This window comes from Homo sapiens, chromosome 11, assembly GCF_000001405.40.
Source record: "Homo sapiens chromosome 11, GRCh38.p14 Primary Assembly".
Taxonomy (NCBI): Eukaryota; Metazoa; Chordata; class Mammalia; order Primates; family Hominidae; genus Homo; species Homo sapiens.
This window is the reverse complement of record NC_000011.10, coordinates 10883413-11022826: the sequence shown is the minus strand read 5'-3', so window position 1 is coordinate 11022826 and position 139414 is coordinate 10883413. Positions and strand designations below refer to the sequence as shown.

The 139414-nt window shown below is 42.4% G+C and overlaps 3 long non-coding RNA genes across 5 annotated transcripts, besides 8 other annotated features; 2 read left to right on the top strand and 1 right to left on the bottom strand.

Moving 5' to 3' along the window:
• Window positions 1–80462: 80462 nt before the first annotated feature.
• Window positions 80463–91313, bottom strand: LOC105379882 (uncharacterized). Its single transcript, XR_001748122.2, has 4 exons — window positions 91227–91313; window positions 90365–90433; window positions 88517–89380; window positions 80463–81768 (listed from the first exon to the last, which is right to left on the bottom strand). It is a non-coding gene; the product is annotated as an uncharacterized LOC105379882 (long non-coding RNA).
• Window positions 85978–86166: a silencer, noted in NCBI's record as "fragment chr11:10958208-10958396 (GRCh37/hg19 assembly coordinates)". NCBI's record gives its function as "represses an EF-1alpha promoter that drives an FKBP-Casp9 reporter gene in an ReSE screen in K562 erythroleukemia cells {active_cell/tissue: K562}" and the evidence as "EXISTENCE:reporter gene assay evidence [ECO:0000049][PMID:32094911]".
• LOC107984309 (uncharacterized) lies at window positions 91159–122686 on the top strand. Of its 3 annotated transcripts, none has more exons than XR_007062590.1 (3): window positions 91730–92416; window positions 94996–95116; window positions 122648–122686. It is a non-coding gene; the product is annotated as an uncharacterized LOC107984309 (long non-coding RNA). The 3 variants fall into 3 exon arrangements; XR_001748124.2 differs by lacking the exon at window positions 122648–122686 and adding an exon at window positions 105585–105746; XR_007062589.1 differs by lacking the exon at window positions 122648–122686 and having other exon boundaries at window positions 91159–92416; window positions 94996–95757.
• Window positions 91285–91424: a silencer, noted in NCBI's record as "silent region_3156". NCBI's record gives its function as "represses an Ori minimal core promoter by ATAC-STARR-seq in GM12878 lymphoblastoid cells {active_cell/tissue: GM12878}" and the evidence as "EXISTENCE:reporter gene assay evidence [ECO:0000049][PMID:35858748]".
• Window positions 91685–91764: a silencer, noted in NCBI's record as "silent region_3155". NCBI's record gives its function as "represses an Ori minimal core promoter by ATAC-STARR-seq in GM12878 lymphoblastoid cells {active_cell/tissue: GM12878}" and the evidence as "EXISTENCE:reporter gene assay evidence [ECO:0000049][PMID:35858748]".
• Window positions 110531–110825: a silencer, noted in NCBI's record as "tiled region #6670; HepG2 Repressive non-DNase unmatched - State 22:ReprW". NCBI's record gives its function as "represses a minimal TATA promoter and a strong SV40 promoter by Sharpr-MPRA in HepG2 cells {active_cell/tissue: HepG2}" and the evidence as "EXISTENCE:reporter gene assay evidence [ECO:0000049][PMID:27701403]".
• Window positions 113811–114445: an enhancer, noted in NCBI's record as "NANOG-H3K27ac hESC enhancer chr11:10929929-10930563 (GRCh37/hg19 assembly coordinates)". NCBI's record gives its function as "activates a minimal SCP1, AML or CMV promoter by ChIP-STARR-seq in primed H9 embryonic stem cells {active_cell/tissue: H9 hESC(primed)}" and the evidence as "EXISTENCE:reporter gene assay evidence [ECO:0000049][PMID:30033119]".
• Window positions 114446–115082: an enhancer, noted in NCBI's record as "H3K27ac hESC enhancer chr11:10929292-10929928 (GRCh37/hg19 assembly coordinates)". NCBI's record gives its function as "activates a minimal SCP1, AML or CMV promoter by ChIP-STARR-seq in naive and primed H9 embryonic stem cells {active_cell/tissue: H9 hESC(naive and primed)}" and the evidence as "EXISTENCE:reporter gene assay evidence [ECO:0000049][PMID:30033119]".
• Window positions 122406–123605: an enhancer, noted in NCBI's record as "P300/CBP strongly-dependent group 1 enhancer chr11:10920769-10921968 (GRCh37/hg19 assembly coordinates)". NCBI's record gives its function as "activates an origin of replication core promoter dependent on BRD2, BRD4, P300/CBP, MED14 and CDK7 cofactors, with strong dependence on P300/CBP, by STARR-seq in HCT116 cells {active_cell/tissue: HCT116}" and the evidence as "EXISTENCE:reporter gene assay evidence [ECO:0000049][PMID:35650434]".
• Window positions 123184–123253: an enhancer, noted in NCBI's record as "active region_4453". NCBI's record gives its function as "activates an Ori minimal core promoter by ATAC-STARR-seq in GM12878 lymphoblastoid cells {active_cell/tissue: GM12878}" and the evidence as "EXISTENCE:reporter gene assay evidence [ECO:0000049][PMID:35858748]".
• On the top strand, window positions 123494–138668 carry LOC124902629 (uncharacterized). The gene is made up of 2 exons (XR_007062588.1): window positions 123494–123695; window positions 137703–138668. It is a non-coding gene; the product is annotated as an uncharacterized LOC124902629 (long non-coding RNA).
• Window positions 138669–139414: the final 746 nt, after the last annotated feature.

Below are 139414 nucleotides of genomic sequence, written 5' to 3'. Positions count from 1 at the left end.
TAGATGGATTAATGCATAGGTAGATGGCAGCATGGGTGGATGGGTGGGTGGCTGGGTGGATGGATGGATGGATGGATAGATGGGTGGGTGGGTGGATGGATGGATAGATGGGTGGGTGGGTGGGTGGGTGGATTGTTGGATGGATGGATGGATAGATGGATGGATGGATGGATGGATGGATGAATGTTCTTTGACTTTGTTAGAGGTTCTGTCTAAGGAAAGGAGTGTTCTCTGGTATGATGGTTTAAGGGTGATCTTGCCACAAGATGGCGCTCATAATTTTCTTAATTTATGGGTTTTATAGAAAATTTCCATTTCAAATTTTAAATTGTCTTAGAATCATTATATATGTTTCACAGCTAATGTAACTTATTTACTATACTGTCCATGTTTCATGTTCCAACACATTTCACTCAATAACCAACATGCTCTTTCCTCCTGGAACATCAAAACGACCCTGCAGCATTTTGCTGTGATGTTGGGTGGGTTGCTTTGGGGCTCTGTGCAGAGTGCAGAGAACAACGTTAGTCCCTTGATAGTACAGGGAATCAAAGCATTGTTCTTCTACCACACCATCTCCAACAACAGAGTCAGCAGAAAAGTGAAACCTCGACTTGAAATATCCATTAACCTTTGAAAACATGAATCTTGCCTTGACAAAATAATAATCTCTTACATTTACACAGAGTTTTATGCCACACAAAGCAATTTTGCATCACCAAAAAACAGTTTTTGAGTACTTGAGAACATGCCAGTCACTTTGGATTTATTAACTACATTTAACCTTCATGCCAACCCTATGAATTATGTCTTAATATCTCCCATCTTACAGATAATAAAATGAAGGTTCAGAGAGGGGATGTGACCCACCAGAATTACCTAGGTGGTAAGTGGCAGAGGTATAGTTCGGTCTCAAATTTTATTTTTAACTCTACATTAATTTGCTTCCCGTTATTTGCTGTGACATAAGCTATTTCAGTGTTAAGGAGACCGTGTTAGACAATAAGGAGGAAAGGAAACTTCCACGTATAACTTCCTGTGATTATGTGCATATATTTATGTGCACATGCATACACACACACACACATACATAAACTCACCAGCTCTATAAAGGGAGTAATAATTACCATTTCCAAGTAACCACAACATGCTAGGCACAATGCCAAAAGGTTCTTTCACACATCATTTCATTTTATCCCTACCTACTTCTGTAAGAAAGATCATTATCCCCATTTTACAGATATGAAAATTGTAGCACAGAGAGATTAAATGGCTTATGTTATGTCACAGAGGAGCTAAGTACCAGGGCTGAAATTCAAGTTCAACTCTACCTGACTTCAAAGCTTCAGTATTCCCAGAGGCCACATGAGTATGGGTAAGGGGTAACTTGGGAATTCTGGGAAGGATTCCTGGAGTTGCCTCTCTACTCTTTCTGCTCTTATCAAACTGCATATAATCACCAAACCTTCCTCTGAGCCCTCATATGTTCTGTTCTTCTGCTGGAAATGCCCTTCCCTGCGGAGTTTGCCTGGAAAGCGCCTGCCACCTTTGAGCCCCAGCTCAAGTACCACTTCTCCTATGGTGCCTCCTCTGATAGCCCCCCACCAAATGTACACACACATCCTCATGCCACATCCATTGTCCTTCCTCTAAATCTCACCCTCTTCCCCTATACACACACATACACTCATCTTGTCAGTTTTTATAGAATCCTAAATATCCTACTGCATGGAGTCAACCGTGAATGGCCTGAGATTTTTATCTATCTGTAAGCTAACAAGCTGGCCTGCCACAGACTCACAGATGCTGGCAGAAGATGCAGATGACGTCCTCACTCCCTATCTCTGGCACCTTTAACGATGGCCTGCTCATAGGAGGAGCTCTGTCCATGATTGCTGAGTAACTGAGAGAGTAAGTTCAAGGCAAGTCCAAATGGTTGATGATACGTAGGTACAGATAGGCTGTTGGCAGATCTGTGTGGAGCGAAGGAAAGAGCTGTGAAAAGAAAGGCATGAGTAGTGGCAGCAGGTGGAGTCTGGGAGGAGTCAGGTTCCCCTCCATGGACTAGCTAGAAAGGCCGTGTCTATTTGTAAGTATTTAAGTCTCAAGCTGGAAAATTCGAGAATTAAGCCTAGCACAGTGGCACACGCTTGTAATGCTAATTACTTGAGAGACTGAGGTAGGAGGATCCCTTGAGCCCAGGAGCTTCAGACAAGGCTAGGCAACATAGTAAGACAGATGAAAGAAAAGAAAAAGAAAAAGAAAGAAGGAAGGGGAAGGGAGAAGGGGGTAGGGGGAAGGGGAAAGGGGAAGCGAAAGGAAAGGGAAAAGGAAAGAAAAAGAAAATTCAGGAATCAATCTCTCTCTCGCTCTCGCTGTCTCTCTCGCTCTCTCTCGCCCAGACTGCAGTGTTGTGGTGCTATCACAGTGCGCTGGCGCCTCAAACTCCTGGGCTCAAGCAGTCCTTCCACCTCAGCCTCCCAAGTAGCTGAGACTACAAGTGTGTGCCACGACACCTGGCTAGTTTTTATATTATTTGTAGAGACCGTTTCGCTATGTTGCCCAGGCTGGTCTCAGACTCCAAGGTTTCAAGCCATCCTCCCACCTTGGCCTCCCAAAGCACTGGGATTACAGGTATGAGCCACTGTACCTGCCTCTCTTTTTTCTTTTATTTTATTAACACTTCCACATGGCACTTACTTTGTGCCAAGCACTGGCTTGAAGAACTTTACATTTATTGACATATATGTTACACCTGTGTTCATCTTCACAGCCTCTGTGACTGCTGCAGGGAATTCAGTTGAATGTGGCAAGAACGACACCCCCTGACTTCAGGGTAATCACCTCGACTAGTCTGAGGCAGGCTGCAGGAAGTCCACGTGGAGAGAGAGGGCTGTCTGTTGTTCCAGCCACCAGTTGCTTGAGTGTTCCCAGGCCTGGCCCAGACTTAGAGGAAGGCTGCAAGATGACCCCAGCCCCCATTAAAACCAAGAGAGAGCCTACCTGAACCATCTACTCCTAGGTTTGAGAGAAAAGTAACTGTTTTGAAGCCACTGCTCTGGTGTGACTTGCTATGCTGCACTAGATGACTGACACAGGCTTGGGTTTCCTTTGAGATGAGTGCTGTTCTCAGCCCCAGAGTCCAAGTCCCTAACCACTACACTAAGGTGCCTCTAGTTAGGCCCATAAAATGAAACCAACTAGATAATCCCATCAACACGCCAGATCTCCAAGTTGCAACCGCCTCTACTAATGATTCCTGCGTGTTTCAAAAATTTCTGCTAATCCTTTGTTGTTTCGGTCATTCTGATTGGCTCCAGTCAACAGTACCTCTAGGGTTGCAGCACTTTCAGCTCTTCCAAAGTATGCACACAAACAAGCTTAAGTGAAGCCTAGAAAGACCTCTAATGCCCACAGCAAAACAAAATTGGAAACAGACAAGGGCCCGCTCTTCAGCTGTATACCTTGACCGGTAGTAAGAAGTCTAAACAACAAAAATGCTGTTGGTTAATGTGGAGTACAGCTACACCACAGAACTTTATTTAAAACACATTTTGGGCCAGGTGCGGTGGCTCACACCTGTAATCCCAGCACTTTGGGAGGCTGAGGTGGCTGGATCACTTGAGGTCAGGAGTTCAAGACCAGCCTGGACAACATGCCAACATGGTGAAACCCTGTCTCCACTCAAAATACAAAAATTAGCTGGGTGTGGTGGTGCACATCTGTAGTACCAGCTACTTGGGAGGCTGAGGCAGGAGAATGGCTTGAACCTGGGAGGCGGAAGTTGCAGTGAGCCGAGATCGTGCCACCGCACTCCAGCCTGGGCAATAGAGCGAGACTCGATCTCAAAAAAATAAAATTAAAATAAAAACAAAAAATAAAATACACTTTGGGGGGAAAGAAGTATACCTGACAAGAAGATTCTCTAGATCAGGGGTGAGCAAACTATGGCCTAGAGGCCAAATCCAACTGACCACTTGGGTTTGTAAATAAAGCCTTGTTAGAGCACAGCCATATCCATTCACTTATATGTTGCCAGTGGCAGCAGCAGAGTTGAGTCGTTGTGAGAGGCTGTGTAGCCCACAAAGCCAAAAAGATTTATTCTTTACAGAAAAAACTTTGTCAAATCCTGCTTTAGGTAAGAGACATTTTGCTCCTTTTTAATGTTTTAAATGTCTCTCAAATCATCCACCCCTTTCCCTCATTCTTGTTTTTAAATGTTTAATTATGAGATATTTCAAACATACAGACAATATGACTAAATAGTAAATAACTTGCTTATGTACCCATCACTGACATTAAACAGATGTTAACATTTGCCATATTTGTTTCCGCTCATCTTTAAAAAAAATAAAAAATATACAGCTAAAGTATCCCTATCTCTTTTTCTTCCCTGCTTCTCCACAGGTTGTCATTTCTTAAAGTTGGAGTGTTTCCTTCCTATTCACGTTTTTTGCACATCACTACAAACCTATACAATTTGCTACAGGCTTGTACCGTTTTTCCATAAATACTGTCATATCACATGTGTCTTTTGGCCACATTTTTCCACTCAGTATTATGTTTTTGAGATGTATAGTTATTGACACATGTATATCTAGTTCATTCACTTTCATTGCACATGACATTCCATTTTATGAATAAACCACAGCTTACATTAACAGTTATGTAACAACATGATGAGAGACAATTCGGTTGTTTCCACTTTTCTCTGTTATTCACAGTGTTACATTCAAAATCTTTGTATACATCTCCTTGTGCACAAATATATGAGTTTCTCTAGGGCATGTTCCTTTGAGGAATAGCTGGTCAACAGGTGGGAATATGATAAATTATCTTCCATTCACCCTTCCAGAGTCCACTTTCCATTCATTCCCATCCTGCTCTGGGCCCCCAGAGCTGCATAGTGTGGACTAACCAGCCGGCTCCCTTGCCTTCTGTCCCTTGTGTTGAGCCAATGCAGAAGACCAATGGGAAGTTTGGGAGGTGGAAGAAAGTGCGATCAGGGTACTTATTTCCCCAGTTTCCTCCCCATGGGATCAGCGCAGGCTGATGAGGCCCCTCTACTGAGGGTCACAGCCCTCTCTGTCTCCAGGTTCCAGTAACTGCTCCGGCAGCTTTGCCCTTCAGGCCTAAGGGTGGTCAGGTCCCACTGACACTAATTCCTGGGTACTGCCCCATCCCTTGTGCTTTTCCTGTAACTTGTCCATATCTTTCTAAATAGTCCCATTATTAAACTGCCCTCAAATTATCAAATTTGAGGGTGCCAACTGTTTCTGCCAGGGCCCTAGCTGACACAACGTGCATCCTCAGCTTTATAGTCTTTGTAAACTGCTCCCCAAAAGACCTGTATCAACCTGTACCCCCACACATTTGTGTATGAGTTCCTATTTCTTCACATTTTCTCCAAAACTTGGTGTGATCTGATTTATAACTTTTTCCAATGAGGCTGAGCAGGAGCATCTTTTAATATATTTGTTGGTCATTTGTAAATTGTCTGCTCATATTGTTTGCCTGATTTTCAGGCTTTTTCTTTTTCTTGATAATGTAAATGAGTCCTTTAGGTATACTGAACACTCATTCTTGTTTGACTGGAAAGAAATCTCCTAATCTGGGTCTGGTCATTTCCCTTGATTTATGGTGGTGGCTTTCAATTTGAAGGTAGTCAACATTGTCAATCTTTTGCTGATTTTGCTTTTTATAACTTAAAGTCTTTCCTAACTTATTGCCATAAACATAATCTCTTATACTTTCTTCCAAAAGTTGCATAGTTTTGCTTTTCATCTTTAGCCTACTGGAGTATATTTTATTCCAGGTATTAGGTGAAAGGTAGGAATATAATTTTATTTTTTCCATACAGATAGCCATTAGATTATTGATTAGCCCTCCCCATCTTCACTAATTCATAAGGCCCGTTTGCCATATTTTAAGACGCCATATATACGCGAGGTTGTTTCTGGGCTCTGTTATTTTGTTCCATTCGTCTACTTGTCTATCCCTCTCCCAGTCACACTGCCTTTATGAAAAGTCTGGAAGTATCCCACCACCTTTCCCCAAATCTGCTGCTTCTTCAAAATTATCTTAAGTGTACTTTCTCATGTGCATTTTAGGTTGTAGATGTGTGGTGTTATTTCTGAGGTCTATGTTCTGCTGCATCATCTCAGTCCCAAAACTCCTCAAACTTACAAGCAACTTCAGCAAAGTCTCAGGATACAAAATCAATATGCAAAATCACAAGCATTCCTTTACACCAACATTAGGCAAGCAGAGAGCCAAATCGTGAATGAACTCCCATTTATAATCTCGACAAAGAGAATAAAATACCTCTAGCATGCCACCATTATGGTTTTGCACAGATTCATCTAAGTCACATAGGCAAAGTGTGACCACAGTTTGACCTAAATCTTTGCAGAGCGCCCTGCCATCCTCCCAAGAACATACATAGCATGGCAGACAAATACTCCCTATTTTGCAAGAGGTTGTCATGAGTCAGTTTCTTATATGCCTGCCTAGTTCTGATGAAGCATGAGCTTTCAACCATAATCATCCCCCACCCTGCTAGAGTACAGCCACACATTATAAAACTGCTTATCTATAGTCTAGAATTGCTTCCCCCATAACAGAGCAACCTACTGCTCATATCATCTGTCATCTGGACCCTTTCACTTTGGTGTCATCCTGGGGACAAAGTACATAGGGAGCTGACACCATACTGATCGTGCTTTTGCTATCTATGTAAGTAGTAAACTGTAGGCTTGTTTTGTCTTTATCAACCAAATCTATGGCTGGGTGATAAACCCTTGTAACTACTGCAGTAGTCAATGATGCCTGGAAGCTGCTTGACTCATTGGAATGATGTTGCTAATAGTCTTCTTCATGATTTTTAAAGTTAAAATCTCATTTTCCTTCTAATATATATTTGAGACATAGCTCTTGTTTTTCTAATTAAATCTTATTAGAAGTGCATCTATCTGATTAGCTTTTTCAAAGAACTAGCTTTAGTTTTACAGATATTCTCTTTGTTTGTTTGTTTGTTTACGATATATTTTCAGGTCTTTATTATGTTCTTTTTTTTAGATTTATTTAGTTCTTTTTCAAATTTCTTGCAGTGGACACTTAACTCATTACTTTTCAGTCTTCCTCTCTCTAATATTTGGTAAATTTTAAGGGTATACATTTCCCCTAAGTACGTTTCACTTGTATCTCACATGTCTAGTGAGTTGTAGAGTTTTGTTTTCGTGTTTATTTCGTTTTGTTTTGGTCATTCAGTTCTAAAAACATTTCTCGTCTCAATAATTATTTTTTCTTTGAGTCATAAATTATTTGGAATTTTTAAAGTTTACGAATGCATGAAGGATTGGCTGGTTACCTTTTCATTAATGATGCCTAACTTTATTAAATTGGAGACAGACAATATAGCTGTTTGATAATGAGTCTTCACTTTGTGGCTTAGTGTGTGGTCAAATTTTAGAACTGTTCCAGGTATTCTTGAAAAGAATTTGCATTCTTAAATGATTATGTTTAAAGCTCTGTATATTTCCATTGAATTAAGCTCATTAATTTTGTTCTTCAAATCTCCTATATCCTTATTAAATTTTGCCTATTTGGTCTACTAATACTGAGAAAAATGTTAGCCTCCCATTATGATTATAGGCTTGTCAATTCTGTCTTATGATTCTACCAGTGTTGCTCTGTGTATTTTAAGGCTGCATAAAAATTCATAATTATTTTAGCTTCCTGCTTTATTGTTTTATCATTATTTAATAACCCTCTTTTTACTTAACAAAAATAAAACCTGTATTATCTTACTAACATATCTATACTAGTTTTCTTATGATCGGTATTTTCATTTATATATTTTCTTTTTTTAATTTTCCATTTTTATTTTTTATTTTCTTTATTTTCATCATTCTCAGTTCCTATGTTTTTGAAATAACTCCCCTAAATAGCATTTTGTTTTGTAGCCAGTTTGAGAGCTTCTGGGTTTTTTGTTTGTTTGTTTGTTTTTGAGATAAAGTCTCACTCTGTCGCCCAGGCTGGAGTGCAGTGGCGCAGTCTCGGCCCACTGCAACCTCCGCTTCCTGGGTTCAAGCAATTCTCCCTGCCTCAGCCTCCTGAGTAGCTGGGATTACAGGTGTGCACCACCACACCTGGCTAATTTTTGTATTTTGAGTAGAGACAGGGTTTCACCATGTTGGCCAGGCTGTTCTCAAACTCCTGACATCAGGTGATCCACCCGCCTTGGCCTCCCAAAGTGCTGGGATTACAGGCATGAGCCACCGCGCCCGGCCAAGATCTTCTGTTTTTTAAGTGGTGAGTTTGTTTCATTTGTAATTATTTCATTTATTGATATATTTGTATTTGTTTCTACCTTCTTATTTTATGCCTTCTACTTACTCTAGTTTTTCTTTTTGTTTTCTTTTTTCCTGCCTGCCATTGGATTGAGTTTTATTTATTCCCTCTCTTTCTACCCTCTATTGATTTGTAAGGCCTACCATCTATCAGTTCTTATAGTGGTTACTCTTAATTTTTGAACATGCATACTTATTTTAACAATATCTAAGTTTTATATATATATTGTTTTACTGCTCTTACTAATAACAATATATTTTAACTTTACATTTGTTTATCATTTATGTTATCACTGACCAGTATTATTTGTATACCATAGGAATTGGTTGTTATTTTTCTCATTTTATACAGTAAGGAGGGATGTATCCTTTGTATATACCCAAAACTGTAATGATTTATTTGCTCATTGTCATTTTTCTACATCCCACTTCTTCCTATTAGGTTTGTTTTCATTTTTTTCTGAAATGTGCTCTTGACTAGTTCTTTAAGGAAGGGTCAGTTAGTGGTAATTTATACAGTCCTCACCTAAAAACGCTTTTACTTAACCTTCACTCTTGAGTGATAATGGAACAGAATTCTCAGTTGACAGTTATTTTCCCTCAGCTCTTGAAAATAGTCTTTCATTGTCTTCTAGAATCTATTGTTGCAGTTAAGAAGACTGTCGTCAATCTAGTGTCCTTTTATTAGCAATTTGTCTTTTTTCTCTCGTTGCTGTTATGATTTTCTTTTTGTTCTCAGAGCTCTGCAGCCCCTCTAATATAAGGCTTTTTTGCAGTAAGTCTCAGGATTCATGGCATTTCTGAATCTGCAGTTCCTTGCCTTTTGTCAGTTCTGGAAGAGTATCAGCTAATATCTCTTTAACTCTTTAAATACCATCTCTACCCCATTCTCTGTATTCTGTGCATTTGGAATTTGGAACTTCATACACAGAAACACGCATGCACACACACATGCATGTGCACGCACACAGGCAGGAACATTTATATGAAATTCTTATGCTTACTCTCTGGTATACACACACAGACACACACACATATACACACATATTTTTCCATACTTTTGTCTCTCTGTCCTTCTTTTTGGGAATTTCCTCAGATCTTGCTTCCATTTCACTAATTTGGTCTTCAACTGTGTTTGCTGTTTAACAAATCCAATGACTTTTTAAATTTCCAATGATTATAGTTTTATCTAAAAATTATATTTGTTGGCCGGGAGAGGTGGCTCACGCCTGTAATCCCAGCACTTTGGGAGGCCGAGGTGGGTGGATCACAAGGTCAAGAGATGGAGACCATCCTGGCCAACGTGGTGAAACCCTGTCTCTGCTAAAATTAGCTGGGCGTGGTGGTGCATGTCTGTAGTACCAGCTGCTCGGGAGGCTGAGGCAGGAGAATCACTTGAACCCGGGACACGGAGGTTGCGGTGAGCTGAGATCACTGCACTGCATGCCAGATTTACTAATAGAATTGAGTCCTAGCTATTCCTGCAACACTATTCTATGCTCTATTCTATTAGATTTGCTAATAGAATAGAGTGAGACTCCATCTCAAAAACAAAACAAAAAAATATATATTTGTTGTTTTCAATTTGCTCATTCTTTTATCTTGATAATGTTAAAAATCCTTATTATATATTCTTTTTCATATTGATTTTTGGTGTCTTAAACTCTTAGATATCTAATTATCCCTTTTATTATATCCCCTGACTTTTATTCTGGATGGATCATTTCTTCATTTATTTTGTAATTTTTATGGTGAGATAACATATTGTTTCATGCCAGGGTCTCAATTCTAATAGTCTGCCTTAAGCAAGGTCAAGACTGTCCTCTCATCCTACTGTGGATGATATAACCAAAATTAGCAAGACCAGTAACACACACACACACACACACACACACACACACACACACCAGCTACAAACTCAGCTCTGTATTTACTGCTTTGGTTTTCAGTTCCTTCTTCACTTTGGGCCTCTAGGGGATCTCTTTTTCTTGAAAACTCAGCTATTCATTCTGAGTGGTTATTATAATACCTTACCCAGCATTTCTAGGTGTTTTTATGTGGAAAGTTTTATGCATTCCTAATCTGCCATCTTGCTGGAACCAGAGATCAAACTGAACTTACTGGCATGTTGCATGTAATATTTTTTAACTATTGTGAAGTCAAAATTGGGTCATTAATGAGCAGATAACTGGTGGGGATACATCAGTGTATAAGTCATGAAGTTACACGTGTGAACTTCAGCATGGTTTCACAGAAATACCTTAGCGCTTCAAGATCCATAGATATTGCTTTGAATTTTAGCTCTGCAAAATGTAATACCTATGTGATCTTAGGTAACTTAGGATCTCTAAATATATTTTCACCTGCAAAATAGAAATGTTCATGTTTCACGGTCACTAGTGATGCCAAACCTAAAAACATGTATTAAGATCTATTTGGAATAAAAATATTTTAAAATCGTATGACACACTTGCATGCCTTCTTCCAAAGAATAAAAATTACTTTACCTTGTCTTAGACACTCGGAGTTGTTGCTTCCAGCCTGAGCGACCAAGCTGAGAAGGGAAGAGAGGAACATGCGTCAGGACTACTGTGGTCTGTTGGTCTTTTCCCCATACACAGGATGCCACCAATACAAAAGGACTAGATGACAAGTGACACGAGTCTGCTGTGCTACATGCCAGGGCAGCCTCACAGTTAACATCTGCTCTCAAGATGCTCATACTTAGAAAAAAGTCAACCATGGAAATATAAGAACAAGTACAAAGAAGGTTCCGCCAAGACCTTTCTATACACCCTCTCAAGAATTTTCACAACAGCCCTGAGAAAATTATATTATGCCCATTTTACATATTAGGAAACTGAGTTTCACTAAAGGTTATATGATCACAATAATTGAGGAAGCCAAAAATGAGACCTTCTTAACCGCTCCACCACCCCTCCTCCGTCAGCCAATTAGGCTCTCCCTCCTCTGCACTCCCAAAACACTTCGTGCTTGCCCGATATAGCACTTACCACACTGAACTCAAGTTTTCGGTTCAGAGTCTATCCCCGCCCTTAGAGCTTCTTGAGGACACTAATTGTCTAGTATTCATCTTTGAATCCCAAGCCTCTGGACAAGGTGACTCTAACAAAGATTTGCTGAATGAAACTCAGACTTCCTATCTCCAAATCCAGTATTCTTTCCTCAGTCCCACACTATTTCCTGGTCGTTATCACAGAAAGCACCAGAGCCCACCTGGAATAGCCCCCTGCCCATTTGCATCTGAATCCATGACTCTCTCCCAAGGTCAGGAAATAAACAAGGCTTTTTCCCTGGGTAGCAGAAACTAAAGCCAGATCCATTGCTGTGTCCCTCTCCAGGCTGGGCACAGAGTCTGGCATGGGGCTGGGCACCTCTTAGGGAATCAGAAAGCCTGGGTGATTGAAATTGATTAGCCTTTTGATTTGAGGAGCCTCAGACACAGAACAGTGCTGACTCGGGGAATCACAGCTCCCGCAATGACTCATACATCAGGATCTCTTTAATGGGAAATTATGGAAATGTGCTGCCTGCGGAGCTGTCTTAATTAAGAACGACCTGATCTTGATTGCAGCGTCTGAGTGAACTCCCCTCCCCTCTCCTTTTCTCCTTGACACCAAGAAGCGGAATCTGGCTGCCTTTGACAAGGCTTTCCTTCTCCCAGTCACGCTGCTGACAGGCTGTGGTTGGTGACAGTTGAGCTAGTTGGGGGTGGCAGCCCTTCAGCCAGCAGGAGGCTCCCTAATGGACAACATCAATCAGTGAGTAGCAGAGATTCCGGAGCCTCTGTCCTGTCCCAGGTCTCAGGAAAGGCTGGGGCTAAGTCTAGGAACAGGCAAAACGTAACCAGGTTGGATGTTTTTCCGGCACCCATTCTCCCCACCTCTGTCCCAAAGCTAGTTTATCCTGGAGACTATATTCCAACTAGAAAATAAAGATAGGCTCCCTTTACCACCTACCACCTCTGAGCTCCAGCCCCCAACCTAAGGGCAAGCTGGGCCTGAGCCCCCAAGGGAAGAAAGGGTACAGCCATTCTCTCTCCATGCTCATGGACATCCTATTAACCCATTAATGCCAGAGGTTGCAATTTTTTTGAAGTACAGACATGTGTGAAAAATCAGGCTGTGGCAATGACCTTGAGCAGTAGGATATAAATAACTCCCAGATGCTTAGCGTTCCAATAATGGAACACTAGGCATAAATGGGTTTAATATACTCAGGGTCCAAAAAGATGACTGGGCTCCAGGAAGGTTTGGCTTCTCAAGCCAAGATTCTAAACCCTAGCCCAGAGCCAGATATAACCTGAAAATTTCCTGTCAGCCCAGATTCCCTCATTCAGACCATCCCTGGATTCCCCATCACCATACTCTATCCACGTGCCACACCCTCATTCAGCAAACATTTGCTCATGTGTGTGAGGTCCTGACACTCTGTGGCTCCATGTCCTTCTCCCCTCCCTCTCCAAACACACACACACACACACACACTTACAATTTTGAAATCGGGTATTTATTGAACTGATAAAAGAGTTTTCAAAGAAGTTTTATCACCATGTGTGACTCATCTTTTAGTTGGTAGCTTTAGGTTTCTCTTGTCCCCAGCTTCTCAAGAGAGTAATTAATAAAGCACAAACAAACATTTAAATCATTTGGGAACTCACTATTTAAATGCTCCAAGAGTGAGCTTCATGTAATGATACAGCCATTCCTGAAATCATCTGTGGGCAAAATCTCCTTAAACTGGAAGACCCTGGGATAGAAGTCCCACTTGAATGAATAGGGCTGTTAAACCTCACCTGACAGGACAAGATGGGGGATAGTGTGTACCTACTCTCCATATATCAGCTGCCCTAACTTGTTCACAAGGGCTATCAGAAACCTTAATCCTAGAAAACACCCCTTTTACCTGTGGCTTGGCTCTGCTTCTCCTATCTAACCCTTTCCAGTGGCTTCGTGTTACCCAGATGAGTAATTATCAGAGTGTGGTTCCCGAACCAGCAGCATCAGCATCACTGGGAACATAAAAGAAATGCAAAATCTCATGCCTCACCCAAGACCTACAAACCAGAAACCCTAAGGGTAGGGAGGACCTGTGGCAATCTGTGTTTTAAGCAGCCTTCCGGGAGACTCTAATGAGAAAAGCTTGAGAACCACTGCCCTACATAGAGATGCAGCCTTTGCAAGACCTGCAAGGCCCTCCACAAAGACGCTGCTAGCCCACAGGAGCCTTTGTGTAAATTACAGAGTCTCCTCTGGGAGGATGTGACCACAAGCACACACTTGTCACACAGAGCCAGAGCTGTATTTTAGCCCCACTCGCCCCCTTGGCTGGGCAACCTCATAAAGTAAACAGCCCACACGGTGAGACATAGCAGCCCTGCCCATAGGAACAGACTCTCTGACCCAAGGCTTCACCACTGGCCTCCTCATCCCCTATGTTCCGGCCACTCCAGACATTTTGCAGCTCCCTGCACACATCATGGTACTTCCTGCCTCTTGCATGCCTTTGAACAAGCTGGTCTCTCTACCTAGAATTCTCTCTCCCTTCCCCGTGTTTCTACCTAGAAAACTCCTGCAACCTTTAAGACTCAGCTTGGTTGTCTCCTCTTCCAAGAAATAATTGCTGACTGCAGGAGAGTCTGATTCCACTCCTCTCAGCTCCCTTACTGCGCTGCGTTCGCCTCTCACATTGCCCTTACCTTGCTGCATTTTAATTGTTTGTTTCCTTGTCTCTGTCCTCCTCAAGGGCAGGATCTGTGTCTGATTCACCTTTTATCACAATATCAGCACAGTGCCTGGCATGTTCATACCGGGACAAAATCTACTGAATGTCAGTTCTGTACCAGGCTCTCTGTACCAGAGATAAAGTGAAGATCACACCAGACAGATTGACCTCATGGAGGTGATTCACAGTTAAGAGAATGGTGGAAAGGGAAGGAAGGAAGAAAGGAAGAAGCAAGACCTTTGCAGAAGTGGTGGGACATAATTGCTTTTCTGGTGATTTGGAATGATTTAGAAGCTGCCTCAAAAATATGATAACTTCCTCCAGCTCTGGGAGGATGAATTCATTTTCTGTAAGGCCCTCTCCAGATACAGTCACAAAGCCAAAAAAGTCAAGACCAGTCCAAAGCAGAAAAAAAGTTCTCTAATCAGGAGGCCTGTCCTCCTGTGGAGCCTGGCTCAGTACCAGCTACTGAAGGGCCACCTTGCCATCCAGAGTGTTCAGTGCCTTCCCGTAGGGGCTACCACCAGGATAGTGAACAGGGACAAGACCAGATTTGAAGTCTTGATGCCTCACCTCCTGCAACTAAGGCTCAAATCACTTTGTCAAGACTCAAATCAGGTTGGCATAACCCTCCTCAACTGGCAGCTAATCTAATAATGAGGCTTGAATTGCAAGTTTCTGTTCACTGTAGTAATGTAATAATGGGGATTCTAGTTGAAGCCATTTGACTTCTGGACTAATTTCTACATCCAGTGAGCAATGGCAATTAATAAAATAGGCATTCAGTTTATACACAGGAAAGATGACTTTTCTCAGAAATAAAAGAGCAGGTTTGGAGGTGGGAGGAAAAGTGATAGGGAAGAGGCTGTTGCAATCACCCAAGAGAGAGATGATGAAGCCTGCACAAGAGGAGAGGCAGTGGATGCAGAGGTCATTCTAGAAGGACATAGATGTTTGGGATATAGAACTGGATGTAGGAGAAAGAGAACAAGAGGAAGCAGGAGGGAGGTGAAGGGGTCTGGTCTGGATTCTGAAGGTGCTGCAGGAATAGCTAGGACAGATTTGCTAATAGAATCGATTTTTGAGCACACTCCCCAGCCTAAGCCCAGGGCTACATGCATACACACAGACAGAGGCCTCCTCACCCATAGACTCACATACAAACACAGAGAAGGCATAAAATTGCACATACAAACTCATCACAGGACGAATGGGAACTCATTGACAGATGTGCATAAACATATTCACTCACTTAAAACCAGAGTTTTGAAATAATTATTCAGAAAATGAACACAAAAATAGTTTAGTGCCAATTATAAAAAATAATTATATACTTTATTTTATTGGGCTTTGCTTTCATGTACTTGGCATATATTGTGTTTTTACAAATCAAAGGTCTGTGGCAAGTCTATTGGTGCCATTTCTCCAACAGCATGTGTTCACTTCATGTCTCTGTGCCACATTTGGGTAATTCTTGTAATATTTCAAATATTTTCATTATGATTATGTCTGTTATGGTGATCTGTGATCAGTGATCTTCAATGTTATTGTAATTGTTTGGGGACACTATGAACCATGCCCATATAAGATGACGAACTTAATTGGTAAATGTCATGTCGGTTCTGACTACTCCACTAACCAACTGTTTTCTTGTCTCTCTCCCTCTCCTTGGTCCTTCCTATTCCCTAAAACACAACAATATTGATATTAGGCCAATTAGTAATCCTACAATGGACTCTATGTGTTCAAGTGAAAAGAAGAGTTGCATGTCTCTCACTTTAAATCAAAAGCTAGAAATGATTAAGCTTAGTGAGGAAGGCATGTTGAAATCTGGGATAGGCTGAAAGCTGGGCCTCTTCTGCCAAACAAGTAGCCAAGTTGTAAATACAAAGGATATATTGTTAAAGAAAATTGAAAGCGCTACTCCAGTGAACACACAAATGATGAGAAAGCCTTATTGCTGATATAGAAAAGTTTGAGTGGTCTGGATAGAACATCAAACCAGCCACAACATACCCTTAAGCCAAAGCCAAATCCAGAGCAAAGCCCTAACTCTCTTCAATTCTATGAAGGCTGAGAGAAGTGAGGAAGCTACAGAAGAAAAGTTTGAAGCTAGCAGAGCTAGCTTCACATGGCTCTTGAGGTTTAAGGAAAGAGGCCATCTCCATAACATAAAAGTGCAAAGTGAAGCAGCAAGTGCTGATGGCAAAGATGAAGCAAGCTATCCAGAAGATCTAGCTAAACAACAGATTTTCAATGTAGATTCAACAGATGGGAAAAGATGCCATCTAGGACTTTCATGGCTAGAGAAAGTCAATGCCTGGCTTCAAAGCTTCAAAGGACAGGCCAACTCTCTTATTAGGGACTAATGCAGCTGTTAACTTTAAGTTGAAGACAAAGTTCATTCACCATTCTGAAAATCCTAATGCCCTTGGGAATTATGCTAAATCCTCATAGACGTAAAAAGTAGAACTCTGTTTATTAGAGGCTGGGAAGAACAGGGAAGAAGGGAGGATATAGAGAGACTGGTTAATGGATATGAAATTACAGCTAGATAGAAGGAGTTCTAGTGTCTATAGCACTGCAGCGTAAATATGGTTAACAATAAGTTATCAAAAGCTAGAAGAGAGGATTTTGAACAACACAAAGAAATGATAAATGTTTGAGGTAGTGGATAAGCTAATTACACTGATTTGGTCATTACACATTGTATGCATTTATCAAAATTTCACTCTGTATCCTGTAAATATGTACAAGTATCGTGTCAATAAAAAAAAAGAAAAAAGAAATCATTCATGAAAAACAAAGTTACGCTGAATCTACTCTGCCTGTGCTCTATAAATGGAAAAACAGAGCCTGATGACAGCACATCTATTTATGGCATGATTTACTGAATATTTTAAGCCCACTGTTGAGACCTGCTACATAGAAGAAAAGATCCCTTTGAAAATATTCCTGCTCATTGACAACACACCTGACTACCCAAGAACTCTGAGGGAGATGTACAAAAAGAAAAAGATGAATGTTGTTTTCATGCCTGCTAACACATTCATTCTGCAGCCCATGGATCAAGGAGTATTTTTTTTTTTTTTTTGAGACAGAGTTTTGCTCTTGTTGCCCAGGCTGGAGTGCAATGGCATGATTTCGGCTCACTGCAACCTCCACGTCTGCCACCATGCCCAGCTAATTTTTTTGTATTTTTAGTAGAGATGGGGTTTCACCAGGTTGGCCAGGCTGATCTCAAACTCCTGACCTCAGGTGATTTACCTGCCTCAGGCTCCCAAAGTGCTGAGATTACAGGCGTGAGCCACCACGCCCGGACTCAAGGAGCAATTTTGACTTTCAAGTCTTATAATTTAAGAAACACATTTCATAAGGCTATAGCTGCCATACATAATGATTTCTCTCATGGAGCTGGGCAAAGTCAATGGAAAACCTTCTGGAAAGGATTCACCATTCTAGATGCCATTAAGAACATTTATGATTCATGGGAGGAAGCCAAAATATCAACATTACAAAGAGTTTGGAAGGAGCTGACTCCAACCTTCAGGGATGACTCTGTGGCATTCAAGACTTCAGTGGAGGAAGGAACTGCACAGGCAGTAGAAAGAGCAAAAGAACTAGAATTGGAAGTGGAGCCTGTAGATGTGACCAAATTGCTGCAATCTCATAATAAAACTTAAAACTTGAATGGATAACTAGTTGCTCCCTGTGGATGAGCAAAGAAAGAGGTCTTTCGAGATGGAAGTTACTCCTGGTGAACATTGTTGAAATGACAAAAAAGGATTTAGAATATTACATAAGCTTAGTTGATAAAGCAGCAGCAGGGTTTGGGAGAATTGACTCCAATTTTGAAACAAGTTCTACTGTGGGTAAAATGCTATCAAACAGCATCACATGCTACAGAGAAATCTTTCAGTGTTGTCTGAGTTCAAGAAACTGCCACAGTTACCCCAGCTTTCAGCAACCACCACCCTGATTAGTCAACAGATATCAACACCAAGTCAAGACACCCCCACCACCAGCAAAAAGACTAAAACTAACTGGGAGGCTCAGGTGATAGCATGTTTTAGCAAAAAATGTTTTTCATTTGTTTGTATTTTGGGGGAGGTTTTTCGTAGTTTTTTTGGGGGAGGAGGTGTTTTTGTTGTTGTTGTTTGACACAGCCTTTCTCTGTCACTCAGGCTGGAGTGCAGTGGCATGATCATGGCTCGCTACAGCCTGGAATTCCTGGGCTCAGGGAATCCTCCTGCCTCAGCCTCCTGAGTAACTGGAACTACAGGCACATACCACCATACCTGGCTAAAAAGGTATTTTTAAATTAAGGTACATACACTGCTTTTTAGACCTAATGCTGTTGCATACTTAATAGACTACAGTATAGTGTAAACATAATTTTTATATGCACGAGGAAACCAAAAAACATTGTGTGACTCATTTTATCAAAATATCCACTTTATTGCAGTGGTCTGGAACTGAACCTGCAATAGCTCTGGAGTGTGCCAGTGTCTGGATTTTTTACTCATAAATAATGAATTGTTTTATTAAAATGTTCTAAGATTATAAACCCTCTCCATCTATAAAACATCTTGTATTTGCATGGCACAGTTTACTTTTCAAAGAAAATTCATAAATGTTATCCCCTTAAAACCTCCAAAGGCATTTTGTGCTGTGTACTGACTATTAGCACTCAGAACGATGCCAGCTCTTTTTAGCTCTTCTAGTGTCACCAGGAGCTGGAAACCAAAGACTACATTTTCCCAGATTCCTCTGCCAGCAGGGTTCTGATTTTTATTCCACCAGTAAGAAGCATTCTCATGAGATTTGGAAGGTGGAAGAGGAACCAGCCATTATTAGTACTCAGACATTGGAGGGCAGAAGATTTTACAAGTGGTTTCCATAGGTCCTCCTAGGAATCACCCACATCAGTACTTCAGGCAGCTGAAATCATTGGTGGAGAGTTTTTTTAGCAACTTTTTGATTTTCTGAGGCCATCAGCAGTTTTTCCTGATCTTCACTCTTCCAGCTCTTTCAAATATGTTCTAAACATCAAGTTTTCTGTATTACTTTCTTCCTGCATGTAATGCCTTAAGCAGTTTTCCTGACTGATACAAATGTGTACATTATACACAGGTAAACATTAGTAACTATTTTTCCACTATCAGGTTAAACAGCATCTTCACAAACAATAAACTAACAGTACCATTTTACTTTTCTATAGGCGAAATAACAGAGATAACAGAAATGTGTTATCTCAGTTCTGGGGGCTGGAAGTCCCAGATCACAGTGTTGTCAGGGCTGGTTGAGTGCTGTGAGGGGAAATCTGTTCCAGACCTCTCTCCTAGCTTCTGGTGGTTTGCTGACAATTTTTGGCATTCCTTGGACCCTGCCACACCATCCAATCTCTGCTTTCATATTCCATGATGCATGCGTGTGTCTGTGTGTGTGTGTGTCTGTGTCTGTGTTCAAATTTCCCCTTTTTTATAAGAATACCCGACATATTGGATTGGGTGCACCTTAATAATCTTTTTATAATTTGATTGCTTCTGTAAAGACCCTATTTCTGAATGAAGTCACATTCTGAGGTACTGAGAGGTAGACTGCAACATATTTTGGGGAAAATGATACAACCCACAACACTATTCAATTCCAGGTGGAAACTCCCAGCAGCAAAGATGTATAGCTTAGGAATTCAGGGAAGATGTAGGCTAGAGATACAGAATTGGGAGTATTAGCAAAAAGTGGCATCGAAGTCACTGGGAAATTCAATCAGAGAGAATAAATAGAAGAAGAGAAGAGGTCTGTAAGCAGAATCTGGAGAATACTGACATGTAAGTGAGGGGTAGGTAAATGCGAGGCTGAAAAAGAGGGAGAAGAAAGGCAAAGACAAGGAAGTATCCCAGAGCCAAAGGAGGGGCAAGGTGAGGTATGAAGAGAGAGAAGTAGAAGATGGGGCAGGTTGGACTCGGCGGCACAGAGCTTCAGACAAGTGCTGTTCATAGAAACTAGCAACTGAGACTCCACATGCTAGGCAGCTCAGCCCTGTGCACTGGGCAGCTCAACCCTGTGCACTGGGCAGCTCAACCCCATGTACTGGGAAGCTCTACCCCATGCACTGGGCAGCTCTACCCCATGCACCGGGAAGCTCTACCCCATGCACTGGGCAGCTCTATCCCATGCACTAGGAAGCTCTACCCCATACACCGGGAGGCTCTACCCTATGCACCAGCCAGCTCTACCCCATGCACTGGGCAGCTCTACCCCATGCACCGGGAAGCTCTACCCCATGCACTGGGCAGCTCTATCCCATGCACTAGGAAGCTCTACCCCATACACCAGGAGGCTCTACCCTATGCACCAGCCAGCTCTACCCCACGCACCAGGAAGCTCTACCACATGTACTGGGAAGCTCTACCCCATGCACTGGGAAGCTCTACTCCATGCACCGGGAAACTCTACCCCAAGCACCGGGAAGCTCTACTCCATGCACCGGGAAGCTCTACCTCATGCACTGGGAAGCTCTACTCCATGCACTGGGAAACTCTACCCCAAGCACTGGGAAACTCTACCCCAAGCACTGGGAAGCTCTACCCCATGCACCGGGAAGCTCTACCACACGTACTGGGAAGCTCTACCCCATGCACTGGGAAGCTCTACCCCATGCACTGGGAAGCTCTACACCATGCACCAGGAAACTCTACCCCAAGCACCGGGAAGCTCTACTCCATGCACCGGGAAGCTCTACCTCATGCACCGGAAAGCTCTACTCCATGCACTGGGAAACTCTACCCCAAGCACTGGGAAGCTCTACCCCATGCACCGGGAAGCTCTACCCCCATGCACTAGGAAGCTCTACTCCATGCACTGGGAAGCTCTACCCCAAGCACTGGGAAGCTCTACCCCAAGCACTGGGAAGCTCTCCTCCATGCACCGGGAAGCTCTACCTCATGCACTGGGAAGCTCTACCCCATGCACTGGGCAGCTCAACCCCATGCACCGGGCAGCTCTACCCCATGCACTGGGCAGTTCAATCCCATGTACTGGGCAGCAGCTTGACTCCCACTGGTACTGCTGCCACCAGGCCATCTACTCATGGCACTGTCTTCCTCACCCATCACTCCCAGATCCCACTAGCCCTCTTCAGTGGGCCCTGCTAGAGTGAGAGAGGCAGCAGTTTCCTCACTGAAGTCATCAGGAATCTTTCAGAAGTGTTTAGAAGTGACAAAATTTAAACTCAAAAGACGTCTAACAAAAAATGAGAATATATTGCTGGAGTGGCTCAGAGAACTGAAGGGGACGATGAAGAAGCAGAGCAGCTTCAGGAACCCCGGGACAGGCTGGTTCCCAGGAAGCAACCCCGCAGACGAACATTCCTGTGGAGGACGTTAGCTCATTAAGGAGAGCCTGCAGAAAGGAAGGAAGCAGGGTTAGGCGAAGGGAGGACTTGAGGTGTGAAATTGCATCACTCAGCAGAGTCCCCACCTACCCCAGGGGAGTTCTGAAGCTGGGGTGATGGTGCCAAGTTTTCATCTCCCCATGTTGGTTGGCTGCCCTGAGTTGAGGCAGGAATGCCAGGTCTGTATACCCCACACCATAAAGGAGGGTGTGACCTTAGACAAGGCAGCTCTCCTCAGCTGAGTTACCATAGGAGACGGGCAGCTCAGGGCTTCCTGCCAGCAGCTCCCAGCAGCTTGAAGTAAATAGCCCTTCATCCCGTTACAGACTGAAAGTTTCTGTCCTCCACCACCCCACCCCAAGTCATACGTTGAAGCCCTAACCCCTACCGTGACTCGATTTGAAGATGGGGTCTGTGAAGTAGTAAAGATTAAATAAAGTCATGAGATTGGCGCCCTAATCCAAGAAAGCTGGTGTCCTTATATGGGGCAGAAAAGACATCAGAGCCCTCTCTCTCCACCATGTGGGCACACAGAGAGAAGGTAGTTGTCTGCAAGCCAGGAAGAGAGCCCTCACCAGAAATCAACCATGCTGGCACCCGGATCTTAGGCTTTCCAGTCTCCAGAATTGTGAGAAAATACATTTCTGTTGTTTAAGACACCAGCCTGTGATATTTTGTTATTATGGCAGCCCTAGCTGACTCCTACAATTTCAAAGGACAGTGTCTGCAGCATATTCCAGGGGCCAGCACAGGAGCTGAACCAGGGACACCATTACTCAGGATTGACTCTCTCTCTCTCTCTCTCTCTCTCTCTCTCTCTCTCTCTCACTCTCACTCCACCTCTGCTCTTTTCCCTAAATCGTAAGAGACAACATGACCATCTATAGCCCCTCCCCTGAAGCCATGATCCAAGCAAGAGGAGCACTCTCCCTCGGGCTTTAATCTGAAAGATCCCAGGAAGGACTCTAATTTGCCTAGTTTATACCATGTGCACCCTCCTGGGCCAAGCCCGAGGTCAGCAGCATGGAGCACTATGATTGACTTTGCCTTTGATCAAATAGGCTAGATTTGCTATCAACAGGCAAAGGAGCAAGGGGGAGATGCTGAGCAGAAACAGGAAATAGATATGACACCCATTATTTTACCAATCATTTGCTCAGTCAAATGTCAGTAACTTGACCAGGAGCAGTGGCTCCCACCTCTAATTCCAGCACTTTGGGAGACCAAGGTGGGCAGATCGCTTGAGCCCAGGAGTTCAAGACCAGCCTGGTCAACATAGTGAAACCCAGTCTCTATAAAAAAAAAAAAGTACAAAAATTAGCTGGGCCTGGTGGTATGTACCTCTAGCCCCAGCTACTTGGGCGGCTGAGGTGGCAGGAGCCCTTGAACCTGGGAGTTTGACGCTATAGTGAGCCATGATCACACCACTGCACTCCAGCCTAGGTGAAAGAGTAAGAACCTATCTCAAAAAAAAAAAACTTAGTAGCTCACCAACCATGTGACATCAAGCAAATCAGTGCCTCTTTGAGCTTTCTCCTCCTCTGTCAAGTGGTGATGACCGTGGTCGTAGTGAGAATAAATGAGATAATGCATATAATAAGCCTGCCTGGCACAGGGTTGGCACATAGTAAATGTCCAATAGAAGATAACATCTATTACTTTTATTATCTGAATACTGCTATAAGAAAATATAATTTTGCATCTCAAACTTCTGAGCCAATTTTCAAAGCATGGATGATAAGAAAAATCCAATTATATTTGCCCGAGGTCCAAAAACTCATAAAGTTACCTGGAATATGCATTTTTCAAATAAGGAAACTGAAGCCCAGAGAAGTTAATAACTATCCCAAGATCCGAAAATAGAAGAGATAGGGCTGGAGTCAACAACCCTGAACTCTAATAGCATCCCCAGATACCCGCAAACCAGCTGCCACTCCACCCTGCCATTGTCTCCACAGGCACCCTCAACCAGACTCCAACCCATCCTAGCCCAGAGATGCAGCCTCATCTTTTTGTTCCCAGACACCCAAGCTATATGATCAAGCCCAGGGATGCTCAGTAAGCATTGCTGTGATGGAATTGAAACCCTATAGGATATCTAGAAAGTAAGTGGGGTATCTGGAAGTAATAAACTTCTGACTGCTTGTTCATTTGGAACCCAGTGGGGGTAGTACAGATTCTTCTCATCTCTCTTCCTTAAGAATCAATTAAAAAGTAGTGATACATTTAGCAGAGATTAAATAAATGAAATAGCCTTTTATGGGACTGATACTTTGGTTACATTCGTAAAAGTCACTTGGGGTTAATTTGATATATCATTTGGTAATTGACGTACAGATTTCAAAAACTGAGTCTTTGTGTCCTGAGAAGAAAAAGAAGTGTTTGGCCAGGGCATGTGGGAGCAACAAGTAGAAAGTAGCATTTTCAGTTGAGCGTTGAAGGATGACTAAGTAGGGTTGGGCATGCCAGGCGGGAAAAAACAGTGTGAGCAAAGATACAGAAGCAAGAAACGAGGAATGTGTTTGGGACTGGCAGGATCAGATGGGAGTTCAGAGGTGTTTTGGTGAGCATCAGAGGCTGGCCTGGAGTCAGGGTGAGGCTGGCTGCAACAGCCCCTGCACTGCCCCTGGGCTAAGCAGAGGTGTGAAGTTGCAGAGGAGGATGTGCAGACAAAGGCATTCAGACTTCAAAGCGATAGAATTTGGGGACAAATTTGTCTTTTCTGATCCCAACTTAGGAGTGCGGTAGGAAGACAGACCTGAGTTCAAATCCCACTTCTGCCATTTCTGTGATATGAGGTTTTATGCAAGTGGTTCACCCCTGGTGAACAACTATTTTTTCAGGTGCTAGAGACAATAATAATGCTCCCCTTAAAGTATGTAAACCCAATGCCTGTAGGTACCAGGAAAGTAAGGTAAATAACATTGCCTGGCTATAATATAACAAGTACTAGAGACTGCATTCAATTCTAATCCTAAAAGTAGTCAGACTCAAACATTTAAAAATATTGGGCAGACTAAACGAAATGCACTTGGGCAGCATATAGCCAGCACGTGAATTGTTGATTATCTCGTAAGGTTGTCGCAGGAATTAAGTGAGATAATGAACATAAAGTACTTTGCACAGTAGAGGAGCCAGACAAAAAGAGTTCATATACTATGATTCATTTATATGAAGTTCAAGAACAGGCAAACTAGTCTATGGGGAGAGAAATGAGAAAAGTGTTTACCTGGGAGGAGGAAGGGAGGTTGGCAGTGAGGAGGTGTACAGGAACCTTATGGGGTATTGCAAATGTCCTATGTCTGGCTCTAGCTTTGGTTACATGTTTTTAAACATACATAAAAATTAATTGAGATACACACTTAAGTTTTGTGAGCTTTATTGCAACAAGTTACACTTCAATCAAAAGGGAAATTTTAAAACAAGTCCTTCACAGAGTAATAAGAGCTTAGTGAATAGTTGTTGTAGTTATTTTATCATTACTATTTTTACTACCACTTTCATTATTATTAAGCCACAAAGTCAGTAAAACAACAAACGAGCAACAAGTAATCATCAAAGACCCGCTAGATGCTGGGTGCTGAGTGTTTATTTCAGATTACATCTCCCAAAAATGACTATATATAGATACTTAGCCCTCCATATCTATAGGTTCCACATATCTTTTCTTGTCATTATTTCCTAAACAATATGGAATAACAACTATTTATATAGCATTTATATTATATTAGGTATTACAGGTAATCAGAGACTATTTAAAGTACATGGGAGGATGTCTGTGTTATATGGAAAGTCTATAAATTCTACATCATTTTATATCAGGGACTTGAGCATCTTTGGATTTTGGTGTCTAAGGAAGGAACCAATTCCCCATGGATACCAAGGAATGAGGCTGTGTGTGTGTGTGTGTGTGTGTGTGTGTGTGTGTGTGTGCATGCGCTATGACATATTTCATTTCCCCCACCAAGAGATGGAGTCTATGTTCCCTCCCGTTGTATCCGGGCTGGGCTTGTGACTACTCTCACCAATAGAGTGTGGCAGATGTGATGCTATGTGACTTCTGAGACAGGTCATGAAAAGCATATGACTTCTATCTGGCTCTCTCTTGAAACACATGCCTTGGGAGCCCTTCTTCCCATGCTGCAGAAATTACATGGAGAGGCTACATAAAGATGCCTGAGAAGCCCTGGCTATTCTAGCCCTTAGCTGTTCAAGGCTTCTTAGCCCGGGAACTGGATACATGAGTCAAGAAACATTTTCAATGGTGCTAGACACCATCTGACTGCAGCTTCATGAGAGACCCTGAGCCAGAACCACTCAGCCAAGCTGGTCCTGTATTCCTGACCCATAAAAATCATGAGAGATAATAAATGATTATTATTGCTTCTAGCCAGTAAGTTTTGAGGTGATTTGTTAGCAGCAACAGATAACTGATATAGATGTTGGTACCCGGAAGGAAGGTGATGATGCAACAACAAAAACTAAAAATGGAGCAGTGTCTTTGAGGACAGAAGTTGGAAGGACTTTGAAGAGACAATGGCATCTGATGGCTTCAGGGAGGTGGGTTGGAGCCATAATCTTGAAAGACAAAATCCCAAATGCCATAATTCTGAACATTAAAATCCTGAAAGATTAAAATCCCAAAAATATAATTCCAGAAAAAATAATTTTAAAAAGTATTTAAAAGACATTGATTTACATTTTAAAAGGGGTTTTATTTGGGAAACATATTTAAAAATGACAGAGCACTTCATAGGCCACTTTGTATGATAAAATAGGCAACAATAACCTACATATTTTTGTAAGCATAAGTGCTCATGTATTCTAGGGACAGTCACAAGGGTATAGCAGTTATGAGCAGATTAACCATATTCATAAAGAAATAGGTCAAAAAGTGAAATGTACAAACACCTGTCACTATAGTTGGTAGTTGTGTGCACCCAGCTTTATAACTGCAGTCGTCTGAAATACTGTGATGGACAACTTACGTCTTTTGATAAGATCCTTCAAAAACAATTATGGGTCACCACTGCATATGCAGTTGCCCAAAGAGCCGAGATTTCAAGAGATTTTATTTTTAACAATGCAGATGTACAAAAAAGACATATCATCATTTATTGAGGAATTTTCCGTGTTTCTACATTGAGAATCAGGGCAGCCAGCTGTGTTAGTCTCCAACTGAGGCCAAAAGCCTCGGGACCTGGGTAAAACCTGGTGTTAAGTCCTGGAGTCCAAAGGCTGGTGAGCCTGGAGTTCTGATATCCAAGGCAGCAGAAGTAAAACCTCTCCCAGCTCTCAGAGAGAGACAAATTCACCTTCTGCATTTGTTCTTTCTGGGCCCCCAGATGATTAAATGGTGCTCACCAGTATTGAGGGCAGATCTTCCCCAGCTAGTCCACCCAGACTCACACACTAATCTCTGGAAACACCATCACAGACACACCCAAAATAATGCTTCACCAAGTTTGTAGGTATTCCTTATTCCAGTCAAGATGACACCTCAAATTAAGTCCACAACTCCACCCCTTGCCAGCTTGGCACGCACACATACCTCCTTTTATCTCCTTAAATAAAGACAATAACAAGGTAATAGTTCCACCTAACATGACGCAACCATCCTGTGTACAATCAAAAACACAGTAATTCCTCCCCCAAAATTTGGCTTTCAGGATTTCAACACTCTAGATTTTAATCTTTCAGGATTGTGATTTATAAGATTTTAGACTTTGGGGATTTTGATCTTTATGGATTTTGATCTTTTAGTATTTCAACATTCAGATATACAGCACTTGGAATTGTGTCTTTTGGGATTACAACCAGCACTGCAAGAAGGCTATCCATGAGTGCTTAATGGAAAGTAAGAAAGATGATATTAGAAAATAGAGCAAAGGGAATCTTTATAATATGGTCTATCAGTCTGCTTGAACTGCCACAACAAAATGCCATCAACTGCGTAGCTTAAACAACAAAATTTATTTTATTTTTCACAGTTCTGGAGGCTGGGAAGTCCAAGATCAAGGTTCTGGCTGATTTGATTCCTTGTGAGGGCTCTCTTCCTGGCTTGCAGATGGCTGTCTTACTGTTGTGTCTTCACCTGGAAGAGCAAGAGCTCAGATGTCTCTTTCTCTTCTTTTTTTTTTTTTTTTTTTTTTTTTTGAGACATGGTCTTGCTCTGTTGCCCAGGCTGGAGTGCAGTGGCACAATCTTGTCCCACTGCAACCTCCACCTCCCAAGCTCAAGTGATTCTCCCACCTCAGCTCCCAAGTAGCTGGGACTACAGGCACACACCACCACACCCAGCTAATTTTTTGTATTTGTAGAGACAGGGTTTTACCATGTTGCCCAAGCTGGTCTTGAACTCCTGAGCTCAAGTGATCTGCCTGCCTCAGCTCCCTAAAGTGCTGGGATTACAGGTGTGAGCCATGGTACCCAGCCCTCTTCCTCTTCTTTAAGGGCCCTGGCCTGATGGAATTAGTGCCCAACCCTTAGTGACCTCATTTAACCTTTATCACCTCCTCACTGACTCTGTCTCCAAATACAGTCACATTAGGGTTAGGCCTTCACCACATGAATATGTGAGAGGACATAAATGTTCAATCCATAGTATACAGTGAGGGAAAACTCAGCAATACTATCTTCTACAGTAAAATGGAAAGTAGAAAATGTACCTAATGAATTGGATGATCTAGCAAAGGAGATTTCCAGGCAGAGTGTTGAAGGTGCCACCTGGCTTCTGGTTGCTTATAATAAAATGTGAAAAGTGAGAAGATGTGTTAAAGAAAGAACCATTGAACATAAAGGGGCCAGGACTTGCTGAGTTTAAAAATAAAAATGTCTTATTGCTAAATTCTCCAGATAGGAAATGATACTGAAATTTTAAAATGTCCTCCAGGCAAAGATCAAATTCAGTGTCCTGGCAGGAAAAATGATCTAAAGATGAAACTGACAGAGTGAATGCAAAGCCCTTTATTAAGACCTCAGAAATATGTAAGGTGGTGCTTCAAACAGGGAAAAAAAGAGGCCCCTCACCCATAAACAATAGGGCTTCTGGTAATCTTAATTGTGGTATCCCATAGCAGCCTTACAGGAAACTCAAGATGCAAAGTAGCCTATCACACTGATACTTGTGGTTGTGACTTTTAACTAATGGAGTGAATGCCAACAGGATTTATAGAGTCTTATTCATAGATTATAAGGTTATTACATTGTGTGAAATATTGTCTGCATGGATTAAAAGGGACAGTGACCATATACAATGAAAATGGGTCTTTGCAGGAGGTGGAGGTTGCAGTGAGCCGAGATCGCGCCATTATACTCCAGCCTGGACGACAAGAGCAAAACTCCATCTCAGAAAAAAAAAAAAGAAAGAAAAGAAAATAGGTCTTTGGACCTTTAAACCACTATAAGAAAGTAGGCTGAGAAAACTACTTAGCTGCAAACACTGGCTGTTTTTTATGGAAAAGAGAAGATGACTCAGTTTCTGCCTCTGAGCCCAGAGATTGGAGCCAAGAGCCATAGAGAACCATTCTCAGACAGTAGGACTGAGTTCTAACCAAGAAATTGCCCATATTCCCAGCAGAATTTCAGAATTGCTGAGGCCCCAGTGTACCTCCCATTTTCCTTTCTTCTTCCTTTTTACAGGATGATCTATAATGCTTATCCTATGCCTGCCCTACGATTATATATTAGGTAGAGGGAAGATAATATGTTTCTTTTTTCATGGGTCTATAGATCAAGAGGAACTGTGCAGGAGGTACTATATTTGAGAAATTTACCCAAGGAGCCTCATTTGAACCTGGACCCAATTAAATGACAAGACCTTGGAGTTCAAACTGATACTATAATATGATGAGACTTTTGTGGGCCTTGGGAAGGGACAAGTGTATGTTCAATGGGAAAGCTATGAATCATCAGGAGTCAGAGGTAGACGGAAGTAGCCAGCCTCCTATGATCTGTGCCTCCTGGTATCCTTGCCCTCACGTAATCCCCTCCCACACTGAATCACAGCTAGCCCTGAGTGACCAACACGATACAGAAGAAATGAGGCTGGGTCATAAAAGGCCTTGCAGCTTCTGCCTTGGACCCTCAGACCTCTTGCTCCAAAGGAAGCCAGCTGCCATGATGTGAAACATCCATGGTGCCCTATGGAGAGTAACTGAGGCCCCCTCCAATGACCAGCACTAACTCACCTGCCAGTGAGTGATCCACCTTGAGAGTAGATCCTCCTCTCTCAGCCCCAGTCAAGGCTTCAGATGACTGCAGCCCTGGCTGACATTGGAGGCAAGCTAATGAGAGACCCTGAGCCAGAACCACCCAGCCACGCTGCTCCAGAATTTCTGTCCCAAACAAACTATGAGAAGGAAAAAATAATTATTGTTATTTAAAGCCATTAAGTTTTGGGGTGATTTGTTACACAGCAGTAGATAACTAAAACAACTCTATAGAACATGCAAAGAACTTGCAATAGAGTGAAAAGGAAATGTATAGACACTGGAGCACACACAGTTTAGGGCAGCATGAGATTCACTTAGCCAGCTTGTTAAAGGACAATTTCTTTCTCCTGCTGGGGTGTTGGCAGAAATGAGGAGCCTGGGGGTGGTGAGATTTTGGGAAACAGTTTCAAGAGGTGAGTTGTCACCTTAGAGAGAAGTTTCTCCTTTCAGCATTAAATTCTATCAGGTCCTGGCTTTGTTGTTGCAAAAGAGATCTTTCCATTTACAGAGATTTTTTGCATTAGCTCTGTTACTGTGGGACAGAGGCAGGTCAGGGATTATCTTGCCTATAAAATAGGGGATAAAACTGAAGGTCCCACTGGGAAATTGGCTTGCCTGAGCCCTGGGCACTTTCTGCTTCCTTAACAGCCCTCAGCAGCACAGAGCTGCCTTTGACTGCCAAAAGAATCAGAATTCAAAATGCCAAGACTGGCCAGGCATGGTGGTTCATGCCTGTAATCCCAGCACTTTGGGAGGCTGAGGCAGGCGGATCACGAAGTCAGGAGTTCGAGACCAGCCTGGCTAACATGGTGAAACCCCGTCTCTACTGAAGACACACACAAAAAAAAAATTAGCTGGGCATGGTGGCACGTGCCTGTGATCCCAGCTACTCAGGAGGCTGAGGCAGGAGAATTGCTTGAACCCGGGAGGCGGAGGTTGCAGTGAGCTGAGATCATGCCACTGCACTCCAGCCTGGGTGACAGGGCGAGACTCCACCCAAAAAAAAAAAAGCCAAGCCAAGGCTGGGCCATAAACACACATTAAGAAACAACAGGGAGGGAAAATGCAGGCCAATTGCTCTGAGACCCTCAATAAGTAATAACAGACTTTGGCTGCCTTAAAATAATCTTTCATACCTATTAAAAATCTGTCCCTCGGGGTGCTAAAGCTGAGCTAATATCACAGCCAAGATTATGCACCTCTCTTTGCCGTGCGATCTCAGGCCTTTCTGGGTCTCTGAGCCTGATCAATATTATGTGGGGTTAGACTGTCTGGTCTCTAAGGCTTCATGTGGTTCTGACATCATAGGATTCATGAGGAATTTGTAGGCCCTCCAACATGGAAGTTGGGATAATAATACCAGGCAGTTTCCATCTTGAGTCTCCAATCTACAAGATCAATGCCAAACGGGAAATTGCAGGCAGTAATTTATTCTGAATTCTCTCACCATGGGACTTGTTTATATACGTTGCTACATGGACTCTAATAAAACATTAAACAGACAAAGGTTTCTGCCAGCTTCCCCAGCCCCCTGACATATGCTCCTTTTCCTGCCAGCGCCCCCTAGACAGAGGACCTCCTGGGGACTAGAGCTGTGATCCAGAAAAACTGCAGAGAGCCAGGCAGGAGGTCGGTTGCAAAAATAACCAAGCCCATAAAGTAAAATGACATAAGAATAAAACATTATATAAAAAATAAAATGATCAAGCTAGATCAATATCAGAGGACCCTCTGATCAATACCCACCTTTGGTCTGTATGTCTAAAGGAGGAGAGACACAAATTGGAGTGTCTGCCTGCCCAGCCCTGCCCAATTGACTTTGCCCTACTGTATTAGTCTGGGTTCTCCAGAGAAGCAGTACCAATAGAATAGGTAGATAGATACAGATATATAGATAAATAATAAAGAGATTTACTATCAGGAATTAGCTCACACAAGTGTGGAGGCTGGGAGGTCCAAGATCTGTAGCCAGCAAGATAAAGACCTAGAAGAGCCAATGGTGTAGTTCCAGTCTGAGTGCAAAGGCCTGAGAACTAGAAGAGCCAATGGTATAAATCCGTCTGAGTCCAAGTCCAAAGGCAGAAGACTGATGTCCCAGCTCAAAGACAGTCAGAGGGAGAGAAAGAATTCTTTCTTACTCAGCCTTTTTTCCTCTTTAGGCCTTCAATAGATTGCATGAGGCTCACCCACACTGGGGAGGGCAATCTGCTTTACTCAGTCTTCCAAATCAAATGTTAACCTCATCCAGAAACATCTCACAGACACACCCAGAAATAATGTTTAACCAAATATCTGAGCACCATGCGGCCCAGTCAAGTTGACTCATAATATTAGCCCTCCCATCCACTCAGGCCCTGGAGGAATAGGAATTTGCCAGAATTGCACCCTGGCAAAACAGTAAGATGAAGTGAGGTCTGGAAACTGACCACTGTCGATCCTGGTGCCTGGCCTATTGGGCTTGGCTCTGGGAGCCCAAGTGAGAACTGAGCTGACATTGTGTTTTATAGTAGCCATTGTCATTTCATATAAGAGAACAGCATACCTTCAATCTTTCTCCATTACATCAATCTGTGCAGTAGCACATAGGATTAGAAATAGCTAGAAACACACGAATGAAAACTCCATTAACTTGAAGACTAAATTTTGATCCCCTAAAGCAGGAATGCCTGAGAGTTTGGGGAGAGTGAAGTGTTCACTCTGAACAAGGAAATGACCAGCGTGGGGCTGTACAGGTTGTGGGCCAACATGGGAAGCAGAAATGATTCAGCAGAATATGCAGAATCAGGACAAAGCAGATGGCAGGGAACTGAATGGTGATTAAGTTGCTTCTGTCTTGAGGTCAGTGCTACCCCAGGAAGGCAGGGTTGTCAGTCAGCACACCGCCCGTTCTGAAATGGTGCCTCATATTGTTTATGGCTGATGTTAAATACAATTACAACTAGATTAACTGTTGAGTAAGTGAAATATGATAAGCTTACTTCTTTGCTAATCTTTTTGGTGTATATACAAATTCTTGAATAAAAGGTGACTTTTGATACTTAAGAAAGACTAACTAAATTGCAAGGGCATAGTCAGTGTGTACAGTGGCCACCATAATACTCAGCAGGTACAGACTCAGGAAGCAGGTCCCCTTTTCCTCCTGCCCCAAGATGAAAGAGAGAGAACCTCTTTTTGCTAATGTGTGGGAGCCTGTCTTTACACTTTAAACTCCCTTATCACTTGGTGAGAGGCAGACCAAAGACAAGGTCTCCCATGTCTTGTCTCCTCGTCCATTGCTCTCCCTGCTTGGCTGTGAAGAAGCAAAGCTCAGAGCCTGGGCTCAGAAACAAACACCAACTTGCTATCAGGTAAAAGTGGGACATCAAATACCAGCAGCCCCATCTCCTGTCTTGGCTTACATTTCTCTTAATTCGTCATACTCTGAAGCACCTCACACACATGCATGCATACACACACACAAACCTCCCACTGCTGGACATCAGCACCCAGTGCGGACATGATGGAGTGAAGATGGGAGAACAGAGCTACTTGATTGGCCCAGGTACCAGAAAACTCAGAGGCAGAAGCTGCAGGGGTATGAAGCCTGTGCCTTGGACTGGTTGCAGGATGGTGGAGTAGACACTTCACTCTCTTTCAGTGATGCAGGCTACTCACCCCTACACCAGCTCCCCGCCGGCCCACAGTGGCTGTTTTAGCCCATAACTAGCCTTTCTTATCACGAACTTGCTCCCTTTCTGAACTCAGTATCTGCCACCCCCGTCCCCTGCAATTCTCCAACCCTGGAGACTTTGCCTGTGCAAGGACTCACTGGCATCACAGCCTCACCTCTCCCCTGTGAACCATGACTTAGCTCATCCTGAAGACCACAGGGCACCTAGTACCCCTTTCCCGCTCCATCCCTGAAGATACCAACCCAACCAAATCCCAGTGGCTGTGTATGCCCAGATGCCCCGGGCAAGGCAAATACAGACAACAGGACACTCCCTCTGTTCCAATGAGCCAGGTGATTTCAGTGTGTTTCCTGGGTGTAAGGATCAGGACATGCAGAGGGCTTTGGGAAGAGCGAACAGGGTCAGGTCTAGTCTGGATCATCAGGAAGACCATCCCAGAGGCAGTAATAATAAAGCTGAGACCTGAAGACCAAGAGGAATGGGAGGACAGTGAAGAGAAGAAGGGGGAACAGGAGAAAGGGAACCAGCAGTTTACTGGGCTGGTAGGCAGGTAAAGAGGGAATGAGGAGGCCTAGGTACAGCTGTGAGGGGCATACAGCAGACACAGGTGAAGCTATCTCTGCCCTCTGTCAAATCATAGCATGAACAAAGAACACTGGTTGCAGTTCAAAGACATGGTATCCAGTCCCAGCTCTGGCACTCCCTGGGCAAGTCACACCCCCAATCTGAATCTCGGTCTCCCAACTGCCTGTTGTCACCCACACTGTAACGGAAAGTGTGCCATTACTGCTAATTGACATTTATCTCTCTCCATCACTTGGAAACCCATTTCAGCCCCAATTGTTCTCTGTGCCTCTAAAAAATAAAATAAAAAAAATTTTTTAATTACTAGGCTCCTAACTGAACAATAACTATCGTGGCATTACAAGGCCAACCAGGCCCCTTACCCTAGCCCATTATCTCTCTCCTCTTTTCAACTTAGGGAAAACAAAAGAATCAGTTCAACAAAGTCATTTATTCTCCACTTTATAGGCTGCAGAGCAAATGGTTTTCAAGGTTTTCTAACAGACAGTGTGGGTGACAACAGGAGTTGGGAGACAGATTTAGAGTGGGGGTGATAACCTACCTGTTGTCACCCACACTGTCATCCCAACTGTGAAGAAGCACATTGGAATGTTTGACCTCTGAAGACTGGTCCTGCCTCATTAATTCATTCAGCCAACATTTATCAAGAGCCTTTTACGTCCCAGCCCTTTTCCAAAAGGTGGGAATCTATCAGTGAACAAAACAGACAACAACTCTTACCCTAACAGAGCTTACATTCTAGAGGAGGGAAGACACACAATAAAAATAATAAATATGTAACAAATAAACAAATAATTTAACTTTTTCAGAAAGATCTAGGTGCTATAGAAAAAAGAAAAAAGTAGAACAGGGATTAGTTTGCATTTTAAAAAGGGTGATTAGGGCAGGCTACATTGAGGTGGTGTGTTTGAGTGGTGAAGACTTGAAAGAGGTGAGATTTCAAGCCATCGAATTCTCTGGGAAAGGGAAAATGAGGGCAAAGGAAATACAGCAAAGCCTCAGAGCAGAGGATCCCCACCATGTTAGAAAAACAGCAAGAAAGTCAGGTGTCTAGCAGGGTGTGAAAGGGAATAATGACATGAAATGAGGCCAGAGGGATGAAGGGGGATGGCTGCACTGATTGCAAAGGGCCCAGTAGGCTATTTAAACTTGCTCCACGGCCCCCAGACTCCCAGCCACTGGCAACCTCTTTGATTTAGCTGGGCTTCTGGAAGAAACTTCAGGGAAGTGACACCAGCCCAACTTCTTCCTCTAGTTGGGGGCTATAGTGCTGTCTCAGGAATGGCTACCATGTGTCTTGGCATTGAACTTGGCAGCCTAGACACAGGCTTGCACTGTGGTCCTCACAAAGGCCATACACCCAGGGATCTCCTGCCCCACCCCATCCCTCTACAGCAGCAGTCCCCAACCTTTTTGGAACCAGGGACTGTTTTCGTGGAAGACAATTTTTCCACAGATGGGAGGGGGGTGGGGGAAGGTTTTGGGATGAAACTATTCTACCTCAGATCATCAGACATTAGATTCTCATAAGGAGCATGCAACCTAGATCCCTCGCATGTACAGTTCACAACAGGTTCGCGCTCCTGAGAATCTCATGCCGCAGCTGATCTAACAAGAGGCAGAGCTCAGGTGGTAATGCTCACTCACCCACTGCTCACCTCCTGCTGTGTAGCTGGTTCCTAACAGGCCACCACTGACTCTTCCTAGTCTGCAGCCAGGGGTTGGGGACCCCTGCTCTACAGGGTTCACTCTGTCCTTGTGCTCAGCCTTTCTCCTCATTGCTGGGCACAAAGGAGTCAGGAAGGAAGGCCCTGGGTTCCAGGTTGTAGAGGATTTTTTTTCGAGCCGATGCCATTACTGCTAACTGCTAACAGATGTTTATCTCTCTCCATCACTTAGAAACCCATTTCAGCCCCAATTGCTCTTTCTGCCTCTGAAAAGTAAAAAAAAAAAGAAACAGAACAAAAAACAAAAAAACAAACAAAACAAAACAACAACAACAACAACAAAATCATCAGTCTTCTAACTAAACAATAATTATCTTGGCATTGCAAGGCCACCCAGGCCCCTTACCCCAGCCCATTACTACTCTCCTCTTTTCAACTTAGGAAAAAAAATCTGAATCAGTGCAACAAAGTCATTTATTCTCCACTTTATAGTCTGCACAGCAAATAGTTTGTCAACATCTTTTAAAAACCACTTTCCTCCCTCACATTGTGCTCAGAAAGCTGCTTTGTCTTTCCCTCAGCTACTGATTTTTGCATCTTGTTAGGGTTGTTCTGTGCTCCTAAGGAATTAATAACAAATTAGCCAAAGTCCATGAGCTGCAGCTCAGCTTGCTGGGCTTACCCGGACAGCCAGCCTGGGCACTGCTTCCCTTCTACTTCTTTCCTGGAGGATGAGAATATCCCCAAGGATGGAGACTTGGCATTCTTGGTCTTACTCTATATTGCCAAGGAGAAGTGGAACTGCCCTGGGCTTGATCTTGGAGTCCTGAGGATTAAATGTAGACCTTTGGGGAGAATGGGGGAAGCCACAGGGAATAGTTGAAAGGATGTGGTTTTGGAGACAGACTTCAGTTTGAATCCAAACCTAACTACTTGCTGACTTTGTGGCTTTGGGCAAGTGCCCTAGTGTTTGGGGGTATGGGGGCCCCAAAGGTGTCACAGCTGTGAGCACCAGGCTGCAAGTCATGCTGGGTCTCAGCAATGGGACGGGGCTGAGGAGGGGTGATGGAGGAAGCTCAGAAAGTGCAGGTCTGGAGTCGGGCCTGTAGTCTGCCTGGAGAACAGATTCTTGAATGGGAAAATCCAGAATTCAGATCTCAATGTCCAGATGGGGTCACTGAATATTCAGGTTCAGTCCAGGCTGGCATCAGTGTCCAAATTCCACATGGGCCCTTGGGTTCAAGAAGGATGCTAACTGGGACACTGTACCATATGTGAAACAAGAAACAGAGCATGGTGTTCAGGAGCATGAACCAGGAAACAGACTCCCTGGCTCCAAATCTTTACTTTGCCACTTATTAGCTGGCAAAGTGTTTAACCTTTTGCGACTCAATTTCCTCATCTGTAAAATGAGGCTAGTCATTGTACCCATGATACTCAAGGATTTATTGTTAAAATTCATGAGTTAATATATGTAAAGGGCTTAGAAAATTGTTTGGCAGCTAGGATGTGCTACATAGGGAGAGCTTTTAAAAATAAAATTAAAGCAAGTTCTCCTAATCCTGAATTATTATTATTATTATTAATTATTATTATTTTAGATATGAGGGTCTCATTGTGTTGCCCAGGCTGGAGTCGCTCAAGTGATCCTCCCACTTCAGCCTCCTGAGTAGCTGGGACTACATGCACACGCCACCATGCCCACCTCCTTTCACAGAAAACTTAATTGCCTTTTCCTTTCCTATTCACTTGTATGAGTAAAAATCATATATGGCTTTACAAACCCAGGCATCATCTTTAATGCTTCTGTCTCTGCACCCCACCAATCCAATCAACCACTCAGTCTTCCTGCCCTTTCTGCCACTGCCCAGCCGTGCCTCCGTTGTGCCTCTCCTGGACGAGGCTTCAGCTCACCTCATAACTGCCCTCTGGTCTCCCTAGCTCTAGACTCACCTTATCTAATCCATTCATCACACTTCCAGCAAAGCAGTCATTATAAATCACAATCTGATCACATTGTCCATTTTAAGCCATTCCATTGGGCTTCTCCTATTATCTACAGGAGTCATTAAAACTCCTTGGCACACAAGGTCCTACAGGTTCCCCTACAAATTCCTGCAGCTTTATTTACTATCTCCTGCCCCCACCCTTGACACTCCAGGAATACTAACTTTCCTGTTGTCACCCATACCACACACACAGGTGCACACACACACAGACCACTCCTTCACACACACACACACACACACACACACCATGCTTCACTTGTTCATTTGCCTAAAATATCCTCCCAGCTTCTCCCACCTCCCTCCACCCACCCCTCATCTCGACACTATCACTACCCCCACGCATTGCTTGCCAGCTCCTGGACCCAGTAAGCAGCTAAGACCCCGGTGTCGCTTCCTCCTGGAATCCTTCCCTGAAGCCACCCGTTGGATTAGACATTTGTGTCCATTAGGATAATCTTAGATAAAAAGTTCCTAAATTTCAGTGGTTTGATGCAATAGAGGTTTGTCATTCTGTGATAGTCTAAAGTAGGCATCCCTTGTTGGCAAGCAGCTTTCCCTCATGCGGGAATTAGAGATGCGTCTTTTGGCTCCATAACCCGTAGGGTCTCAGGGTCGTCTACATCCAGCTAATGAAAGGGGTAAGAGGGACTGGAAGAGGCACACCCACTTCTTAAGATCTCTGGCCAGAGTGGTAACCTCACTCCCACCCATATCCCATTGGTGGGAATGAGTCACAAGGTCATGCCTGGCTGCAAGGAGGGCTGGGAAGTATAGTCCAGGAGCCTTCCAGCTCCACCCTGTTGACAGGGGAGCATGCCATTTGGTAGGCTGTTGGTTCTTGCAGCCACAGGGCCTCTTCTTGTCTCTATGTCCACCTCAGAGTTTTCACAATATGTGGCTATAATCTGTTTTCATGCCCATCTCTCCCACCAGATTGTGAGCTCCTTGAGGGCAAAGGCCTTGCTCTTTTTATCTCTGTACCCGGTGTCTGGCACTGGTGCTTGGGACTATTGGATGAATGGATGACCTGAGTAAGAACGAGCTCAGCACCTGTGTGGGTCTGATCCTGCAGGCAGACAGTCCTCTCTGCGAGCAACTGAGCCAGACTGGGGAAAGCAGGGACACCAGGACAGGTCATGAAGGCCGATCTACCCAGAAAAACACAGAAGACCGGGAGAATGACTTGGCTCCTGTGAGAGGTTTGCATCTCCATCTCCATGGGATTCGCAGGCCAAGAAGGGCTCAAACCCTGAGAGCTCTGAAACACATATTCTTCATAGCTAACACTTACATGTAAGCCCATGCCATGTGTCAAGCACTATCCACCAATCCTCACAACAACCCCATTTTGCAGATAAGGAAATCAAGACTTGGAAAGGTTAAATGAACATGATACTGCCTCTATCCAAGGGCTTTTTTTCTTCTTCGGAGCCCCAACAAGCCCTAGGACAAGGATGGCTTCAGCCTATCTTCTAGAATTTCTGTCAATGAGGATTCAGTTTTGGAGGACAGCAGATGTTTGACTTCCTGGAGGACAAAGCAGAAAAGCCGACACTTTGAACTTTCTTACCCCTGTTTGAACATCAGTGCTCAGGTAACAGGCCAGTGGCTGGAGAGCAAGCTTCCAAGATTACTCTTCACTGTGAATTCTCCAGCATTTTCCAAGCAAAGAAAAGCTGGACCTTCCACTGATGTTTACATCTGACAATGTCTTTTGGTCAAATTAAAAAACAGTAGAGGCTGAAGCCAAATAACAAACTACAAGGCCAGCTCATCTCAACATGACACTCATGCAGAATTAACAGTGATAGTGTTATGACAGGAGCCTGATACTCTCTCTGCATTCAACGTTAGGGCCAAATACCCAGAAGCCAGTGGTGCAGAAACACAGCTTCATCCGGCCATGCTTCATGTCCCCTATGCCAGCATTTCCATAATCTTAACTGGATAACAACCACAGACCCTCCTGGGAAATCACGGCCTCGGAAGTGTTTTCACACTGATGACAAGAGAAACAGCTGTAATTTGTCATTATAGAAATATCCAATTATCAGGCCACTGAGTGATGTCTGCAGCCTCCTGTCCTCACTGCCATCAGTCTGGGCTCCGAGCAACACACCTGTTAGGGCCAGGGCCTGGCAGATGACACCCACAGAAGAGCCTGGCTTTCTTCTCCCATCACCTCCTGGAGAATCCAGCAGCCCCTGTCTCTGGCAGAAGTGCCTCCAAGGTCTCCTCCTGATACCACCTTTTAATGCAGGAAGAGCAGATTATGAGTGACTCAGCTCCTGGCTGAACCACACCCTCTTACAGGGCCATTGTCTATACCCTGGCAGAAGTTGCTTTTTCTCCTCACTTTTTCTGCAACAGGATAGAGCGGTCTGTGATAAGTTTAAGTGATCAGATGTGAAATCAGGCAGTCCTGGGTTCAATTCATGTTCCCAGGACATCCCTGCTACATGACCTGTGAGGTACACTTGTGAAAGAATCCTCCCTTGGTGGAATACACTAGGAAAAAAGCAAATAGAAGAAAAACAACTAAATCTGAGCTACTCTTGGTACACTGCCTGTGGGTTAGCCCTGCTCCACAAGGAACAGAAAAAAAAAAAAAAAGAGGGAGGGAAGGAAGGAAGGAAGGGAGGAAGGGAACAGAGAGAGGGGAAAGAAAGAAAAGAAAAGAGAGAGAGAAAGGGAAAAGAGAATAGGAAAAAAGAAAAGAAAAGAAAGACAACTAAATCTGGTGCAATAGTAATAGCAAACACTTATAGGCACTTCATGCTATGTATGTATTAACTCATTTTATCCTCACAACAACCCTGCAAAGTGGGTACGATTATATTTATTTTATAGATGAGGAAACTAAGGCAAAGAAATATCAAGGAACTTAACCCAGGACACCTGGTTGTGACAGATGTGGGATTTATACAGGCACTCTGGTTCAAGGATTGTCCTACTAACATGTTACACTCCTTTTAACAAGTATTATTGTCGTCTATGCACCAGGCATTGTATTAAGTTCTTTCTACACCTTACCTCATTTAATCCTGACAATACATTATCTCCAGTGTACAGATAAATAAACTGAGGCACAGAAAGTTTAAGTAACCTGCCCAAGTTCTCAGAGCTACTAAGTCACAGCCAGGACTCAGATCCAGGTGTTCTGGCACAGTCTGCATACTGAGCCACTGTCTGTATATACTATGCTATAGTTCCTTGACTAGTTTATATGCACTCTTGCATTTAATTAATCTTCCCAATAACCCCTGAGAAAGGTACTATTATTACCCCCATTTTCTCAACTGGGAAACTGAGAATTACAGAATCTAAACAAATTACAGTCAGTAATCAAGGACCCAGGATTCAAATGCAGGCATTATCTGGAACTCCCTATTTAAAATCCCTATGCTATAGCAACTTCCTATCCCAATCCAATGCCTGCTTATTCACAGAACACGTGAATTTGAATTTAATTGAACTGAAACATGAATGGTCTTCTCAGGACCTGGTTCACACACCACTTCCTCCCAGATGGCCTCTCTTAATCTGTTGACAGAAATCATCTCTTTTTCCTCTGTTTAATCTCTGAGCTGGCTTTGGTACCCAAAATGGCTCTTGATCACTTCCATAGACAGTCCCACTGCAATTGGGTAAAACTCCCTGTGCCAAGTTGTTGAAGGTGCTATGGCCTGCCCCAGACCTCACTGTGATGACACGAGAGAGCAGGCAGTGGTGGGAAGAGGGAAAGCAGTCACAGGAGAGCAAGAGCTAGCTACCCAGGGTCAGAAACCTCATAAGAAACAAGAACAACAAGGACAGGGAACATAGAGAAGAGACCACAACAACAAAATTTGGAGAAATGGTAAGCAATTGGTTAAATGGTCACTGACTTGGTAGAGCTGTAGACGGTCAATCTTAACCCGACAGTGGAGAAAGCTGAGAATTAACACAATATAATAGGCATGGAGATGAGCGGCACTGATGCCTCTGGATCCGAGGATGGAGAAGGTAAAACAAGTTAGATTGGTCAAGAATTATTTAAGAAGCAATTAGAGCTTCTTTCCGTGCCTCTATGCCCGCAGGTGACTACCCTGCCCCATTCTCAAGAATACAGGAGGTTTATTCTCTGTAGAGCACAAAATAAAGGGTGTCTGGACTGAAGAACAACAGAACCAGTTGAAGGCCAAGATACCACATTAAATTAAGTGAACATACACATATGAAGTGTTGAGACTCTCATCTTGCTACCTGCACCGGGCTCCTAGAACATCAGCAACCAGGCCTTTGCCTTCCAGGCAGCAGAGTGGTAGGGTCTATGAAAGGTATCTGGCTGGTTCAAGAGAAAAGATTTTTTGAAAATTGACATTGGGGTTTTCCCTAGCAAATGGCATAGCTGGATAACCCTACAGAAAAGTTTCCGGTGTATAAACATCCTCTACAGATTTTTAGTCCCCGGCTCCTAAGCATGAGTAGATATCTAAGAATTACCAAGCAGCTTAGGAAAGTCTCCAGCATGAAGGACAGAAACCAAAAGAAATGGGACAGGGGGCGGGAGTGGGGAGGAAACAGGCCATACAAGAAGGAAAACATTAAAAAATTACTTTAGCCGGGCGCGGTGGCTCACGGCCTGCAATCCCAGCACTTTGGGAGGCCAAGACGGGCGGATCACGAGGTCCGAGACCATCCTGGCTAACACAGTGAAACCCCGTCTCTACTAAAAATACAAAAAAAATAGCCGGGCGTGGTGGCGGGCGCCTGCAGTCCCAGCTACTCCGGGGGCAGAGGCAGGAGAATGGCGTGAACCCGGGAGGCGGAGCTTGCAGTGAGCCGAGATTGCGCCACTGCACTGCAGTCTGGGTGACAGAGCTAGACTCCGTCTAAAAAAAAATAAAATAAAATAACTTTAATATGCTCACAGAACTAAAAGAATACATTATATCTATGAAACAAGAATAGGATGCTATAAAAGGGGAGTGGGACCTTCAAAGAACAAGGAGAAGCTCTAGGAAATTAAAAATATAAGAGTGAAAATGAGAAACTCAACAGAAGGACTGAGGAGCTAAGGAAACTACCCAGACTGATGGAAAAGGAAGAATATAAGGTAAGATAATTAAAGAGCCAATTCAGTAGCTCCAATATCTCCACAATAGGAATTCCAGAAACAGAAGACCCTCTAATACCAATTAAAGTCTTCCCAGATGTATAGGCAATGAGTTTCCAGACTGAAAGGGAGTGCCCTGCAAAATAATTAAAAATACCCAAACCAAAGCACATCATTGTGAACTTTCAAAACACAAAGACCCTACACATTTCCAGAGGGAAAAAAAAATAGGTCGTATATAACAAATATGTAGTCTAAAAAATCTTAGCCAAACTATCAATCAAGAGTGAAAGTCCAAACATAAATTTTCAGATAGGCAAGGTCTCAAAAAATGTATCTCCCACTTCCCCTTTCTCAAGAAGCTACTGAGGATGTGCTCCACCCAAATTCGAGGTTAAACCAAAAAAGAGGAAGAATAGAATACAAGAAATAAGAGTACCACAGGGGAGAGAGGCAAAGGGAATCCCTAAATTGATGATGAAAGAATGTCTCAGGATAATAGCTTCGTACCAACTAGGGAAACCAACCAGCAGTTCAGAAAGCTATGGAAAAAACTACTTTAAGAAGATGAATTGAAAGGATATCTGATGTGAATGAAAGGAAATTTAGACAATCTTTGGAGAGTTTGGGGCCAAATTGATGATAAGTACATGAAATAGCCAACATACACATGAACAAAAGGCAATTAAGTCCAGAGAAACCAAAAAGTTATTTACTATAATGGCTCAGACCTGAACAGCATACATGGCCATAATATTTTAAACATTGAATATTGATCTAACCAAAACTACAATTATGTTATTGAGAGGATGGGAAAATGGGAAGGGTGCATGTGTTTGGTGGGACAAGAGGAAAAAAACAGAGCTAAATCCTCAATTTCCATAGTGAGAGGTCAATACATGATGCCTGAAACAAACGAAAAATCAGGAAGCATCAATACAGATATATTGTTGAAGGTAAGGTGGTAAGGATCAAAATATAACTAGAAAAGGTGAAAGTGGTTGCTTCCGTGGAAGGGGAAATAGGTGAGGTGGCTAGGGGCTGTTTTTGTATTAAGTAAACCTGGTAGGACTGATTTAGTCTTTAAACTATGTGCATGTATAATTCTGACAAAAAATTTAAACTTTTTTTTTTTACTTTTATTTTAGGTTCTGAGGTACATAAGCAGGTTTGTTATACAACTTCATGTCATGGTGGTTTGTTGCACACATTATTTCATCACCCAGTTACTAAGCCTAGTACCCAATAGATGCCTATTTTTCTGATCCTCTTCCTCCTCCCTGCCTCTACCCTCAAGTATACCCAGGTGTCTGTTGTTCCCTTCTGTGTGTCCATGAGTTCTCATCATTTAGCTCCCACTTGTAAGTGAGAACATGTGGTATTTGGTTTTCTGTGTTAGTTTGCTAAGGAAAATGGCCTCCAGTTCCATCCATGTTCTTGCAAAAGACGTGATCTTGTTCTTTCTTATGGCCACATAGTGTTCCATGGTGTATATGTACCACATTTTCTTTATCCAATCTGTCATTGATGGTCATTTAGATTGAGTCCATGTCTTTGCTATTGTGAACAGTGCTGCAGTGAACATATGAATGTATGTGTCTTTGTGGTAGAATGATTTATATTCCTTTGGGTATATACCCTATAATGCAATTGCTGGATCAAATGGTAGTTCTGTTTTTTAGCTCTTTGAGGAACTGAGATGCTGCTTTTTACAATAGTTGAACTAACTTATACACCCACAAGCAGTGTATAAATGTTCCCTTTTCTCCGCAACCTCATCAGCATCTGTTATTTTTTGACTTTTTAATAATAGCCATTCTAACTGGTGTGAGATGGTATTTCATTATAATTTTTATTTGCATTTATCTAATTATCAGTGATACTTAGCTTTTTTTTCATATGCTTGTTGGCCACATGTGTATCTTCTTTTGAAAAGTGTCTGTTCATGTCCTTTGCCTACATTTTAATGAGGTGGTTTGTTGTTTTCTCATAAATTTGTTTAAGTTCCTTATAGATGCTGGATATTAGGCCTTTGCCAGATGCATAGGTTGCAAATATTTTCTTCCATTTTGTAGGTTGTCTATTTACTCTTTTGATAGTTTATTTTGCCATGAAGAAGCTCTTAAGTTTACTTAGATCCCAGTTTTGAAGTTTTGCTTTTGTTGAGATTGCTTTTGGAGTCTTCGTCATGAAATCTTTGCCCATTCCTGGGTCCACAATGGTATTGCCTAGGTTGTCTTCCAGGATTTTTATAGTTTGGGGCTTTACATTTAAGTATTTAATCCATCTTGAGTCGATTTTTATATATAGTGTAAGAAAGGGGTCCAGTTTCAACCTTCTGCATATGGCTAGCCAGTTATCCCAGCACCAGTTACTGAATAGGGAGTCCTTTCCCCAGTACCTGTTTTTGTCATCTTTATTGAAGATCAGATGATCGTAGGTGTGCAGCCTTATTTCTGGGCTCTGTAATCTGTTCCGTTGGTCTATGTGTCTGTTTTTGTACCTGCACCATGTTGTTTTGATTACTATAGCCCTGTAGTATAGTTTCAAGTTAGATCATGTAATGCCTCCAGCTTTGTTGTTTGTTTGGTTGGTTGGTTTTTGGTTTTGGCTTAGGATTGCCTTGGCTATTTGGGCTCACTTTTTGTTCCACATGAATTTTAAAATATCTTTTTCTAGTTCTGTGAAGAATGTCATTGGTGGTTTGATAGGAATAGCATTAAATCTGTAAATTGCTTTGGGCAGTATGGCCATTTTAATGATATTGATTCTTCCTATCCATGAACATGGAAAGCTTTTCCATTTGTTTTTGTCACCTCTGATTTCTTTGAGCAGTGTTTCACAATTCTCCCTGTAGAGATCTTTCACCTCCCTGGTTAGCTGTATTGTTAGGTAAAAAATTTAAACTTTAAAAAGAAGTTTTCTCCTCATTAACATAGTAGTGAGGAAGAAGAAAGAAGGAAGAAGAAAAGGAAGGTAGGAAGGAAGGAAGGAGGGAGGAAGGGAGGGAGGGAGAGAAGGAGGGAAGGAAAAGAGAAGGAAGAGGAGAAGGAGGAGAAAGAGGAGGAGAAGGAGAAAGAGGAGGAGGAGGAGGAGGAGGAAAATAATAATTTTCTCTGGCTTTGAAATGTAAACTGAAGAGAACATGATGGTGTTCTCTGACAGAACCCAGACCTTTCATGCTTTGACATGAGGATTATGGCTATGAAATAAATACCTATAATCATACTGCTGTACCTTTGTACCACCTTGGAGTTTATTCATTTATTCAACAAATATTGATCAACAGCCCACTACATGAAGGCAATTTCATAGCTATTATCTCTAGCCATCTGGCTTTTAGAAATCAGAGGCAGGTAATGTGGGTCAGTGGCTCCTTCTCTTGTCAAGTTTACACAGTGTCCACTGACTCCTCTGGGAGAAGAGGGTAGGTTCTAGTTCTGTGATGCCTGTGGGTAGAAGAAACAGAGGCAGGTCTTCCCCCTCTGGGCTGCAGTGGATGTTCCTGTACTATGTCTAAAATCAGACATCTCACAACCCAAGGAGAAGTTTCCTTCCAGACTAATTCTCTCCCACAAGATAAACCCCTACTTCCCCTACTAATGGGGTACATGAGAGAATGGAGAAATGAGAAAAAATATGTCTATTCTCCCTCTTGTGGGATATTTGTGGCCTAGAGAAGTATGTAGTTTAAATTCTACCCACTCACCACCCAATGTGTGAGGAAGAATACACATAGCACACAGAGTCTAACATATGGAGTGTGCTCTTTCTGAGACTGTCCTGCTTGCTATAAGTCACCAGAAGTTTGGGGGAGCTATCCTGTCTCCTCTGCAAGGAGTCTGCATCACCCTTCTACTTAGGAAGCAATTCTGACTTCCTTGGTGATATCGTCTTCCATGTGAGAGGTATCTGAGCTATATTCCAAGGGAACAACTGAGACTGCCCTAGGATCAAGGTGCATGATGTCAAGGCCGATGACATCCATCTACTCAATGGGGTCAGCTATTCTACCATGAAAAGGAGAGGGGAAGGAAGGCAGAGAGGAAAAGAGCCAGGGCCCAAGTGGACACCATTAGGAGCTGTCTCTCAAAGTCTATTTAATATCACACTTGGCTATCAATCTCTTCACTATAGACTCCCTAAATCACAGCCAAGACAGAGGGGGACTAGTCAGTACTAAGGTTGTTTGTCGCACTTCCCTGTCATAAAAGCTACATTTCAGACCCAAAAGATAAGCTAATATTCTGCTTCGATGTCAGTAGTAAAAAGCAAATAACGTTGGGCATGAGAACCAAGAAATAAGAAGCGAGCTTTAATGCTTCCATAGAGAAGCAAATATTTGCACTTATTAATATCCTGAAACCCATGTTGCCATGAATAGTTCCTTCCCCTTTTATCCCATGCCTTTTGTCTAACACAGTGATATATTGCCACCCTTTCAAAATCTTGACACAGATGACATTGAAGCAAATTATGTACCTCGGCCAGATTTCTCAGTTGAAATGGAGATAGCTGATGTGTACATTTTTCCATCTAATTAACATTCCACAGTTTGAATAGCTGTTATCATGCCCTGGGTCCCATATGAATGGATGAATAGATAAAAAGATCCATAAACAGCTTGGCTTGCCCAGAATGAGATTTTTCTCCAGACAAAGAGAAAATGGAATGAATCATTGTTATCTGGATGGTGGCAGTCATCAGAGACTCGTGCAAGCACATGCTCCCCTGTGTTCAGAACACAAATGTGTTGCCTAGCACCAGCAGCCATCTCAAAAGGACTTTTGTCCACTCCACATCTCTGCATTTAGCCATATAATTTTTTCCACCCAGGTCTTTGTTATGCTGTGTGATGATTTCAAAAATATGTCCCATATTTTTATACGCCTCCACTCGAGAGGTGCAGATTAATTCTTCTCCCCTTGTACTTAGTGACTCACTCTTAACAAATAGAATATGGCAGAAGTGATGGTGTGTAACTTCAGACTCTAGGTCAAAAAATGCATTGCGCTGTCTTGCGCTCTCACGCTCTCTCTCTCTCTCTCTCAATCTCTCAATTTCTCTCTCCAATCAGTCACTCTGGGTAAAATCAGTTGCCATTTCATGAAGCCATGCATACAGTCCTATAGAGAGGAACCGAGGCATCCTGCCTGCCAATAGCCATGGGAGTGAGCCATTTTGAAAGTAGATCCTTCAGCTCCAGTCACACTTTCAGATGAGACCATGGCCAACATCATGACTGCAACCTCATGAGAGACATTGAGCCAGAACCACCCAGCTAAGCTGCTCCTGCATTCCTGATTCTCAGAAACTGTGTGATATAATAAATGTTTGTAGTTTTAAGCAGCTAAATTTTGGGGTGATCTACTGTGCAGCAATAGATAACTAATACACACTGTGACTTCTTTTGACTCTGATCACTGTATTTATGGAAATAATTTATTTTTTCTCCCAGGTAGTCAAAGGCCAAGACGAACACTACCTCCACGGCAAGGCTCCAGAGACACTGAAAAGTGAGTGTGAGGGTCTCAGGAGGCTGGTAAGGCCTTCAACAAGCTCACCAACCCTGGCCAGGGCATGCAGTGTGAAAAGTCCTTTGGTGCTTTTAAAGCAAGCTGGACATGGAAACCTCCATAAGTGGAATAACTACAAATTAGCAGGGTGGTTAAAGGTCTCTGTTTTAAAGCTAGACAGAAATGGGTTTGATTCCAGAAATCACTGTTGATTATCTGATTAACAGTGGACAAGTTAAATAACGAATCCTTCAGTTCTTCCTCTGTAAAATGGTAGATAATACTCCTACCTTAATAGGATTACATTAAATCTAAATGAGATTTTAAAATGTAAATCTAAATCTAATCTTACATTAAATCTAAATTAAATCTTGGTACAGGGCCTGACACTTTACTCAATAAATGTTGCTGTTAATAGGGGTAGACAGGTTGCAATCACAATTTGAGAATCCCTTCCTAGCCCTGTGTAGTTCCTTCATTCCATCTCATTGTAAATTCTGGTGAGTCCTCATACTGGCAAGGCATGGCCTCCTGTGGCACGTGTGGGGGTATTTTTCCTGCTTTAGTGCCTGTTCTCTGGTTTCTGTCAGCTCTGGTCCTGCCTCCTGGCTCCTGCCCTCACTCCCAGCCCACTCATAGTCTCTGATCATGCTCTTCCCTTGCTGGCATCTACCTACATTCACCCTTGATCTCGCCCTGGCTGGCCCCAGCTGCTATGTGGGATCTGAAGAGGAGCCCACCACCCTACCATGACATGTTCCTATGCATCTTCAAAGGTTTCCTATCTGGTTTTGACTTTGGAAGAAAAGAGAACCTAGTCACCTCCTTTCATGCAGAGAACTGCCTATTCTGGGGAAAACCAGCTGAGGTAATTTATACACCCTGCTTAATTACTTCACAATCAGACTCCCAGCTAAGTTGCCCTAGCAACACCTAGCAACTGACCACTGTCACCAGCTGCTTCTGTAAGAGAGTTCCTCTAACTGTTTTATAAACAGTTTTTATTTGGTGGCTTTGATGCAGAAAAGAGTAAGTTAAATAGGACTCTGAACAATATGTAACTGGTTTCATGCCATCCTTCTGCTTGGCTTTGCCTCCGTTTTCCTGTGTAGGCCTAGTGGCATTTCTCCAGGGCTGGGGCAGTAATGGACACTGTTTCAGAACACATCTTTGTAGGCAGATAGACAATCTGGCTGTGTGACACTGAGAATATTATTTAACCTTGACATGCCTCAGTTTCTTTTTCTATAAAATGGGGGCGATAATATCCCCTTTACAGGGTTAACATGAGGAAGAATTAATATATTGCACAGTGCCTGGCACAAAGGCCATATTCTGGCACAAATATGCTGCCAGAAAAAAAAAAGACCTGGCACAAAGGCTGCTATAATTATGAATAATCTAAAAACAGAAAACAACAGCCATCTTTCCAAATGGCACTACAGCAGAGCCAGCCAGACTGGTCATTCATGTGATCGTGAAATGTGGCGAGTCTGCCTCTGGGATTATACAAATTACACCCCTCACCCTCCTTCCTGGTGCCCTGAGCTGCCCCCACTCTTGTGTTCTATTCCCATTCTCACTACAATGTAAGAAGCTCCATGAGGACAAGAATTTTTGTCTATTTTCTTCACTACTGTATCCCAACACCTAGAACAGAGCTTGACACATAACAGGTATTCAATAAGCACTTGTTGGATGAATGGCTGTTTGCAGCATATTGTCTTATGCATAAGGTTCCCTTGGGAATTTCAAGTGCTGGGATATGGGAATCCCTGGATCCCTAGCCTTATACATCTACTAACACACCACCCAGCTGCCATGTTGTGTCTTTGCGTAAAGCCAAGACTAACCAAAACCCCAAATGTAATATCTCAGACCATCCTATGTGGCCATTTCATTGACAATTTATGATTACAAGGCGTAAACTAAAATGAAATCTAGACCTGCTGTGAACTAGAAGGCAGAAGTGGAAGGAGGCATTCTCAAGACTGCCATTCTCAGTTTGTTTCTCTCTCAGACCCAGTAAATCTGTCCTAACCAGGAAGTCTAACAGGAGAGGGAGAAGAAATGTCCAAACCAAGAGGAGAGAACTTGTTTGAGAGGTGAAGAGGATGCAATTTCACATCAGGGGTGTGAAATCTAGGGCCAGAAGCAGAGCCTGCCAGCACCCGGAGTCAAGAAACCAGAATTTTAAGGAAGGCTAGAGAATCAAAGTTGTATGTTTAGAGCAAACAGGGAAGAAAGCCAGACAACAGTGCAGATAACAATGTATTCATTGCTAAAGTGATCCAGAAAGTGTGAGGCTACCTCCTACATGTTACAAAGCCCAGGCTCTGCCTCCCAAACCTAGGCCTTCTGTTATAAATCAGAAGAGTTCTATGAATGTAGAGGGAGCTAATGCCCACAACAGGGCCAACCTCTTGTGATATAGCTCATGACCTTCCAAACTTTCACTGTGGAAGCAGAGTCGAAAGGACCCCAGGGTGCTACATTAATCCCTAGGGCTGTCAGGGTCTCTGTACCACCTGAGGCTTACCTCCCCAACTTGTGCTAAGAATCACTACATAGCGGGAGAGCTCGCTCTGTTGTTCCCAGTGCCTGCTTCCCTCCAATGTGGTCTGGAAACCGGTCTCTCCCTGCTGAGGCAAAATGAAGACCCGGCCACTAGAGTTATAGCAGAGGTGGATGAGGCTGAGCCGAGTATGAAAGGCTCAGCAGCTAATGCTATCCTGGCTTTTCAGGCCCATCCTAATTTATGAAATTGTGGAACTGAGATTCAGAAGGAGACATGACTTCCATATCACACATCAAATCCATGGGCAAGGTGGGACTGGAACCCAGGACCCTTCACTCTTGGTCCTAGGCTTTCTTTCTACTGCTTCTGGACCCCACCCCCACTAATTATTCCAGCACCAAACAATGAACCCTTTGCTCTGAGTAACCAGGAATGTATTTGATACCCTTATCCTCTCATCTCCAGTCCCCCCAGGAAAACCAGTACAGTGGGTAAATCTTGAGATCAAACATCCAAAGGGCAGATCTAGTACCCAGCACCACCTCTCACTACCTGTATGATGTAGGTAACTCACTTAACCTCTCTGACCTGTAGTAGGGGTACCTGTAAAGTAGGAACAACACTAATGGCCATACCTCATGAAATTGCTTGAAGGACTCAATAGAAAATGTGTGAAAACACTCTGTATATTCAAAAGTGATATACATGCAATTGTTATTTTCTTCCCCATGGTTTTCTGTATTTTCCAAATGTTCTACTATATTGATTTTAAAAGAGAGAAAGAACAAAGTACACTTAATTTTTCAAAAGGAAAAACATTTAAGGAAACAGTCCTTTTACCTATCAAATTGGCAGAGCTTTTATTTCCTACTCTGACATTAAAGAGCGCAGTGAGATGAGCATTCTCATGCACAGCTAGCGGAAGGAAAAATTGGAACTAACTTTCTGGAAAATTACTTGGCAACAGGCATCAAGTTATTTTTAAATGTTTATGCTTCTTAACCCAGTAATTCTCAGAATGTATGTAAAGAAAATTCTTATTGATGCAGTTCAACATAATTAATAAGGCACTTGTAGAAGAATTTTTTCTTAAATATACCTAAAAACTAGAAGCAACATAAACGTCCCCAAGTGAGAAATTGAATAACTTATAGCACATCCTACAATGAAATATCATAAAACCTCTAAAAGTTAACTGTTCAAAGAATATTTAATGGAGTAAATATTCACAGTATAATGTAATAGAATATTAGACAGTATTTTTTAAAATATAGAGAAATGCACAGAGAAAGAAAAATTCATAAAAATATTAAATTAATAGTGTTGCCTTTGGATGATGAGATTATGGGGTTTTCTCTCTTCTTTATAATTTTTTTGCATTTTAAAATTAATAACAATGAGCTTGTGTTCTTTTACAACCTGAATATGCTATTAAAAATAACTAGGTAAATACTTAAAGGTGTATGCCTTTTGCATTCCATTTTGTTGCCTATAGTAGCATTATTTTTTCTTTATTGAAGTATAATTGACAGATAAAAATTGGATATATTAATGATATACAACCTGATGTTTTGATTTACATATACGTTATGAAATGATTACCACAATCAAGCTAATTAACATAGTCATCACCTCACATAGTTATCATTTTGTATGTGTGGTAAGAACATTTAAGATCTATTCACTTAGCAATTTCTGAGTACACAATACATCATTACCTATAGACACCATGCCGTCTAATAGATTTCCAGAACCTATTCACCCTGTATAACTAAGACTCTGTGGCCGGGCGCAGTGGCTCACACCTGTAACCCCAGCACTTTGGGAGGCCGAGGTGGGCAGATCACAAGGTCAAGAGATAGAGACCATCCTGGCCAACATGGTGAAACCCCATCTCTACTAAAAATACAAAAATTAGCCGGGCATGGTGGTGGGCACCTGTAGTCCCAGCTATTCGGGAGGCTGAGGCAGGAGACTCGCTTGAACCCGGGAGGCAGAGGTTGCAGTGAGCCAAGATAGTGCCATACACTCCAGCCTGGCTACAGAGCGAGACTCTGTCTCAAAAAAAAAAAAAAAAAAAAAAAAAAGACTTTGTAACCTTTGGCCAATTTGTCCCCATTCCCTCACCACTCCCCACCCCCATTCCCTGGCAACCACCATTCTACTCTGCTTTTACAAGTTCAACTTTTTCAGATTCCACACATAAGTGAGATCATGTAGTATTTGTCTTTCTGTGCCTGGCTTATTTCCCCTAACATTATGTTCTCCAGATTCATCCATGTTGTTGCAAATGAAAGAATTTCCTTCTTTTTTAAGGCTGAATAATATTCCATTGTGTGTGTGCATGTGTGTTTGTGTGTGTATACAGTCATGCGCTGCACAGTGACATTTCAGTCAATGATGGACTGCATGTATTACGCTGGTGTCATAAGATTATAATGAAGCTAAAAAATCCCTATTGTCTTGTTACATTGTAGCCCTCATAATGGTGTAGTGCAGTGCATTACTCATTACTCACATGTTTGTGGTGATGCTAGTATAAAGAAACCTACTGTACAGCTAGCAGTATAAAAGCATAGCACATACAGTTTTGTACAGTAATACTTGATAATGATAATAAACAACTATATTACTGGTTATGTATTTACTATACTATTCTTTCTTTTTTTTTTTTTTTTTTTTTTTTTGAGATGGAGTTTCGCTTCTGTCGCCCAGGCTAGAGTGCAATGGTGCAATCTCTGCTCACTGCAACCTCCACCTCCTGGGTTCAAGCGATTCTCCAGCCTCAGCCTCCCGAGTAGCTGGAATTACAGGAGTGCCACTACCACACCCGACTAACTTTTGTATTTTTAGTAGAGATGGGGTTTCACCATGTTGGCCAGGCTGCTCTCGAACTCCTGACCTCAGGTGATCCTCCTGCCTCAGCCTCCCAAAGTTCTGGGATTATAGCCATGAGCCACCGCACCCGGCCTATACTATACTTCTTATCATTATTTTAGAGTGTACTCCTTCTACTTATTACAAAAAAAAAAGTTAATTTTAAAACAGCCTCAGGCAGGTTTTTCAGGAGGTGTTCCAGAAGAAGGCGTTATCACAGAAGATGACACCTCTATGCGTGTTATTGTCCCTAAAGACTCTCCAGTGAGAGAAGATGTGAAGTTGGAAGACAGTAATATTGATGACCCTGACCCTGTGCAGGCTAATGTGTGTGTTTATGTCTTCATTTTTAACAAAAACTTTAAAAGTAAAAAGAGAAAATAAAAAATTTAGAAATAGAAAAAAGCTTATAGAAGAAAATAAAGAAAATATTTTCGTACAGCTGTACAATGTGTTTGTGGTTTAAGCTAAGTTTTACAAGAGGCAATAAGTTTAAAAATATTGAAAAGTATATAAAGTTAAAACATTACAATAAGCTAAGGTTAATTTATTATTGAGGAAAGAAAAAGTCTTTTTATAAATTTGGTGTAGGCCAAGTGTCCAGTGTTCATAAAGTCTACAGTAGTGTACAGAAATGTTCTAGGCCCTCACATTCACTCACCACTCACTCACAGACTCACCCAGAGCAACTTCCAGTCCTGCAAGCTCAGTTATGGTAACTGCCCTATAAAGGTATACCATTTTTATCTTTCATACCATATTTTTATTGTACTTTTTCTATGTTTAGATACACAAATATGTACCATTGTGTTACAATTGTCTGCAGTATCCAGTATAGTCACATGCTACAGGTTTGTAGCCTAGAAGCAATAGGCTATACGGTATAGCCTGGATGTGTAGTTAGCTATACCTTCTAGGTTTATGTAAATATACTCTATGATGTCCACACAAGAAGATCACTTAACAACACATTTCCCAGAATATGTCTCCATCATTAAGTGACACATGACTGTATAACATTTTCTTTATTTATTCATCTGTTGAGGGACACTTAGTTTGATTCTGTATTTTGGCTATTGTGAATAATCCTGCAATGAATATGGGAATGTGGCTATCCCTTTTACATACTGACTTCGTTTCCTTTGGATACATATCCAGAAGTGAGATTGCTGGATCATATGATAGTTGTGTTTATAATTTTTTTGAGGAAACTCCATACTGTTTTCATAATGGCTTTACCAATTTACCTTCCCACCAACAGTGTACAAAAGTTCCCTTTTCTCGGCTGGGTGTGGTGGCTCATGCCTGTAATCCCAGCAGTTTGGGAGGCCGAGGTGTGTGGATTGTCTGAGGTCAGGAGTTCAAGACCAGTCTGGCCAACATGGTGAAAACTTGTCTCTACTAAAAATACAAAAAAAAAAATAGCCAGGCGTAGGGGCGTGCACCTGTAATCCCAGCTACTCAGGAGGCTGAGGCAGGGGAATTGCTTGAACAAGGGAGGTGGAGGTTGCAGTGAGCTGAGATTGTGCCACTGCACTATGGCCTGGGCAACAAAGCAAGACTCCATCTTAAAAAAAAAAAATTTCCCTTTCCTCCATGTTCCCACCAACACTTGTTATCTTTTGTCTTTTTAGTTATATTCTTCTAACAGGTGCAAGGTGATATCTCATTGTGGTTTTACGTATCTCTAATGATTAGTGATGCTGAGTATTTTGATATGTTGGCCATTTGCATGTCTTCTTTTAATAAATGTCTATTCAGTTCCTTTGCATATTTTTCTGCTGCCTTATTGCCCTGGCCAGAACTTCCAATACTATGTTGAATAGGAGTGGTGAGAGAGGGCATCCTTGTCTTGTGCCAGTTTTCAAAGGGAATGCTTCCAGTTTTTGCCCATTCAGTATGATATTGGCTGTGGGTTTGTCATAAATAGCTCTTATTATTTTGAGATACGTTCCATCAATACCTAGTTTTTTGAGGGTTTTTAGCATGAAGGGCTGTTGAATTTTGTCGAAGGCCTTTTCTGCATCTATTGAGATAATCATGTGGTTTTTGTCATTGGTTCTGTTTCTGTGATGGATTACGTTGATTGATTTGCATATGTTGAACCAGCCTTGCATCCCAGGGATGAAGCCAACTTGATCGTGGTGGATAAGATTTTTGATGTGCTGCTGGATTCAGTTTGCCAGTATTTTATTGAGGATTTTCCCATCGATGTTCATCAGGGATATTGGTCTAAAATTCTCTTTTTTTATTGTGTCTCTGCCAGTCTTTGGTATCAGGACGATGCTGGCCTCATAAAATGAGTAAGGGAGGATTCCCTCTTTTTCTATTTTTTGGAATACTTTCAGAAGGAATGGTACCAGCTCCTCTTTGTACCTCTGGTAGAATTCGGCTGTGAATCCGTCTGGTCCTGGACTTTTTTTGGTTGATAGCCTATTATTACCTCAATTTCAGAGCCTGTTATTGGTCTATTCAGAGATTCAACTTCCTCCTGGTTTAGTCTTGAGAGGGTGTATGTGTCCAGGAATTTATCCATTTCTTCTAGATTTTCTAGTTTATTTGCATAGAGGTGTTTATAGTATTCTCTGATGGTAGTTTGTATTTCTGTGGGATCAGTGGTGATATCCCCTTTATCATTTTTTACAGCATCTATTTGACTCTTCTTTTCTTCTTTATTAGTCTTGTTAGTGGTCTATCAATTTTGTTGACCTTTTCAAAAAACCAGCTCCTGGATTCATTGATTTTTTTGAAGGGTTTTTTATGTCTCTATCACCTTCAATTCTGCTCTCATCTTAGTTACTTCTTGTCTTCTGCTAGCTTTTGAATTTGTTTGCTCTTTCTTCTCTAGTTCTTTCAATTGTGATGTTAGGGTGTCAATTTTAGATCTTTCCTGCTTTCTGTTGTGAGCATTTAGTGCTATAAATTTCCCTCTACACACTGCTTTAAATGTGTCCCAGAGATTCTGATACGTTGTGTCTTTGTTCTCATTGGTTTCAAAGAACATTTTAATTTCTGCCTTCTTTTCATTATTTACCCAGTAGTCATTCAGGAGCAGGTTGTTCAGTTTCCATGTAGTTGTATGGTTTTGAGTGAGTTTCTTAATCCTGAGTTCTAATTTGATTGCACTGTGGTCTGACAGACAGTTTGTTGTGATTTCTGTTCTTTTACATTTGCTGAGGAGTGCTTTACTTCCAATTATGTGGTCGATTTTAGAGTAAGTGCGATGTTGTGCTGAGAAGAATGTATATTCTGTTGATTTGGGGTGGAGAGTTCTGTAGATGCCGATTAAGTCTGCTTGGTGCAGAGCTGAGTTCAAGTCCTGAATATCTTTGTGAACCTTCTATCTCGTTGATCTGTCTAATATTGACAGTGGGATGTTAAAATCTCCCATTATTATTTTACGGGAGTCTAAGTCTCTTTGTAGGTCTCTAAGGACTTGCTTTATGAATCTGGGTGCTCCTGTATTGGGTGCATATATATTCAGGATAGTTAGCTCTTCTTGTTGAATTGATCCCTTTACCATTATGTAATGGCCTTCTTTGTCTCTTTTGATCTTTGTTGGTTTAAAGTCTGTTTTATCAGAGACTAGGATTGCAACCCCTGTTTTTTTGTTTTTTTGTGTTTTTTTTGTTTTTTTGTTTTTTGTTTTTTGCTTTCCATTTGCTTGGTAGATCTTCCTCCATCCGTTCATTTTGAGCCTATGTGTGTCTCTGCACGTGGGATGGGTCTCCTGAATACAGCACACTGATAGGTCTTGACTATCCAATTTGCCAGTCTGTGTCTTTTAACTGGGGCATTTAGTCCATTTACATTTAAGGTTAATATTGTTGTGTGTGAATTTGATCCTGTCATTATGATGTTAGCTGGTTATTTTGCCCATTTCTTCATAGCATCAATGGTCTTTACAATTTGGCATGTTTTTGCAGTGGCTGGTACCAGTTGTTCCTTTCCATGTTTAGTGCTTCCTTCAGAAGCTCTTGTAAGGCAGGCCTGGTGGTGACAAAATCTCTCAGCATTTGCTTGTCTGTAAAGGATTTTATTTCTCCTTCACTTATGAAGCTTAGTTTGGCTGGATATAAAATTCTGGGTTGAAAATTCTTTTCTTAAAAGAACGTTGAATATTGGCCCTCTCTCTTCTGGCTTGTAAGGTTTCTCCTGAGAAATATGCTGTTAGTCTGATGGGCTTCCCTTTGTGGGTAACCAGACCTTTCTCTCTAGCTGCCTTTAATGTTTTTTTCCTTCATTTCAACCTTGGTGAATCTGACAATTATGTGTCTTGGGGTTGCTCTTCTCGAGGAGTATCTTTGTGGTATTCTCTGTATTTCTTGAATTTGAATGTTGGCCTGCCTTGCTAGGTTGGGGAAGTTCTCCTGGGTAATATCCTGAAGAGTGTTTTCCAACTTGGTTCCATTCTCCCCATCACTTTCAGGTACACCAATCAATCATAGATTTGGTCTTTTCACATAGTCCCGTATTTCTTGGAGGCTTTGTTCATTTCTTTTTACTCTTTTTTCTCTAAACTTGTCCTCTCGCTTTATTTCATTAATTTGATCTTCAATCACTGATTTCCTTTCTTCCACTTGATCGAATCTGCTATTGAAGCTTGTGCATGCATCATGAAGTTCTCGTGCCATGGTTTTCAGCTCCATCAGGCCATTTAAGGTCTTCTCTACACTGTTTATTCTAGTTAGCCATTTGTCTAACCTTTTTTCAAGGTTTTTAGCTTCCTCGCAATAGGTTAGAACATGCTCCTTTGGCTCGGAGAAGTTTGTTATTACCGACCTTCTGAAGCCTACTTCTGTCAGCTCATCAAAGTCATTCTCCATCCAGCTTTGTTCCGTTGCTGGCAAGGAGCTGCAATCCTTTGGAGGAGAAAAGGCGCTCTGGTTTTTAGAATTTTCAGCTTTTCTGCTCTGGTTTCTCCCCATCTTTGTGGTTTTATCTACTTTTGGTCTTTGATGTCAGTGATCTACAGATGGGGTTTTGGTGTGGATGTCCTTTTTGTTGATGTTGATGCTATTCCTTTCTGTTTGATAGTTTTCTTTCTAGCAGTCAGGTCCCTTAGCTGCAGGTCTGTTGGGCTTTGCTGGAGGTCCACTCCAGACCCTGTTTGCCGGTATCACCAGTGGAGGCTGCAGAACAGCAAATATTGCAGAAGAGCAAATCTTGCTGCCTAATCCTTCCTCTGGAAGCTTCGTCCTAGTGGGGCGCCTACCTGTATGAGGTGTCTGTTGGCCCCTACTGGGAGGTGTCTCCCAGTTAGGCTACACGGGGGTCAGGGACCCACTTGAGGAGGCAGTCTGTCCATTCTCAGAGCTACAACGCCATGCTGGGAAAACCACTGCTCTCTTTAGAGCTGTCAGACAGGGATGTTTCTTCTTTGCATATTTTTAAATTGAGTTGTTTCCTTGCTATTGAGCTGTCTGAATCCCTTATATATTATGAATAGTAGCACTTTTTCAGATGTATGGTTTGCAAATATATACTCCCATCCCATAGGAGCATATATTTGCAAACCATACATCTCAAAGAGTTAATAGGAAAAGAAAGGAAGGACGTGGGCTATATCACAAAGGAAACAGTCATGTGCAGAAGCTTTTTAGTTTGATGCAATCCTGTTTGTCTATTTTTGCTTTTATTGTCTGTACTTTCCAGGTCATATAAAAAAAATCGTTGCTCAGAAGAATATCATAAAGCATTTTCCTTACATTTTCTTCTAGTTTTGTTTTGTTTTGTTTTACAGTTTCTGGTCTAACAATTAAGTCTGTAATCCACGTTGAGTTGTTTTTTGTACACGGTATGAAATAAGGGCCCAACAAGGGTATATGGTATGAAAGAGGGTCCCCATTCTTCTCCATTGGAACATTCAGTTTTCCCAGCACCATTTATTGAAGAGCCTGTCCTTTCCCCCTTTTGTGTTTTTGGCACCTTTTGTCAAAGATCAATTGACTGTAAGTAAATGTATGGATTGATTTCTGGGCTCTATTCTGTTCCATTGACTTATATGTCTGAGATTTTTTTTTCTTTTTTCTTTTTTTGAAACAGGGTCTCATTCTGTTACCCAGCCTAGAGTGCCGTGGTGAAATCATAGCTCATTGCAGCCTCAACCTCCCCAGGCTCAGATGATCCTCCCATCTCAGCCTCCCAGGTATCTGGGACTACAGGGGTATACCATCACATCTGGCTAATTTTTGGGTTTGTTTTGTCTTGTAGAGACAGAGTTTCACCACATTGCCCAGGCTGGTCTCAAACTCCTGGGCTCCAGCAATCCACCCACCTCAGCCTTCTAAAGTGCTGAGATTACAGGCATAAGCCACCATGCTCAGCCTATGTTTGTTTATATGCCAATACTATGCCATTTTGATTACTATAGCTTTATAGTCAATTTTGAAGTCAGGTAGTGTAATGCCTCTACTTTGTTCTTTTTTGCTCAAGATTTCTTTAGCTATGGGTCATTTGTCATTCCAAACAAGTTTGGGGACTTTTTTTCTATTTCTGTGAAAAATGTCATTAGATTTTTTTAAATTTTTTTTTTGAGATGGAGTTTCGCTCTTATTGCCCAGGCTGGAGTGCAATGGCGTAATCTCAGCTCACTGCAACCTCCTCCTCCCCGGTTCAAGCGATTCTCCTGCCTCAGCCTCCCAAGTAGCTAGGAGGACAGGTGCCCGCCACCATGCCCAGCTAATTTCTTGTATTTTTAGCAGAGACAGCGTTTTGCCATGTTGGTCAGGCTGGTCTCGAACTCCTAGCCTCAGGTGATCTGCCCACCTTGGCCTCCCAAAGTGCTGGCATTACAGGTATGAGCCACTGTGCCTGGCCAACATTAGATTTTTGACAGGGATTGCATTGAATCTAGAGATAACTTTGGATAGTATGGACATTTTAACAGTATTAATTATTCCAATCTATAAATATGGGATATCTTTCCATTTATTTGTGTCTTCAAATTATCTTTTTTCTCATGCTTAATTGCTCTGGCTAGCACTTTCAGAACTATGTTGAATAGAAATGGTGAGAGTGAGCATCCTTTTCTTATTTCTGATCTTAGAGGAAAAGCTTTTAGCTTTTTACTGTTAAACGTGATGATAACTGTGGGCTTGTCATATATGGCATTTATTATATTAAGGTATATTCTTCTTACACCTAATTTGTTGAGAATTTTTATCATAAATAGATGCTGAATTTGTCAGATGCTTTTTCTGCCTCTATTGAGATGACCATATGATTTTTCATTCTGTTAATATGGTATATCACATTTATTAATTTGCATATGTTGATTTATTCTTGCATCTGAGGGAAAACTCCCATTCAATCATTGTATATCACCCTTTGACTATGAGGTTGAGTTCAATTTGCTAGTATTTTGTTGAGAACTTTTGTATTTATGTTCACAAGGTATTTTCTTGTGTCATCGTTGTCTGGCTTTAGCATTGGGTAATGCTTACCTCATGGAATAAGTCTGGAAGTTCCTTCTTCAACTTTTTGGAAAAATTTGAGAAGTATTGGCAATGACTCTTCTTTACACGTTTGGCAGAATTCACCAGTGAAGCCATCTGGTCCCGGGCTTTTCCTTATTAGAAGATTTTTGATTAGTAATTCAATCTCCTTGCTCATTACTGGTCTATTCAGATTTTCCATCTCTTCATGGTTCAGCCATGATAGGTTGTAAAATATATGTCCAGGAATTTATCTGTTTCTTCTAGGTTATCCAATTTGTTGCCATATAATTGTTCATAGTTTCTTATGATTTTTTGTATTTCTGTGGTATTGTAATGTCTCCTCTTTCATTCATAATTTTATTTATTTGAGTCTTCTGTCTTTTTTTCTTAGTCTGGCTAATGGTTTGCCAATTTTATCTTTTAAAAAAACAACTCTCAGTTTCATTGATCTTTTCTATTGTTTTTCTAATCTCTACTTCATTTATTTCTGTTCTAATCTTTAATATTTCCTTCCTCTGGTTACTTTGAGCTGTTCATTCTTTTTCTAGTTCCTTGGGGTATAAAGTTAGGTTATTTGAGATTTCTTTTTTCTTAATGTAGGTATTTATCACTGTAAACTTCCTTCTTCAAACTGATTTTGCTGCATCTCATAAGTTTTAATATACTTTGTTTTCATTTTTTGTTTGTCTCAAAATATTTCTCATTTCTTCTTTCACCCATTGGTTTTTCAGGAGTATGTTGCTTAATTTACACATATTTGCAAGTTTTCCAATTTTCTACTATTATTGATTTCTAGGTTCTTACTAGTGTGGTCAGAAATATTCATATAATTTCAGTCTTCTTAAATGTGTTAAGACTCATTTTGTAGCCCAATATATAATCTATTCCAAAGAATATTTTGTATGCACTTAAGAAGAATGTGTATTCTGCTGCTTTGGGATGGAATGTTCTATACATGTCGTTAGGTCCATTTGGTCTATAGTGTTGTTCAAGTCCACGTTTCCTTATTGATTAACTGTCTGGATTATCCATCCATTGTTAAAACTGGAGTATTTAAGTCCCCTACTATTATTGCATTACCACCTATTTCTCTCTTCATTTCTGGTAATATTTGCTTTATATACTTAGGTACTCCAATGATGGGTGCATATATGTTTACAATTATTATATTCTGTTGATGAATTGGCCCCTTCTCATTGTATGATCACCTTCTTTATCTCTTGTGACAATTTCTGACTTAAAGTCTGCCTTGTCTGATGTAAGTATAGTGACTCCTGCCCTCTTTTGGTTACTATTTGCATGCTATATCTTTTCTATCCCTTCACTTTCAGCATATGTGTGTCCTTAAATCTTAAGTGAATCCATTTTAAGTAGCACAGAGTTGGATTTTTTTAATCCATTCAATCACTCCATATCTTTTGATTGGAGAATTTAGGCCATTTATATTTAAGTAATTATTGATAAGTAAGGACTTATTGACATTTTGTTAATTGTTTTCTGTTTTATAATTTTTTCTCTCTTATTATCTTTTGTGATTTGATTTTTTAGGGTAGTAGTATGCTTTGATTCCTTTATCTTTTGTGTCACTACTTCAGGCTTTTTCTTTACGATTATTACGAAGCTTGTATAAAACATCTTATAGCAGTCTATTTTAACAACTTAATTTTGATTGCATATAAAAATTCTACACTTTTCCCCCATACACATATTATATGTTATTGATGTCATAAATAACATCCTTTATATTGAGTATTCACTAATTATTGCAGCTATAGTTACTTTTAATGCTTTTTTTGTTTAACTTTTATCCTAGAGTTCAAAGTGATTTATGCGTCACCATTAAAGTATTAGAGTATTCTAAATTTGACTCTCTACTTACCTTTACCAATGAGTTTTATACCTTCATATATTTTTTAATTGCCAGTTAGCATTCTTTCATTTCAACTTGAAGAATTTTCCTTAGTATTTCTTGTAAGGCTATCTAGTGGTGATGAACTCCCTCAGTTTTGTTTGTCTGGGAAAGTCTTTATCCCTACTTCATTTCTGAAGGATAGCTTTGCTAGGTATAGTTTTCTTGCAGACCTATTTATGCTCAACTCAACCTATTTGGAGTTATTTGGGCTTCAAAAATCTGGATGTTAATTTCCCTCTCCAGATTTGAGAGGTTCTCTATCATTATTTCTTTAATAAGTTTTCTGCTCCTTTCTCTTTCTCTGCTCCTTCCTGGATTTCCATAACGTATCTATTGGTTTGTTCAGTGGTGTCCCATAAGTTCTGTAGGCCTTCCTCATTATTTTTCATTCTTTTTACTTTTTATTTTTCTGACTGGATAATTTCAAATGATCTTTGAGTTTACTAATTCTTTCTTTTGCCTGATTGAGTTTGTTATTGAAGATCTCTATTGAATTTTTTAGTTCAGATATGGTATTCTGCATAACCAGAATTTCAGTTTGGTTTTTACTAATGGTCTATTTTTCTTTGTTGAACTTGTAATTTTATTCATGTATCGTTTAACTGATTTTGTTTAATTATCTATTTTCTCTGGTAGTTCACTGAGCTTCTTTAAAATGATTGTTTGAAACAATTTGTCTGGTGATTTATATATCTCCATTTTTTGAGGTCAGCCACTGGAGCTTTATTTTGCTCCTTCAGTGATATTATAGTCCCTTGATTCTTTATGTTTCTTGAAACTTTGCATTGTTGTCTTCACATTTGAAGATGCAGTCACTGCCTCCAGTCTTTGTTGACTGGCTTTAGGAGTGAAAGACCTACACCAGTGAGCCTGGCTAGAGACTTTTGGTGTCTTTCAGGCCTGTTCTATTGATGTATCTACTCCACTCATCTTGATCCTTCTTAGGGGAGAAGTCTTAAGATTGTGTGACTTCTCTTGATCTCACAAAGCCAGGCTTGTTGCTAAGAGTCTTCTGTTTATTTTCCCTAGGACTGTGCCCTGAGGTGTTCAAGATTGTGTGCTTTTTCCCAAACTATCAGAGAAAAGCCAGCTGCCAATATCTGCACCTGCCATAGAGATCCATCTGTTGTCTGTGGGAGCTTGTGGGTGTTACACACAGGAACATGTAGGGCACTGTCCACAGGGTGGAGGGGCAGGGTGTTGGGATCATGTGTCTACTTGTTGGGAGTTCCACAGGTGAGTTGTCCTATGGGGCTCATGGCAGGCCTCTTGGTACCATTTGTGAGCCTGCTGATAATCACATGCCAGTGCTGTACACTCCCACCTTTTCTCCCTCCTCCTAGCTGCTCTCAGACAACTCAGCCATGCCAATCCCCTTGGCATTCTGTTCTTATTTATTGAGATGAGATAGAAATGAGCCTCCTGGGCAGTGTCCCAAAAGACTGTAGAAGTTGAGTGCTCACTTACCCTGTGGGAGAAGTTATGGGCCTCTCTCAGCACAGGGGGCCTCTTTCAGCCCTGAGCTTTTGGGAGAGGGGGTGATGTGGGTAAAGTGAAACTACTTTTTTAACCTCTTCAATATACCAGCTCTTGAATTTTTTGTTCCACCAGAGTGTTGCAACCTCTCAGCTGGACTCTGAGGCTCCCACAAAAGTATTCTTGTCTATGAGTGGTTGCCAAAATTGGTGTTTCTATAGGGGTATGAGGGATAGAACTTTCTATTTTGCCATCTTCCTGACATCATCCTAAATTTTTGTATATTTAATTGGTTTTAGTGCTTACTACTGCCTCTTTCCAATCCCAAATTCCCCATCTTAGGCTCTTGTTTTGACTTATTTTCATATCATGTGGATAAATGTTTTGAGTCATTTTTATAGAAAGGACACTTGAGTGGTAACTTTTCTTAGCCTTTGGAGATCAGAAAATGAAACTGTTGCTGCCCTACATGATGACAAAATGGCAGGGGGAAACGTCTTTATCACATTCTTTTTCTCTTAAATTTCCATAGACCTTCTATTGCTGACTTCTAGAATTTATTGGCTCAGAGAAGAAATCTAATGTTAGTCAGATTTTAATTCCTCTAAAAGGATCCTTCATTTTTTGGCTTGATTGTAGGACTCCTAAACCTTTGAAATTAAATTATGCTACAACTATTATTGATTTTGGAACCCAAAAGTCACGAGTTGGAGCAACAACAAAAGCCTAGCTCACAGCAGTAAGCTTTGCAAAAGGTTTCAGAGACCAAAAGCCTTTCTCCATCAGACAATCATTCACATTTCATTCTGAGTTTAGACCTACCTGTTTTCACCAAAACGATCTCTATCCTATCCTTCCATATATTCTCCTCCCTTCCTCATCTCCAGCTAACAGCAAAATCAAGGTTCAAAAATTAAGTGTCTTTCACACTTCCTCCACTATCACACATTTGTACAATCATACACCAGTATGCATAGTTTGGTAATTTGGGCGTTATTTTGCACACACACACAAATACGGTTTCACTGTATACATTTCTCTACATTATGCTTTTCTTACTGAACTAAAAATCTCTCTAGGTCAATTAGTGTATTGGTCCATGCTCATGCTGCAATAAAGAACTACCTGATACTGGGTAATTTATAAAGAAAAGAGGTTTAATTGGTGCACAGTTCCACTGGCTTAACAGGAAGCATGACTGGGAGGCCTTAGGAAACTTACAATCGTGGTGGAAGGCAAAGGGGAAGCAGGCATGTCTTCACAATGGTGGAGCAGGAGAGAGAGAGGGAAGGGGGAAGTGCCACACACTTTTAAACCATCAGATGTCATGAGAATTCACTCACTATCATGAGAACAGCAAGGAAGAAATTTGTCCCCATGATCCAATCACCTCCCACCAGGCCCCTCCTCCAATTTGACATGAGATTTGGGTGAGGACACAAACAAACCATATCATTCCACCTTCCACCCCTTGCCAAATCTCATGTCCATGTCCTTCTCACATTACAAAATACAATTTTCCTTTCTCAACAGTCCTCCAGTCTTAATTCATTTCAGCATTAACTCAAAAGTGCACAGTCCAAAGTTTCATCTGAGACAAGGTAAGTCCCTTCTGCCTATGAGCCTGTAAATTCAAAAACAAGTTCATTCCTTCCAAGATACAATGGGAGTATGGGCATTGGGAAAATGCTCGCATTCCAAATGGGAAAAAATGGTCAAAACAAAGAGGCTACAGGCCCCATGCAAGTCTTAAACCCAGCAGGGTAGTCATTAAATCTTAAAGTTCCAAAATTATCTCCTTTGACTCCATGTCTCACATCCAGGCCACAGTGATGCAAGGGGTAGGTTCCCAAGGTGTTGGGAAGCTTGGCCCCTGTGGCTTTGTAGGGTGCACCCCTGTAGCTGCTTTAATGGGCTGGTCTTAAGTGCCTGTGGCTTTTCCAGGTGCACAATGCAAGCTGTCAGTGGATCTACCACTCTGGGGCCTGATGGACAGTAACCCTCTTCTGACAGCTTCATTAGGCAGTGCCCTAGTGGGGAATCTGGATGTGGGCTCCAACCCCACATTTCCCCTCTGCACTGCCCTAGTAGAGATTCTCCATGAGAGCTCTGGCCCTGCAGCAGACTTCTGCCTGGACTTCCAGGCATTTCAATACAGCCTCTGAAATCTAGGCAGAGGTTCTCAAACCTCAACTCTTGCCTTCTGTGTACTGGCAGGCCCAACACCATGTAGAAGGTTTGGGGCTTGCACTGTGCACCTGGAAAAGCAATGGCCTGAGCTGTACCTTAGCCATAGCTGAAGCAAGAATGGCTGGGATGCCGAGTGCCATGTCCAGAGGCTGCACAGAACAGTGGAGCCCTGGGCCCACCCCAGGAAACCATTTTTCCCTCCTAGATCTCCAGGCCTGTGATAGGAGGGGCTGCCACAAAGGTGTCTGAAATGCCCTGGAGATATTTTCCCCATTGTCTTGGCTATTAACATTCAGTTCCTCCTTACTTATGCAAATTTCTGCAGCTGGCTTGGGCCTGAATTTCTCCCCAGAAAGTGGGTTTTTCTTTTCTACCACATGGCAGAGCTACAGATTTTCCAGACTTTTATAGTCTGCTTCCCTTTTAAATATAAGTTCCAGTTTCTTTTTTACATAGTATTTAGATATCCTCTCGGAAATTGCCTATTTATATCCTTTGCCTATTTTCCAACTGAGATGTCTTTATCAGTTTGTAGAGTTATTTAAATGTTTTAAACATAAAATCCTTCACCTATTTTTTTTAGACAGGATCTTGCACTGATGCCCAGGCTGGAGTGTAGTAGTGTGACCATAGTTTACTGTGGCCTCAAACTCCTGGGCTCAAGGGATCCTCCTGCCTCATTCTTCTGAGTAGCTAGGACTACAGGCACACACCACCATGCCTAGTTAATCTCTTTCTTTATGCAAATGAGCATAGGCTTTTAGGAGCAGCCAGGACACATCTTCAAGGTTTTGCTACTTAGAAATTTCTTCTGCCAGATAGCCTGAATCATCTCTCTCAAGTTCAAAGTTCCACAGATCTCAGAGGAGGGGCAAAGTGCTGCCAGTACACAGGCAAATGCTACCAGTCTCTTTGCTAAAGCATAGCAAGAGTAACCTTTACTCCAGTTCCCAATAAGTTCTTCATCTCCATCTCAGACTACCTCAGCCTGGACTTCATTACCCATATCCCTATCAGCATTTTGGTCAAAACCATTCAACAAGTCTCTAGGAAGATCCAAACTTTCCCTCATCTTCCTATCTTCTTCTGAGACCCCCAAACTGTTCCAGCTCCTGCCTATTATACAGTTCCTAAGTTGCTTCCACATTTTCAGGTATCTTTATAGCAATGCCCCACTCTTCTAGTACCAATTTTCGGTATTAGTCCATTCTCACACTGCTATAAAGACCTACCTGAGACTGGATAATTTATAAAGAAAAGAGGTTTAATTGACCCACAGTTCCACAAGCTTAACAGGAAGCATGACTGGAAGGCCTCAGGAAACTTACAATCGTGATGGAAGGTGAAGAGGAAGCATGCATATCTTCACAATGGTGGAGCAGAAGAAAGAGAGAGGGAAGGGGAAGTGCCACACACTTTTTAACCATCAGATCTCGTGAGAACTCACTATTATGAGAACAGCAAGGGGGAATTCGCCCCCATGATCCAATCACCTCACATCAGGCCCCTCCTCCAATTCAACATGAGATTTGGGTGGGGAGACAAATCCAATCCATATCAATTAATATAGATATAACTCATTTTTTTCTAATGGTTGCATAATTATTCAAATTATGAACATATAATTTATTCAGCAATGTATGTATTGATGGATATTAGGTTATCTTCCATTATTTTTATTTGTATGTTTGTTTTGTTACTATTGTGTTTGTTGCCACAACAAAAATGCTGCAACAAACACATTTGTAAGTGTATCCTTATTTCTTAGTCCCTTAATTTCCACGGGATAGATTCCCAGACATGAAATTGTTGCATCATATGCATGTTTTTTTCTCTCCATAAATTCTGTAACAGTTCAATTTCTTTTAGTAATGTGAGAGAGTGCCCTTTCCCTAGCAAAAACCCCTACTACAGATTTTATCTGCTTAATTTTTCTCAACATAACGTGTGAGACGTATTATCTCACTTTCCCTTTGATTTGCATTTCCTTAACACTTTTTTACATAGTATTTAGACATCCTCTCGGAAATTGCCTATTTATATCCTTTGCCTATTTTCCAACTGAGATGTCTTTATCAGTTTGTAGAGGTATTTAAATGTCTTAAACATAAAATCCTTCACCTATTTTTTTAGACAGGATCTTGCACTGATGCCCAGGCTGGAGTGTAGTAGTGTGACCATAGCTTACTGTGGCCTCAAACTCCTAGGCTCAAGGGATCCTCCTGCCTCACTCTCCTGAGTAGCTATGACTACAGGCACACACCACTATGCCCAGTTAATTTTTTATTTTTTTGTAGAGACAGGATCTTGCTATGTGCCCAGGCTGGTCTCAAACTCCCAGGTTCAAGCAATCCTCCCATCTCAGCCTCCCAAAGTGCTGGGATTACAGATGTGAGCCACTACACCCGGCCCTTTACCTGTTTTATAAGCTGCAACTTTTTCCCAGTCCATCATTTGTCTTTTGGCTTTGTTTATAAATATTTTTCCATGTAATATAAAGTTTATGCAAGCAAATATGACTATGTTTTCCTTTATGGCATCTTCATTTATTGTCTTGATTTAAAAGATCTTCCCCACCACCAGGTTATGTTCATGGTCTCCTACATTTTGCTCTTATGTTATTGTTTTGTCTGTTTTTTTACATTTAAATTTTTAATCCACCTGGAATTTATTTTAGTATATGGAAGGAGTTAAAAAATGTCTTTGTATTCTTCCAGATGGGTAAAGTTGAAGAGTATGACTTAATACATAAACCATTTTTGTTCTACCAGGATTGACTTAATAAGGATATTACAATGTGTAGTTACACAGGGCCCCAAACCAGAAGGACCCTACATGCTTGGATTATTGCCCTGCTATCATCATCTTGAAATTCTCCTTAATTTTGTCTTTCAAATTGTGTTTTGTAAGTGAATTCCAATGGAACACTGAGGAGGGGGCCTGGAGCCTCAGTGTAGTCCCACTTCCCACTACCTCTCTGCCTTTCTAGGATAGGTTCTTGTCTTCTATTCCCCAGCCATCTGGCACCCTGGCCCTGCCCAGCTTCCCCTTTCCCATCCTCACTTCTTTTCAGACTTTTAAAATATGCAAGGTCACCAAAAAATTAGCTACATGCACGCTTTCTGAAAAACAAACTGAAGGATATACTCTACCAAAATAAAAGAATAAAACTAGAGAGAAAAATATTGAATTCTAGAGGCAAAGATCCAAATGGGAGAGAGGAAAAAGGACTTCAATAAAGATAGCTGGTCCTGGAGAACAGCCCATTCAAACTGGAGCAGGAAGACAGAGGGTTGTGGGTGGGATGCGTCCAGAAAGAAATGGAGCTGCTAGATTTCCTGGTGTACTGGCTGAACCTTGCTGAGAGGAGTTTTACAGCTCTGTGAAAGTTTAGAACTGGGGATGAGTTCAGGTTAAAAAAATAAAAATAAAAATCCAGGAGTGGTTGGCAAGATGGCCAAATAGGAACAGCTCCAGTCTGCAGCTCCCAGCTAGATCAACACAGAAGGCAGGTGATTTCTGCATTTCCAACTGAGGTACCCAGCTCATCTCACTGGGACTGGTTAGACAGTGGGTGCAGCCCATGGAGGGTCAGCCGAAGCAGGGTGGGGTGTTGCCTCACCCAGGATGCGCAAGGGGTCAGGGAACTCCCTCCCCTAGCCAAGGGAAGCCGTGAGGGACTGTGCCATGAGGAAAGGTACATTCCGGCACAGGTACTACGCTTTTCCCATGGTCTTCACAAACTGCAGACCAGAAGACTCCCTCGGGTGCCTACATCACCAGGGCCCTGGGTTTCAAGCACAAAATTGGGTGGCCGTTTGGGCAGACACCAAGCTAGCTGCAGTTTTTTTCATACCCCAGTGGCACCTGGAACACCAGCAAGACAGAATCATTCATTCCCCTGAAAACGGGGCTGAAGCCAGGGAGCCAAGTGGTCTAGCTCAGCAGATCCCACCCCCACAGAGCCCAACAAGCTAAGATCCACTGGCTTGAAATTCTCGCTGCCAGCACAGCAGTCTGATGTTGAACTGGGATGCTAGAGCTTGGTGGGGGAAGGGGCGTCCGCCATTACTGAGGCTTGATTAGATGGTTTTCCCCTCACAGTGTAAACAAAGCCCCAGGAAGTTCGAATTCGGCAGAGCCCACCACAGCTCGGCTAAGCTGCTATAGCCAGACTGCCTCTCTAGATTCCTCCTCTCTGGGCAGGGCATCTCTGAAAGAAAGGCAGCAGCCCCAGTCAGGGGCTTATAGATAAAACTCCCATCTCCCTGGGACAGAGCACCTGGGGGAAGGGGCAGCTGTGGGTGCAGTTTCAGCAGACTTAAACGCTCCTGTCTGCCAGCTCTGAAGAGAGCAGGGGATCTCCCAGCATGGCGCTTGAGCTCTGCTAAGGGATGGACTGCCTCCTCAAGTGGGTCCCTGACTCCTGTGCCTCCTGACTGGGAGACACCTCCCAGCAAGGGTTGACGGATACCTCATACAGACAGAAGAGTTCTGGCTGGCATATGATGGGAGCCCCTCTGGGACGAAGCTTCCAGAGGAAGGAACAGGCAGTAATTTTTACTATTCTGCAGCCTCCACTGGTGATACCCAGGCAAACAGGGTCTGGAGTGGACCTCCAGCAAACTCCAGCAGAACTACAGCAGAAGGGCCTGACTGTTAGAAGGAAAACCAACAAACAGAAAGGAATAGCATCAACATCAACAAAAAGGATGCCCACACAAAAACCCCATCCAAAGGTCACCAGCATCAAAGACCAAAGGTAGATGAATCCACAAAGATGAGGAAAAACCAGCACAAAAAGGCTCAAAATTCCAAAAACCAGAATGCCTCTTCTCCTCCAAAGATCACAACTCCTCACCAGCAAGGGAACAAAACTGGATGGAGAATGAGTTTGACGAACTAACAGAAGTAGCCTTCAGAAGGTGGGTAATAGCAAACTCCTCTGAGCTAAAGGAGCATGTTCTAATCCAATGCAAGGAAGCTAAGAACCTTGAAAAAAGGGTAGAGGAATTGCTAACTAGAATAACCAGTTTAGAAAAGAACACAAATGACCTGATGGAACTGAAAAACACAGCACAAGAACTTCGTGAAGCATACACAAGTATCAGTAGCCAAATAGATCCAGCAGAAGAAAGGATATCAGAGATTGAAGATTAACTTAATGAAATAAAGCATGAAGACAAGATTAGAGAAAAAAGAATGAAAAGGAATAAACAAAGCCTCCAAGAAATATGCAACTATGTGAAAAGACAAAACCTACATTTGACTGGTTCTCCTGAAAGTGATGGGGAGAATGGAATCAAGTTGGAAAACACACTTCAGGATATTATCCAGGAGAACTTCCCCAAAGCAAGACAGGCCCACATTCAAATTCAGGAAATACAGAGAACACCCACAGATACTCCTCGAGAAGAACAACCCCAAGACACATAATCATCAGAATGACCAAGGTTGAAATGAAGGAAAAAATGTTAAGGGCAGCCAGAGAGAAAGGTCAGGTTACCCACAAAGGGAAGCCCATCAGACTAACAAGTGGATCTCTCTGCAGGGACCCTACAAGCCAGAAGAGAGTGGGGGCCAATATTCAACATTCTTAAAGAAGTTTCAACCCAGAATTTCATATCCAGCCAAACTAAGCTTCATAAGCAAAGGAGAAATAAAATCCTTTACAGACAAGCAAATGCTGAGAGATTTTGTCACCACGAGGCCAGCCTTACGAGAGCTCCTGAAGGAAGCACTAAACATGGAAAGGAACAACCAGTACCAGCTACTGCAAAAACATACCAAATTATAAAGATCATCATCACTATAAAGAAACTGCATCAACTGAGGGGAAAAATAACCAGCTAGCATCATAATGACAGGATCAAATTCACACATAACAATATTAACCTTAAATGTAAATGGGCTAAATGCCCCAAATAAAAGACACAGACTGACAAATTGGATAAAGAGTCAAGACTCATCAGTGTGCTGTATTCAGGAAACCCATCTCACGTGGAGAGACACACATAGGCTCAAAATAAAGGGATGGAGGAAGATCTACCAAACAAATGGAAAGCAAAAAAAAAGCAAGGGTTGCAATCCTAGTCTCTGACAAAACAGACTTTAAACCAACAAAGATCAAAAGAGATAAAGAAGGTCATTACATAATGGTAAAGGGATCAATGCAACAAGAAGAGCTAATTATCCTAAGTATATATGCACCCAATACAGGAGCACCCAGATTTATAAAGTTCTTAGAGACCTACAAAGAGACTTAGACTCCCACACAATAATAATGGGAGACTTTAACACCCCAATGTCAATATTAGACAGATCAACGAGACAGAAAATTAACAAGGATATTCAGGACTTGAACTCAGCTCTGGACCAAGCAGACCTAATAGACATCTGCAGAACTCTCCACCCCAAATCAACAGAATATACATTCTTCTCAGAACCACATTGCACTTATTCTAAAATTGACCACATAAATGGAAGTAAAACACTCCTCTGCAAATGCAAAAGAACAGAAGTCACAACAAACTGTCTCTCAGACCACAGTGCAATCATATTAGAACTCAGGATTAAGAAACTCACTCAAAACCACACAACTACATGGAAACTGAACAACCTGCTCCTGAATGACTACTGGGTAAATAACAAAACTAAGGCAGAAATAAATAACTTCTTTGAAACCAATGAGAACAAAGATACAACATACCAGAATCTCTGGGACACAGCTAACACAGCATGTAGAGGGAAATTTATAGCACTAAATGCCCACAGGAGAGCAGGAAAGATCTAAAATTGACACCCTAACATCACAATTAAAACAACTAGAGAAGCAACAGTAAACAAATTCAAAATCTAGCAGAAGACAAGAAATAACTAAGATCAGAGCAGAAATGAAGGCGATAGAGACACAAAAAAAATCCTTCAAAAAATCAATGAATCCAGGAGCTGGTTTTTTGAAAAGATTAACAAAATGGACATACCGTTAGCCAGACTAATAAGTAAAGAGAGAAGAATCAACTAGACACAATAAAAAATGATAAAAGGGATATCATCACTGATCCCACAGAAATACAAACTACCATCAGAGAATACTATAAACACCTCTATGCAAATAAACTAGAAAATCTAGAAGAAATGGATAAATTCCTGGACACATACACCCTCCCAAGACTAAACCAGGAAGAAGTCGAATCTCTGAACAGACCAATAACAAGTTCTGAAATTGAGGAAGTAATGAATAGCCTACCAACCAAAAAAAGTCCAGGACCAGATGGATTCACAGCCGAATTCTACCAGAGATACAAAGAGGAGCTGGTACCATTCCTTCTGAAACTATTCCAAACAATAGAAAAAGACAGACTCCTCCGTTACTCATATAATGAGGCCAGCATCATCCTGCTAAACCTGGCAGAGACACAAGAAAAAAAGAAAATCTCAGGCCCATATCCATATCCTTGATGAACATCAATGCAAAAATCCTCAATCAAATACCGGCAAACCAAATCCAGCAGCACATCAAAAAGCTAATCCACCAGGATCAAGTCGGCTTCATCCCTGGGATGCAAGGCTGGTTCAACATACACAAATCAATCAACATAATTCACCACATAAATAGAACCAATGACAAAAACCACATGATTACCTCAAAAGATGCAGAAAAGGACTTCAGCAAAATTCAACAGCCATTCATGCTAAAAACTCACAATAAACTAGGTATTGATGGAATGTATCTCAAAATAATAAGAGCTATTTATGACAAACCCACGGCCAATATCATACTGAATGGGCAAAAATTGGAAGCATTCCCTTTGAAAACTGGCACAAGACAAGGATGCCCTCTCTCACCACTCCTATTCAATATAGTATTGGAAGTTCTGGCTAGGGCAATCAGACAAGAGAAAGAAATAAAGGATATTCAAATAGGAAGAGAGGAAGTCAAATTGTCTCTGTTTGCAGGTGACATGATTGTATATTTAGAAAACACCATTGTCTCAGCCCAGAATCTCCTTAAGCTGATAAGCAACCTCAGCAAAATCTCAGGATACAAAATCAATGTGCAAAAATCACAGGCATTCCCATACACCAATAATAGACAAAGAGAGGGCCAAATCGTGAGTGAACTCCCATTCACATTTGCTACAAAGAGAATAACATACCTAGGAATACAGCTTACAAGGGATATGAAGGACCTCTTCAAGGAGAACTACAAACCACTGCACAAGGAAATAAGAGAGGACACAAACAAATGGAAAAACATTCCATGCTCATGGGTAGGAAGAATCAATATCGTGAAAATGGCCATACTGCCCAAAGTAATTTACAGATTCAATGTTATCCCCATCAAGCTACCATTGACTTTCTGCATAGAATTGGAAAAAACTACTTTAAATTTCATATGGAACCAAAAAAGAGCCCGTATAGGCAAGACAATCCTAAACAAATAGAACAAAGCTGGAAGCATCAGGCTACCTCACTTCAAACTATATTACAAGTTATTGTAATCAAAACAGCATGGTACTGGTACCAAAACAGATATATAGGCCAATGGAACAGAACAGAGGCCTCAGAAATAATGCCACACATCTAAAACCATCTGATCTTTGACAAACCTGACAAAAACAAGCAATGGGGAAAGGATTCCCTATTTAATAAATGGTGTTGGGATAAAATGGCTAGCCATATGCAGAAAACTGAAACTGGACCCCTTCCTTACACCTTATACAAAAATTAACTCAAGATGGATTAAAGACTTAAATGTAAGACCTTAACCCATAAAAACCCTGGAAAAAAACCTAGGCAACACCATTCAGGACATAGGCATGGGCAAAGACTTCATGTCTAAAACACCGAAAGCAATGGCAACAAAAGCCAAAATTGACAAATGGGATCTAATTAACTAAAGAGCTTCTGCACAGCAAAAGAAACTATCATCAGAGTGAACAGGCAACCTACAGAATGGAGAAAATTTTTGCAATCTATCCATCTGCCAAAGGGCTAATATCCAGAAACTACAAGGAACTTAAACAAATTTACAAGAAAAAAAACAAACGACCCCATCAACAAGTGGGCAAAGGATATGAACAGACACTTCTCAAAAGAAGACATTATGCAGGCAACAGACATATGAAAAAATGCTCATCATCACTGGTCATCAGAGAAATGCAAATCAAAACCACAATGAGATACCATCTCATGCCAGTTAGAATGGCGATCATTAAAATGTCAGGAAACAACAGATGCTGGAGAGGATGTGGAGAAATAGGAATGCTTTTACACTGTTGGTGGGAGTATAAACTAGTTCAATCAGGATCTAGAACTAGAAATACCATTTGACCCAGCAATCCCATTACTGGGTATATACCCAAAGGATTATAAATCATTCTACTGTAAAGACACATGCACATATATGTTTACTGCAGCACTATTCACGATAGCTGCAGTAAAGACTTGGAACCAACCCAAATGCCCATCAATGATAGACTGGATAAAGAAAATGTGGCACATATATACCATGGAATACTATGCAGCCATACAAAAGGATGAGTTCATGTGCTTTGCAGGGTCATGGATGAGGCTGGAAACCATCATTTTCAGCAAACTAACACAGGAACAGAAAACCAAACACTGCATGTTGTCACTTATAAGTGGGAGCTGAACAGTGAGAACACGTGGACACAGGGAGGGGAACATCACACACTGGGGCCTCTTGGGGGTGGTGGGTTAGGGGAGGGAGAGTGTTAGGAGAAATACCTAATATAGGTGACAGGTTGATGGGTGCAGCAAACCACCATGGCACGTGTATACAAAAAAAAAAAATCCCTAGCAACTGAGAAAATAAGATAATCATTAACTCCAAGAAAAATAAAATGTCATAAACAAAAGGAAATATAATCATAGGTTATTTCCTGGCTAGCTGTAATATACCTAAGTGGTCATAAGAAGGTAAATACTGAATTTTGATCTAACTAAAACTTATAACTATATTAGGGGAGTGACAAAGGAAGGAAGTTTGAGGGAAGGGTAGAAAAGAGGTAAGAGAACTAAAAGATATCCTTATCTGCCATAATAGGAAGTTAATAGGGAAGGTCTAAAACAGAAAGTTTAGGAAATAGCAGTATAAGCATGTTACTTAGAAATATGGAGATCAATACCAATAGAAATAGCCAATGAATGCAAAGTATCTCTGGGGAGCAGAAAATCAGGAATGAGAAAGTGGTGCATAAAACTGTTGCTTCTTATTGTAATACTTATAGTACTCTTTAATTTTTTAAACTATATGTTTTTGGCACTTTTATAAAATAATTAAATGTTTTAAAAGTAACAGGCAATAGAAATTCAGGCTGTCACTAACTTCACATGGGTGAGGCTGGCTCTAGTCATTTAAAGCAGGTCCATAATGCCCAAGCCAGTCTCCATCGAGTTTGAATGCTGACACTTTGGAGTTGGTTTAAGCTGATCAGCTTTGTTTCAACTCTGTGAAACTATCAAAGAGCTGGATGATGCACAGATGGTTATTCTCTAATTTCAGGATTTTTAAACTTAGTAACAATGTTTTTGTATACTTTTTTAAAGTTTCTGATTCCCTCCTTAGTCTTTGAGTTTTCATTTCTGTTATCATCTTTTCCATCTCTTTCAACTCCAAATATTTCCTTTAAATATTTGGAGTTTTAAAGGAACTCCAAATATTTAAGAGGGCTTTTTAAATTTGATCTCTGTTCCAAAGGTGGAATTTTTCTCTAAGCTCTCAGCACTTTGTCAGTTTCCCAGAACAGGCCCAAGACTTTTTGGCACTGGGAATCAAAGCAAGCAAATGTTTATGGATTTTCCTGAAAGCAGAATAAAGAAAACCAGGATAATAGAGAGCAATAACCGACAGCAATGAAAATCCAGCACAAAGGAATTTCTGCATTGTACCTAGGTAGTTACATTTATTTTTTTAGATGCCGATTATGAATTATCATTTGTATATATTTAGTAACTATTCAGATTATTTTAATACAGGATTTTGATGGGGAAAGTGTGACTAGACTAGCAGCTTTCAATAACCTGAAAAGCTTTTTAAAATCCTGATGCCTAGGTCCCACTCCCAGAGATTCTGATGTAATTGGTTGGCATGCAGTGTGGGGACAGGAATTTTTTTAAACTCCTCATGTTAGTCTAACATGCGGCAATAATTGGCTATCACTGGACTGGATCATGTCCCAGGTGTTCTCTCTCAGTTAAAGCAGCTGAGAAAAGTCTAATTCCATAACCATAATCTGGGCACTAAATTCACCTGATGACAAGTGCCCATATGGCATATGAATTCCTGGAGGAAATAACCAGTGGCTCTTGCAAAAACCTTTAAGTGGTAGCAATTGTCACACAGCCACCCCTTAATGTCCATCGAACACTAGGTTCCCAAGATGATGTGTCAAGGGCAGCATGGATGGCTGGTAACTCTCCCTCATTATGGCTTCCCTCTGCCTGGGCAATGGTCATTTCTTGTTAAGCAGCTTATTTGAACGACAACATTGCCCATTTTAGAGCCACTCTAATTGCCCAGGCAACCAGCTTCCCTGCACTTTTTAATCAAAGAATTGGATAGTCCAATCATGGTTAATTCTAAGTCCTTTTCTTCTGGTCCCTAGCATATTGGATGAACAAAGGTTTTATGGAGCTCATTTCCTCTGTGGGACCGGAGGATGCCATGTGAGCATATGTGAAACTACTCTTCAACAACTTCAATGGTGTCTGCCCCCCTTGGATAAGCATGTGTTTGGAGAGGATGAATCGAGCCCCACAGCTGAGACCTGAGATTAGTGATTGTAGTCAGCAGTTGGTGCCTAATTAGTGAAGCAGGTAAGGGGGACTGTTGAAAGGGGTGCCTGCTGAACCAAAAGCCACCATTGAGACTGAGCTGCAGAAAGCATTTCTAAACAGCAGACAGCAGGAAGTAGGCTGATCTGGAGCTCAAGTAGAAGAGGGAGCCAGGCTGACATAGGGCTATGTTGGCCTGAGTCCCAGAACAGAATCACCACTGGACCTCTTAGGAATGCAGGGCTGAGCTCAGGGAGTAGGAGAAGGGGCTAGAGAGGGAAGAACGCCATCATCATCTTCCTACAGATGATCAGTGCTCTAGTCTAATTGCTAGAGAAGTAGAGTGAGGGTGGTGGAAGAAGACCCACGGAACATCACTGGGGCCATCATATCAGGGCCAGAGGCCTCCAGGAGCAAGGAGAGAGCCCCTGTGAAATACCAAGTCCTAAACCAAAGCCACCTACCCCAGCCGCAGTCTGCAGTTCCAGATACTGTGCATACCTGGACAGTATGTCTTCAGCTGCTCTCTACCCAGCTTGAGTGTAGCACTGTGCATGTGCTCAGCTCAGACCTGAGCAACAGGGAGCACACTCAGACTACCCACTGAGTCTGGGCCTGGCAGAAGCAAGGAACCATCAGTGGATAATGACTGCAATCAGAACTTAAGTGGAAACAGAAAGACATGCCTATTCAGCCCTTTGAAAGCTGGACTCATTTCTAGTTTTCCTTGTTATATTGAAGAACCAACATTTTTGAGCTAATATATGAGTAGAAACATGGATGCAAACTTCATTCTAATTATTAATGAGAAATGCAGATTATCCTCCTTCCTATGTTTAAAATAATCCTGATCTACGTGTATTGGAAAGTCAGACCCCTTCCTACTAAACCAGTCCCTTTATGCACTAAACCCCTTGAGCAAGGCCAAAAGCTCTGGAAAAATGCTGACCTTTCTTCTAGGCTCTAAGTGTTGAGAAATCTCTACAAATCCACAATAGAAATTAAACAGAATCACAGAGCTATGAGCTGTTAGACCTTAGTTCATCAAACATTTACTGAGCACCTACTTTACACCAGCACTGAGGGTACACAAATAAATCAGATCTAGTGTCTGCTTCTGTAGGCTCTCAGAGAGGGCAATATGCATGAACAGATGATTTTAATACAATACAATGTACACAAACCACAGAGGTATGAATACATAATGGAGAGATTGGCCTGCATTAGAAAGGGAGAGAGAAATGGGCAAAGGCCTCAAGGAAGAAGTGGCTCTGGAGCCTAAGAATGAAGAAAGAATACAATAAAGGTTGAAATATTCACTGTTATATATTAAAATGAGAATAAGATGATTCGTTTTAGAGCATAGTGGAAAAATAATAACAGTTGGGAAAGAACACTTCTCTCACCCCAGCTCAATAATTTTCTGAACAGAGAAAAAAAAAAATGGTGAAAGATTTGGAAGGAGAGGTAACAACATCAGACACCATACAAAAATGACTCGCTCTTTACCAGTGATGACAGGAAGGGTGACATCAGCACGAATGAGAGATTTTTAAAGACCAAACAGGACTAGCTCATGTCTGAGGAACTACAGCAAAATAAGAGCTGTCAAGGCTTGGGAGTGGGGCCATGTAAAATAGCATTAAGAGCAGGAAGAGGTAGGCTGCAGAGGAGTTAACATGAGTCTCCAGGACCCCACAAGGGAAGAGAGGTGCCTAGGGAAGAGAGCCTGAGACACAGTGAATCCACTGCTTATGTTGTGGGGCAGGGAAAGAAGGAACACGCTGGGAGCAAACAAGTTTTCTTACTAGTGTTGTGGGTATGAAACTAAGGCCGAAGCTCAAGCACACAAGAAATGGGACTTCACTGCACATTGTATGCACTGTCAAAATATCACATGTACTCCATAAATATGAACAATTATTATGTATCAATTAAAAAGTAGCTTTATTGAGATATTTATATACAATAAATTCATTTGTTAAAAAAAGTAGGAATTTGCTTTGTTATTACAATTTATTTTTAAGCTCCATTCCACTGAGGTTCCCTTCTTTTTCTCAGAGTTAAAGAGGGCCAAGGCATTGGAATAGGGGTGGCAATCTGCTTTTCTGTTATTATCTACCAACACTGATATAAGCTCAGATGTCCTGTCACCTCTCATTCCCAGCTATAAACCCTATTCAGATTCTACTTGCCCAGCCACTTTCATACTTCTCTCTGGTGACTAGGAATTAATTCTGCACCTCCCACATCATGCTGGGCCATAGGAAACTGTGGCACTGTCCAAGGCCCTATGATGTCACAACAGGCTGGCCAAGGGAAACATATGACCAAGACACACAACCCAGTCATTTCTTCTCCCTGGTCTGGCTACTTCTCTGGGGCTCCAGAATGAAACAAATACAGTGACCCTGGTGAAATGAACTGTGTTCAACTCAATACTGGACGTCAGTGATTATAGCTAGGAAGGTGCATCTGTTTTAGGATGCCTTCAGATATAAGAGTATTAGTTATCTTCTGTAACATAACTAATTACCCCCAAAACTGAATGGCTTAAAACAATAGACATTTATTTTCACACATTTTCTGCAAGTCAGGAATTTAGGAGTGGCTTAGCTTGGTGGTGCTGGCTCAGATTCCCTCGTGGGGTTGCAGCCAAGATGTCAGCTGGGGCCACAGTTATTAGAGAGCTTGTCTGGAGTTGGAGAACTTGCTTCCAAGATGGCACATTCACATACCTGGCAAGTTATTGCTGGCTGTTGGCAGAAGTCCTCAGTTCCTTACCACATGGACCTCTTCATAGGGCTGTTTGAGTGCCCTCATGACACAGCAGCTGACTTCCTCCAGAGTCAGTGATACAATAGAGAAAGCAAGGAGGAAGACACAATGCCTTTGTGTCCTAATCCCAGAAGTCACTCACTGTCACTTCTGCCATATTCTCTATGCTTTACAAAAAAATCACTAAGACAAGCCCACACTTAAGTGTAGGGGAAAATTAGGCTCCACTTTTTTAAAGGAGGAACATGAAAAAAATGTGTATTCATATTTTAAAACCACCACAATAAGAGGACAAAATAAATGTGTTTGAAACATGAGGATGTATGGACTCACCTAACTAGAATCCAGAAATAGAGCAAATTTCAGGATGTTGATTGACCTAATGGCTTGTTGAAGTCATCAAGGAACCAGGATCTTTCTGATTCTTTGCTCTTTTATCCAAAGGATCATCTTGAAGCTGACTCTCCTCATGGTCACAGGAAGGCTGCCAACAGCACTGAGGGTGATGTACTTCCTTGTTCATATCTAGCCAGAGAAAGGATGAACTCCTTTATCATACAACAGAACTCCCCTGTGGTCGGGGAGAATCATGTGCTAATTGGCTTAGACCTGGTCTATCTGTGCATTGGCACAGTGGCAAGGGGGTAGAACTATCTGACTGGCTTAGACTTGGACCTTGGGGTTGCTCATTCCCTCCCAAATCACAGAGTTTACACAAAGAGTGAGGGAGAATGTGGACATTGAGGAAGAATACAATGTTCACCACAAAAATAGCTAGGCGAACAAGCTGCTGATTCTAGGAGAACTAACACTAATAGCCACGGCTCAACCCCCTGAAGTTGTGGAGAAACTGGACATAACCACTCCCACTCATCTTCCCCCTCAATCCCACTCAAGGCCCAGACAGCCCACCAAGTGGAGATGCAGCTGGACCAACAAGCTTCTCGCTGGGGAGGCAAATAGTGTGTGAATATATCAGTCACCTTAGGTTCTATCACTTGAATCAGCTGAGATCCCAAGAGCTCACACTCAAGGGATTGGAACTTAGATTGGAAGGGAGACAGGGTAAAGGAATGGGAAAGTGGAAAGGGGAGGGGGATGTTGACTAGCACAGGCCTTTCTAAGCAACTCCCCAGCTTTCCCACAAGCCCCACACACAGCCTCCCTCTCTAATTGTATCATGGCCATGATGGGATGGCCCAATTCACATGGGCCCTATGCCTCAAAGCATCAGGTACATACAGAAAAGAGGCTTACTATGTTGGGCCCTGTATTAGTTTCCTAGGCTGCTGTAATAAAGTGCCACAAACTGAGTATAGCTTATTGTCCCGAGAATTTATTGTCCCACGGTTCTAGAGGCTAGGAGGATGAAATCAAGGTGTTGAGGGGGTGGTGTTTCCTCTGAGACCCTGGTAGAATACTTCCTGGCCTCTTCTTAGCTTCCGGTGGTGGTCAGCAATCCTTGGCATTACTTAGTTTGCACCCGCATCACTCCAATCTCTGCCTCTGTCATCATATGACATTCTCCCTATGCATCCCCGTCTTTGCATGGTGTTTTTCTTTTCTTATAAGGACACGAGTCATATTGGATTACGGCCACCTTAATGATTTAATCTTAACTTTATTATATCTGCAAAGACTCTATTGCCAAATAAAGTCACATTCTCCAATACCCGGGGTTGGAACTAAAATACATCTTTTGTGGCGATGCAATGTAACCCACAACAGACCCCTTTCATTAGTTCTTCCTCCAGTGCTTTTGGTAATAGCTGCTAAGCAACTGCAGTTCTTTCCTTTAAAGAATAGTCTGTATTTCCCAGTCTAATCATCCTTCATGGATTTGGAAGGTAAAGCCAGGGGGATGTCCTATCTGCTGGTCCTTCAAGAATATAATGCACTGGCTCACCAATGGATGCAAGATTGGTGATTTCTCTGTTAAATTAGCCTGTGTACGGAGTGCTCAGCCTGCTTAATGCCTTCCTGAACCAGGGAGATGTACTGAAGCAGCATTTAGGTTCTGGCCATACAAACCTAACCTCTCTCTCCTCTCAGGGCCTTAGTTTCCTCATCTGTAAACTCTAGAGAGGCTTCTAGTATCTAACAGTGACTGTAAAGTGGCCACACCTGGCCCAAATCAGATACACATCGAAATTCACGCAGCCATTAGGCGGGTGTCCCTTGACAAGACCTGCAGGAAGGCTCATTAGAGCTATTAAAGCATCCCCCTGGAGACAGTGTGTATTTTACTATGCAGATTCCAAATTTAGATAATAAAGAAGCTAATGCTCTTCTCTTCCCAGGAGCCAGTGCTTTGTGTTCATACAGAACGTCTGGACACCCACGAAGACATCCCTTGACACACACATAAGTAATCATGAAGGATGAGAGTGAGCAGGGCAAAATGTCAGAATTACAGGAGACCTGGGGTTGTTCACTCTGCAGTCACTCAGCAACCAGGTTCTCTTGGCTTCAGTTTGGCAACTGCACAAGTACTAAACAGCTTTCCCTACAGAAGGAAGAAAAAGAATCTCTGGCCCAGCAGGACTGAACCAACACAGCTACACAGGCCTGCGAGAGTCAGCAGGGCCATCCAAGGACTATATCCAAAGGCCATGGGGTCCTTTGGGCAGCCATATTGAATCCAGCAACAGCAATGGGCTCATTCAGTAAGGTCCTGCTGAGGGCTGGGGCCAAGAGCACAGGACCAAGCTCTCTAAGGAAGAAGCCCGGGAGTCCCAGGCAGGCTGATTCACACCAGAGCAGGGCTTCCAGCCAAGCCTGGAACCTCCACACACAGCAAAGAACCTGATGGGTAAATGTTAATTGAATGAAGGAGACAGATAGAACTCAGAGGTAGCGGTGGAGGAGATGGGGAGAAAGGGAGAAAAAGAAGCAGAAGAGGAAAAAGAAGGGGAAGGGGAAGGAGAAGCAGAAGGAGGAGGACAAGGATGAGGAAGAGGAAGGGGAAGGAGATGGGAAGGGGAAAGGAGAGGAGGAGCCCAGTGATAAGGGGCAAGCCCTATGGCAGGGGCCAAGATCCTTTGCCTTGGTGGGCTCTGGAGACGCAAGGCTCCCACCGGCATGTGAAATGTCAAGCCCCTGATTAGCAATTCCAGACGCACCCACCGGTGGGCCACGGTCTCCAGTGGTCTCCTTGCCCCTGGTTCAGGTGGGCTCAGAATCCAGGTAGGGCTGGAGGACAGCAACAGACCCTGCACTGTGCATGTGTCAACCTTTTCCTCAGGGTCCTCTAGAAAAGGCACTCCTGCCTCACCCTCCCTCCAACCAATCTTTCCCACAACCTCTTGGAACCAAATGAACACATCTGTTGGTAAAAGGCAATGTAGTAAGAGAACAAGATCTGGACCCAGGTGGTTGGGCTTGAGCCCTGGCCCTGCCATTCACCAGCTTTTCATCACTGGACAAATGACACAACCAACCTAAGTCACTATTTCTTCATTTGTAAAATGGAGAAAATGATAATATCTGCTTCCCAGGGTTGTTGTGAAGAATAAATGAGATTATGTAAGTAGTGTGAACTGGTGTGTGTGTGTGTGTGTGTGTGTGTGTGTGTAATGCTTATTGTGCTTATTGTGTGTCAGGCACTATGTTAGTCATTACACTTACATACGATGCATATATATATGTATGTATGTATCTCATTACTCTTATACAGAAATGAGTAGGGCTTCTGGGTGACGTGAGTATTGTCTACACGACAGAACCCAAAGTCAATCTTAACGCCTCTTAATTTGGCAGTTAAAATTCCATGCAGCCCCCAGTGGCAATGCTTCCACATCTTGAAACTGAAAACTCAGATTGCAAGTGGCCTCTTTTTCCAGGTCAAAGGAGGCAGCTTCTCTTAATAACCATCCTGGAAAAACACCACATCTGAGAAAAGGTGCCCTCACTGCCTCATTCACTTGTCCCCAACTAATGAGAGTTTCCTGCTTTTGCCCTGGGAGACTGATTATTGCCCTCCTCCTCACTGGGAGGTTGTGGGCAGGGAACATGCCAGTCAGGGAGGCCTCTGCTTGCACCCTCTCTACTCCCCAGTGAAACAGAAGGGGATGTCAAAGGAGCACTTCCCCTTGCAGAGCTTGGACTGCTCCAGGAACGTGCTGCTCAGAGGCCTGTCTTGGCCTCCTTATTGACTGAGGAAAGCAACATCTGTTGGCACAAAACAAAAGCTCTTAACTGTCTTGTTAAAGCCAGAGCTCCTCAACCAGCATCCACTGGGTAATTTTTCTGGGTTAATAGTTGGGCCACAGAGCTGAGAGACAGGGAGGGGTAATAGCCCTTGTTGCCTCTTAAAGCCATCTATACGTCTTGCGTTTGCCATGAACCCATTCCAGCTTTTCCCAGGTTTTGTTCCCCAGGCTTCCCATAGATGGCCTAGGTCAGAGTTTTTTTAATCTCTATTGCATCACAATCACCTGGGGAACTTTGGTAAAACATGAAGACTGAGCTCCACCTGGACTAACTGAACCAGAATCACTCGGGTATGGAACTCAGGGAACCTGTGCTTCTTAAAAACTCATGGAGTAATTCTGATGCACAGTGAGGGTGGTGAACCACAGTTCCAGACAGTTTTCCATAGGTTTGCTGGGCCTTTCTGTAAGCAAGTGGCTGCTGCTTAGAAAACTGTTCCCACCCCATACCCTATGCACAAGCACACACACACACACGCACACACACTGTCTCTCAAGTATCAGGGCTGTAGTGTGGTATAACTGAGTCATGGGCATGAGCCCCTTTCCCAACCTGCCCACCAGGTAAGCTCAGGTCACGAGAGCAATAACTACCACATGTGCAGGTCTTCACTGCTTACCAAGCTTTCTTCAGAGATATGAGTGCCTTTAATCTTCTCAGCTGCCTGGGGAATAGTGATTATATTACCATTCTACCAAGGAGAAACTTGAGGCCTGTGGTAGGCAGAATAATGACACCAAAGATATTCACATCCTAATTCTCAGAACTTGGTGGTTCTGAAAATTAATATAAACCCTTTGAAAAACATTTTGTGTAAAAGCCTTTGATCCAGTGACTCCACATCCAGGAGCCTATCCCAAGGAAAAACTTACAAACATAAAAATCCTTACGAGCAAAAGTATTTATCATAGAGTTATTTATATTTAAAAATTAAAATGATTTACATTTCCAAAATTATGGGAAGGCTTAGGTAAAATATGGTATAGTCACTCAACTATGTAGTCAGTAAAAATGTTCGCTGTGTATATTAATATAGACTATATTTAGTATAATTTAGCACATTTTATATAATTTAGAATATATTTAGACACAATATTTAATTGAAATACCAGGATCTCAAGTTGTATATACAGTATAACTATGTAAAAACTATTTTTTAAATGGAAGGAAATGTTTATTATGTTTCTCTTCTATTGTCTGAACTGTATTTTCAATTCTTTATGAGTATACTTTATAAATGAGTATTACAGTTCACCCCCTGCAAAGAAGTCCACATCCTGATCCCCAGACCTTATGAACATGTTACCTTATGTGGCAAAGGGACTTTGCAGATGGAATTAAGTTAAAATGGGGAGAGTATCCTGGACTATCCAAATGGGCCCAGTGTAATTACAAGGGCCCTTTTAAAAGAAAGACCGGAGGCTCAGAGTCAGAAAAGGAGAGGTGGTGATAGAAGCAGAAATCAGGGTAATGTGTCCAGGAGCCAAGGAATGCAAGCAATCTCTAAAAGTTGGAAATGGGCTGGGCACAGTGGCTTGTGCCTGTAATCCCAGCTGAGGCGGGAGGATTGCTTGAGGCCAGGAGTTTGAGGCCAGCCTGGGCAACACAGCAAGACCCTATCTCCACGAAAAATAAAAAACAAAATTAGCCAGATATAGTGGCGTGTGCCTATAGTCCTAGCTACATAGGAGGCTGAGGCAGGAGAAGTGCTTGAGCCCAGGAGTTCAAGGTTGCAGTGAGCTATATTGCACCACCGCACTCTGGCCCAGGCAACAGGGGGAGACCCTGTCTCAAAACAAAACAAAGTTGGAAAAGACAAAGAGCGGGTTCTCCCCTAGAGCCCCCAGAAGGAACACAGCGTTCGATTTTAGCCCCAACAAGACCCATTTCAGACTTTGACGTCTAGAACTGTAAGCTAATAAACTTCAGTTGTTTTAAGCCATGACATTTATGGTAGTTTGTTACAACAGCAATAGGAAACTAATATAAGACCCGAGGAGGTAAAGTCCAAAGTACCTGTAGGAGCTGAGACCAGTTCTCGTTTCCCTCCTACTGTAGACTCAGGTACCCCAAAGCCCAGAGCTGCCCCTTAAGAGGAGAAGAGACAGCTCCACTGTGTGCATGCACCCCTCTAGGGCTGTGGACTGGTTGAACCTATGGCAGTCCCAGCTGTTGAGCCTTCCCGCCTTCCCCTTTTCCTCTAGAGTCTCCTTCCTAGGGATTACAGTGTGGTGTACAGATAAGAGCAGAGGAACTGACTTGAATATAAGAGCATTTTCCTTTGGAACACTCCACTCCCCAGCCATCAAGGTTTTTATAGCAAACACCATCCATAGCAACAAGATCAAAAATTCTAAACAGGCAAAAGCTAACAATAAATATCTAAAACCATTATGTGTTGAATGACAGTGGTTAGAACAAACAAAAAATTAAACTAAAACCAGAAGGTGAGTTCTACCACTTTTTAAAGTGCCTGCAATCGCAAATACCCATCATCCAGGGGGAGAATTGGGGTTCTTTGGCTTTTGGTTTTTAAGGTGGAGAGAACATTGGCAGAACCTGTTAGGAAATGAATTCCTTTACATTGTTGGTTCTCCAGACCAGCAGTATCAGCACCATCTGAGAACATTATTAAAATGCACATTCTCAGGCTCCACCCAACACCTACTGAAAGAGGAGCTCTGGGGTGGAGCCCAGCCATCTGCTCTAACAAGCCCTCCAGGTGACACTCATGCGCACCAGTTTGAGAACCACCGTCCTACAGGAAATCCAAATGCTGCTAAAAAGTTTGCCTGTCTGCTATCAAACCGAAAACATAACAGTTTCCCAGTATGTAGGTGAACGGCTAGAGTTTGGGGCCAGACTGGCATAAAAAAAAAAAAAAAAAAAAAAAAAAAAAACCTCCGAGTTTGGGGCCGGATTGGCAAGAAAACCGAAGTAAAATACTGACGGGGAAGGGCCTCTTTACAACTTTTTTCTTATGGATGTGTGATATAAATAGTATGCTTGCTGTGCAAACACATCCCCAACCCCTCCTTCCAACCCCATTGCTGCCCCTTACCCTCGCCTACAAAAAAACTCCGTATCCTTCCGTTCCTCAGTCCGGACTCCAGCTTTTTTCCTGGTCTCTCTCAAGTCATCCAAACCTCCTCCCAACCGCCACAAAGCTGCCCACCTACTATGCAAATCTAAACCCTTCCCATTCCCTCCCTTCACACAGTCTTAAAAGTTCCCTCCACAACGAAATTTCGTGTCAGAACTGTCTACTGGAACCCTTGGAAGCAAATAAACCGCCTTCCTCTAGCCTGAGAAACGTTCATCTGTCTCCTCTCCACTCTTGGGACAGCACCAAGAAGCTGGTTCCCGTAGCTTAGGGTTCGCTCGGCTCGGACTAGCCCCGGCTGCTGGGCGAAGCGGAGACTGTTGGAAGACTGTAGTCTGGAAGGTTTAGACTGAGCTGGAGGGACACCATGTGGCCATACCCAGTATGACACCTCAGGCCCGGAGGCTTCTGTTGTTTCTGTGGTGGTGTTTTTGTAAAGACCGTGAAACATGATGTTTAGGGTATTTTTGAGAATTAAAAAAGAGCAAAAGTTCACTCACAATTATGCTAACAAGATTATTGTTATTTCTGTTTCTTTTATTAAACATTTTCTGACAATTACAACAACACCCCCACCCCAAGGAGCACACCTTTCTTTTCAATGGAAATCTGATCATCAGCATTTTCCATGTTCATTCAAGTTTTTTGCAATCATTCTCTTCAGCGATAGATAACAGTAGACCCTCGATACATGCTGGTGCAATGAAATGGAATGAAGGAGCATTCAATTGTAGAGGGATGCTCAAGGTATAGAGGAACAGGGAAGTGAACCATTAATTCCGCCTGGACAGTCAGGGAAGATTTCTGAGAGATGTCATTCGGCTGAGGTGATTGAAGGAGAATCAGGTTATAGGATTGAAGGAGGATCCATTAAAAAGGTGTTTATTCTAGCACAGCTGAACACAATAAAGCCTGAACCAGGACAGAGCCCTGGGATCGGGTGGAGGGAAGGGGTGCAACAGAAATCTCTGGGGAGCAAGTTAAAACACAGATTCCCATGCTTTGCCCAGAGACCCAGATCTTGTAGGTCTAAGGAGGGGCCCAAGAATCTGAATATTTAGCAAGACCTCCCCACAGGGTGCTGCTGTTGCAGGTAATCCTCATGCCCACCACTGTTATTAAGCCCACAATCATCCTCGCCCCCCTCCTTCTTACTGCCTCTGTGGCCTCTGCCTGGAAAGTTCTTCCCATTCTGCTCTCGCTTGGCAAATGCCTTCTCCTTCAAGACCCGGCAGTGCAAATGTTCATAGGTAAACCCTTTCCGAGTGCTTGCTTTGTGCTTTGCACCACATTATTACTTTATAAAGAAACACTATTTAATTCTTAAAAAAAAAGAAAAAAGAAAAAAAACTCTACAGAGTAGGTCTCCTAATAAACCCCATTTTACAGACGAGGAAACTGAGGCAAAGCGCACTTGACTAACTGGCCCATTACCCATACTGCTGAGATGTATGTTTTCTTTCTTTCTTTTTTTTTTTTTTTTTTTTTGAGAAGGGGTCTCACTGTCGCCCAGGCTGAAGTTCAGTGGTTCGATCATAGTTCACTGCAGTCTTGAACTTCTGGGTTCAAGTGATTCTCTCACCTCAGCCTCCCAAGTAGCTGGGACTACAGATGCATACCACCACAGCAAACTAATTTTTTTATTTTGTGTAGAAACAGGATTTCACTGTTTCCCAAGCCGGCCTCAAACTCCTGGCTTCAAGCAATGCTTATGCCGTAGCGTCCAAAATGCTAGGATTACAGGTGTGAGCCACCACGCCCAGCCTGGGATGTATGTTTTCTATGTCGCCCGACAAGAGTACTCACAGCAGGAGGCTGAAGCTATGGTTGTCTCTGTGGCCCTGGAGCCTAGGGCAGTGCCGACAATGTAGTTGCCTTGTAAATATATGTCAAATAAATTTAAAAAATAAATACTGCCTCCTTCCATCGTGACCCTCAGCCAGTGCCTAGGCAACAAATCTGCCCTCTCCCTCTGCTCTCTTCCTCCTCTCCTTGACCCCCACTGCTTCCTCCTCCTCCTCTCTCCTTCCTCCACAAGGCTGCCTCCTCCTCATCTCCTTCCCCCCACCACCTCCTCCCCCCCACCACCTCCTCCCCCCCACCACCTCCTCCTCCTCTCCTTTCCCTCCACTCTCTCTTCCCACACTTCTCCTCCCACTCTCCTTCCCCCACCACCACCTCCTCCTCTTTCTCCCAACCACCACCTCCTTCCCCTCCTCCCTGCCCCCGCGCCCCGCTCTCCTTCCAAGGGGCCTGGGACCCCTTTCCTCCTGTTCTGTCACCTGGAAGTACTCAGCAGCCCCTGAGGCCAGCCCTAGCCTGCTATTGACTAAGGGACAGGAGTACCAAGGAATGCACTGTTCCTGTTTGTTGAGCCTTTTTATTTGGCAAAGCATGGAGAGAGCTCTCTCAGCTTCCAGACTTGCCTCCTCAAAGCCTCCTCTTTGCTGAGGCTCCCGCCAAGCCTCTCCCTCACAGCTGCTCTCCGCCTTCCTCTCTCCCTCCGGGTCCATTTCTGGATCCCTCCTTCCTTTCTGCTCCCCGCCCTACGTTCTTCCCACCCCTCCCCTGTCCCCTTGGCCTCCCTCCCACTTTCTCTCCGGGTTTCCCTGCCTCTTTTCTTCTCTCCTTCCCCTTTCCTCCCGCTCCTCTGTCCTCCCCGCAGCACCTTTGCTTTGGCTCTTTAGCTTTGGCTGGTCTCTCCCCGCATCTCCACCAGCCCGGCCTATCCTCTCCCTAGTTACGCGCTGCTCCGTCCCGGCCTCCGCACACTCCCCAGGGAGGCCCTTGGCCGCCCGGCCGCCTCCTCCCCGCGTCAGGGCCTCCCGCCCTGGAGGCCCGCGCCGGGCCCCTTGCTCCTGCGAGTGCTCATTACGGCCGCTCACCTCACACCCCGGTCCGCCCCCTCCCTCCTAGGGCGGCCTCCGCGGCAGCCCCCGCAGCTCTGCCCACGCCGACCCCGCCCCCCAGCACCACCACCACGGGCTCCGGCAGTCGGAAAAAAAAAAGAAAATCACCGCGTCCCCGAGCGGAGACCGAGGCACTGCCCGCCCCAGCTGCTGCCCACGTCACAGTGCAGGCGGACCGGAGCCCCAGCGGCAGAGCAGCCTGCGCCCCGCGGGCCCCGCCGAAGAGTAGCGGCCCGGGGCGGGGGCTGGAGCGCGGGCGCCACGAGTCCCAGCACTGCCCGCCGCGCTGCCGGCGCCCCAGGCTGGAGGAGGATGCCGGACCCGCAGGGAATTCATTCCTGTCCCAGCCCTGGCCGCCCTTCTGACGGAGGAGCGGCGGGCAAAACCCGCTGCCCCCCGAGCAGAAGCTGAGGGGAGACGCTAGGCAGCCTCGGGGCGACGGCGGCCAGTGGGCGCCGAGCGAGGAGCACGAAGAACCGGCTGCGGCCGGGCGAGGCGGCGGGAAGCGTTCGGAGCCGCTGCCGAAGCTTCCAGCAGAGCCCTCGAAGTCGTTCCGTTCCTTTCTTCTGTAAACACCTAATTGCAAGCCCCCGTGGGCCAGGCATGGGGTACCAGAGATCAGTAAAGCGGAGTCTCTGCCCTCGGGACCCCGTGTGGCGAATACAGTGTGGTAAATGAAATCACAAATCGTGGGAAATTGTGAAAGGAATCACGTTCTGTACACACACGCGACAAACAGCTCAACACATTTCACATATATTTCAGTCCTCATCTGTTCAGAAGCTACTATTAAAAGCTACTATTATCCCACCTCACAGAGGAGGAAACCGAGGCTCAGTTGTGTAACTTCTTGCTCAGAGTCACACAGCTAATAGTAATACGGAAGCGGGGATTCTTAAACTGCCTGATTGACTCCAAAATGGACTTTACTGCTTTCTACTGATAAAAGGTACCATGGATGCTAAACTCTGTTAGGGGGTGAGACCCCAGTGGTTTCTGAGGGATGAATAGGAGTTCCTTCTGTAGCCAAAGAACTCTAGGTCAAGGGATGGTGTGTGCAATCTCCTTTGATTTGCTGTAATTTTTTTCTTTTAATGAACTTTTTTTAAATCTGAAATAATTTCTGATGAAGTAGTTTAGATAATGTTCAATTCAAAATTTTTCTGAGGATCCCAACATGAATGGGTTTTAAAAAAATATATCAAATATCGGCTGGGCGTAGTGGCTCACGCCTGTATACAAGCGCTTTGGGAGGCCGAGGCGGGTGGATCACTTGAGGCCAGGAGGTCAAGACCAGCCTGGTCAACATGGTGAAACCCAGTCTTTACTAAAAATACAAAAATTAGCCAGGCGTGGTGGCGCATGCCTGTAATCCTATCTACTCGGGAGGCTGAGGCAGGAGAATCGCCTGAACCCAAGAGGCAGAGATTGTGGTGAGCCGAGATGGCGCCACTGTACTCCAGCCTGGGCGACAGAGTGAGAAAAATATAGAGAGAGATCAAATATCAAATTAATACTTAACAGTAATACTAAAGTCAACTTTAAAAGGGGGGAAAAGAATCACCCACAATGCCACCATCCTACCCTGGCCTTTTTTTTTTTCCTTAAAGACAGGGTCTTGCCCTGTCACCCAGGCTGGAATACAGTGGCCCAGCCCAGTCAGAGCTCACTGCAGCCTCTACCTCCTGGGCTCAAGCATGTGCCACCACACCTAGCCTTTTTTTTTTTTTTTTTTTGGTTGGTTGGTTTGTGTGTTTTAAACAGGGTCTCCCTATATTGCCCAGGCTGGTCTCAAACTTCTGGGCTCAAGCAATCCTCTTGCCTTGGCCTTCCAAAGCGCTGGAATTACAGGTATGAGCCACTTTACCTGGCCTACCCTGGCTTTTTAAATCACCATATATTTCCTCCCAGTTCTTGTAAGTAAATGCACAGGCACTTAACCTGGGTGATGTGGAAAGCAGTCCCATTAGTGTGCTCCATCAGTGTGACCAAGTGAATATTAAGAGGGTTCGATGGGATTTACAAATGTTCTCTCAGTAGCTGTTTTTTCATCAGTAAAATTTCTCTATCTGAATCACTATTTCTATGTAGCAAAAACAATTTAATATCTCTATAAAGGTCATTGATTTCTTGCTTACAAAGTAAGCACGTCCTTGTAAGCAAAGTCCTTGCTTACAAAGAAGACACACCCAGTGTATGTGCACCTGCTTAATTTTCATGGAGGAGACTGCATTCTTAACTGGTGCCCAAGGCCCAGGTCTCCTTCCCAAATGAGTCTCTTGCTCCCCAAAGTCTCCACTCATGTCAAACAGCCATGCCTAGTGTTCTTGGAACATATCAACTACGCTCCCATCTTCAGGACTTTGCTCTTATCCTTCTCCTTCCTCCAGGGCCTTTTCTTTCTGCTTGCCTCATATTTTTTTCAGCCCGCATTCATTAGAATCCAAATAAAGTCCCAATTTGTCAGTAAAGTTTTTTAGCATCCCCAGGGATTTTTCCTGCCTCTGAGCCCCTCCAGTTCTTGCTATCAACACCACTCATTGCTTTATGTTGTTGCATCATTTACAGACATGCTCTGTCTTCTAGATTTGAAGATCTTAAAGGCAAGGACCATGTCTGATTTCTCCTCCTCTATCTTCTGCTCATAGCAGACACTTTGCAAGTGTGGTTGATTATAATGATGCTGGTCATAAGTGATACAAAACACTAGAATTTCTAGCCATAAGAAAAGAGCATAGATTCAGAAGTTAAACTGAGCCAGATTCAAATCCTACTGCCTCCATTTACTAATGATGTGACCTTGGGAACCTCTCAGAATTCCTCTGAACCTCAAGTTTCTCATCTATAAAATGGGAACAATGGGTGGGGCATGGTGGCTCTTGCCTGTAATCCCAGCACTTTGGGAGGCTGAGGTGAGCAGATCACATGAGGTCCCGAGTTCTAGACCAGCCTGGCCAACATGGTGAAACCCCGTTTCTACTAAAAATACAAAAAATTAGCAGGGTGTGGTGGTGGGCACCTGTAATCCCAGCTACTCGGGAAGCTGAGGCAGGAGAATGGCTTGAACCCGGGAGGTGGAGCCGAGAGCACACCACTGCATTTCAGCCTGGGTAAGAGTGAGACTCTGTCTCAAATAGATAAATAAATAATAATGGAAACAATGATAGGATTATTGGAAGGCTCTAATGAAGTAATGCTTATTACAGTGTAAAAAGTGCTTAGTATATCATACACACTGAATAGTTGGTACTATTTTTTACTACTATTAATAAAAATGAAAAAAAGATTGACTAGAGTTTGCTAATCATTTTAAAGAGCATTTGTTTAATAAAAGTCTGTCAAACATGATGAAATTATCTGTCAAAGAATTTCACATTAAAGATCAGTGACAAATAAGTAGTTCTGGGGACTTCGCACTTGAGTGAAATTCCATAGCTCTGAGATTTTGCTAGCCAGTGCCAATGTCTGTGACCCTTGCTCAAAGTTACCAAAGTATGCTAATTTTAACAGTCATTACTTTGTTTCCAGAATTTGAAATGACACTCAGAGCTAACTCAGTCTTCTAGAACGCTGGAGCTGGGAGTCACTCTAGGGACAGCCCTTGTTCTGTAAACAAGGGAGCAACAGCCCTGACAGAGCCAACTGGCAGGTAAGTGGCAGAGCTGGAATTTTGAACTTCAATATCCTAACCTCCAGTTCAGAGCTCAGAATCACCACACCTTGCTGAGTGCTTGGAGAAAGAGTAACTGGGGAACTCATGCCCCATAGACCAGGAACACTGGGATTTGATCTCCTCCAAGTGTATTTATTCCCATGAGCTCCACTGAGTGACCATACTTAAAGACTGCAGGAAGAAGGGTGCGACTTGTTTAATAGCTGTTGAATGTAAAACAGTTCTCTTGCTAAAACCTTTGGCCTCCTCCAGTGACTGCTCTCTAAATACTCCATTTTCTGAGAGTGAGAATAGTTAATGCTCAAAGATGCTAAACAACAGCTGCAGTCTGCATCTTCTCTCTAGAGTTGCTGCTCAGCATTGAATCCAGCCTCTAGGCTGGAACTCAAGTAACCTCGCTGCTTTGAAAGGTAGCTCTGGGGAATATTAAAAAGTCACCAAACCTCCTGGGACTCATATGCAGAGACACTTTGTATATGGAAGCAAACAGGATGAAAAAGGCTGCACAGAGCATGCCATGCTTCTGACACATTGTGGGCTCCAATGTATGGTCTCTGACTGCTATGGTTTCATCTGAGAGGAAAGCAAAGAAGAGAAATAAATGTTTGTTGAGTGAATGACTAATTGCCAAAGGTATAATTCAGTAATCAGTCACAGCACCATCAGTCATTTCTGAGCAACTAAATTTTCACAAACAGAATCATCACCCCTCTGGCATACAGGGCAGAGCTTGGCTCCTGTCTCAGCATTCTGGGGGCTTTCTCAGATGACAGATTGTAGGAATTCCTGGCATGTAGAACTCACAATGAAATTTGCCCAGAGAAGCATCTTGCATGAATCAAATTTAACTGTCACATGGTTCCCATGAAGGCACTTGGCAGGGAGAGTCCATCCCTGTGGACTAGAAATATACCTTGATTCATAAGGAAGCCCCATCAAATTCAAGGCCCAGACTAGAGCCAAATAAGGTCCGTTCCATCCCTCATCTTCTATAAACTCAGCCATAACTCTCATCCTGAGAATCTAGCATTGTGACCTCATAACAGCCTTGCCCTTACCTTGTCCCCACACATGTGACCTCTGAGCCGTTCACTCGTGATTCATGACTTACACCCCTTCCAGGACAATACTAAGCACTGACCACCACACCGGCTGACATTGCAGGCTCCAGAACCTATAATATCACCTCCTCTAGACACAGTGATGAGTGCAGTTCCTCCCAAGCTAACTCTCTAGCCTACAGCATTGCATCTATAATTGTATAGAATCAAGGCCAGGAGCGGTGGCTCATGCCTGTAATCCCAGCACTTTGGAAGGCTGAGGCAGGTGGATCATTTGAGGTCAGGGGTTCAAGACCCACCTGGCCAACATGGTGAAACCCTGTCTCTACAAAAAAATAGAAAAAAATGAGCCGGGCGTGGTGACGCACGCCTGTAATCCCAGCTACTTGGGAAGCTGAGACATGAGAATCACTCGAACCCAGGAGGCACAGGCTACAGTGAGCCTAGATGGCGCCACTGCACTCCAGCCTGGGTGACAGAGTGAGACCCTGTCTCAAAAAAAAATGTATAGAATCCCAGACAGACCCATTTGTTGAGCATTCACTGTGTGCCAGGTACGTAGCTAAACATTCTACAGGCATTATCTGATTTCATTCTCCCAATAGCCAAGTGAGGTAGATTTTATTATGCTCATTTTATATGTGAGGAAACAGAAGCTCAGAGATCAAATGACTGGCCCAAGGTCACACAACTAACAAGTGACAGAGCAAAATTAGTACCCAGATGTGGCTGACTCCAAATCTCCAGCTGGTAGCCTCTGCAGTCCACAGCAGCCTTTGTCATGCTGTCTTTCATTGCTAAGGGACAGCTCTGCACACTCATGAACACCAGGCCGCCAGTACTGGAGACAGCTGGAACTGGTCTAGCCAGCTCACTCATCCATCTGTTCATCCTTCTAGCAGATGTTGATACCTACTGTAGGCCAGGGCTGTGGCAGGTGCTGGGGATTTAGAATAAATAGCGCAGAAGTCCTGCCCTTAGCATGAGGATTTTGAAGGCAAGCAAGGACTTATTCTGGAGGCTGCTCCGTCTGTCGCCCGTGTAGGTTCCCTTTTACCAACAGATCATATTTGCAGGGAGCTCTGGGTTGCAGAGCTGGGCTCTTGGGGCCTGGATAATGCAAAGTCCAGAGCACAGGGCCAAGTCACACTGCTGTTGACACCATGCTCGGCATTTATCCCAAGGGAACTTCAAACAGTGGAGTAATCCAAAACTTCTCATTTTCACCTGCCTGGAATTGCTCTTTGGCTATACCTTTGAATGACTCAGTAATAGCAATATTTCTAGAGCCATCATAATTCATATAAAAGTGGTTTGTGTTTCTTCAGTTACCAGCTTAATCTGATATAGAAGGCCTGGAGGGCTATGGAGAAATTCCCAAACACCTCCTAACATTCCTTGAATTTTTTTCCTTCTCATGGGAAATGAATGAGGCAGACAATTGTGACTGACCCTTGTGCTGAAGTCACACCACATCTATGTGCACCCTTCCAGAAGCTCTACTTCTTCAACAGGTGGAACATGAAAGAGGTGCAAGATTTCTGTAATAAATTCTCCTTCTCCAGCAATTATATTCACTTACACTTTAAGTATTCTTATTAAGGATAGCGAAAGCCTGCCTGCTGAGACTGCCCACTCCAACAGGGAAACACTCCAATTTCTTCCCCAGAGAGGTAAAGGAGCTTGAGAGTGCTCACAGAACTTGGCCATGGCTGTGCACGGTGGCTCACGCCTGTAATCCCAACACTTTGGGAGGCCAAGGTGCATGGATCACCTGAAGTCAGAAGTTCAAGACCAGCCTGGCCAACATGATGAAACCCCATCTCTACTAAAAATACAAAATACAAATAGCCGGGCGTGGTGGTACGTGCCTGTACTCCCAGCTACTAGGGAGGCCGAGGCACAAGACTTGCTTGAATCCGGGAGGCAGAGGTTGCAGTGAGCCGAGATTGTGCCACTGCATTCCAGTTGGGCGACAGAGTAAGACCCTATCTCAAAAAAATAAAAATAAAAATAGAACTCGGCCAGAACAAGCTTGGCCAGAACAGGCAACTGACTTCTGTGTTTACCCACTAAGACCAAATAGGCCATCCCAGCTAATCCTAGATTATTCAGACTTCCAAAACAACCCCACCTTTGGTGATGAACTGAAAAACAGTTCATCCACCTTGGGTGACAGAGTGAGATTCCGACTCAAAAAAAAAAAAAAAGAATTAATTGTAGCTGTCCACAAACATGTCCATTATGATATTATTTTTATGTGACAGAAAAGAAGTAGGGGCACGTGTAAGTAAATTGTAGTATATCCACTGGAGAATACCACACAGTCATTAATAATCACATATAATAATATCTAAAAACATGGCAAATTATTCACAATGTATTGTTAGATTTTAAAAAGCTATATAGTATACATTATACTGTCCCAATTTTGCACATAAAAGATGTTTATTTGCATAAATACAAGGAAATCCTGCCATTTACAACAACATGGATGAATCTGGAAGACATTATGCTAAGTGAAATAAGCCAAATGCAGAAAGACAAATACTGCATGATCTCACTTACATGTGGAATCTAAATTAGTTGAACTCATACAAGCAGAGAGTAGAATGGTAGTTACCAAGGCTAGTGGGAGGGGGAAATGGGTAGATGATGATTAAAGTTACTAAGTTTCAGTTATGCAAGATAAATAAGCTCTGGAGATCTAATGTATAGCATGGTGACTATTGTTAGCAATGCTGTTTTGTATACTTGGAATTTGCTGAGATGGTAGATCTTAAAGTATTCTCATCACAAAAAAAAGATAACTACATTAACTAGTTTGATTGTGGTGGTTATTTCATTATACGTATATATAAAAACATGAGGGCTGGGCACAGTGGCTCACGCCTGTAATCCCAGCACTTTGGGAAGCCAAGGTGGGCGGATCACGAGGTCGGGAGATTGAGACCATCCTGGCCAACATGGTGAAACCCTGTCTCTACTAAAAATACAAAACTAGCTGAGTGTGGTGGTGCTTGTCTGTAATCCCAGCTACCTGGGAGGCTGAGGCAGGAGAATCGCTTAAACCAGGGAGTTGGAGGTTGCAGCGAGCCGAGATCGCGCCACCGCACTCCAAGCTGACAACGGAGCAAGACTCCATCTCAAAAAAAGAAAAAAAAAAACAAAACATGAAGCTGTAAACCTTAAATATATACAATTTCTACTTGTCAAACATACTCCAGCAAAGTTGGAAGAAGGAAAAAAAAAGAAGTCCACATACAAAGGAAGCCCTAATTCCAGGGATGGACATTAAGTCAAGCCTGACCGATCACAGCATCACAGTCCCTAACATAGGGATTGCTTAAGGAATAGCGTTTGCTCTAATCACAGCCAATGAAATGCAATAAAGTTTTTGTGGAACTGCTGAGAGAGAAACACATGATCTTTCCTACTGGACTTAAATCAAGAAAGACAAAAGGCTGGCACTGCCAGAAGCCTTCTCACTACCACTTAACAGCCTGAAGGTGACATCAATATCAATCTAGGGAGAACTAGTGCCAAGAAATAGAATGAGATTTGGATCTAGTGACATCATTTAATTCCCTGATCAAAACATACCTGAAGCTATACTATTCCTGTACTTTTTAGTTGCACAACCCAATAAATTGCCCCCACCTTTTTTTTTTTAACTTAAGCCAAGATGAGCTAAGTTTTCCATGGCTCACATACAAGAGAATCCTAAATGATATGCTCTCAAGTTCAACACCTATTTCCAAATATTGCAGGGATGGTCAAACACACCTTTTAGAAATTATAAACATCCTGCAGAAGCTGAAAAACTCTCCATGAGAGTAATTATCATAGTTATTATCCTATTCAGAAATCTATTTTTGACTCTTATTATCCCATTTGATTCGACAATTATACCCCTGAATAACAGCTCCTCCTTCAAAGGGGCTGTTATGAAGAATAAAGGAGGATAAAAATACATTAAAATGCTCAGAACAGTGCCTGACACACAGTAGGTTCTCAATAAATCTTAGTCTCCTTTTCCTAGAATATGATGCCCAAACACCAAATGCACACAGATGAGAAGCTTACACGTTATCAAGACCTACACAGTTGTCCAAGATAATGTTCTTTGGACCTATTTTGCACTGAAACATGGGCAGAGCATCAAATATTTGCAAGAAGACATCCCTAATGCAGTGATACTGTTATGCTTACAAATGATGGGCCAAAATATGTATCTTATGAGGAGGACATCACAGTGGACACTTTCGTAGAACAATTGCCACAACAGGAGAATTGACTCCAGGTAGATGGGAAGCAGGAAGTCCTACCAAGGACAAACTACAATGATGCATTTGATGTGTTGACTGAGAAAAACAGCCCCAGAGAATCTGAAGAACCCGCGCTGACACAGAACTAGAAGGAGATGTGTGTCCCAAAGCCGGGCCTTCTTTTTGAAGATGTTGCTGACGTTCCTAAGAGGACAAAGTATTACAAAGCGCATGCATTTGAAATCAGACAGACCTAAATTATAATCCCAGATAATTATAATCCCCTACTTACTGGCTAAGTGGCCTTGAACTACTTTTTTGTTTTGTTTTGTTTTGTTTTTTGAGACAGGGTCTCGCTCTGTCATGTAGTGGTGTGAGCATGGCTCACTGCAGTCTCAACCTTGTGGGCTCATGTGATCCTCCTACCTCAGCTTCCCAAGTAGCTGGGACTACAGGTGCATGCCAGCACACCTGACTAATTTTTTTGGATGTTGTGTAGGGACGGGGTCTCATTATGTTGCCCAGGCTGGTCTTAAACTCATGGGCTCAAGTGATCCTTTTGCTTGGCCTCCAAAATGCTGGGATTACAGGCATAAGCCACTGCACCCGCCTGACAAATGCACTGAGCTATTTCTTAAACTCACTAAGTCTCTGTTTTCTTATCTGTGACATTTGGATAATAATATGTACCTGGTAGTGTCTCCTTTCCTCTAAGGTGTGACAGTCGTTAGGGATGCTGACAGAGTCCTGTTCTCTTGCCAGGTGTATGTAGGTCTGTACTTCCCCACCCTCTTTGAAGTCAGATGTGTTCTTATGGTTTCCTTTGGGAAGTGAAATGTGTGCTGAAGTGACTTAGGTCTGTTGAGGTGGAAGCTTTATGAACCAGAGCATGATCTGTTAGGTCCTCTTCCACCTGACAAGGTGATTCCAGAAGCGAGTATCCAGATTGGACCTCTGTCAGCCTGAGCCGCCAGGTGTCTATGATGGACAAAACTCCCTGCTGAACTGCCCTGGATATGGATCATGAGCAAGAAATTGATTTTGAGTTGCTTCTTATTTGAGCATAACCAAACCTATCTTGCTTGATACATCAGGTTAGATCATTTCCTGTATGTGAAGTCATTTGGAGATATTCAGTATACACTTTAATTCACTCAAAGCTTTGAACTTCTCCATATATTACAATCAATGTTAAGATATTTCTAGAATTGTAAGAGTAAAGTTAGGAAGATTCAAACTAAAATGGACAGGATTAGAAAGGATTGATACTATCTGGTGCCAACCAAGATGTAGGATGACAAGCATTTTCATACCCTGCTGTAAGGAATGTAATTGCCTAATCCTTCTGAAGGACAATCCAGCCCTGTCTATCAAAATCTGACCTACTTTAGACATTTTTTCTTAGAAAATTATACACCCATGCAAAAACTGGTTATAAGAGTGAAATATTGGAAACAACCTAAATGTCTAATAATAGGAGGCTGGTTATATAAAGCATGGTAAATACGCATATGGAATACTAGGAGGAACATAAAGAACAATGAGGTCAATTTATATTTTTAATACAGGTATTATTATTTGTAAAAGGCAAAGTAAAGTAGTATATATGGTATGATTGTGTTTTCATAAATATATGTTTGCAATACTGAAAGATAAGCTACCAAAGTGCTACTAATGGTTATCTTTGTGTAATAAGCTACAGTTAATTTTCACTTTATTCATTTTTCCTTCTGAGCACCTGCTTCTTTTTCAAAAAAACCTACAAACATATATTATTACTTTTTTAATCAGAAGAAAGTAAGAAAGCTATTTCTATTCTGAAAATGGAGGGGAATGAGTGGGAGGAGAGAGGCAGAGGCAGAGGCACAGGCAGACAGAGAGAGCGACAGAGGGAAGGATTAACCTCAGTGCTAACCTCAGATTAGCAGGAGTGACCAAGCAGTTGTCTGTAAACCATGGCTGCAAGATTGTGAAACACCCAAGTTCTGTGGAGAAGAGTTATGTTTAAAATGATTGTAACAACACAATACCAAAAGCTAATCAGCTAACAGACCCTGAGAAAAGACATTTTTAAAAGGTTGCTCAGGGTGGAGTATAGAAAAAAAGGAGTCAAACAGCCAAACTGTGTTCCTGTGTCTAGAGTTTTTCTGTGAGATATGGCAGCCACTAGCCACATGTAGCTACTGAACACTTGAAATGAGGTTAATTCAAATTGAAATGTGCCATAAGCATAACATAAACAATGGACTTCAAAGACCTAATATGAAAAAAAAAACTATGTTATTAATAATTCTAACATAGATTATGTGTTGAAATAATAATATATTTCATATATTGGGTTAAAGAAAGTATATTTACATTACCTTTGCCTGCTCCTATTTACCTTTTAATCTGGCTACTAGAAGGCTTAAATTTCCATACATGGCCCACATTTTATTTCCATTGGACAATGCTGGCCTAGATTATTGTCCTGAGGGAAGATTGTCAGCTCTGGCTTAATTTACCTGAACCAATTTATCCAGAATTCATATTTGCTAAATGTACAATATTTTACACTGGAGAGAATGATTTCCAACACTTTTTTAAAGTTTGGTGCTTTTTTTTTTTTTCTAATTTGCCCACTTTTGAGCACTTTCCATGAATACCAATCTAAGGCTATTTCTGTCTATTTCTATCTAAGGCTATTTATGTCTCAATTTTAAGTTAAAATACTAATCAGAAGATGAGAACATTTGGAGAAAGATTCAGAAAAAGGGAAACTTATTCCCTGTGACTAGGAAAACAGCGTAGCGTCTCACATTTTTCTGTCATCGTTTTTATTTCTTTTCAACAAGGAGAAAAAGGCAGGTGGCTCATTGCAGAAAACTCAGAAGTGCAAATCGGCTCCTTCTCTGAGTATAATTTAAGCAGGTGGTCAGATCCTCTCCACGGATTTCATACCAACATAAATTCCAGATGGACCAAAGAGACACTTTTTAAGCCATAAGAAAAACTATATGAATATTAAATGTACTACATATTTAACCATTGGAACAGGAAGATTTTTGAAACAACAAGGAAGAAGAAGAAAAAAAGTGGATAGAGTAGACTATATACAAATTTAAAACTTCTAGATATAAAAAAGTATAGAAACAACAGATGAGAGAAAATAATTATAGCAAGTATCACAAACATTAAATAAGCTTTCAAAAATATATAGATCTTAGACAAATTGATTTTAAAAATACTTTGACCTTGATATGGTTTGGATGTTTGTCCCCTCCAAATCTCATGTTGAAATGTGATTCCCAATGTGATTTCCTGGTGGGAGGTGATTGGATCATGTGGGCAGATCCCTCATGAATGGTTAACACCCCTTGGTGATAAGTCACTTCTTGCTCAGTTAGTTCACGTGAGATTTGATTGCTTAAGAGTCTGGTACCACATCCTAGTCTCTCTCTGTGACTTCCTCTCTCACCATATGATTCATCTGCTCCCCATTCACCTTCTACCATGACTGTAAGCTTCCTGAGGCCCTCACCAGATGCAGATGCCAGCACCATACTTACTATACAGTTTGCAGAACTGTGAGCCAAATAAACCTCTTTTCTTTATAAATTACCCAGTCTTAGATATTTATAGCAACACAAGAATGGACTAACACAGAAAATTGGTACTGAGGAGTCAGGCATTGCTATAAAGATACCTGAAAATTTGGAAGTGCCTTTAGAACTGGGTAATAGGCAGAGGCTGGAAGAGTTTGGAGGGCTCAGAAGAAGATAGGAAGATGAGGAAAAGTGTGGAACTTCTTAGAGACTGGTTAAATGGTTGTGACTGAAATGCTAGTAGAAATACAGATACTGAAGGCCAGGCTGTCGAGGTCTCAGAAGGAAATGAGGAAGTTATTGGGAACTGGAGTAAAAGTCACCCATGTTACACTCTAGCAAAGAATTTGACTGCATTGTGTTCATGTCCTAGGGATCTGTGGAAATTTGAACTTAAGAGTGATGACCTAGGATATCTGGCAGAAAAAAATTCTAAGCAGCAAAGCATCCAGAAAGTAGTCTGCCTGCTTCTAACAGCCTGCAATAAGTTATAGGAGCAAAGAAATGACTTAAAGCTGAAACTTACATTTAAAAGGGAAACAAAGCATACAAGTTTGGAAAACTCGTAGCCAGCCATGTGGCAGAGAATAAAAAAGCATTATTGAGAGAGGAATATAAACAGGCTGTGGAGCAACCACTTGCTAGGGGGATTAGCGTGACTAAAAGGGTGCCAAGGGCTAATATCCAAGACAATGAGCAAAAGGCCTCAAAGTCACTTTAGAGATCTTAGAGACAGCTCCTCCCATCACAGGCTCAGAGGCCTAGGTGGAAAAAATGGTTTCAGAGGCCAGGCCCAAGGCCTCACTGTCCTGCTCAGCCTCAGAACACTGCTCCCCACATCCCAGCTGCTCCAGCTCCAGCCTCAGCTCAAAGGGGCCCAGGTATAGCTCAGGCTGCTGCTTCAGAGGGTGAAAGCTGTAAGCCTTGGCAACTTCCACACAGTGTTAAGCCTGTAGGCATGCAGAATGTAAGAGTGAAGGAGGCTTAGCAGCTTCCACTTCAATTTCAGAGCCTAGGTGCTAGGGCAGAAGTCTGCCCCAGGGTCAGAGCCCTGGCAGAGAGCCTCTGCTAGGGCAGCCCTGAGAGGAAATGTGGGGTTGGAGCCCCCACACAGAATACCCACTAAGGCACTGCCTAATGGAGCTTTGGGAAGGGGACTGTCATTATCCAGAACCAAGAATGGTAGAGCCAGCAGCAGCTTGCATCCTCAGCCTGGAAAAGCCACAGGCACTGGACTCTAGCCCATCAGAGCAGCCATGTGGACTGCATTCAGCAAAGCCACAGAGGCAGAGCTACCAAGACCCTGGGAGCCCATCCCTGCACTAGTGTTCTTTGGATGGGGAACATGGTGTCAAAGGAGATTATTTTGGAGCTTTAAGATTTAATGGCTGCTCTGCTGGATTTTGGACTTGCTTGGGGTCTGTTGCCTCTTTCTTATGGCCGATTCCTCCCTTTTAAAATAGGAATGTTTACCCAATGCCTGCACCACCATTGTGTCTGGGAAGTAAATAACTTGTTTTTGATCTTACAGGTTCATAGGTAGAAGAAACTCATCTCCAGATGAGTCTTTGGACTTGGGACTTGGGACTTTTGAGTTAAGACTTCAGAGGACTATTATGAAGGCATGATTATATTTTGAAATGTGAGAAGGACATGAGATTCAGGGAGCCAGGGGCAGAATGATATGGTTTGGATGTTTGTCCCCTCCAAATCTCATGTTGAAATGTGATTCCCAATGTGATTTCCTGGTGGGAGGTGATTGGGATCATGGGGGCAGATCCCTCATGAATGGTTAACACCCGTTGGTGATAAGTCAGTTCTTGCTCAGTTAGTTCACATGAGATTTGATTGCTTAAGAGTCTGGGACCACACCCTTGTCTCTCTCTGGCTTTCTCTCTCACCATATGATTCATCTGCTCCTCCTTCACCTTCTACCATGACTGTAAGCTTCCTGAGGCCCTCACCTCAGTGAGGCAGATGCCAGCCCCACACTTCCTGTACAGCCTGCAGAACTGTGAGCCAAATTAAACTCTTTTCTTTATAAACTACCTAGTCTCAGGTATTTCTTTTTTTGTTTTTGTTTTTGTCCTTTTGGTTTGTTTTTGTTGTTGTTTGAGATAGGGTCTCTCTCTGTCACCCAGGCTGGTATGCAGTGGTGCGATCATGGCTCACTGCAGCCTCGAACTCCTGGGCTAAAGTGATCCGCCCACCTCAGCCTCCCGAGTAGCTGGGACTACAAGTGCATGCCACTGTGTCCAACTAATTTGTTTTTTAGAGATGGGATCTCACTATGTTCCCTAAGCTAGGTTAGGTATTTCTTTATAGCAACACAACAGATTAACACAGACCTCCTAAAAGTAAAGACCTGAATTCATAATTTATCAAAGAATTATAGCTAGCAGGCTGGGCGCGATGGCTCACACCTGTAATCCCAGCACTTTGGGAGGCCGAGGCAGGTGGATCACTTGAGGTCAGGAGCTCTAGATAAGCCTGGCCAACATGGTGAAACCCCGTCTCTACTAAAAATACAAAAACTAGCCAGGTGTGGTGGCACATGCCTGTAATCCCAGCTACTCAGGAGGCTGAGACAGGAGAATCGCTTGAACCCAGGAGGCAGAAGTTGCAGTGAGCTGAGATCGAGCCACTGCATTCCAGCCCGGACAAGACAACACTCTGTCTCAAAAAAAAAAAAAAAAAGAATTATAGCTAGCTAGCAAAGAATCTCATGAAAACATGTTCAGTCTCCCTTGTAAACAATCAAATGCAAATTAAAGCAAAAGATATCTATGCCACCAAATATTAATGTCACCAGATATATATTCCACCAGATAGATAGTCCATTAGATATATATTCTGATTATCAAATATATTATTGCAATTGTTATTTTATTTGGTGCTGGTGAGAATATAGCAAAATGGGCACTAACTTATTTCTGTTGATTCTAAAAATTGGTATAAACTATTTGAAAAAATTTCCTGTGAAAAGCCTTTGATATAGTAATTCAGCATCTGGGAATCTATCTCAAGGAAAAACAAACACAAACACAAAAGTCCTTGTAAGCAAAAATATTTGGCCCAGGGTTATTTATAAGATCAAAAAATTAAAAATAACTTTTTAAAAATAAAGAGAGGCTTAAGTAAAATATGGTGTATACACTCAATGGAATATTGTGTAGTCAATAAAAAATGTTTGCTCAGACTATAGACTAACATGGAAAATACATTGATATAATATTTAGTGAAAAAACAGGATCTCTAATTGTATACATAATTATAACTATGTAAAAACTATTCTTTTTTAAAAGTTAGAAGGAAATGTTCATTTTGTCTATCTTTCAGTAGTGCAACGAGATACATTTTTCTTCTTTCTTTGTTTCTAAACTCTTTTTTAATGCTTTATAAATTAATATTACAGTAGGCTAAATAGTAGAAAGGAGTTTTATGGTAGACCATCCCAAAGATGTGCACATCCCAATCCCCTGAACCCGTATATATGTTACCTTACATGGTAAAAGGGACTTTGTAGATGTGATTAAGATTTCAAAATGGGGAGAGGAACTGGATTGTCCAGGTAGGCCTAATATAATCAAAAGGGTCCTTATAAGACATAGACAGAGGGGCAAGAGAGAAGACAGTTGATGTGGTGACAGAAGCAGGGGGTATAGTCAGAGAAACAGATTTGTAGAAACTATACGGCTGGCTTTAAAGATGCAGGAAAGGGCCTCTGAGTGAAGGCATGCAGGTGGCCTCCAGAAACAGGGAATGACAAGGAAATATTTTCTCCAAGAGCCTTCAGAAGGGACTTACCCCTTAAGACACCTTGATTTTAAGACTTCTGATCTCTAGAACAGTAAAATAATAAATTTGTGGGCCAGGTGCAGTGACTTATGCCTGTAATCCCAGCACTTTGGAAGGCTGATGCAGGAGGATCACTTGAGCCCAGAAGTTCAAGACCAACCTAAGCAACACAGTGAGACCCTGTATCTACAAAAAATAAAATTAGCTGAGCATGGTGGTATGCACCTGTAGTCCCAGCTACTTGGGAGGTTAAGATGGGAGGATCTCTTGAGCCCAGGAGGTCGAGGGTACAGTGAGCCATGATCATGCCACTGCACTTCAGCCTGGGCAACAGAGCCAGACCCTATCTCACTTAAAAAAAAAAAAAGAGCTATGTTGTCTTAAACCACTAAATTGTGATTGTTACATCAACAGCAGGAAAGAAATACAAATATATATAATTTTTATGATGGAAAAAACTTTATTTGGTTAAGACAGGCTTTATTTGGTTCAAAAGAGCATTAAAATATAATATGGGTTAATATTTGTGGTCCAGTATCACTTTGTCATTTAGGTGTCACAAGCTATAAAGTGCAATAGAGCTTAATATGTTTCTGATGAACGCCTTATTTTTTCACTTCCACTGTCAACACAGAAATGCCTCACTACAGAGCAACAAACATTAAATTTGGGTTAATTTGCTTAATGATGACATCTAGTGCACAAAAGTCTAAGATGCAAATAATAAGCAGCAGGAAGGAGAAGCTAAAAAGAAAAAAGGAGAAAGTTGATGAATCATAAATAAAACACCCCCTGAGTTGGGCAACTCTAGATTTATGCAAATTCAACATTACACAAATGTTTCCAAAAGGCACATACTGCAAATTTAGAAAAATAGAAAGTTATAAGATACGTAATGGGCAATAGAAATACAAAACTACTATTATTATCTCCTTACTTCAATCCAGTCTCTTGTTCCATTCTTGATTCTTGGTTTGATTTCTAGTTGACAGTCTTGCCCCTGCTGCTTTGGTCTGGGTGGTTCAAGTTGTCTGGAGTGTCTGGCTCTTGCCCTTCCAGCTTCCCCCCATCACACACACACACACAAACACACACACACACACACACACACACACACACACACACACACACACACATTTAGCTCTGCTCCACCCATTTTCTCCATCCAGCACTGTTTCTGGCTTTATGGCTGCCCTAGCTCTCAAGAGACAATCTCCAGTCTTGAGCTCTAGGAGATGATGGGGTGATGGCAGCATGAAGTAGGGGAGATGGGCAACCTTAGATAAGTAAGCAAAAATATCTTTGAAATAAGAATAGAAAAGAAAGCAGGAAGGAAAAAGGGAGGGAGGAAAGGGAGAAGGAGAGGAAGAAAAGAGGGAAGGGAAGGGAAGAGAAAAGGAAAAAGAGGTATAAGAACTGCAGAACATAAAACAGTCACCAGTCACCATAGACAGAAAAGACTCAGAAAGCTATGGAAACCATCCAGTCACACATGAAATGTTTTAACAAATACTCATTTTAGGTAAATGGCTCATTAGCTGACTTGGCTTATGGGTGAACTCGTTTTAGTGAGCTGGCCTATTTTCCAAGGATGCTGTAGCATGGGCACATGTGTACACCACTTGGCAGGTTCACTCCATCCTGAAAGTAGGGAAAAGGGCCTCCAGCCATCCTGGCTAGCTTGGAGGCAGTCTGCTCAGATCCCCTCATTATGTGGTTCTGTCTGCACTCATCAAGCAGCCTTCTCATAATAACTTGGCTTCCCATGCAGATTTTCCTACCAGCAGGGAACAAGCTGACCTGTGAGCAGGAGTATTCTGGTCCCACTGGCAGTTATTCTGCATGGAAATTAATAAATCAGCATTCTCTTGGGAATTTGATTTGCATGTCCATTCTCCAGAGTCTAAAAAAAAAAACTTACTGCACTAACAGAAAAAGTTATGTTAGTGTGTTAGTTAAGGCCTTTTGGGTCAATGAAACCCACTCCATCTAGCATTAAAAAAATGTAAAAATGTATTATAAGATGGTAGCTGTATGCCACAGAACTCAAGGGAAGAAAGGGCTGTTGGGACTGAAAACCAGAAACCAAAAAGCCATCAGGATTGAAACCTCTGCCTTCACTCTTGGTCTGTTCTAGGAGAAACTGTTTCTCTACCCCAAATGTATGGGTTTTCCACACCAAGCAATATTCCAGTTCTATATGGACACCAACTGGGTGCCCTAAAATTGAATTCAATTCTGACAGTAACTACCCAGAGTTATTGCAGACCCCACAGATTAGAGGCTCAGTCCCACAAGACTGCCCCTCATTTCAGACACCAATTGCAAGCAGTTGGTCCCCAGGTTATTTACACTTTGTTCAGACTTGGCCACAACCCCCTCCTCAGGTTTAATAACTTGCTATAATGGTTCACAGAACGCAGGGGAGAACTTTACTTATGCTTCCTGGCTTATTATGAAAGACACAAGTGAACAGCCAAGTGAAGAGGTACAGAGTAGGGGCCATCAGGGTCCAGAGTGAAGGAGCTTCTGCACCGCCGGGGTTGGGGTGTGCCTCCCTCCTGGCGCGTAGATGTGTTTACCAATCAGGAAGCTCTTCAACCCCATCACTGAGGGTCATTATGGAGGTTCCATTTCGTAGTCATGATTGATTAAATCATTGGCCACTGGTGATGAACTCAATCTCCAGCCCTTCTCCTCTTCCCACAGGTCAGCAGGTGGAGCTGGAAGTTCCAATCTTCTAATCATGTGGCTGGTTCCTCTGGTAACCAGTCTGCACCCTCCAAGAATCACCCCATTCACATAAACTCAAGTATGATTGCAAGAGGCGTATTATAAATGACAATAGAGGTTTCTCTCACACCTATCGTTCAGGAAATTCCAAGGATTTTAGAAGTTCCGCGCCAGGAACCGGGGACAAAAGCCAAATATTATAACAAAAGATACTCCTCTGACTCCCTACGCTCAAGAAGTTACAAGTGTTTTAGAAGCCCTGTGCCAGGAACCAGAGACAAAGACCAAATATATATTTTCTAATTATATTACAGCATTACCGTCTGCATCTCACACTCCTGCTGATGCTCTCCCCTCCCACTCTCAGGCTGCACGTACACTCCTTTCTGTTTCTGTCTTTACACCTCTCTCCCTCTCTCTCTTTCTCTCTCCAGATCAACTTTCTCTGCTTCTCAGGTATGCAGCTTCAGAAAGCTGCTTCTCACCCGCCTCAGTCCCTGCACCCAAGATGAACATCTATGAATTCAAACTCTACAGTCTCACAAAGAAAATCTGATTGGCCCAATTTGGGTCAAGTGTCCAGCCCTGATCAAATTATATGCAGCCGGTGGGGGAAGCTGGGCGTAGGAGGACAGAGTAGGCCCAGCTTCATGAAGTTGAAAACAATTTCCAGAAGAAGAAGGAAGACTGTAGATAGAGTAAGCATCCCCAAAACCATCACAGGTCCACAAACTCTGAGAGTCAGAGGTGTTTCTGAATTCAGAAATTTTTTGGACTTTAGAATATGGTCTTGTGCCTCATATAACATCACACACCAGTGGAGTCTAGGGCAGTTTCCCATAATCATATACACCAATCTTTTTGCAATGAAAACATGAATAGTTGTGCAAAATAGGAAATAAGCATTATGAATATTTTCACATGAGTTCAAATCAGGTTTTGCCTCAAAAGGAGTTATAAAAATACTTTTGGCTTTTATTGTTTCTGGATTTCAGGTTGCAGTTGAAGGATTTAGGCTGAGGACCAGACTGCAATGCTATCATGGTGCTTCTTCAAGAGGTTCCCCAGGTCTTTGCTCCTCTAAGTGTGGTCTCTGGATCAGCAGCATCAATGTCACCTGGGGGCTTGTTAGAACTACTGAATCTCAGGACCCATCCCAGATATGCTGAATCAGAATCTGCATTTTTAAAAATGCCCAGGCACTTCACGTGCTTATTAAACTTTGCAAAACACTGCTCTAAGTGGCAGTCAACATTCCTAAGTCCCCGGTCTTTGTATTTGTACAGATGAACTGCAACACACATGTGTACAATCATCCCTTCTTATGAGTTTTTTGAAAATAGCTCCAACCATCATTTTTACACCAACAAAGAAGAAACCACCTTAACTTCAGATCTGTGCCATACCGCTCACCACCCAGCTCAACAGATACAGTCCCTCTAGCTACCACAAACATCGTTTCACAAATTCTTCCCGTACTGGTTTTTAAGCTAGCACACCTGGATAGGAGCTTCTTTTTATGAAACTATGTCTATCAGAGGACATTTATATAATCCTTCATAAAAATGGATCCAACAGGCCGGGCACAGTGGCTCACGCCTGTAATCACAGCACTTTGGGAGGCCGAGGCAGGTGGATTGCCTGAGGTCAGGATTTTGAGAGCAGCCTGGCCGACGTGGTGAAACCCCATCTCTACCAAAAATACAAAAATTAGCTGGGCGTGGTGGTGTGCGCCTGTAATCCCAGCTACTCGGGAGGCTGAGGCAGGAGAATTGCTTGAACCCGGGAGGTGGAGGTTGCAGTGAGCTGAGATCGCACCATTGCACTCCAGCCTGGGTGACAAAAGCGAAACTCCACCTCAAAAAAAAAAAAAAAAAAAAGGATCAAATAGGATATAAAGTGGCTGGGACTATAACTAAGAAATTATTTAAGAAAGAGTGCAAGCAAGTGAAACACAGAGCAGTGGCCTGAGCATCAGCTCTTTTTGCCCTTTTCATAGAGAGTAGAATTTTTAAAAGGGCTAACAATATAAAGCCCCTACCCAGAATGTATTTACAATCCAGTGACAGTCTTTTGACTTAACACCTTTTACCTTGCACTCTGCTGTTTTGGAATTCATAAAGGCAATAAGAAAGGAGTAAGTAGATAGAGAGGGGTTTCTCAAATAACAGGTTTATTCATTGAATTTGCTTTCTTAAGTTCTTTGGGAATAGAAGAACACTTCAAAATCCCAAAGAAAATAAAGAAGTTATGAGCACAGAAGCACCTCTCAGACTATCATTGCTTACTGCCTGCTAGAAGCAGCAAGAAGAAAATAATTTAAAAAACAGCAGTGACACCGGCAGCTTTTAGGAAATCTCAGCCACCGTGGAGAAAACTTCAAGAATCTGCAAGAAGTAAGTGATTCTTCTTCATCAAACTAACATCCATAAGCAGAAGCTGACCAGGCAACAGCAGTCTGATGCATTTCATGGGATGCTCCTCTACCCAGAGTCCCCTGAGGCAGAGTGTGTTCTCACCCCACCACAGGGCCAGTCCACCCAGACTGCCCTCAAACCAGAGCTGCAGTGAGTTCCTCGTGCCAACACCCCATGACTCACATTTGCACCAGTCTTATCACCCAGAATGTCGGTTAGCTCTTCCTCTCACCTCTCCTCTGATCAGAAACCCCACCACCATCCCCCCCCAGTACCCCCAACCATTTCACTTGAGCCTTTCGGAACCTAACTCCCCCTGCCCCCTCAATCTGTGAAGAATGTTCCCTCTGTTTTCTCCTTGAACTAGAAATAGTAACTTCCCTGCTATGGGTAGAACTTATCCCCTGCTAAAACGTATGTTGAAGTCCTGACTCCAGTACCTTAGAATGTGACCTTATTTGGAAATAGGGCCGTTGCTGATGTAATTAATTAAGATGAGGTGATACTGGAGCAGCATGGGTCTGTAATCCAATAAGACTGGGGTCCTTATAAGAGGGCCACATGAGAAAACAGACCCAGGGAGAACGCCATGCAATAACACAGGCCGAGAGTAAGGTGATGCTTCCACAAGCCAAAGAACACTAAAGATTGCCAGCAAACCACCAGAAGCTAGGAAGAGGCAGAAGGATTTCGCTAAATTTCACAGGAAGCATGATCCTGCCAGCACCTTTGTTATCGGTAGAGGGTCTTGACTGCAAGTTGTCCAGGTTCTTGGCATTTTGAACAAAGAATCGGACAAAACTCACAGCAAAGCAAGAAAAGAATGAAGCAATGAAAGAATGAAAGCAAGGATTTATTGAAAGTTAAAGTATACTCCACAGCGTGGGAGCGGCACCAGCAGGCTCATGGGCCCGGATACAGAATCTTCTCTGATCCAAATACCCCCTAGAGGTTTCCCATTGGCCACTTGGTGCTCACCTCATGTAAATGAAGTGGTGGCCCACAATCAGAGACTGAAGTGAAGTTACAAAGCCGCACTTCTATGCAAACGAAGACTCGGCCTGCAATCATTTTGATTGGTTGTGGACAGCAACCAATCAGAGGCTGGAGTGAAGTTACAAAGTTACACTCCAAAGCAAACAAAGTTACACTCGTATGCAAATTGAGGTACTTTAGATTTCCCATCTGCCACACAGAAAAGGTGGGGGTTTGCAAAGGGAATAGCCTCTGGTCCTTTTGTTACTTAGGCATGGAAAGTTCTAGGAAGTCTGCATGAATTTAGTTCTAGGAAGTCTGCATGAAATGGCCTCAGGTTCCCTGCCTTCAGACCTTCTTCTCCTGCTTCACTCTGATTTCTGACTTCTAGCCCCAAGAACTGTGAGACAATAAATTCCAGTTGTTTTAAGTCACCCAGTTTGTGGTGCTTGGTTGTGGCAGCCCTGGGAAATTAACATAGCTCCTGAAGACACTGGCCCTCCGCCAACCCTTGTTTGAGGAGCTGCCTTATGATCTTACTCCCCACATTCCTCAGACTCAGTGGCCACCAGTCCTCCTCACTGCCCAATTAAGTGAAAACATATGCTGGACCCCCACTCCACTCTCCCATAATCCTTTGCTCCTTAAAGTTTACAGCATCTCCCCATTATCCTTCCACTTCGCTCGTATCTGTCATTACCTGGTCGCCTCAAGTGATCTCAACATGGCCAAACCCAAACTCCTCATTTCTCCCGTCCCCAGACTCTCCATCAGCCCATTCCTGACCCAAACCTCTTTTCCTGCATTTCCTATCTCAATTACTAGCACCACCATCTGCCCTGTCCTTCAAAAAACCTGAAAGTCAACCTTAGCTCCTTCCCATTCCTTGCTCTCAAATCCAACCAAACACCAGCAAGGCCAGTTTTACCGCTTAAAGTATTCTTCACCCCACTACTCTTCTCCATGCCCGTGTCTTCACTCCTAGTTCTGGCTAACTCACCCAGAATTATTTCAGCAACCTCTTAAGTGAACTGCCACATCTAGTCTTATCTTCCTTAAGCCCATCCTTCACTATGCATCCAAAGTAACTCTAAGTTATGTCATTCCCCTACTTTATAATAAATAAAATAAAGATGTTTTTAAAAACCTCAATGCTCCCAATTCCCTATAACAGAGATTTCTCAGTGTGTACAAGTTTCAGGCATATCTGTATCCCCCTAAAATTACCTGTTAAATGTTGAGTGTATGTTAATTTTGGTAGGAAGACGGACCATAGCTTCTATTAGTTTTTCAGAGAAATCTATGATCCTATAAGGATTAATCTTCTCGTAAATCCAAATCATTTCTAGTTTCCCGTGCCTTGTTTGTGCTTATAACATTTCCTCTGCTGAGATTTCTTTCGCAAATTCACTGTATTAAATGTCTTCCATGTACTAGACCATGTGGTGGGGTGGTAGGGATACCACAATGAACAGATCAACAGAGCTCTTCTCCCCACTTGGCATCTGGCCCATCCTTCAAGTCTTAATTCAAGTCTCAGCTCCTCCAGGAAGGCTGAGTGATACCCTTCAACTTTGAACCTTTGACACCTAGTAATTATTTCTACCATTTTATAATAAAAGTATCTGTTTATGTGTCTTCTTCCCTAGTATAAGCATCATGTAGGTTCAGGCTAACTGTGTATTCTCAGAGCCTAATACAGCTCCTGGTTCACAATAAGGGTTCAATAAACATTGGTTGAAAAAAAGAAAAAGTCCAAGATTGTTCCTCCCGCCCTCCCCATGAAATGGAAACAGCTGGTTTATTCCCTACTGAATTCATAAGACTACTGGGAACGTCGTAACAGGATAGAGGCTATTATAAGATTCTATTCAGAATTAAGAGGAAATTCATACTTAGATAATTTATCCTTCTACAAATCACTGAGATCTGAGTCAACAGAAAAATGTTAAGGATGATGGCCCTGCTAGTAACTGTGAGTAGCTGCAAAATGAGCTTTCTCCTTGTGACCTGGTGTTGGAAAAGGACCAAAGTCCCATGTTTCCATGGGGTGCATCTGGAATGCAATCTGGGATTCTTCAGAACGTGTCCCTCCAGTTCTGTGGAGCAAGACCTTTGGGGGCATGACCATTGTTTCCTCTTACTTCTCATGTGCTTCAGAAGCTTCATATCCTACAGCAGGTGGCAATGTTCTTTAGTGGTGTGGCGCATAAGGCTGAAAACATTTGTCAGGATGCTTTTCCTTTGTGCATTTCCTGGCATTCCATTTCTCCCCAGTGACAGCTGTGCATCACCTCAGAGAAGATTAGGGTTGGTGTAGCTGGATTACAGAGAAAGACTCAGTGCTCGGTTTTTGACTTTCAAAATGGGTTTGTGAAATAGTTCAGTAGTAATAGCTGTGGGGAAAAAAAAAAAGCAATTTTCCAAATAAGCTTTTTTGAGAGAAAAGAGGAGAAAGAGAACATACTGAAATTCAAAAGGCAAACCCTGAAGGGACTAAGGCAGGACATTTGTTCATTTAAAAAAATGAGCATCCTCCACTAAAATTATTAAGCAAATCTAGTCAAGCTTTTACAATCAATTTCCAGTTTCCAGAGCATACAAGGGCTACATATGTATTTTTGAAGTTAAATGATACCACAAAGAAATGGTCAGACAAATCAGAAGGTGAGACATTCTGCATTACAACTGCCCTGACTCCTGATGATATAATTTTTAAAAACACAAATGGGATTGTTTTAGAATAAAAGAGAGTAAAAATCATACTACTAAATGCAATGCATGAACTCTGATTAAATTCTGGTTCTAAAGTACCAATTTAAAAATTCATGTGGGGGACAATTGGGGAAATATGAATATACAATTTAAATTAGATGATGTTAGCCAATTACTATTAATTTTCTTAGGTGTGATAATAGTATTGTCATTATGTAAAAGAATGTTGTATTCCTAAGAGATGCATGTTGAATACTGAAGTGTTTATTAATGAAAAGTTTACAATTACTTTGAAGTGGTTCATATATATTCTATTAAAGTAAACATGACAAAATGTTAACAATTGTTTAATCAAGATTAAGTGAATATGAGTGCCATGGTTCTGTTCTTTCCATTTTTCTGTATTCTTGAAGATGTTTATAATACATAGTTTTTAAAATAGCTTGAAGCCAAGCTTGGTGGCATGTGCCTGTAGTCCCAGCTATTCAGGAGCCTGAGGCAGGGGGACCACTTAAGCCCAGGCTCAAGGCGATAGTGAATTATGATTGCACCACTGCACTTCAGGCTAGGTGACAGAGCAAGACCCCATCTCAAATTAAAATATTAAATAATAATAAAATAAAAATTAAAAATAGCTTCAAAAGAGAAGAGATGAAGATCAAAAGTAATCTCAAAGGTGAGTATTGGAGTTGCCATGAGTGACAGAGCAGGGGCATGAGGAGGGAAGTCAGTAGAGCCTCCAGGACTAGAGTGGCATGTGACGATGAGAGTCAGATTCAAGAGATTGCCCCACCTGGGCCCAGGTGAGCATGGTCAGTAGGCAGCGCCAGGGTACCACATGAGAGAACATCCAGTGCCCAGAATTCAACCAACACTTACTACCTGGGCTGATGAGTCCTTTGCTCATTGTCCCCGAGTGAGGACATCCCACCAACAGCTGCCTCTGGGTAGCCATATATGGTCCAGCAGGACCAATGCCCATCCATGCTTCAAAATTTTCTTAGCCCAAGAGATCCATGCTATGAGAAAAACCCAGATTTTGATGGCTTGAGACACTTGTAAGTCCCACCAAAGGAAGGATGGGGACCTACCTAGCATCCTACCCTCCACTGCCTGTACTTGGATAAAACCAAATGAAACCACTTTGAGAATTTTCCTAGAGTCAATAGTAGTTAAGACCCAGTCACATGACATATAGAAATAAACACCTTTCTGAAGAAAACTAGCATAGAAGTGGCTCAAGAAACTTGTCACTTCCAAGCAAACTCCTCTTTGGTTCCCAAAAGTCTGGGACAACAATAAAAGAAGCTCTGGAAGAAGCAGAAACCACTGAGAGTGCAGCCACTCTAAAGTAGACGTTGATTAGACAAACTTCCACACAGATAAGTCATATTTCATCAATTTCAAGGCTCCCTTGCCTCCTCTTTTCTCAATGTCTTTTTATTTTCTGAAAATGTGACCAAGTCCAAAAAAACAGACTGTAATAATGACGGTTTCATCTATTCTCAAAGTCCCTCATGAGTGTCATCATCTAGCCAAAAGTAAGAGGTCTATCGTTCCTACATATTGGCAATTAGTAGCTCTGCTTGGAGCAAACATTATAAATTAAATGAGATTAATGAATTGATCATTGTGAGAATAAACTGCATAATAATTTTGTTATTATCAAATCAAAACATACCTAACCCAAAGGTTGCTGCCCTTCACCAGCCAATAGGTACAATTAGGCTTGTGTTCACATTATCATCTGAATCTCATTGGCTTAGCACCCCATCCAGTCAGGCAAGAATTACAGTCTCTGGCCGGGTGCGGTGGCTCACGCTTGTAATCCCAGCACTTTGGGAGGCCGAGGGGGCGGATCACGATGTCAGGAGATCGAGACCACGGTGAAACCCCGTCTCTACTAAAAATACAAAAAATTAGCCGGACGTGGTGGCGGGCGCCTGTAGTTCCAGCTAGTCGGGGGGCTGAGGCAGGAGAATGGCGTGAACCCGGGAGGCGGAGCTTGCAGTGAGCCGAGATCGCGCCACTGCACTCCAGCCTGGGTGACAGATCAAGACTCCGTCTCAAAAAAAAAAAAAAAAAAAGAATTACAGTCTCTGACGAAGTTCCTCCCCAAGACCTTCCAGGAGTCCCTGAGTGGGACCTTACCTATGAACCCAAATCAGCTCAGGCCCCCCCATGCTGCTGGCCTCTATCCGTACAAACCAGAGCTGCTAACGAACCTTCTGCTAGCCTGAGATCTGGGGGTCCTGCTGCTATACACCATCACTGTGATGTAGAAGCCCACCACTGTCACTGCACTGCCTCTGCTGAGCTGGATGGAGACCCTCTTCGCAACACCAATGACTGAACCACTGATGTTCATGACGGAGTTACTCAGCTCCCCAGTCACTGCCAACGGGAAGAGAAGAATGTTTGACTTTTCATAAGCCATAGCAGGAGTCCTGCTATAATTTCCCTTCCCTCTTCCCCTTCCTTTCCTTTGGGCCCCAAACCATCACAGAGTTTACTTAAACAGGTGTTCGAATTTTTACACCCGGCCCTTGCTTCCAGGGTGCTCGGGGGTCTTGATGCCACTCCTCTTTGGTGCCCAGGCCCCACTACCAGGTCTGGACCACCATGCCAGCCTACTTTCTCCCTTTCAGTGACTTTTCCCTCAAGGAGCCAAATCACCTTCCTGAAACCTGGTTCTGTCAGACCCCCCGAACTATCAGCTTCTTCTTCTTTCTTTTTTTTTCTGAGACAGAGCAAGCTCTGTTGCCCAGGCTGGAGTACAGTGGCACAATCTCAGCTCACTGCAACCTCTGCCTCCCTGGTTCAAGCAATTCTTCTGCCTCAGCCTCCCGAGTAACTAGGATTACAGGTGTGCTCCACCACACCCAGCTAATTTTTGTGTTTTTAGTACAGACAGGGTTTCACCATGTTGGCCAGGCTGATCTCAAACTCCTGACCTCGTGATCCACCCGTCTCAACCTCCCAAGGTGTTGCAATTACAGGCGTGAGCCACTTCGCCTGGCTACTATCAGCTTCTTAAGCGTTCTTGCTCAGGACTTCTTTGGTCTTAAGTAAATCATCAGATATATGGCTAAGAAAATTTTGAAGCATGGATGGGCATTGGTCCTGCTGGACCAGCTAAATGCATGGGAGGAAGGGTGTTGCCCAAATCTGCATATCAGATAAAGTCTCACTCAGCTCCTGCCCGGCCGAGACCTCTACAGTCATACCACCCTGAACACGCCCGATCTCGTCTGATTCCCCAGATACAGATACACAATACATTTTATTTTTTATTTAAGGAAGTTACTTTACAGCTATAAGCAGCATCTAAAACAAAGAAGTGTATGTATCCACTCAGCTTCCCCCTTTATAGTAGTTTCTGAGATACAATATCATTTTTTCTATCTACTGTTGGAAAGTTTCTGAAGACTTTCTCTGAAAAGAAGCAGGCATGAATGATCCTTGGAGACACTGTGCTAAGTGAAATGGGCCAGACACAAAGGGACAAACGTTGTATGGTTCCACTTATACGATGTACCTAAAGTGGTTAAATTCTTAGAGACAGAAAATAGAATGGTGGTTGCCAAGGGCTGGAGGAAGGAGGAAATGGGGAGTTGTTGTTTAATGGATAGAATTTCAGTTTTGCAAGATGAACATGTTCTGGAGATGGATAGCGGTGATAATTGCACAACAGCGTAAATGTACTTAATGCCACTAAAGTATACACTTAAAAATGGTTAAATATGATCCAGTGGTCACACTACTTGGCATGTAACCAAAGGAAGGGAAATCAGTATATTAAAGAGACATCTGCACCCCCATGTTTCTAGCAGCACCACTCACATTAGCCGAGATATGAAATCAATCTAGGTGTCCAATAACAGATGAACGGATTTTTGAATGGTGGCACATATACACAGTGGAATACTACTCAGCCATAAAAAGAATGAATTCCTGTCATTCGCAGCAACATGGATGGAAGTGGAGGACATTATGTTAAGTGAAATAAGCCAGGAAGAGAAAGTTCAATACCACATATTCTCACTCATATGTGGAAGCTAAAAAAAAAAGAAAAAAAGAAAGTTGATATTAGAAGTAAAAAGCAGGCCGGGCACAGTGGCTCACACCTGTAATCCCAGCACGTTGGGAGGCCAAGGTGGGTGGATCACGAGGTCAGGAGATAGAGACCATCCTGACCATCCTGGCTAACACGGTGAAACCCCGTCTCTACTAAAAATACAAGAACAATATTAGCCGGGTGTAGTGGCGGGCGCCTGTAGTCCCAGCTACTCAGGAGGCTGAGGCAGGAGAATGGCGTGAACCTGGGAGGCGGAGCTTGCAGTGAGCCGAGATCCTGCCACTGCACTCCAGCCTGGGTGACAGAGGGAGATTCTGCCTCAAAAAAAAAAAAAAAAAAAAAAAAGAAGAAGTAAAAAGTAGAACAGAGGATACTAGAAGCTGGGAAGGGTAGTGTGGAGAGGGGCAGGGGAAAATTTGTTAAAGATACAGAATGACAGCTAGATAGGAGGAATATGTTGTAGTGTTCTATAGCATTGTAGAAGGACTATAGTTCACAATAAGAGAGAGACTCAAATAGCTAGAAGGATATTGAATGTTCCCAACACAAAGAAATGATAAATGTTTGAGGTGGAAGTCTATGCCAGTTACCCTGATCTGATCACTATATATTATATGTATCAAAACATCACTATGTACCCCATAAATATGTACAATTATGTGTCAATTTTAAAAATACAATTTTTAAAAGTATTTTGAAATAAAAAAATTTGTAATGTTTTAATGCTAAGTTTTATATTCTTATATGTTACTACTATGAAATGAATAAATAAATAATAAAAGAACATACGGACGACCCTGAAAAAAAAAAAAAAGAAGTAGCAGAAGCAGACGCAGAGGTGTTATGAGTGGAGTTGGGGGTTAGGTCAGCCTCAGAAAGCCAGAGAGAAGGGATTTGCCTGGAATACTGAAGAAGCTCTAGCCACAGATGAGGCTAAGTTGAGTGTGAAGAAGGCTGAAGAAAAGAAAAGGATTTTTTTTGTTTTGTTTTTGGCATGGCACATAGTAATAATTATCCCTCACAAGAATGTAGCATGTTAGTTTTCAAAACACTTCCATGAGTGATCTAACTTGCTGTCATGACAAGCAACCCCAAGTGAAGGGCAGGGGCTCAGAAAACCAGGGCCACTGAATGGGGAAAGCTGTTCCTTCCCAGTGCAAGCTCATAGCCTCCACGGGGAACTGACAGTCCATGTTGTCAGTAAGGAAACCGCAGCTCAGACAGGTGGACTGACTTGCCCCAAATCCCAGAGCTACTAACTAGCAGAGACTTGATCCTAGGTCTCTCAACTTCCAACCCACTGCTCTTTCCACAACCAGGTATGAATTAAAACAGAATGAAACAGGAAAAGTTAAACATAATTCTCGACCGCGTCGAAGAATGAAAGGATCCCTATTGTATGTTAAAACTCAAAAGACAGAAGTATATAATTTGGGGATATATTTTAAACTTTACACAATCCTCCCACCCCTAGCTCTGAGTAGGAAAAAGGGTAAAAACAGAATCTGGGGTGAGAAGTCATCTGACTCATCCATGATGTGGTAAAGAATCTGTAAGCAAACACCCTGCATTTATTTCAAGTACTGTGTCTCATTCTGCCAGCCCTGGCAGCCGGCCCACTGCTTGTGCTTCAGGGGCCCTCCTTTGGAGACGTGCTCAGAGCCCTATTTTAGGAGGACAGAAGTGGCCTAAAACATGTGGCCATTAAGCTAGAATTTTAAAGGACACACACACACACACACACACACACACACACACACGGACACAGCAAGCTATCTGGTAAGCTGGTGGTTAAGAATCCGAATGTGTGCTCAAGGCCCCTCTGACACAGGCAGCCTTATCCACAGAACTTCATCCCTGTGTTTTGGCCTGTTCCAGGAAGAGCCAGCAAAGTTGCCTGCAAGAGAGAGCACGTGGCCTGAGGGGTGAACCAGGGACAGCCTCTGAAGAGCGAAGGATTTATCTGAGCAGCCAAATGTCCACTGACAGACAGGTCTGTGTGTGCTAGAGAAACTTGTTCCACAGCTCAGATGAAAAACGTATTGTGGAATTCACCCACAAGGGGAAGTGAGTTAATGACTGGGGCGTTTCATCTTCTGCCTAGATGCGTCATAAAATCAACTTGTAAAGCCTGGCTCAGAAAATACATTTACTCTCCCAGATGTGGTTCCATATAGGGCTATGAAACATTTCAAAGAGTGATCGCTCACAGAGGAGTGCGTTCTTAGGCTTTCTCTGTGCTGGGAGTGGGGCCGGTGGCCTGAGCCTGACAGCCCATCCAGGCTGTGGTCAAATTTGCTGACAAGCAGCCCAAATCTGCCCAGAGCATCTGCTCACATCTGGGATTGTGACTCATCTGCCTCTGTCTCCCCCAGCACTATTCACTCACTCCTGCAGGCCTGAGCATGTAAGCCCCACGGTGCCCAGGGCCCAGCGCCCAGACTTGTCCCTCCACCCAAGCACCCATCACGGCTTGTCCTTATCTCCAACACTGCCTGCCCCTCCCATTTAGACTTGGTCTGCTTTCCCAGCTCCAGGTTCAGGGCAAACCATGCTTAGACCTTCTTGGACTCAGCCTGAGCTATCATAAGAGGTTCCCAGGCTAAAACACATGCACAGTCTCCTGCACAGTGGTGTCTGTTCTGGCCCTTTAAATTTAGCAGATCCACACTCCCACCACGCCCAGCTGGCCCACCAGAGTGAGCCACAGGCAACACATGTTCTAAACCAACCCTGTTCACCCTGGACCTACTATTTTTGCACTCACCTCCCTGGTTCTCAGATTTCTGGCTCCGGTTCCCAGCTGCCATAGCCCCTTTGGTCCCTTCACTTTGGTGACCCTTTAGGCTTCCCTTTTTAGACCACAGCTGTCACATGTTTCTGACTCAACTTGCTTCTGCCATGCCAGCGTCACCCCTGGTCTCAGGTGAGTACCCCATGATTCAGGCCCAGACCCTGAAGACCCCCTCCCCTGAGATCACTCCCAGAAGAGGCGGAGGGTGAGGGATTTGTTCCTGGGGTCCCTGCCTGGCTTCTCACCTTCAGCCTTGCGTTGTCTTTCAATTCCAGCACCTGGACTTCCCTGGTCATGCACCCGGGCATTGGCCTCAACTTAGGTCCTGATCCTCGGAGTCCCTCACTCACCTGGGACAGCTCTGTCCCGAACTCAGTTTCTGATTTCATGCTGGTCTTGCCCCAGTTACACCAACCCACCCCCCTCCCTATCTCATTGAGGTCAGAGTGGAGGAGGCTCTCAGGCTTCTGAAGGGAGGGAGGCAACACTGCCTCAAATGGAGCCCTGATGGGGCTCAGAGCCTGTGGGGAGTCTCACAGCTACCTGGGAATCTTTCTGTCCCTGGAGACAGCACAAGTCAAGGCACTTGAGGACTCTCAGTTGTGTGTAGGGAGGAGGATGCTGCTCCAAATAGCGCAGACAAGCATTCAGTTCTAAAACCTCAGAGCTCAGAGCAGCTGAAGAGCAGAGGCAGCCCTCTGGTCCCACATGGCTCACATTCTCTTCCTTGTCCGCCTGACTCCATGTGTGACTTTAGCAACATGTCTGTCGAGGATGTTCTACCCCTAGCCCCTGCACCAGCAAACAAATAAGTCCTCCCAAGGCTCCCCATGCCTGATGTCTCCATTCCCTCCACTCCAGAAGGAGCAGAAACAAGGGCCTGCTCCCCTCCTCCTCCTCTCCAGCCCTCATCACTCCCTTCCCTGGGGGCCAAGGCACTCAAAAACCATCTTCCCCTAAAAGCTCAGGGACTCACTTGGTTTTCTTTCCCAGAAGCCCTAAAGATAGTAGCTTTGCTTAATGAGAATGCCCCATGGTGAAATGGTGAGGACCAAGACTCTGGTGCCTGGTCCACAGGGGAATTCCAGCTCTGCCTCTTGCTAGTGATGAGACCCTAGACATGTGATGGAACTTCTCTATAGTGTTTCCTCATCTCTGAGGTTGGAAAACTAATGGTCCCCACCCCACTGCATTGCTGTGAGCCATATACGCATTAATTAGTGTAAAAATGGTGCCTCCATGTAATAAGTGCCGTGATGCACAAGCTCTCATTTATTGATTTTTCACTGTATGTGAGGCCTTACTCTAAATACCTTACATCCAATAATTCGTTTTTCCTAAGCAAAGTGAAATAGAGACAGAAGGATCATTTTATAATTCTAATTTAAATTATCATTAATATTTATTGCATAAGTTCCATCAACAGGAGTTGAAATGCATTGTTGAAATTCATCACAATATTTGCTACTTTAAAGAATCAAACTGTTTTTACTTTTTTTTCTTGTGCTCTCTCTCCTGGCCTTGTAAGGTTTATGCATAATAAATATTCATATCTGGTCAAAAAATAAACTAAGTTGTAAAAGGTTAGAGAATTTCCCTATCTGAACACGCAAACCCAGTGTGTAAAGATGACAAAAATAAACCACCCAGGGGACAGAAACTCCCAGTAGTGCCCCTCCTATGGATACAGGCCTGTATCATAGTATGACATAGTACAGGCACAATTCTGTATGTATCTCTTTTTTTTAGAAACAGGTTCTCACTGTGTCACCCAAGCTGGAGTGCAGTGGCCCTCTCAAAGGTCATTGCTCACTGCAGCCTCAAACTCCTGTCAAGTGATCCTGTCACCCAGCCTCCTGAATAGCTAGGACTACAGGCATGCACCATCACGCTCAGCTAATTTTTAAATTTTTTTGTAGAGATGGGGTCTTGCTATGTTGCCCAGGCTAGGCTCAAATTCCTGGCCTCAGGCAATCCTCTCATCTTGGTCTTTCAAAGTCCTGGAATTACAGGAGTGAGCCACCATACCCTGCCCTGTATCTTTTGACTTAACATTAAATCATAAACAGTTTCCATGTTGCTGTATAGCCTTTGAAAGTATCACTTCAATGACTGTAGAATAACTCATTTAGTTGAATTACTATAATTGAACTGACATCATTATTGAATAATGGTAGGGTTTTTTTGCTATTACAAATGATTCTGTAGTAAACTCTTAGCAGAAATGACATTTTTTTTCTTTCAGGTGATTTCTTAGGCTAATTCTCAGAGATGGGGTTATTGGGCCAAAAAAGCAAACTATGGCTTTCCGAAGCTCTCATTGTTCCCATTATGTCATGCATCCCTGAGATGCAGTCAGCAGAGGATTCTATTTGAGGGACTAAACACTCCCGGGGAAAGCAGGAAGAAGGAGACGGGAACTAACATTTGCTATTGAGCGCCAGGCATCGTCCTACAGGCTTCGAAGTGAACCTTGGATGTGCTGCTGATCTGACCTGCCCAGATTTGTCATCATTGTTATTGTCTTGGCCTCTTATGAAGACGTTCACCCAGCAGGACTTCAGAAGCTTTGTTCACTCGATCTCATTTAATCCTCACAATAGTGCCCTAAGGAAGATATTAGTATCCCCATTTTACAAAGGAGGAAACGGGAACCTGGGGAGATTAAGCGAAGGCCTCACAGATCATGAATAGAAGAGGCTGGAAACCTAGTCTGGTTCAAGGGTGTGCTCTTTCTGCTCTGCCATGCTGTGCTTCAGCCCTTCCCCACTCTCAGCCCCATGTGCACGCAGATAGGGATTTTCACTCTTTGCCCTGTATGAAAGGAGGGAAGGTAAGACACATGAGCCTAGGGGGAAGGTCCATCTGCAGGACTACCCTGAAGGGGATGGGACATTCCTGGCCCTCAGCCTACAAACTCTTTCCTTTTATTTCCTGCTGGTGAAAAGCATAATTTAAAGATGACTTTGTTTTATACATACACATACATACAATCACACACACACACACACACACTCACTCACTCCAAGAAGAGGGCTCTCTGTAAATAAAAGACCTGTCACCTATCAAAGATGCTAACCAAGGACTTACCAAATGTCCTTTGATGCTAAGTATCTTTCAGAAAAGTTATTACTCAACCTGAGTCCACGGACTAGGCCTATCCTTATGTTAAAATAATTCTCTCATGGAATTATTTGATTTGGCCCAACATCTACCAGCTTTGCACATATTTCAATATTTCAATTAAACCACCAAACCTCAGTCTATATTAATTCCAGCCTTTTTTTTTTCTACTAAAGGGGACCTTCATTATTTCCCTGCATGTTTGAAATTATTGTCTCTCGGCCAGGCGAGGTGGCTCACGCCTGTAATCCCAGCACTTTGGGAGGCTGAGGTGGGCGGATCATGAGGTCAAGAGATCAAGACCATCCTGGCCAACATGGTGGAACCCTGTCTCTACTAAAAAAAATTACAAAAATTAGCTGGCTGTGGTGGCACACGCCTATAGTCCCAGCTACTCGGGAGCCTGAGGCAGGAGAATCGCTTGAACCTGGGAGGAGGAGGTTGCAGTGAGCCGAGATCGTGCCACTGCATTCCAGCCTGGGTGATAGAGCAAGACTCTATCTGAAAAAAAAAAAAAGAAAAAAGAAAAGAAATTGTATTCAAAACACACTGAATTCATAAAATTCCAGATGCTGCTCAATGATGCCTCTGGGCCAGTGACATCCTGGCTATCTTAGTTAAGACTACAAAGGAACAGGGTGGAACTGAGGCTACAGCTGGAGAGGGTTACGAAAGCACAGGGACTGGCACCAAGAAAACTCAGATTTACTGGAATGAGTATGTTAGAGCCACTGCTGCATGTGGCAGGAGATCATTTCAATGGCTCCATGAACTGAGTTTTGCAATGTGTAGAACTGTGTAGACTGTTTGTCAGGCCTCTTTCAGATGCAAGTGAGAGAAACCTGACTAGCTAATGCAGAGGTAGGATTTATTGGCCCCTAGTTGAAAATTCTAGGGGTAGTCCTCAAGTGTAACTGGGTTCAAGTGCTTAAATGATATCAACAGGAATTTGTCCCCATCTTTTGGCCCTCTTTTCAGGGTGGTGATGAGATGGCCACCAGGCCTATTTCACAGAAATTTCAGCAGAAAGAAGAACTTATTGCCCGATTGTTCCATTAAAAGTCCCAGAACTAACTCTCAATTGGCCTAAATTGGCTCATTTGCCAGATATCCTCAGCTTGACCTCCAAATCTACTCTCTCCTCTTCTTTGAGCTTGGTAGCTGGGAGGTTGGCCACTCTCTACTCTTCTTCCAGCTCGGTAGGTGAGAGATTGGATATATCAATGGCTCCTTTCCTCTGTGCCTTGCCTTGGGTATTGTCAATAGTGAGACCAGTGGGAGGCTGGAGGAAGAGATAAGAATGAAGTCAGGATGTTAATTTCCCCCAGCACCCCTTGCAAGGGTCCACATGAGCTGGCTATATCTCTCAGCCAATAGTCACAGGTCCTGCCTGCAGCTTCTCCATACATCTTCTCTCTTTGAGTTCCAGTAATGGCTTCCCAGTTTTGCCTCTGCAACCTAAAAGCAGTACTATGCCCTACTGTGAGCAGCCCCAGAAACTGCACTATCCTTTACGGTTTTCCCACACTCCACCTACACCTCCATGGAAGGGTTATTTGATAACCGATTTTGAAAGTGTCATCTGTTTCCAAGATCCTGACCGATACAGCTAACATGTCCATCCCTAAGACAAATCCATGTGTCTCACTGGGCAGGCCTACCCCTGGGACAAAGGTCTGAAATTAGCTCCATCAAAACCACAGGTACTGAGAGTGGAAGTATGGTAGTCCCCCAAAGGGACAGACAAAAACAACCTATGATCACCACATTTATCAAAGTAGACAAGAAAGAATTCTAATCAGCAGTATTAGGCTACCCAAGCATTCTTCAGAAGCAGTAACTACATATAAATAAGGATAAATTTCAGAGACTAAACACATGCTGAAACAGCATTCAGGGTGTCTTTCATCTATGTACACTCAAATCAACGCCTTTTAAAGACCTGGTCACTCATTTTCTGAGCTCTAGGTCTGTTGATAACTCTCTTCTGAAACAAATTGAAATTTCTATCATCAATTCACTTTGAAATGTCATAAAGCAGCTTAGGCCTTGGCTGGCTGAGCAATAAAGCAGGCCCTCTTGGCAGCTCAGATGAGCTGCCCCTGACAGCAAGACAGGGGACATGGCATTAAACATTGCCAAGAATGAACAATTTGGAAGCTGCCTAGTGGCAGGAATGACAAGGCTGAAATCATAACCACTTTGAAAAACATGACATCAGTTGAAAAATAAACATAAAATGGGGCAATAGCAACCTCATCACAGAGCTGTAAATGCTTAGAAGAACATCTGGCCTGATATCCCATGAAGCTGCTCTGTCTCAGCAGAAAATTCTTTTTATAAATGATTAACCCTGATTATAATGATTGACTGTCCCATGGATGAGTCACCTTGCAGGTAAAACTATGGACCACAACCCAAGTGAATCTCAGCATTTCTTTCCATTACCCAGAAGTAGTGAGGATCTTAGTTACCTTGTCCACCAACCCCATGTTTTGACAGAGCCTGCACTGTACCTTTTTAATGGACATGTTGACATTCAATAACATGCTAAGGATACCTGGCTTTCCTCATCAGTTTTCTCAGTAAAGCCTCTGATGCCGCTTTGGTTAAATTCAGGAATATGCTTTTGCCAGAAGGAGAAGCCTCCTGAGCCAGTCATGTGCCTCTCCTGGCTCCACTAATAACTCCTTTCTAATACAATTCCTTTGCAGTTCTCTTCACCTGTAAAGACACTTGGATTTCAGCTCTTTGTGGAAGAGGGATCTAAAGGATCCATATGCTTCAGTCCTCTGGAATCTAGGAAATAAGGAAGTTTGGGGCCCAGAGAAAAAAGAAATTCAAAGGCTGTAGCCAGTGGAATCCTTTAGCCACACCTGGGACCCATAAGGATAATGTAGAGACTGTGGTCATAAGACACAAACAGACTAGAGTGTGTGACCTTGAGCAAGTCACATCTTCATGAATTTGAGCACTATTAGTATTACAGTTATTATTGATTCCAAGACACTAATAATATGGTAAGCATTAAAAATGTTATAAAATATTATAAATAATAAAATAATAAATGAGTTTTCTGAGCCAGGCAGTTCTGATTGGCATGTCCAAGGACATTCCTCCTTTGGAGGACCCATCTAAGCAAAAGTTATCAATCTTAGAAGACAGAATAGTGTAGTGGAATCAGGCCAGACAGGTTTCATCTCACCAGCCACATCCACTTGATTGGCGGTAGCTCCTTGGGGCCCTGTATTCAAAAGGATTCTGAGGTCATATTTGGGTTCAAGAGGGAAGAATGCCCTGATCAATGGGTACAAGAGGAGGGTCTGGCACCTTGTATGACATCCCTGTTGTTGACTGAAAGCATTGAGCTTGACAGTCAATTCTTGGAGGCAGGAACATGTATTCACCCTTGCTTCAGTAACAAAAAACAACCGCACAATTTCAGTGGCTTAGAAGCACAGATGTGTATTTCTCACCACATGGAGGATAAGGCTATGGGCTAGGGCTAGACAGAGTCCTCTCCACCTTTCTTCTTATGCCAGGACCCAGGCAGAAAGGTCCAAAACATGCTCAGCTCGTGGCAGAGAACAGAAACATCAATGGCCAAGCCAAATCAGGCAATCATGTCTACAGCTTCTGCTCAGATATAGCATATGTCATATTGCTAACATTTCATTGGCCAAAGCAAGCCATATGGCCAAGCCCTGAGTCAATGGAAAGAGGAAATATAATTCACTTGCTAAGAAGGAGGAAGTGAATGACTGCAATTAATCTACCAGATGGTGTCTGAGAAAGATACTTTCCGTATTAAGATGCTCTATCTGTTTTTTCTTATTTTTTCTACAATACATATATATTATATATAATACAGCTGGAATTCTTCAGAAAATATGTGGGTTTCATAAACCAAAAATAAAATTCTAAGCTCCCCACCAAACTGAATGGACTACCCTCAAACCTGCCTGCTTCCTTGGTAGAATGCCCAACCAAGGGCATTCCAAAGTTATCCTGAAAAACTAGGTCAGGCCATGATGGGTAGGGAGAACAAGATATGTCTCATTATCCCCTCTTCCCTTTGGAATTCAGGCACAACTGACCAGCATTAACAGTCTATGGAACCCTGGTAAAGTTGGTGAATAGGTGTCTTCTAGGAAAGCAATTTCAACAGGAAGCCAAGCATTAATAAATTATAGAATAAATATTTATCAAGTACCTACAAGGCACTAGATACCATGTCAGGTGGTATAGGTATGCTATTGTACAACAAGAGAAAGATACCTGGTTTCTGAACTCATGGAGCTAGGTTGAATGATGGCAACAGACCACAATCAAATCTTAAATGGATGCTCAAGCTTCTTTCAATCCAAGACCACTTTCCTAGCATTCACATTCAAAATGAGTAGGTCCCATCTTCTTCTCCTTCTTCAAATTCATTGCCCCAATACTTGCCCCTATACCCAGCAGATAATCTACCCTCCTGACTCATTTTTTTGAAAAAGAGCAATTAACAGACCTCCCTCATCTTCTCAACAAAATACCAACCTTCTTTTCTCATTCAGTACATATTTGCTTTGCTTTCTTTCTTTCACAATAGAAAAAATATCCCTGTCCCATCTAAATTCCATCCCCTCTGGCATTCTCAGTCTTCACTCCTGCAATTGTCCCATTTCTCTCCACATTCTCTCTCTCTACTAGATTATTTGCATTGTTACACAAACATGTTGTAGTTGAGGAAGTGGAGGGGAACACAATTTCCCTCTCCAAGGAAAATTTGGAAATGAATGATGATGCATTTTGATGTCACAGTGACCATGGAGCCCTAGTGGTATTTGGTGGAGGCCAGGGGATTATGTTCTATCTTATTTTAAAAAGGAGAACTTCCTTAAACCTTGCAATCTCCTTCAACTATTATGAACTACTCAAACCCACCACAGGAAAACTTCTTGATAGAGTTATATATGAACACCGTCTCCACCCCATCATCTCACAATCTCTTCTCAGCCCACTCCAATCAAGTTTCTGCCCCCATCACTTACCAGAAACTGTTCCTTTTTTTTAATTTAACTTTTAAGTTCAGGGGTATATGTGCAGGTTTGTTACATAGGTAAACTTCCATCAAAGGGGTTTGTTGTACAAATTATTTCATCACCCAGGTATTAAGCCTAGTACCCAATAGTTATTCTTCCTGATCCTCTCCCTCCTCCCACTCTCCACCCTCAAGTAGGCCTAAAGTCTGTTGTTCCCTTCTATATGTTTATGAGTTCTCATCATTTAGCTCCCACTTATAAGTGAGAACATGCAGTATTTGGTTTTCTGTTCCCGTTAGTTTGCCAAGGATAACAGCCTCCAGCTTCATCCATATTCCTGCAAAGGACACGATCTCATTCTTTTTTATGGCTACATAGTATTCCACAGTGTATATGTACCACATTTTCTTTATCCAGTCTATCATTGGTGGGCATTTAGGTTGATTCTATGTCTTTGCTATTGTGAATAGTGCTGCAATGAACATAAACATGCATGTATTTTTATGTACACATGCATGTACTTATATTCCTTTGGATATATACCAGTAATGGGATTGCTGGGTCAAACGGTATTTCTGTTTTTAGGTCTTTGAGGAATTACCACACTGTCTTCCACAATGGTTGAACTAATTTACATTCCCACCAACAGCATATAGGTGTTCCTTTTTCTCTGCAACCTCTCCAGCATCTGTTATTTTTTGACTTTTTAATAATAGCCATTCTGACTGGTGTGAGATGGTATCTCATTGTTGTTTCAATTTGCATTTCTCTAATGATCAGTGATGTTGAGCTTTTTTCCATATGCTTGTTGGCCACATGTATGTCTTCTTTTGAAAAGTGTCTGTTCATGTCTTTTGCCCACTTTTTAATGAGGTTATTTTTTTCTTGTAAATTTAAGTTCCTTATAGATGCTGGATATTAGATCTTTGCCAGATGCATAGTTTGCAAAAATTTTCTCTCATTCTGTGGCTGTCTGTTTATACCAGAGACTGATCTTTTCAAATATTGACAAAGTGGTGGTCACTTCTTGGTCTCCATCCTACTTGACGTCTCATAACATTTGACCCAACTAACTAATCCTTCCTTCTTGAAAGGTTGTCTAAACTAAAATAGGTATCTCAGGCTTAAAAAACAAACAAACAAAAAGAACACTTGATTTATTTTCCTCCACCAAGGAACTAGCCAAACAAACAAACAAACAAACAGACCTGCTACTCCTCCTCTTGAACCCATCTTTGCAAAATTATGACTGAGACAGTGAAAGAGATCTAACCTAGCTGACTCCATCTTGTTACTAACCTTTAAGCTGTCCTTGTTCATTTCTGGGCATAGGCTGAACTAACTTTGGGAGAAACTTAGTTTATAGTTTAAAACAGAGATGATAACAGCCCTTTCCCAAAACAAACCTCCTTCTTCCCTGAGGACTAGACTGCCTTTGTAGGACTAACAAATTAGCCACAAGATTCGAAATTATGGTTTAGGAGTCATGCAGCTGGAGACTACAAGATTCTGACCCTCCCTAAACTGCTCCTAAGATCATTGCTTGAGATATTTTGCAGACCCTGCACATGATGGATCAGCTGGCACCACCCAGATCAATAAATTGGCTCATCTAATCTTGTAGTCCCTACCCAGGAACTGACTCAGTGCAAGAAGACAGCTTTGACTCCCTGTGATTTCTGACCTGAACAATCAGCACACTTGGCTCACTGGTTTCCCCCCACCCACCAAGTTGTCCTTAAAAATTCTGATCCTTAAAAACTCTGTCCTTAAAAACTCTGATCCTTGGGGAGACCGATTTGAGTAATAATAAAACTCCGGTCTCCTGCACAGTCAGCTCTGCATGAATTACTCTTTCTCGATTGAAATTCCCCTGTCTTGATAAATGGGCTCTGTCTAGGCAGCAGACAAGGTGAACCCACTGTCGGTTATGCTCTTCTTGTCTGAGGAAATACTACAAAGGTAAAACCAAAAAACTAAACAAAACAAACAAACAAAAAAAACCAAGAGTCATCCCTGAGTCCTCTGTTCCATTCCCTACAGAAACTCATCAGTAAGTTCTATCCACTCTATATACAAAATATATCTTAAAAGCCTACACTTCCCTAATCTTCATTTTTGCCCCCCTGGTCTAAGCCATCAACATCTCTTGCCTGCACTATAGAGAAAGCCTTACCCCTTTCCCTACCTGTCTATGACCCATTCTTAAAACAGTCCCCAGAGTGATCTTCTTAAATTGTAAATCTCATGCTTAAAATCCTCCACTAAATATTTATATCATTGGCAATAAAATCCACATTCTTACCTTATTTTACAAAGCCCTTGCCCACTTCTCTGACTCCCCTTGATACCACTGTTAGCCATACTAGTCTTCTTTCCATCCTTTAAATACCAATCTCATTCGTACCTTTTTGTGCAGCAAATGTTAAGGAATTTATTGCATAAAAGATAAGCTTAAAGTAGATGTTAGTGGGCAATTAGATGGATTGAATATCCACAATGTACCACTTTATATTAGAAAGCACATATGAACAGAAAGACAAAGAAAGTTATTATATATATTGGTAAAAGGATCAGTCCATCAAGATGGTATAACAATTATAAACACATATATATGTAATAACAGAGCCCTAAAATATGTAAAGCAAAACTGACAGAATTGAAGGCAGAAATGACAGTTCTACAGTAACAGTTAGAGACTTCAATACTCCCACTTTTGATAAAGGATAGAACAATTATTAAGAGATCAACAGGGAAACAAATGAAGGACTTGCCAACAAAACTATAAGCCAACTAGACCTAACAGACATATACAGAACACTCCACCCAACCACAACAGAGTACACATTCTCTCAAGTACACATGGAACATTCTCTAGTATAGACTATGTGCTAGGCCACAAAACAAGTCTCAATAAATTTTAAAAGATTAAAATCTGTTCCACCCTGAGTAGGTCTATGTAAACCTACCCCTAAAGGCCAAGAGGCCAAAGAAAGAGTCTAGCAAATCCAGTTTCTCAGAAAGAAACTGTTTGTTTGTTTGTTTTATAAACACAAGGTCTCGCTCTGTTGTCCAGTCAAGAGTGCCGTGGCATGAACATAGCTCATTTCAGTCTCTAACTCCTAGGCTCAAGCAATCCCCCCACCTCAGACTCCTGAGTAGCTGGGACTACAGGCACGTACCACCACACCCAGCTATTTTTTGTTATTTTTTGTAGAAACAGGGTCTTGCTATGTTGCCCAGGCTGGTCTCAAACTCCTGGCCTCAAGCAATCCTTCAGCCTTGGCTTCCAAAGTGCTGGGATTACAGGCATAAGCCACTGCTCCTAGCCAGAAAGAAACATTAAAAAGGGACTTACAAACAGAAGCTCTGACTCAGGCAGCCACAAAACAGTAGATCCCTGCACCATTAACCCCCAGACTCAGGGCTTATATACCACAGGGAAAGGGTATATGTGCTTCATATATCTATTTAAAAAATGCATCATCAAGGTTGTTTTGACCTAAGGGCAGGGTTTATGGTAAGTATGTGCTCTTCACAGTAGATAAACTAGAAATCTCAGAGGCATTCCCAGAACTGGAGTTAATCAGAAGTCAACATAGCAGATTAGCATCCAAAATGGAGTTGCTTCTGCCTCTACAAAATCATATAAAGAATCTTCCCCAACAATAATGCAATGAAACTAGAAATAAATGACATAAGGAAATCTGAAAATGCACAACTATATGGAAATTAAACAACACACTCTTTAACAATCAATGTGTCAAAGAAGTGATTGGCAAAATTTTGAAAATTCTGCCTCTTTGAGCAATCTAGTAATTATAGTACCTACGACCTTAATATCCTAAAAGCCACTATTGGATGATGTTCTAGGAAATGATCTGTGTCCCTATACAAGTCAGATTGTGCTGAATAACAAACCATTCTAAAACTCTGTCATGCAGCAATAAGCATTTATTCTCATGTTCACAAGTCTTCAGATAGAATAATAGGCTGCTTCAGGCTGCAGCTCTGTGAAGAAACTATGGATAGCCAGGCTGAAAGAGCCACAGCCCCCGGGGCATTTTCTTCTCATGGCAGAGGACAAAAGCTCATAGAGCAATGAGGGAAGGTACATAATTCCTCTTAAGGCCTAGGCTCAGATCTTATATGATATCACTTCTACCCACATTCCACTGGCCAAAGCAAGTCACACAACCAAGTCCAACATCAGTAGGAAAAGGAAGAATACAACCCTACTATAGGAGTTAGAGCGGAAGGAATGAATATTTGCTGAACAACAATCTACTACTTCACAGCCCTCTTAGAGAAAAGCTTTGAGAAATGGTGCTATGGTTACTGCTATGGATGCCAAACAATAATATCTTGTTATCAACCATGTTGGTTATAAGTGAGTAAGACTCGTCTTCTTACTGTATTTGTAACTACTAAGAACCATTTAGAAATGTCAGATTCTTCAAAGCTATTTTACCCGATTCAATCAACAAGTATTCAACTCACCAATTTTTTCTTAGCTGAACAGCATTATCAGCTCAAGAAAAACTTTTGCTTCAATGTAATTTAGTTTCTAGTACTGGATAAGAACTTTTTAAAATGTCTGTAGACTATATCAAAGCACCAGAAGTGGATCTGACACCATCAATAGGGACTGAATTAATATGCCTTTTCTGAAAATCTTCCTAAAAGAAAAATCTCTCTGACATCTGAATTTTAGACTTATTGTAGAAAATTTCAATCCTTCGAAAGAATCTTTGTGAATTTTATCACTACTAAAGTAAAAAGTATCCAATATAAATACAATACAGAGTCTAATCTTTCCTGGCCTTGAAGACCTCGATATGTTGCTAATAATTGCAATAAAAAAAAAAACTCATTGTGAATGATAACCTTATCTTGAATTCTGCATTAGTCAGTCAGTTAATGATACATAGCCTCCTTTGATGCTACAACCATCCTTCCAATAGCTCTCCCACAAAGATTTCCATTTATTTGTTTGATTTCAAACTTGGTGAAAAGAAATTTTTATCTTAATTTCATACCAGAAAACATGAAAGAAGTAATGAAAACATGCTGAAAAGGATAGATAGTTTTTAAACAGGACCTTAAAAACCAGACTCAATCCCTGCTGCCAAATTCAGTGAGGGATTGTTTAGAGTAAAAACAGAGCATTGCTCTGGGATTGAGCCAACTAGAAAGACTGATACACCATGACGTCTCTGGCTTGTATAACCTCCCTGCCCTTGATGTGAACTCTGGAAGGAAGCAGCACAACCAAAGTTGACAGTGAGGTGAAGAGTGCACCTCCAAGTCATAAAGTACCTAAAACCTCACTATTCAAGTCAACTAGTTGGGAGAAAGATCCATCCAAACTAGTGCAAAGTCCAAATTCCCATTATTTCCAAATAGAAGAAATACTTTTGGATTTAAAAAAATGACAAATGGAATCAAAGTTTTTCCACTTTTTCCAAAAATGCCATTGAAATAATAAAGATATAAAAAGAAAAAAAAATACCAACACTAAAAAAATCAGGAAGAATTCTATGACCCCCAAATAAATGTTGAATTTCTGGAAGATATGAAGCAGACAGGACAAATATAATTCTTGATGTATATTTTTAACATATGTCTAAATATAAATATTTGATTAATGGAGCAAACTGACAAAAAGACAGTTAGTGCCAAGGGTGAGCACTCAACACAGGCAGAAGAGAATAGGGAAGTAAGTAGATAGGTTTCCCCAAAAGACCTATATAAAAAAAAAAATCAGACTTAGCACAGCAACAACATAAAAAGTAGGCTGGGGGAAGCTCAAGAGAATTACACTAAAAGACTTACATTTTAGAATTGTGTCACTGTCTCATATGCTAGACCTACAGACCAGTACTTCTAAATGTGTGAGGCCTGTGAGATAAAAACTATTTTCAAAATAATACTAAGCTGTTATTTGCCTTTTTCACTGTATTGACATTTGTTTTGATAATTGTTGCAGGAAGCCAGGCACCCCGAATGGAGAGACCAGCTGAAGCCGCGGCAGAAGAACAAAAATTGTGAAGATTTAATGGACATTTATCAGTTCCCAAAATTAATATTTTTATAATTTCTTACGCCTGTCTTTACTGCAATCTCTGAACATAAATTGTGAAGATTTCATGGATATTTATCACTTCCCCAATCAATACTCTTATAATTTCTTATGTTTGTCTTTAATCTCTTAATCCCGTCATCTTTGTAAGCTGAGGATGTATGTCACCTCAGGACCCTGTGATGATTGCATTAACTGTACAGATTGTAAAACGTGTGTTTGAACAATATGAAACCAGTGCACCCTGAAAAAGGACAGAATAACAGTGATTTTCAGGGAACAAAAGAGATAATCATAAGGCCTGACTGCCTGCGGGGTTGGGCAGAACACAGCCATATTTTTCTTCTCGCAGAAAGCCTATAGATGGATGTGTGAGTAGGAGAAATATTGCTGAATTCTTTTCCCAGCAAGGAATATTAATAATTGATAGCCCTGGGGAAGGAATGCATTCCTGGGGGGAGGTCTATGAACGCCTGCTCTGGGATTGTCTGTCTTATGTGGTTGAGATAAGGACTGAAATACACCCTGGTCTCCCGCAGTGCCCTCAGGCTTGCTAGGATTGGGAAATTCCAGCCTGGTGAATTCTAGTCAGACCGGTTGTCTGCTCTCAAACTCTCTTTCCTGTTAAGATGTTTATCAAGACAATGCATGCACAGGAGGACATGGACCCTCATCAGTAATTCTAATTTTGCCCTTGCCTTGTGATCTTTTATTGCCCTTTGAAGCATGTGATCCTTGTGACCTACTCCCTGTTCGTACATCTACTCTCCTTCTAAAATCCTAATAAAAACTTGCTGGTTTTGCAGCTCAGGGTCGCCATCACGGTCCTACCAATATGTGATGGCACCCCCAGAGGCCCAGCTGTAAAACTTCTCTCTTTGTACTCCTTCTCTTTATTTCTCAGACCGGCCGACACTTAGGGAAAATAGAATCTACGTTGAAATACTGGGGGGCTGGTTCCCCCAGCAGATAATGCAAAAAAAAATTGTGGTGCAAAAGTAATTGCACCAACCTAATATAACAGAATAACTGAGACTACATGATTTATAAGGAACAGAAATTAATTATCTCACAATTCTGAAAGTTGATCAAGGCATTGGCAGGTGAAGGCCCAGTTTCTCTGCTTCCAAAATGGCACGTGAATGCTGTGTCCTTTGAAGGGGAGGAAGGCCAGGTCCCCACATGGCAGAAGAGCAGAAATGAGAGAAGGCCACTCTCATTCCTGTGAGCCCTTTTATAACATCATTAATCCATACACCTCCCAATACTGTTGCCATAGGGATTAAGTTTTCAACACATGAATTTTAGAGGAAACAATAACATTTAAACCAAAGCAGACACTTAACTGATACTAATAGTCATTATATTCTTTATCGCCAGGTACTCACAGGAGGGGGAAAAAAACTGTTTCACATAAGAATGCCCTGGTGAAGCAGTAAAAATTATTAATGTCATCAAAATCTCAACCTTTGGGTCTTTTAACATTCTGTGTGACCAAATGGGATGTATAAGGCACTTCTATTGAATACCAAAATCTAATGATTATCTCAAGAAAAAGCACTTGTACAATTAATTGTTTGAGCTGCAAGCTGAATTAGCTGCTTTTTTTACGGAACACC